The following is a 144,179-nucleotide window of genomic DNA, read 5'->3' on the forward strand; positions in this document are numbered from 1 at the left end:
GGTAATTGTGGCCTTGTAGAATGAGTCTGGGACTGTTCTTCCCTCTGGTATATTTTGGAAGAGTTTGAGAAGGATGGGTGTTAGCTCTTCTCTGAATATTTGATAGAATTTCCCTGTGAGGCCATTTGGTCCTGGGCTTTTGTGTGTTGGAAGATTTTTAATCACAGTTTCAATTACAGTACTTGTGATTGGTCTTTTCATATTTTCTATTTCTTCCTGATTCAGTCTTGGCAGGTTGTTCTTTCTAAGAATTTGTCCATTTCTTCCAGGTTGTCCCATTTATTGGCATATAGTTGCTTGTAGTAATCTCTCATGATCCTTTGTATTTCTGCTGTGTCAGTTGTTACTTTTCCCTTTTCATTTCTAATTCTATTGATTTGAGGCTTCTCCCTGTTTTTCTTGATGAGTCTGTCTAATGGTTTATCAATTTTGTTTATCTTCTCAAAGAACCACCTTTCAGTTTTATGGATCTTTGCAGTTGTTTCCTTCATTTCTTTTTCATTTATTTCTGATCTGATCTTTATGATTTCTGCTAACTTTGTGGATTTTTTGTTCTTCTATCTCTAATTGATTTAAGTGTAATGTTAGGTTGTTTATTTGAAATTTTTCTTGTTTCTTAAGATAGTACTGTATTGGTATAAACTTCCCTCTTAGAACTGCTTTTGCTGTATCCCATAGATTTTGGGACATTGTGTTTTCATTGTCATTTGTTTCTAGGTATTTTTTGATTTCATCTTTGATTTCTTCAGTGATCTCTTGGTTATTAAGTAGTGTATTTTTTAGCTTCCTTTTGTTTGTATTTTTTACAGATTTTTTCCTTTAATTGATAACTTGTCTCATAGCATTGTGGTTGGAAAGATACTTGATATGATTTCAATTTTCTGAAATTTACCAAGGCTTGATTTGTGATGCAAGATATGATCTATCCTGGAGAATGTTCCATGAGCACTTGAGAAGAAAATGTATTCTGTTGTTTTTGCATGCAATGTCCTTTAAGAATCAATAAAGTCCATCTTGTTTAATGTATCATTGAAAGCTGTGTTTCCTTATTTATTTTCATGTTGGATGATCTGTCCTTTGGTGAAAGTGGGGTGTTAAAGTCCCCTACTATTATTGTGTTGCTGTCGATTTCCCTTTTTATGGATGTTAGCATTTGCCTTATGTATTCAGGTGCTCCTATGTTGCATGCATAAATATTTACAATTGTTATATCTTCTTCTTGGATTGATCCCTTCATCATTATGTAGTGTTATTCTTTGTCTCTTGCAATAGTCTTTGTTTTAAAGTCTATTTTGTCTGATATGAGAATTGCTACTCCAGCTTTATTTTGATTTCCATTTGCATGGAATATCTTTTTCCATCCCCTAACTTTCAGTCTGTATGTGTCCCTAGGTCTGAAGTGGGCCTCTTGTAGACAAAATATATACAGGTCTTTTTTTTTGTATCCATTCAGCCTGTCCATGTCTTTTGGTTGTAGCATTTATTCCATTTACATTTAAGGTAATTATCTATAAGTATGTTCCTATTACCATTTCCTTAATTGTTTGGGGTTTGTTATTGTAGGTCTTTTCCTTCCCTTGTGTTTTCTGCCTAGAGAAGTTCCTTTAACATTTGTTGTAAAGCTGGTTTGGTGGTGCTGAATTCTCCTAGTTTTTGCTTGTCTGTAAACATTTTAATTTCTCCACCTAATCTGAATGAGATCCTTGCTAGGTAGAGTAATCTTGGTTGTAGGTTTTTCCCTTTCATCACTTTAAATATGTCCTGCCACTCCCTTCTTTCTTGCAGAGTCTCTGCTGAAAGATCAGCTGTTAACCTTCTGGGGATTCCCTTGTATGTTATTTGTTGCTTTTCCCTTGCTGCTTTTAATATTTTTTCTTTGTATTTAATTTGTGATAGTTTGATAATATGTGTCTTGTTCTTTTTCTGCATAGATTTATCCTGTATGGGACTTCTGTGCTTCCTGGACTTGATTAACTAATCCTTTTCCCATATTAGGGAAGTTTTCAACTATAATCTCTTCAAATATTTCCTCAGTCTCTTTCTTCCTGTCTTCTTCTTCTGGGACCCCTATACTTTGAATGTGTTGCATTTAATGTTGTCCCAGAGGTTTCTGAGACTGTCCTCAATTCTTTTCATTCTTTTGTTTTTACTCTGCACTGCAGTAGTTTGTTTCCATTATTTTATCTTCCAGGGCACTTATCCATTCTTCTGCTTCAGTTATTCTGCTAATGATCCCTTGTAGAGAATTTTAAATTTCATTTATTTTGTTGTTCATCATTGTTTGTTTGCTCTTTAGTTCTTCTAGGTCCTTGTTAAATGTTTCTTGTATTTTCTCCATTCTATTTCCAAGATTTTGGATCCTTTTTACTATCATTATTCTGAATTCTTTGTCAGGTAGATTGCCTATTTCCTCTTCATTTGTTTGGCCTGGTGGGTTTTTACCTTGTTCCTTCATCGCTGTGTGTTTCTGTATCTTCTCATTTTGCTTAACTTCCTATGTTTGCGGTCTCCATTTCACAGACTGCAGGTTTGTAGTTCCCGTTGTTTCGTTGTCTGTCTCCAGTGCCTAAGGTTCGTCAATGGGTTGTGTAGGCTTCTTGGTGGAGGAGACTAGTGCTGGTGGGTGTTCTGGTGGATTAGGCTGGATCTTGTCTTTCTGGTGGAGGTCCACATCCGGTGGTGTTTTGTGGTGTCTGTGACCTTATTATGATTTTAGGCAGCCTCTCTGCTAATGGATGGGGTCGTGTTCCTGTCTTGCTAGTTGTTTACCATAGGGTGTCCAGCACTGTAGCTTGCTGGTCTTTGAGTGGAGCTGGGTTTTGGCGTTGAGTTGCAGATCTCTGGGAGATTTTCACCATTTGCTATTACATGGAGCTGGGAGGTCTCTGGTGGACAAATTTCCTGAACTCGGCTCTCCCACCTCAGAGGCACAGGCCTGACGACCTGCCAGAGCATCAAGACCCTGTCATGCACACTGCTCAGAATTAAAGGGAGAAAAAAAGAAAGAAAGAAAGAAAGAAATTAAATTAAATTAAAAAGTTATTAAAATACAAAATAAAAATTATTAAAGTTTAAAAATTAAAAAGTAATTAAATGAAAGAAAGAGAGAGCAACCAAACCAAAAAACAAATCCACCAATGTTAACATGTGCTAAAAACTATACTAAAAAAAAAAAAAAAAAAAAAAAGGACAGACAGAACCCTAGGATAAATGGTAAAAGCAAAGCTATACAGACAAAATCACACGCAGAAGCATACGCACTCACAAATAAGAGAAAAATGAATAAATATATAATGTTGCTCCCAAAGTCCACTGCCTCAATTTTTGGATTATTCATTGTCTATTCAGGTATTCCAGGGATGCAGGGTACATCAAGTAGATTGTGGGGATTTAATCCACTGCTCCTGAGGCTGCTGGGAGAGATTTCCCTTTCACTTCTTTGTTTGCTTAGCTCCCAGGGTTCAGCTTTGGATTTGGACCCGCCTCTGCATGTAGGTCACCTGAGGGCGTCTGTTCTTCTCTCAGACAGGATGGGGTTAAAGAAGCAGCTGATTCGGGGTCTCTGTCTCATTCAGGCTCGGGGGAGGGAGGGGTAGGGAATGCGGGTTGATTCTGAGGCAGCAGAGGCCCCTGCGATGTTGCTACAGCTTGAGGCATGCTGTGTGTTCTCCTGGGGAAGTTGCCCCTGGCAGTGGCAGGCTGCACAGGCTTCCAGGAGGGGAGGTGTGGATAGTGACCTCTGCTTGCACACAGGCTTCTTGGTGGCGGCAGCAGCAGACTTAGAGTCCCATCCCCATCTCTGGGGTCCGTGCTGATAGCTGCGGCTCGCGCCCGTCTCTGGAGCTCATTTAGGCTGCGGTCTTAATCCCCTCTCCTCGCGCACTGTGAAACAAAGAGGCAAGAAAAAGTCTCTTGATTCTTCGGCAGCTCCAGACTCTTTCTCAGACTCCCTCCAGGCTAGCTGTGGCACACTAGGCCCTTTCAGGCTGTGTTCACACCGCCAACCCCAGTCCTCTCCCTGGGATCCGACCTCCGAAGCCTGAGCCTCAGCTCCCAGCCCCACCCGCCCCGGCGGGTGAGCAGAGAAGCCTCTCGGGCTGGTGAGTGCTTGTCGGCACCGATCTTCTGTGCGGGAATCTCTCCGCTTTGCCCTCCGCACCCCTGTGGCTGAGCTCTCCTCCGTGGCTCCGAAGCTCCCCCCACCTCTGCCACCCGCAGTCTGCGCCCACGAAGGGGCTTCCTAGTCTGTGGAAACCTTTCCTCCTTCACAGGTCCCTCCCACTGGTGCAGGTCCCGTCCCTATTCTTTTGTCTCTGTTTTTTCTTTTGCCCTACGCAGGTACGTGGGGAGTTTCTTGCCTTTTGGGAGGGCTGAGTTCTTCTGCCAGCATTCAGTAGGTGTTCTGTAAGAGTTGTTCCACATGTAGATGTATTTCTGATGTATTTGTGGGAAGGAAGATGATCTCCCCTTCTTACTCTTCCGCCATGTTGAAGCTCCTCCCCTCTATTCTCTCGTATGTCATCAGTTGAACTATGTACTCTTTTAAACCATTTTATCTGTAATAAAAATAAATTAAAAAGCTGACATAGCAAGCAATTTATCCTTGTTTTCAGAGAGAGTTTGGAGGTTCGCTTCTTTGAGGAATTAGTGCAATGATAATTTTTGATTTTTGTTTTGCAACTTGACACTTCTGTCATTAAGACTTATACGAGCAGGCAGTGAACCACAGCCTCCAAGGACAAATCTGCAATCCTTCTCTCTCATGAGTGCCTGGCAGCCTGGCTGGTACTGCTCCCATATCTGCAACAAGCAGAGATGCAAAAGAATCACACACACACATACCCCCTCCCCAATGCAAACCCTCTGCCGTCCAGAGTACACTTCTCCCCTCTGATTTGCCTGGGGATTCATTTCTAGGTGTCTTTAAGCTCCAGTGTAACTACAGGTTTCCCTGGGGGTGTCATTCCCAACCCAACTTGGGCTTAATGCCTGTCCCTTGCTCCCCCTAATCCCTGCACAGACTGCTGCATGGATGTTCTTTTTACTGCTGTTTCCCTCACTGGGCCTCGCTCATTCTTATACCTCGATGGTTGGCACTCACTGACTGGCCAGGCCAGCCACACAGACTAGATCCCTGGGGCCAACTCTCTAGAATCAGATTCCATACCAATCCTTACTTAGCCTAGCTCCCCCTTCTTACCACACTGCCCCAACCTCTCACCGTCTGCTTCATGTTTGATTTGACTAATAACTGTGTTACATAGTATTTTATAGTTCACAAAGCATTCATGTGTTTGTCATTTGGTTTCATGCCCTAGATAATATCATGACTTTGTGCCTCCAGGGGAAGCTGAGGGTTAAGGATACAGTCACTCTGTAGAGCCCAGGTCTCTGGACACCAATTTCACTGTTCTTCCAGGAGTGACCAGTGCTGCCTCTCTAGACCCTGAGAGCAGAATGCTCCCACCCTGGTCAGGTTCCTCCAGGCCCAGCATCCAGCAAGATCTCTCTTCCTTCAACCCTGGTGCCCACAGGACAATTCTTCTCCCTTCTGCTGGTAATTTTTATGGTGACAGCTGCTCCTGTAATAGTGGCCTTTGGGTGATGTGTCAATCTCCAAATACACTCCCCCACACACAGATACATACACTGCTCCACACACATATCTACCTAGTCATACACACACATACACCCACACACATATATCCACATATGCATATAGCAACCCACACATACATACACATATACATGCATGCATATACACATACACATATGCATATATGCACACACATGCATACACACACATACACATCCCTAGCTCTTTGACTTTGAGGTACTTGTTTCCTGTTCTTATAATGCACCAAGAACTTAATATGAAACCAGCCACATGGGAGGTGCAAAGTGAAGATTGTGTCTGTTATGTTTGATTTCCAGGGCAGCACATATTTCCAGGACAGAATATCCAGCTCAGTGGTGCCTCCATGCCCACACAAACCCACCTGGACCCTAATAAGTCAGGTTCTTTCCTTTCATGGCTGCCCTTCAAAGAAATCCTCCTGAAAATTTTCTTCATGGTGATGCCCTTAAGCAGAAAGTCAGGATCAGAGTCAACAGGAGGTTTAACTGTGTCCCTATGAGAAAGAGATCAATTCATTTTTCATTCCCCGTGGAGTCTGCATCATTTAGAAAGTAATTGAAACCACGGTGGATACATATCATTATACATTTATCCAAACCCATAGACTGTGAAACACCAAGAGTGAACCCTAATGTAAACTGTGGACTCCGGGTGACAATGACGTGTCAGTGTAGAATCATCAATTGTAACAAACACACCACTGTGGTGGGGATGTTGATAATAAAGAGGCTGTGCTTGTGTGGGGACAGGGGGTAAATGGGAAATCTCTGTTCCTCCTGCTAAATTTTGCTGTGAACCTAAAACTGCTCTAAAACATAAAGTCTATTTTAATAATTATAACTGAAACCAAGGCTGGAGAAGTACAGAGATTGTTTGGCCAGTACTAAAATGTGTGTCAACTGACTCCCACTGTTTAAGAAAGAACTGTCCACAGAAGGTATACACAGCATAGAGAAGCCACAGGCAAAGTCAAGGAGGAAGATTGCCGTGTGACATTAGGAATCTGGGACACAGTGAACTAGGGTTGCCATTGTATCTCTGAGGGAAGTGCTCTCATGGGGGCTCAGAGTGGCATGGGCAAGGATGTTTACTTCAGCATTCGGCAAGCAACCTAAATCCCCTTCAGTACTGGAGATCAGTGAATGAACTATGATGCATCCATACCGGGGAAAACTATGCAAAATTATAAAATGTGTCTTAGAGATGAGCTCTAATTAATTATTGATTAAAAAAATAGAACCATAAGTAAGAAGGACCATATTTATAATACACACACACACAGACTCATTGCATATTTAATGTCAATCTAGATACCTTTGGGGTAAATTTGTATTGGGAGTTTGTAGTGAAGAAGGATAGCTTGCACATTTTCTGTGTGTTTTGAACTCTTGGAACAATAACATTCATAATTTATTTATGGGAATTATGAAAGGAATACACTGTCTACTGTAGATAAAAATTTCACAAAATTTTGTTTATTATCTACTGCATTTGAGGGACTGAATATAAGTTATTGCTGATTTTCATACATAATCAGGCAAAGCAAAAAATTGTCATCTCATTTCTCTTGTGAGGGATTTGAGGCACACAGGGTTAAGGGCTTTTGCTCAAGTTCACGAGGCCTGGAGCACCATCTAGGGCTGCCAGCTCTTTGTGCACTGTGTCTGCAATTCTTCAGCCAAATACACCATCTTTGAGGTGCAGATATTGTCATAAACTTCAAGCTCTAAAGCTCACAATTGAGTATGAGGTTTCAAGGTGGACACAGGAGGGCTGGTCAGTGCAAAGGTAGGAAATCATACAAAATTAATCCTGGACTCTTCCCATCTTTATTTTAGGCACTCTGCTACAATCCTCTTAAACTCCTGGCTCCCCCAAGGTTCTATTTCATACCCCTATGCAGAAGGTTTAAAGAAGAGTCTCACTCATTGCCCAGGTTAAAAGGTTCTTACACAGAGTATTGATTTATTAAATATTTGTCAGATTTCTCCTTCCTCAACTCTGCCAGTATTTACTAAGTTCTTCTATTCTGGACACTACGTTAGTTAATGGACCCAATATAAAGGAGATACAGACCTTACCTTTAAAGAGTTTAATGTGAATTGGGAAACAGTCTAGGCTTCATTAAGTTATGAATGTATTCATTCATATACCTATAAATGCAACTATGTGAATATGCTAGGAATAGGGCCACATTAAAAGAGAAAGAACATTTTTACCCTAAAGGAGCTTAGGATAAAACAAAAAGTAATTGAGCCTCCATAACTTCACGTATTGTATTACTTAGTGAAGCAGCAGTTGAGGAGCACTTACTCTGTGAGACACACTTTGCCAATTCCTTGAGAAGTTGGATGTCCTCAGGGTCCAAATGATCTCTGCTCTGTTCAAAATCCTGCCCTCCCTCCAGCTGTTGCAGTATCCAACATTCCTGGGTATGAGCCTAAATATCCTCCTTATCTATGGTTTGAAGTCTTTCTTCAGCTGTTCTGTCTAGTTTAAGCTGAATAAGCAAAACTACCTCCTGGTCCAGCAGACACCAGAACATATTCATTTTTCTCAGCCCCAAGAACAAGACTCAGTATCAAATTCTTGCCATGGTAGAATTCTCTGTCAGCTGTTTCTCCTCATCACATCCTTTCCAGTTCATTGCACAATTCTTCATGTGGATCCCCACATTTATCTGCCTGATATATCATCATGTTGGAATGTGATTCTTTACAGAGACTGAACACCCAGTATGAGGGAGGCTGCTATGGATACCTCATGAAGTGCTTTCCCCCTTTTTCATGAACCCAGCTTCATAATGTTTAATAAGATTACTATCTTGCTCTACTGCAGAGTCTTGTCAACATGAAAAAATGGTCTTCACTAACAGCATGAAATATCTCAGATAACCAACATGAAGAATGCCATGTAACAAAGGCACAAAATAACAAAATAATCAGTTTTTCCACTCAGATGTCTTCTAATATTGCTCACACTTTTATAAGAGCAGCAACAACCGTAATAAATAATGCAGAGGCTTGGTGTGTCCCAAGATCTCTGTCACCAGCCAGGACTGAATTGTGGAATGAAAATATTTCATTTGGGGTACTCTGTACACAACCATATATTTGTCAATGTTTTTATAACTCTTAAGACTTCGTGATATAATCAGCCCTGTATCCTTTCACAGACTGAGGACATCCAAATATATGTTAAAAGACAGGTCTGATGATGCTCTCATTCCCCTTATTGCAGTGGCAACATCGTTAAGGGTTTGCATGCAGTTTTATTAGGTACTACTGCTATAGGAGTTTATTAGTTGGCTATGAAAAAAAAAAGTTCTTTTGGAATAAAACTTATACTAGGATACATTTTTAAAACTATAATTTTAAAACTATTTTATGTATCCATTTGAAAAATGACAGCATTTTGTAGTTCCTAAAAGCTATTACATTCATTAGGTTACACTGTTACAAGAGGTTATAAACCACTTCACTTCTCCCAAAATAAGGAATGAAATAGTAAATACAACCCTCCCAGCCCCTTCCTCACATGGAGATGTCTCAATTCATTCTCAGAAAAGCACTGAAACTTAGGACTGGGAGAAAACAGAAATATTCTTCTTATCCATTTCCTTGCTTTGGGTTGGAGAAAAATATTACTTAGTCAAGTGAGGTGAAAACCTAGTTTTAAAATCATTAAAAGGGAATAAAAAATTTTATCCATCTACTGTCACCAGTTCTAACTGTTCATACTCAGTGTCGAGAAATATTTTTCTTCTATTTAAACTCTGCCAATGTCACAGTCCTCTGGATTCCACTTCATCAGCCAACCCAACAGGAGGCTCCCAGAAGTGACTCTGAAACACCCAGTGCTCATTCATCAGTTGGTACCACCAGACTTCCTGATGGATGGTTGCGTGGATGGATGGATGGATGTGTAGATGGATGGGTGGATAGATGGGTGGATGAATGATGGATGGAAGGATTGGTAGATGGTTGGATGGCTGGGTAGGAGGGTGAGTAGATAGGTGAGCAAGTGGATGATGGATGGATGGATGAGTGTCTGCTCAGAAGCTGGGGCTTTGAAGTAAGTCAGACAAGTTTGACTTTGGGCAAGCCAACTTTCACTTTCATGTGCTGAGCCAGCCCCCTCCAGGAGACACAGCCTATAATTCCTGTGTCACAGACTAGCTGTGCCAGTTTAACAAGATAATGCATGCATGGGGTATGCTAACAATGGGCCTAGCTGATCACAGGCCTCAGGGTATGAGGACTGCTGCTGTCTGACTACCATGGTTACTATGATGAGTGCATTACATTCTTCTCTCCTCTGGGTATCAATCTTTCCTAAGTTTCAACACGTCTATGCAAAGCATCTTGTTCTTTTTGTCAACTAAAATTATTATTGTTTCTGGTGGTTTTATCTTCTTTTCTAAACTTCTTATATTCTCCTTAAATATCAAAGTTCTACTTATCTCTCTTCCCTTAGGCAGACCAGGACTCACTAAGTGAGGCCTCAGCTCCCCAGCAGGGTTTCCTGGTAGCCTGCTGAGTTACAGCTTTCTGGTGCATCCATGACTCAACATCAAATTAGACTTTATCTTAAATGTGCATTTGTTGAGCACCTGACCTACATTCTAGGCCTCAGGTCTGTTTAGACTTCTCATGACCAGCCCAGAAAGCAAGGCTGAAGCAACCTACATTTATCTTCTGGAGTCATGTTAATGCACAGGCAAGACATAGTTTTGCTAGATTGGTTTGTGTTTGTGGTTATTATCATACTTGGCTTGGAAAGTTGGTATTAACTGAAGAATTTCCCTGCCTCTTAGATCACCTAATACATGATGTAGGACCTTTATGTGTTTCAGTCTTTATCTGCGTCATGTATGTGAATAGATTCCAAATATATCAGAAGGGGACTTTTAAGATATATCACTAACAAGAGAGTAGGACTTTTCTAAATTTGATCAAACGCATTTTTCTAACCATACTGGTATGAAATTAGAAATCAATTACAAGAAGAAAACTGAAAAATTAATAAATATGTGAAGATTAAACAACATGCTACTGAGCAACAAATGGGTCAGGGAACAAAATTTTTAAAAAGAAATTTAAAAGAGATAAATGAAAATAGAAATGCAACATGACAAACTTATGGAATGCAGCATAAGCAGTTCTAAGAGGGAAGCTCATAGCAATAAGTGTTACTTCAACAAACAAGAAAAATATCAAACAGACAAATTAACACTACATCATAAAGAACAAGAAAAATAAGAAGAAATAGAGCTAAAAGTTGGTAGAAGAAAGGACATAACAAAGACTGGAACAGAAATAAATAAAATAGAAATGAAAAAATGATAGAAAACATCAATGAAAGTAAGATCTGGTTCTTTGAAAAGATAAATAAAACGAGAAAACCTTTAGTTAGACTCACCAAGATAAAAAGAGACAAGACTCAAATAAAATCATAAATGAAAGAGGAAATATTACAACTGATACCAAAACAATGCAAAGGATCATAAGAGGGTACTATGTACATGAATAAATTGTACAACCTAGAAGAAATGGATAAATTCCTAGAAACATACAAACCACCAAGCCTTATTCATGAAGAAATAGAAAATCTGAGCAGATCAATCACTGGTAAGGAGATTGAATCTGTAATTAAAAACCTCCCAATAAACAAAAGTCCAAGACCAGACGGCAAGGACACCACAAGTAAAGAAAAAAAAAAAAATTACAGGTCATTACCCCTGATAAAATAGATGTAAAAGTTAAATGATGCAAAAACCCTCAACAAAATATTAGCAAACCAAATTCAACAATATATTAAAAAGATCATATACCATGATTGTGTGGGATTTATTCCAAGCATGTAAAGGTGGTTCAACATTCACAAATCAATCATTGTACTATAACAAATTAAAAATAGAGTATAAATCATATGATCATCTTAATAGACACAGAAAAAACATTTGACAAAATTCAAAAATGATAAAAAGCTCTCAACAAAGTGGGTGTAGAGGGATGTATCTCACACAATAAAGACCATATATGAGAAGCCCACAGCTAACATAATACTCAATGTTAAAAAGCTGAAAGCTTTTCCTCCAAGATCAGGAACAAGACAAGGTCGCCCACTCTTGCCACTTTTATTCAACATAGTTTTGAAGTCCTAGCTAGAGCAATTAAGTAAGAAAAAGAAATAAAAGCCATCCCAATTGAAAAAGGAAGAAGTAAAAGCATCACTCTTTGCAGATGCCATGATATTATAGGTAGAAAACCCTAAAGATTTCATTAAAAATCTGTTAGAATTAGTAAATTCAGTAAAAGTGCAGGATACAAAATCAATACACAAAAAAACTGTTGTGTTTCTTTACATTAATATTAAACAGTCATAAAAAGAAATTAAGAAAACAATCCCATTTACAATTGCATCAACAAGAATAAAATACCTAGTGATAAATTAAATCAAGCAGGTGAAAGACCTGTACACTGAAAACTATAAGACATGGATGAAAGAAATTAAAGAAGACACAAAAAATGAAAAGGTAGTCTGTGTTAATGGATTAAAGGAATTAATATTATTAAAATGTCCATATGCAAATATACAGAATGCCCAAAGCAATCTACAGTTCAGTGCAATTTCTATCAAAGTTTCAATGGCATAATTCACAGAAATAAAACAAACAATCTTAAAATTTTCATGGACCCACAAAAGGCCCCAAATAGCCAAAGAAATCTTGAGGAAGAAGACCAAAGTGGGAAGCATCACATTCTTTGATTTCAAACTACATTACAAGGCTATAGTAATCAAAACAGTATGGTACCAGCACAAAAAGGAGCACAGATCAATGGAACAGAATAGAAAGCCCAGAATAAACCTACACATATATGGTCAACAAGTATACAACGAAGGAGCCAAGAATATATACTGGGGAAAGACAGTCTCTTTTATAAAACTGGATGGCCACATGCAAAAGAATGAAACTGGACCACTATCTTACACCATACACAGAAATAAACTCAAAATGGTTTAAAGACTTGAATGTAAGAATTGAAACCACAAAACTCCTAGAAGTAAATATAGGCAGTAAGCTCCTTGATATGGGTCTTGACAATGACTTTCTGAATTTCACAGGAAAAACAAAGTCAACAAAAGCAAAAATAAATGAAAGTACATCAAAGTAAAAAGCTTCTGCACATCAACAAAATGAAAAAAACAACTTACTGAATGGAAGAAAATATTTGCAAATTAAATATCTGATAACAGGTTAATATCCAAAATATATACAGAAGTTATACAACTCAAGAGCAAAAAAAAAAAAAAAAAAAAAACACATCCACTTTAAAAAATGGGAGGAGGATGTAAATAGACAGTTTTCCAAAGAAGACATACACATGGCCACAGGTACATTAAAAGTTGCTCAACATCACTAATCATCAGGGAAATGCAAATCCAAATCACAATGAGACATCATCTCATACTTATTAGAATGGCTATTATCAAAAAGACAAGAAATTTAAAAATGTTGGTAAGAATGTGGAGAAACGGGGATACCCTGTTTGGTGAGAATATAAATTGGTTCAGCTTCTATGAAAAACAGTATGTAGGTTCTTCAAAAAATTAAAAACAGACCTACCATATAATCCAGAAATTCCACTTCCAAATATATATCCAAAGAAATCAAAAGCATGAATTTGAAAAGATATATGCATCCCCCATGTTCACTGCAGCATAATTTAAAATAGCCAAGATACAGAAGCAACCTAAGTGTCCCTTGATTGATGAAAGGATAAAGAAAATGTGATATATATATATATATATATATACACACACATATATGATATTATTCATTCATAAAAAAACAGGAAATATTGCCATTTGCAGTAACATGGATGGACCTTGAGGGAATTATGTTAAGTGAAATAATTTAGACAAAGATAAATACTGTATGATAACTTATATGTGATAATGTAAGTGATAACTTATATTTGGAATCAAAAAATAAAACAAACAAACAAACAAAAACTCAGCTCACATATACAAAGAACAGATTTGTGGCTGCCAGAGGAGTTAGAAACTGTGAGGGGAGGGTTTAAATGGGTGAAGGGGGTCAAAAGGTACAAACTTCCAGTTATAAAATAAATAAGTGCTGGAGATGTAACGTACAGCATGGTGACTATAGTTAGTAACACTGTATAGTATATTTGAAAGTTGCTAAGACAGTAGATCTTAAAAGTTCTCATCACAAGGAAAAGATTTGTAACTCTATATGGTGATAAATGTTAACTAGACTCACTGCAGTGATCATTTAGCAATATACACAAATATGAAATCACTATGTTGCATACATGAACCTAATATAATGCTATATAGAAATTATACTCCAATTAAAAAATGTGTATGGGCTTCTAAATAATTCAATGTAAGAGGAAGGGCCATGGTTAATTTGGCTTTAAATGCCATCTTTGTATAATCCCAGGCACGTAGTATATACTCAAACATTTTGATGCATGAACCAGGGAGTAAACAGCAAACTTTTTTCTGGTTCAGTTCTGTGAATTAAATTTGGGGTCCAACATAATAAATTTCAATAGGCCACAAGCCCAGTACAGCTTACAGCACCCTGAATCCAGCTTGTTTGCATTTCTGCACCTATTTATGATTCTACCGTGAAGCCAGGACTGTAAATCCTATTTCCTAGCAAAGTAGATGAAAAGGCAGTAGCTACTCTAATGACCATCTTGAATGTGGGCCAAATCAGGTGAAGCGAGGTGCGATAAATAGGCTGAGGCCATGGCCTCATATGTGCCTATGTCCTACAAAGGCAAGCTAGAGTCCTTCCAGCCTCTGGAAGCAACCCTACCAAAAACAGGAAGGAAGTCCTGCCACTCCAAACTGTGAATCTCTGAAACTTCTCTGTGTGGACTCAAGATTATTTCACTGGTCCCAGCACACAGGATAATCCCTGTGATTCAGGAAGAGCCTCAGCTACCGGAATATAGCCTCTGTGTGTCTGTGTGATGCACAGCCATCCTGCAATGAGACACATGAGTAAACAAGAACAGAGGACAGGGGATCAGACTCGAAGATTTCATGCAAAAGTAAAATAGATTACTCTGCTACAAGGGATTTTGAATCATCTTCTCTATTTAAAAACAGTGTTATACGTATTCATTAGCTGTGACAAATGTCCCATGGTAATCTAAGATGTTAACAATAGGGGAAAATTCATTGGGGTATATGGAAACCCTGTAATATCTTAGCAAATTTTCTGTAATTCTATTCTAAACATTTTTAAAGTTTATTTTTATAAATAGTCTTACTCCAGGTCGTATGGTAGTTCTACATTTAGCTTTTTAAGGAAAATCCATACTGTTCTCCATAGTGACTGTATCAATTTACATTCGCACGAACAGTGCAAGAGGGTTCTGTTTTCTCCACATCCTCTTCAGCATTTATTGTTTGCAGATTTTTGATGATGGCCATTCTGACCAGGGTGAAGTGATACCTCACTGTAGTTTTGACTTGAATTTCTCTAATGATTACTGATGTTGAGCATCCTTTCATGTGTTTGTTGGCAATCTGTATGTCTCCTTTGGAGAAATGTTTATTTAGGTCTTCTACCCATTTTTTGATTGGGTTTGTTTGTTTGTTTTGGTGAGTGAGAATAGCCCTTTAAGGGCCATTTATTATTTTATTTTGAATTTTATTTTATTTTTTATACAGCAGGTTCTCATTAGTCATCAATTTTATACACATCAGTGTACACATGTCAATCCCAATCACCCAATTCATCACACCACCACTCCCATCCCCCCACCACTTTCCCCCCTTGGTGTCCATACGTTTGTTCTCTACATCTGTGTCTCAATTTCTGCTCTGCAAACCGGTTTATCTGCACCATTTTTCTAGGTTCCAAATATACGCATTAATATATGATATTTGTTTTTCTCTTTCTGACTTACTTCACTCTGTATGATAGTCTCTAGATCCATCCACGGCTCTACAAATGACCCAATTTCATTCCTTTTTATGGCTGAGTAATATTCCATTGTATATATGTACCACATCTTCTTTATCCATTCACCTATCAATGGGCATTTAGGGTGCTTCCATGACCTAGCTATTGTAAGTAGTGCTACAATGAACATTGGGGTGCATGTGACTTTTTGAATTATGGTTTTACCTGGGTATATGTCCAGTAGTGGGATTGCTGGATCATACAGAAATTCTATTTTTAGTTTTTTAAGGAACCTCCATACTGTTCTCCATAGTGGCTGTCTCATTTACATTCCCACCAACAGTGCAAGAGGGTTCCCTATTATCCACACACTCTCCAGCATTTGTTTGTAGATTTTCTCATGATGCCCATTGTAACTGGTGTGAGGTGACACCTCATTGTAGTTTTGATTTGCATTTCTCTAATAATTAGTGATGTTGAGCAGCTTTTCATGTGCTTCTTGGCCATCTGTATGTCTTTGGAGAAATGTCTATTTAGGTCTTCTGCCCATTTTTGGATTGGGCTGTTTGGTTTTTTTTAATATTGAGCTGCATGAGCTGTTTATATATATTGGAGATTAATCCTTTGTCCATTGATTCATTTGCAAATATTTTCTCCCATTCTGATGGTTACCTTTTTGTCTTGTTTATGGTTTCCTTTGCTGTGCAAAAGCTTTGAAGTTGCATTAGGTACCATTTGTTTATTTTTGCTTTTATTTCCATTAGTCTAGGAGGTGGATCAAAAAAGATCTTGCTGTGATTTATGTCAAAGAGTGTTCTTCCTATGTTTTCCTCTAAGAGTTTTATAGTGTCCGGTCTTACATTTAGGTCTCTAATCCATTTTGAGTTTATTTTTGTGTATGGTGTTAGGGAGTGTTCTAATTTCATTCTTTTATATGTAGTTGTCCAGATATCCCAGCACCACTTATTGAAGAGACTGTCTTTTCTCCATTGTGTATCCTTGTCTCCTTTGTCATAGATTAGTTGACCATAGGTGCATGAGTTTATCACTGGGCTTTCTATCTTGTTCTATTGATCTATGATTCTGTTTTTGTGCCAGTACCATATTGTCTTGATTACTGTAGCTCTGTAGTATAGTCTGAAATCAGGGAGTCTGATTCCTCCAGCTCCGTTTTTTTCCCTCAAGACTGCTTTGGCTATTTGGGGCCTTTCGTGCCTCCATACAAATTTTAAGACTTTTTGTTCTAGTTCTGTAAAATTGCCATTGGTAATTTGATAGGGAGTGCATTGAATCTGTAGATTGCTTTGGGTAGTATAGTCATTTTCACAAAGTTGATTCTTCCAATCCAGGAACATGGTATATCTCTCCATCTGCTGGTATCATTTTTAATTTCTTTCATCAGTGTCTTAAAGTTTTCTGCATTCGGGTCTTTTTCTTCCCTAGGTAGGTTTATTCCTAGGTAGTTTATTCTTTTTGTTGCAGTGGTAAATGGGAGTGTTTCCTTAATTTCTCTTTCAGATTTTTCATCATTAGTGATAAGAATGCAAGAGATTTCTGTGCATTAATTTTGTATCCTGAAACTTTACCAAATTCATTGATTAGCTCTAGTAGTTTTCTGGTGGCATATTTAGGATTCTGTATGTATAGTATCATGTTATCTGCAAACAGTGACAGTTTTACTTCTTCTTTTCCAATTTGTGTTCCTTTTATTTCTTTTACTTCTCTGATTGCCATGGCTAGGACTTCTAAAACTATGCTGAATAATAGTGGTGAGAGTGGGCATCCTTTTCTTGTTCCTGATCTTAGAGGAAATGCTTTCAGTTTTTCACCATTGAGAATGATGTTTGCTGTGGGTTTGTCATATATGGCCTTTATCATGTTGAGGTAGGTTCCCTCTAGGCCCACTTTCTGGAGAGTTTTTATCACAAATGGATACTGAATTTTGTCAAAAACTTTTTCTGCATCTATTGAGATGATCATATGGTTTTTATTCTTCAATTTGTTAATATGGTGTGTCACATTGATTGATTTGAGTGTAATGAAGAATCCTTGCATCCGTGGGATAAATCCCACTTGATCATGGTGTATGATTCTTTTAATGTGTTGCTGGATTCTGTTTGCTAGTATTTTATTAGGATATTTGCATCTATATTCATCAGTGATATTGGTCTGTAATTTTCTTTTTTTGTAGTATGTTTGTCTGGTTTTGGTATCAGGGTGATGGTGGCCTCATAGAATGAGCTTGGGAATGTTCCTTCCTCCACAATTTTTTGAAAGAGTTTGAGAAGGATGGGTGTTAGCTCTTCTCTAAATATTTGATAGTATTCACCCGTGAAGCCATCTTGTCCTGGACTTCTGTTTCTTGCAAGATTTTTAATCACAGTTTCAATTTCATTACTTGCGATTGGTCTGTTCATATTTTCTATTTCTTCCTGTTTGAGTCTTGGAAGGTTATACCTTTCTAAGAATTTTTTCATTTCTTCCAGGTTGTCCATTTTATTGACATAGAGTTGTTTGTAGTAGTCTCTTAGGATGCTTTGTATTTCTGCAGTGTCTGTTGTAACTTCTCCTTTTTCATTTCTAATTTTATTGATTTGAGTCCTCTCCCTCTTTCTCTTGATGAGTCTAGCTAATGGTTTATCAATTTTGTTTATTTTCTCAAAGAACCAGCTTTTAGTTTTATTGATCTTTACTATTGTTTTCTTTGTTTCTATTTCATTTGTTTCTGCTCTGACCTTTATGATTTCTTTCCTTCTGCTAACTTTGGGTTTTGTTTGTTCTTCTTTCTCTAATTCCTTTAGTTGTAAGGTTAGATTGTTTGTTTGAGATTTTTCTTGTTTCTTGAGGTAGGCTTGTATAGCTATAATCTTCCCTCTTAGAACTGCTTTTGCTGCATCCCATAGGTTTTGAATCATCGTGTTTTCGTTGTCACTTGTCCCTAAGTATTTTTTGATTTCCTCTTTGATTTCTTCAGTGATCTCTTGGTTATTTAGTAATGTATTGTTTAGCCTCCATGTGTTTGTGTTTTTTACATTATTTTCCCTGTAATTGATTTTTAATCTCATAGTGTTGTGGTCAGAAAAGATGCTTGATATGATTTCAATTTTCTTAAATTTACAGAGGCTTGATTTGTGATCCAAGATGTGATCTATCCTGGAAAATGAGAAGCACTTGCACTTGAGAAGAAAATGTAATCTGCTGGTTTTGGATAGAATGTCTTATAAATATCAATTAAATATATCTGGTGTATTGTGTCATTTAAAGTTTCTGTTTCCTTATTCATTTTCATTTTGGATGATCTGTGCATTGGTAGATGTGGGGTGTTAAAGTCCCCCACTATGATTTTGTTACTGTCAATTTCCTCTTTTATAGCTGTGAGCAGTTGCCTTATGTATTGAGGTGCTCTTATGTTAGGTGCATATATATTTATAATTGTTATATCTTCTTATTGGATTGATCCCTTGATCATTATGTAGTGTCCTTCCTTGTCTCTTGCAACATTCTTTGTTTTAAAGTCTATTTTATCTGATATGAGTATTGCTACTCCCACTTTCTTTTTATTTCCATTTGCATGGAATATCTTTTTCCATCCTCTTACTTTCAGTTATATGTGTCCCTAGGTCTGAAGTGAGTCTCTTTTAGATAGTATATATATGGGTCTTGTTTTTGTATCCATTCAGCAAGCCTGTGTCTTTTGGTTGGAGCATTTAATCCATTCATGTTTAAGGTAATTATCGATATGTAAGTTCCTATGACCATTCTCTTAATAGTTTTGGGTTTGGTTTTGTAGGTCTTTTTCTTCTCTTGTGTTTCCCACTTAGCGAAGTTCCTATAGCATTTGTTGTAGAGCTGGTTTGGTGGTGCTGAATTCTTTAAGCTTTTGCTTGTCTCTAAAGCTTTTGATTTCTCCATCGAATCTGAATGAGATCCTTGCTGGGAAGAGTCATCTTGGTTGTAGGTTCTTCCCTTTCATCACTTTAAGTATATCATGCCACTCCCTTCTGGTTTGTATAGTTTCTGCTGAGAAATCAGCTGTTAACCTTATGGGAGTTCCCTTGTATATAATTTGTCATTTTTCCCTTGTTGCTTTAGTTAATTTTTCTTTGTCTTTAATTTTTGCCAATTTGATTACTGTGTGTCTCAGCATGTTTCTCCTTGGGTTTATCCTGTATGGGACTCTCTGTGCTTCCTGGACTTGGGTGACTATTTCTTTTCCCATGTTAGGGAAGTTTTCGACTATAATCTCTTCAAAGATTTTCTTGGGTCCTTTCTCTGTTTCTTCTCCTTCTGGGGCCCCTAAAATGTGAATATTGTTGCGTTTAATGTTGTCCCAGTGGTCTCTTAGGCTGTCTTCATTTCTTTTCATTCTTTTTTCTTTATTCTCTTCCACAGCAGTGAATTCCACCATTCTGTCTTCCAGGTCACTTATACGTTCTTCTGCCTCAGTTATTCTGCTCTTGATTCCTTCTAGTGTAGTTTTCATTTCAGTTATTGTAAAGTTCATCTCTGTTTGTTTGTTCTTTAATTTTTCTAGGTCTTTGTTAAACATTTCTTGCATCTTCTCTATCTTTGCCTCCATTGTTTTTCTGAAGTCCTGGATCATCTCTACTATCATTATTCTGATTTCTTTTTCTGGAAGGTTGACTATCTCCACTTCATTTAGTTGTTTTTCTGGGGTTTTATCTTGTTCCCTCATCTGATACATAGCCCTCTGCCTTTCATCTTGTCTATCTTTCTGTGAATGTGGTTTTTGTTCCACAGGCTGCAGGATTGTAGTTCTTCTTGCTTCTGCTGTCTGCCCTCTTGTGAATGAAGCTGTCTAAGAGGCTTTGTTTGTTGTTTGATATTGAGCTGTATGTGCTGTTTGTATATTTTGGAGATTAATCCCTTGTCATTCGCTTTGTTTTCAACTATTTTCATTACCATACGACCCAGCAATCCTACTCCTAGACAGATACCCAGAGAAAACCATAATTCCAAAAGATACTTGCACACAATGTTCATTGCAGCACCACTTACAATAGCCAGGACATGGAAGCAACCTAAATGTCTATAAAACAGAGAAATACATAAAGAAGATGTGGTACATATATACAATAGAATATTACTCAGCCATAAGATGGAACAAAGTTGTGCCATTTGCAGAGATGTGGATGGAACTAGAGACTGTCATACAGAGTGAAGTTAGTTAGTAAGAGAAAAACACATATTGTATATCAACGCATATATGTAGAATCTAGAAAAATGGTACAGAAGAACCTATTTGCAAAGCAGAAATAGAGACATAGATGTAGAGGACAAATATTTGGACACCAAGCAGGGAAACAGAGGGTGGGATGAATTGGGAGATGGGGATTGACATATATACACTACTATGTATAAAATAGATAACTAATGAGAACTTACTATATAGCATAGGGAACTCTACTAAATGCTCTGTGGTGGCCTAAATGGGAAGAAAATCTAAAAAAAGAGTGGATATATGTTCTCCTGCAACACCCCACTCCCACGCAGGTGCACAGGGATCACAGGGCTATGGTTGGAGGCCTGAGAGGCCTGAGGAGTCTGGGGGCCAGCTGGGTCCTTGGTGCCTTGTTCTCTCCCTGATGATGGCAGGGCAGGGTCTGGCAACATGTCCCTGAAGGTGCCACCGGCAGAGATCCATCTACACAGCTGGGCCTGGGCACTGGTGGGAAGACTCAGTCTGGACGACCACTCAGGGGCAGCGTGATCACTTTGTGCAAGGACACCCCCCCCCACCCCCGCTTAGCAAGGATCTGGCCCTCGGAGGGCAAAAGGACCTTGAACAAGTAAAATGAGGGGTTATCATTTCAGGAGTCTCCATAATAAGAGTAACAAGGCATCCATATCAATGTTTGCTTACATGTGCTATGATCACAAACATCTTATGCATAATTGTTGCAATTATTGTGATAGTTTTAACAGTAATGGAGTTGTCTTCTTTTGAGTCTGTGTCATGTAGGAATTATGGACAAGCGAAACTTGGGAGAGAAATTTCATGTGTTTTACTGGGCTTCTACACCTTGGAATTGTGCACTGCATTCACATATACAATCTTCGGCTGTGTTGGTTTGTGTTGCAAAAATGATGCTCATACACAGTTACAGAGGAAGCTGAGAGTGCTTTTTAAAAACCTTAGAAATGTGAGAATTTTCCTGGTGTGGGCTTAATGATATATCTGTGTAACAAAGCTGCTACACAGTCCACAGATTTTGTGCAAAAGAAAATACAAAACAAGTTGAATTTTTCTTTTCAATATTTAAGAAAATTCTTCACACATATTTTTGTAGGCTCCAGTTGAAATGCTTTTCCCTAATTAACTATGATATCATTACAAGAATTTATTTTCTAGGTACTCTGAACAGCTGTCAATTCTTCCTAATGGAGCTTTTGTAAGACACCGTAAAAAAAGATTTGCGATTGTCTCTAGAGCACAAGCTACACAGCCTTGGAGCATGATATTGTGTAATTCTCAGGAGAATTTCAAATAATTTATGCCTCTACAAGTAAAGAGTATATTTCAGTCTGAGTTCTTCCACCTGAGCTAGCTACCTGAACAAAGTATGAATAAAATACATCCAATTAATTCCCTTCATCGACTGCTCCTCTCCTCATTAAAGTTCCTTTCTGCCCTGAAAAGAAAAAAAAAAAAAAGGAAAGGATATATGTATACGTATAACTGATTCAGTTTGCTGTACAGCAGAAACTGACACAATGTTGTAAAGCAACTATACTCCAATAAAAATTTTTTTTAAATAGTCTTAATCCATTTTCTCCCAGGGTTTTGTTAATGCGATTTTTATTTGTTTCTCAAAATTTAAATAATGTTGTGTCTATAATTTTGAATCCTATCTCTTCAACTCGTATACTAAAGTAAGCACTTTCATGTTGTTATAAAAGATTTGTGAACATTATTTTTAATGGCCTCATCATGATCATTAAACAGATGTGTAATAGTTTAATTATACACTTTCCTATGTTGAATACTTAAAAAGAAAAACTCTAACAATGCTTCCCAGGAAAGCTTTGGTTGTACAGAGAGCAACACTGTGCCAAAATCTTCTCCTTCCTTCCTTTTCTGTTGCTTTGAGGTACATAGCCTTTCTGGGCTAGGTTACTGGTGGTAGGTTTGGCCTGGTTTTCACTATATGGGTTAATTTCTTTATAATGTGTGGATGAGAGATTCTGCAATCTGGCTTGTCTCTCAGAAGTTTTTCCTTGTCACATAAACCACAGGACATGTAAGACTTACTCAAAGGCACTTTTGACAATTGCCCTATTATATCCTTTAAGCCCAGTCATCATCCCAGATACTGTGCTAGTATCAGTCTCCCAACACAGTAGACCTGAAAACTGAGGCTAGCCTCCCACAGACAGCTGAGAAAAGGAAATCAGACACCAAGGCTCTGCTGAGAGATGACCTTGACCCCAAAGACTCCAATCAGGTTATGTCTCTCATGAATGGCTTTTGTATGCAAGGCTACCACTCAGTGGGGCTTTGGCTACTGCCCACTGAAATCATGGGATAAAAACAGTCTTCCAGTCCCTAGCAAACCAGGTGAGAAGTGAAACCAGCCACTGGCTGGATTCAGTAAACAGGGCTGCTGCCACTGAACTTTGTCATCAAGAGACGCCATGGCATGTCACAGGGAACACAGCTGATATGCACCACCAGGCAACAGAAAAGTCCAAGAGAACAGTATACTCTCTCTCCCACGGAGGCACTTCCACAAGATGGTTTGGTCTTGGTACTGGAATCATTTTCCTGGTGGTGACAGCTCCCTTCCCCTTTCCAAGGTAAGTATACTGTCCTGGCTACTTAAAATTATCAGTGCCAGTTTTTTCTTTTATAACAGGCTTCATAGATATTCTGTCCCAGTCTTGGGTACAATTTTTGAGTGATAAAAACTGTATTGCTGGGCTCCTCTTGAGAGCCCATTTTGTGCTCTGCTAGTGAAGGATTAATGGAGAGATGTGACTTGCCTCGTTAATTAGCCCACCTTCAGTTCCTTCCCCCATCCAACCCCATCTCCCTCAGAAAGTTTCATGGGTATAATGCCAACGAACTGTATTTCTTGATGCTCATTTCTTTTCCTGGTCATTCCAAATTTGTACAGGGTAGAGACTGTTTCCCATTTTAAGTTATAATCCACTGTAACTGTTCCCTGACAAGAGTCTTTAAGTGGAATTGCTCTTGTTACGGCTCTATTAAAATCCATCAAGAAGATGAAAAGCCAGCCATTATGGGCTCATGTCTTTTTCTTCTCAGGTGAGATTCTTACACATAGAAAGTTTTATAGCACATTAACATTTTTAATGTTATCCCAGGTTTGCAATCTGAGTAGCCAGAAGAGCTCTTGAAACCCCAAATGGAGAGCCCTGCAGCTGAAACCGAGCTGACTCCAGGCCAGGCCCCCTGTGCCGCAGGCATGCAGAGCGCTGTGGTCCTGGAGCAGCTGTTTTCCTTCCTTTCTTCAGTGCCTCCTGGATTTCCCTGAGGCTGTGCCAGGAATCTAGTCTTCCCAAGGCATTCCTGAGCCTGTTGAGGGGTGACTGAGGAAGAAGGGGGAAAACCTGCCAAACAAGAGGGCTGGGAAACTCTTGGACAAAGATGTCAGGGATGTATGTGTAATTGATTTAGAGTGAGTGACTATATCATTGCGTCTCAAAGAAAAATTCTGTTCTTCATCTGTGCTCAGCATAAAAAAGAGCCACGTGTGCCATGCATGCAGGGGTGAGGGAGGGAGGAGTCGAAGTACACGTGCTTCTCAGCCCTGTCTCTGTCCTCCCTGATCCAGGAAGGCAGACTGAACATTACTTACCCTGCACCCACACAAAGACAGAAAGACAGGCAAGCGTCAGCCAATACAGAAAAATGAGCCTACTCCTATGTAATAACAGGAGCTGTGACAGGCCTCATCTGTGATTAAAGGCTGGGGTTGTCACCAATGGCACCAAGATGCTGCCGAATATGCCTTCCAGTGGGAAGAGCAGTCCTGGGATGGGAGCGAGGAGACCTGAATTCTCATCCCCTCTTCCTTTCCCTTTAATCAGTGCCGTGCCATGTGCTAGACATAAATGTAGACAGGAAGACACAAAAAGTGGTTAGGCTGATTTTGTCTTCATTCTTCTTTATCACCAGGCTTTTACATTTTTGCCGAGATGCACCAGAAGGAAATCCATTCAGCAGGAACATATTGTGGACCAATATGAGTCAAGCACTAGGCCAGGAACGGGAGACCCAGACTGAATGGAACAAGGCAGCACCCTGGCCTCCCAGCACTTGGAGTGGGAAAGCAGGGAGATGTGTGACCTTGGAGATGTTCCTGAAGGGTTCTGCAGTGAGACATGGACACAGGGCATGCCTGCCTGGGAAGAGAGTTGGGATAGTGTTCAAGAAAGACTTTGTAGGTACCAGTACCCACCAGGTAGGAAAGGGCATTGTCGGTAAGAAGAAAGGTTTAAGCAAAGGTCCAAAGGTGAGAAAATGCACCAGGCATGTGCCGTCTCACAAATAGCTTTGTACTGCTGGTTGTGAGCTGCCGAAATGCAGAGAAGAGCCTGCAGAGCTGGCAGGGTCAGACCTGGGAGCATCTTGCTCCAAGCTCAGAGTGTCAACTTCATCCTAAAGGGCAGAGTGCAGTCACATTTTGTCTTGGAAAACATTTTTACTCACAGCATGGGAGAAGCAAGGCTGGAGGGTGGCACTGGAGGTAGGCAGACCCAAGAGTCTCTGTCCATGGCTACAGTCCAAGGGGGAGAGAACAAGGACCATGCTCCTGCATCTGGCACAGGGCCTGGCACACACCAATGTAAATAGTTGCTGAGTTGATGGATTAGCGGAGAAAAAGTGGGTCAGTGAAATGACACTGGCAGTAGAAATGGGGGAGTGGGCATTGACACTGTCAAGAGGGGAAAAATGGGACCATCACCAACTGGAGGGTGGAGTTTAGGAGGGCGGGGCCATTAAGAAACCCTCTTTTCTCTAAGCTTTTCTTCCTTATTTGTGGGATAACAGGGCATGTCTACAATTTTCTGTTGTTCTTGCAGATCTAATGACTGTCACTTGGTAAACAGCAAGTCAGTCGTCTACATGAATTAGCAGAAGTGATTTGGCTGACAGCAGCTCTTCCAGCACTCAAGACAAGGAAATACGCTAAGTCAATGCCTCTGAAACTTGCATGCCTGAAAACCACACAGATTCCTGGGATTGACATCAGGACAGGTCTGCGATGGCCTGGAGAACATGTGTGTCTGACGTAGCCCAGGCCACATGATGCCAATGGTCTCCTCCTTTAAGGAGCACTGCTCCAAATGGCAGAACCCCTGGTTCTGGGATAAGCTGGGGGGACAGGACTAAGGAAAGTTGGACAATTTCTCCCCTCAGGTTTAAACTTTCAGATTCTGAATCCTCCAAGGCCTCTGAGCCTGAGTCAGGAGCTAGAGATCAGATCCCAGGGGCAGAAAGTCTTCAGAGTCTGAAAAATTTCTCACTCCCTCTTCTGTATGTGAGTTTTGTTAAGTCCTTGTCCATTTTGCTTCAGGAATAAGTAGGAGTAAGCAGCAAAACCCTTAAAGCATAAAAGGCCTATGCACTTGGCTCAGAGGGAAAAGGGGAATTGGGGAAACCACACCTTCTGCAGCCAGGGTTCCAAATAGAGGAACCTGTTTTTGTTTTTTTTTTAAGGAGAGATGGACCAGCACATTTCACAAAGGAGGCCAGTGAGACCAGAAATTGGGACCAGGGACATAGACCAGAGCTCCTGTGAGGAGAACCTAGGGAAGGAAAGGTGCCTGTCGGTGACTCCTCAGTGGGTTTGTGTTCTCTGTGGATAGACCAGGGCCCCTGGTGTGAGCCTTGAAGAACAGGGGTTTCATGTATGAACAACTTTTTCTCAAGGACATTCTTCCTTGAATTCCTTCCTCTGAGATTTTTTAACTTACTTTCTTCTTGAGTAAGTCTGCCCTATGCCAGGACATCTGCCATCATGTGGCCCCGGACAGTGGTGCTGGATTTGGCGAGTGAGCTGCAGTTTCATGCAAACACAATGCCCCTTGGAACATGGTTTCTGTTTAAGGAAGGATTTTTCTGTCAGTCCAGGCACAGGTCCCAAGGATGCTCTCCAGTTAATTCCCAGACTACTTTCTTGGCCAAAACTTACAACATGACAGCATGCTTTGTGGTCAGCAGTCCTCTCTTTCACCCATTCTTATCGGGCATCTTAAGAAGCTCAAACTCACCAGGTCTTTTCAGCCTCGCACATAACATACCCTATACCCTGGATTTCTGAATCAACCTGACACACCTGGAACACCTGTACATCGTTCTCACTGCTGAACCTGTGCCCTCACCCAGCTCCAGGGCAGAATTCCTCTCCTGCTGTCTCCTCAGTGAGCTGAAGACAAACTGTTGTAGGAAAAAATGGGGCACGAGAGAATGGACACGTCCCAGATCTTGGGTGACTCCCTGGGACGGTGCTGAGTGAGGGTCCTTGGCTTCACACAGGAAAGAATTCAAGAGCAAGGCAGAGAAAAGTGAAAGCACATTTATTTGTAGAGACACACAATCCTTAGACAGAGCATGGGCCATCTCAAAAGGCGAGAGGTGGCGCCAGGGTATGGGGTCGTCTCGGAAAGCAAGAGAGGCGCTGCAAGAAACACACCCCACAGACAGAGTGTGGACCATCTCAGAAGGCAAGAGTGGCCCCGAGGTGTGGAGGTGGTTAGCTTTCATGGGCTGGTTAATTTCATAGGCTAACAAATGGGAGGATTATTCCATCTGCTTTGGAGAAGGGGCAGAGATTTCCAGGAATTGGGACACCATCCACTTTTTAGTTTTTTATGGTCGATCATGGTGTCTGTGGGTGTGTCATAAAGTAATGTATTACAGTGAGCACATAATGAGGCTCAAGGTCTGCCATGTTAGACCTAGTTGGCTCTAACAACTTTATGTTGTATCCTTTTTTTATTATTAATTTTTATTGGAGTATAGTTGCTTTACAATGTTGTGTTAATTTCTGTTGTACAGCAAAGTGAATCAGCTATACGTATACATATATCCCCTCTTTTTTGGATTTCCTTCGCATTCAGCTTACCACAGAGCACTGAGTAGGGTTCCCTGTGCTATACAGTAGTACTACTATGTATAAAATAGATAACTAATATCATATCATGTTCTTAATGGTTATACCCTGTCCCCTTCCTTCCTGTCTCAAAAGTATCAGACTCCCTTCTCTGTAGCGACCTCAGAGTTTGGTTGGGGAAAAAGCAAATGCACATAAAAGGCTAAGAGAGGGGATACCTGACTGGGGTCTACGCATGAGTGTACCTTGCACGCCTGCGATATGGGAATTATCATGGACCTTTTCAAAAATGCAGAGGTTCAGTCCACTAGATAATTTGCCTAAGATCACACAGGAAGTACAGAGCCTTGGTTTAAATGCTGGTCTAAAGGGTCTGCCCCTCCCTCATCACCTCCCATTACTGACAACAGGAACTCCCCCAGGGGCAGGCAGAAGGAAAGGATGACCCAGGTACAGAGGAGCACAGACTGGAATTCCACCTGTAGTCCCAAGGAACAAGAAGACTTCTTGACCTGCCCACCAAATTCCCTGGGGCAAGTAGCCTCTGAGGTTCTGACCTTGGAGAGCCCAGCTGTCCAGCCCCTGCTGACAGCTGCTTATCTCCCATCAAAGGCCTGGGAGTGCCTTCTAAGTAAGGGGTCATGCACTTCTGTTCACCCAAGACAATTGATCCAGCATAATTATTAATAGCACATCCTTTCGTGCCCAAAAATGTCCTGGTTTGAATGATAAATTACAGGTTTATCCTACTTAAGGGGAAAGTGGCCACCAGTCAACCTGCCTTCCTGCTGGTGGTCTTGCCTCCCAGAAGCTGAGCCTCCTTCTCTCCATGACAGATGTGTCCACCTCTGCCCTGTGTCCACACCAGGAGCAGTAGTACGTGGTCTCCCCAGGCTTTCAGATGCACAGGTTGTGTTCCAATGGGTCAGATTCCTCTTTCACCCTAACGCAAGCCTTCCCACTCATCACCAGGTGAGTTGTCCTCAAAGGCCCTTGTGCTCCCACCACGTTTGTCATTGTTGGGTCAGGGCTCCCTAAGTGGGACTCACCCTGTTGGTTGTGATGCATTTATGAAGGGACCACAGTGCTTCCCTCATCACTGTGTCCCCAAATCTCACCCAGTCTCTGATACAAGAGAAGAGAACAGTGAAGTCTTCTTGAGCAGATAAATGCATTAACGTTGCCTTGTGTCTTCCATCCTTCAATGCTGGGACCATTTCTCTCTGCTTTTTGTCCCCAGTACCCACACAAGTGGCTAAGACAGGGTGGGCAGCCAGTAGACACCTGTTGAATTGGCTGACACCAAACTTGGGAAATGGCATTGCACCATGACCTGAGCCAGGAACACACTGTCTGCTGTGTGTTTCTCAAGCCTACCTGCAGGAGGAAGCTTCTTCCTTGGGCCAGAACCTGCCTGGTTTCATAAGCAGAGCATCACTTACCATCAGCAGTCAGAAAACTAGGGTTTAAGGATTTTTCCCTGACTCCTGGGAGCTGTGTGACTTAATAACAATCACTTAAATGTTCTAGACCTCAGCTGTAAAACATGAGGGAAATGACTGGATTTACTCCAGGATGATTTAAAGAATCATGCCCTCCCCTCTGCCACCCCAAATCTCCCACCCCTTCCTGTTGCTCACAAGGTCGGTTGGCACAAAAGTTCAGATGCAGGAATCCATGGGTCCTGACATTTCCACCATTGCCCTCAGCTCACATGGCTGCTGCCAGGGGCCTTTTCTCTTCAACACCTGAAGCCAGCCCCCTGCATCCCTCAGTGCTTGTCCTCCACCCCACTGCTCTCTGAGGAGGTGAACTTCTTCCCCTGCAATCGTGTGCCCTTCACGCCTGTACAGCTCACCATGCATCACTACACCACACATGTCCCTTTGTAGGCTCCTCAGGGAGGTGGCCATGGGCCATGTGCAGGTTCATAGGCCCCACAATGCACAGAGGGCCCTGGACATGGCAGGCCTTCACTAGGTTCTTGCTGACTGGAGTCTCCTGCTGAGTTCCATGTGCCGTGGTTTTAGCTCATTTCCTCCAGTCCTGTGATCAAGAACGGGGAGTCTCAGAGCAGGCACGGCCTTGAGTCCTCCAGTCTGCCTCCTGCACTCAGATAGGGCAGGGCCGGCCCTGAATCACACGTGAGTCCCAAGGCAGAGGCCACACCCAGGAGTCCCCACACTTCAGTCTCTTTCTCATTCACCACCGGGCCTTTGTTCTCAGTAAAAAATGGAATATTGTTGATCAAAGCCCTCTGGACAATTATTCTTGTTGTGCCTTTTCATGAGACACGGCTTGTTTGTTTTCTGTTTTTGTTTTTCTCGTCTCCTGACTTCTGGTTCAATTTCATAAATGGATTATTTGTTAAGAAAAAAATAAATTTTGTACAACATGAACTGCAAAGCAGCACTGTGATTTATAGTGAGAAAAAGCACTTTGAGCAACTCTGGCTTCCTTGAGCAATAGCTCTCCAACACTCCCAGTGAAGGAGGGCATGAGAAAGTCAGGTGGAGTGTCACCGGCCCCCTGGCGGCACCCCAGGAGCGCTGTCCCCTGCAGGCGTGGGGCTGGGGCCCCAGGTGCTGAGCTTCTGCCGAGCACTGTGTCTGCTACTTTCACAGCTGATAAGACTGGGGCTCAAGGAGGGTTGGGAGCTCCCCAAGGTCACCTAAGGGTGAGTGCGAACCAGAAGCCATGTGCTCTCTGTGACATTTGGGGCCAGTGAGTGACACGTTGAAGGGCCTCCACCCTGAGTGCGGCCCCCTGAGTGTCCCAAACTCCTGCGGCATGCATCAGGTCACAGCTGAGTAGTGCCCCTGAAATGAGATGCAGAGGATGACTTGGATCAAGGAGGCCAGCAAGGCCAGGTCAGGCTCCATGCTGCACCCTCCCTGTCCACGTGGGGCCTCTACACAGGCCTTAGAAAGGAGGCCTTGTGGAGCCCCAGGGGGTGGCTGGAGAAGTCAATCCCTGGAACTGTTTAAACCCATGTTGTCATGTTCTCCACCCCCACCAGGGCAGTGGAGAAAGTACTGCCAAGTGTTTCAGGCTGGGAAGGCAATACTTGAAACTTCAGGGTGATTTCTTCATCACTCCAGATAAGGAAGCATCCCACAGACCCAGGGAGGACAGCAGGGGTAACCCCTACTGCAGAAAGAAGAACTGCCAGGCTGGCACAGCCCACACATGCAGGGCCAAACGTGGACCAGGTCACCTGGCTGCCTCACCTGGCCCTGGGCCTGCCTCGGGCCCCTGTGGGATGCTGTCACTGACACAGATGTTTGCTCCCCTGGCTCCGTGCTGCCCAGCTCACCTCTGCCTCCCCACCCTCTGGCTTTGCATTTCCGATCTGCTCCTTAGCACTGCTGGGCATCTGCTCCTCCACAGCTTGTGTAGGAGGACGCTGAGCTCTCCCCAGGCACAGTGGAGGCTGCAGCAAAGGGAACAGTAGAGCAGGGGCTTTGGAGATGGAGTCCAGTGGGCCTGGTTCATAGACTCCTTCTCTGCCCCTCTCCTTTCATCTTCCTTACCCCTTTCCAAGACCAAACCTTCCTGATGATGACTGTCTGGTTCTCATCAAACTCCAGGACCTCTGGCAGACAAAGCGAACCAGAATTTCCAGGAAAGTGTTCCAGAGTATTAACAAGGATTCCAGTGGATTCTGAAGATCAAACAGTGGCTCACATTCCAGATTCAGGCTGGGCCATGTACCTATGGATGGAAACAGCTGTACTTTGCGAGTCATTGCATCCAGGTGTGAATACGGCTGTCCTTCTGCCTTCCCCTCTCTGCGCTGGGACTTGAGGGCTGGGAGCAGCCCCCATGCAGGATGATGCCTACTGCGGTCCTCTCTTTTATTCTACCAGCTGGAGCTAGGGCTGGGCTGGGCTTTGCCCTGGGCCAGCTTTCACCTGGCTCTGTGCATCCACCCTGCAACTCTCCTCCTTTCAAGGTGAAGTTTGGATCTGGAAGATGGGGGCATGCGAGGGTGATATTGGGGCTCACTGACAGAGCAGCTGGTCTGACAGACTTTGTTGGCCTGAAGCTATTTAGGCTTAACCAGCTTAGGAAAAGTGGCTTTCTCCACATGAATCCCCCTCCCCGGATGACCAGTGTGTCAAAGCTCCAGGTAAAGATAAGGGTTACTTGGCCTCCCCTTAGTCACTATTCCTGTGCCTTTATGGCTCTGCAGGAAAGAAGTATGGTCTGGGGTAGATTCTGGCCTCCCTGGGCACGTTGGCTAACAGTACACAGGTATAATCCATCCTTCCAAGGGCACTTTGGGAATTAAATGAGTGTGCATATCTCAAACACCAGCATATACAGGTGCTATATAAATTAGAGTTTCCTGAGCTGCACTGAAGGGAAAGAACTATGTATTTTCCATAATAGACTTCTAAGCAGTTTTTTGATTTGTTTTTGTCTTTTTTCTTTCCTGCCGAAGCTAGAGGTTCTCAGACTATAATGCACCTGTTAAGCTTGTGGAAAGTGCAGATTTTTAGTTCTCACCTGCAGACATCCTGAATGTTTAGGTAGAAATGGAGCCTAGGAACATGCAGTTTTAACAAATGATACAGTTGATCTGGAAGTATCCTTAGGGAAGGACCACCCTTAGGGAAGCCAGAGTGGGGCTTGGAAAGGCCCCAGCTGCACCAGGCATGGCTGGAGGTAGGAGCTGGGTCTGAAGCCCAAGCAAGGGGGTCCATGCATGGAGGGGTCAGGGGTCACAGTCAAGGCTTTAGCAAACTCCAGTGGTAAGGTTTAGTTTAAAGCATGGAGCAGGGTTAGCAGCTGGGCAGCCTGGAATTGGGGAAGCTGGAGGAGCCCAAGCTTTTGCTGACAAGTGAGCCTCTTGCCACCTGCCTCGCTGGTGTGCGTACTTGCAGAGTTGAGGCTAGTTAAAGCAGATGGACCAGGCGATGTCCCCAGTACCCAGTGCTCTGCCTGACACAGAAATGGTGCTCACAATATATTTGTTGCTGAGAGGAAGGAATGAAAGAAGGAAGGAAAGAAAATTTTAAGCGTTCCAATGTAGCCACTGGACATTGTACATCACTTTATAATTGCTCTCTCCCTCAAAGTGCCTTGGTCCATGCTGCCCCAAAGCATGGGGTCCTGCACAGCCATAGACCCAGTAGAATGTAGGGAGAAGGTGGCTCGAGAGTTGTGTCAGCGGAAGAGTCAGACAAGGCAGCTGGAGGGAGGAAAGGTCATGCGAGACCACAGTCCATGACCTGTCACCACCCAGGAGGCCCTCAGACAAGAAGATCAAATGGGACCATGGATGTGAAAGCATTTTCAAAACTGCCTTATCCTGTATATATGTGATGAAGTACTCAATTGTTTGATGACCAGAATATTGTCATGAATAAATAAAAGTTAAAATTAATTAATTAATTAAAATATTAAAAAGTCATTTGGGAGAATGCTTAAACTGAAATAACTGAATGTAATCATTGCCCCAAAGGTATTCCCTAATTGCCCCTGAAAGGCAGTTGAAAAGTGTATCTTTAGAAAGCCTATGTGCCTGCATCATAAATAATATTCTTTATTAAACAAAGATGGAAAAGGCCACAATGATGCTATAACAAAGCCACCCAATTAAAAATATCAAACCAGGATCCAGGAAAGTTAGAATTCTCTGGTAATGTAATCTCACTCATAATAACATAATTTTCCCTTGTAAAAGTTGACGGACATAGATACTAAACTACAAAATTAACATATCTTTTCCAATATCAAATATGTTTCATTATGAGAAAAAGCATCCTGTCTGTTTCTATAGTTTGTGTACTAAAATTTATAACTTCCTCAGTAAAGTTCCCTGTTTTGTTACTTAGGGATTTGTTAAGATGTAATAAATGTCTTTGCTGCCAAAACAGAAGAGTGAAAACTAAACACTGACCAAGGTGAGTTTGGCCAAGGATGTGCCAATCAGGGGAGAGCAAATATTAAGTGAGTCACTTGAGGGAGTTGAAAACCAGCTAAAGACTCTTCCAGGAAGCCAGGGCAGCTCCCAGAGGGCACCAAGCAGATTTAGTTAGTGGATTTGCAGACACATCCTGAAATGAAAGGTCACTGGTGGCCCTGCTTCACAGGAAGTGCACTCTGATCTTCCTTACACGTCCATTTGTTGAGAAAGCAAAGAGGAATGATGACTGCAGTCAGCAGGAGGTGTTACAGCTGTCCTGGGAGGGCCTGATCTAGAGAGTGTGACCTCAGGACCTGTGCATCTCCCCTTAGCCCACCATCCTTCTTTCTTTCTTTCCAGCTTTGAGATAGAATTCATATACCATAAAATTTACCTAGTTAAATGTACAATTCAAAGGGTTTTTGCATCTCTGCAGAGATGTGCAACCTCAGCACAATTCATTTTAGAATACTTTAATCATCCTGAAAATAAACCTGACACCCAGTAGCAGTCACTTCCAAATCTTCCCGTCCCCAGGAAAATACCAGTCTACTTTCTGTCTCTATGGATTTGCCGATTTGAGACATTTCATATGAATGGAATCATACAATATGTGGTCCCTTCTGACTGGCTTCTTCCATGGAGCATTCCTTTTTATGGCCAAATAATATTCAATTATATGGATATACCACATTTATTTATCCATTCATAAGTTGGACATTTGGATTTTTTCCATTTTCTAGGTATTATGAATAATGGTGCTACGAAAATTCATGTACAAAATTTTTTTGTTTGTTTTTGGCCATGTGATAATTCTATGTTTAACTTTTTGAGGAACTTGCCAAACTATTTTTCACAATGGTTGAATCTTTTCACATCACCATTAGGGATGTCTGAGTGCTCCTACTTCTCCATATCCCTCACCAACACTTGTTATTTTCCACTTTTTTTTTAATAGCCATCCTGATTGGTATGATGTGGTATCTTATTCTGCTTTTGATTTGCATTTCCTTAATGACCAGTGATGTTGAACATCTTTTCATGAGCTTAATGGCCATTTATTTTTTTTTGAGAAATATCTAAGTCATTTACCCATTTTTTGAAAATTGAGTTGTTTATCATTCTGTTGTTGAAGTGTAGAAGTTTGTTATATATTCTGGCTGTTAAACTTTTATCAGATACATGGTATACAAGTATTTTCTCCCACTCTAGTTTGTCTTTTCACTTTCTTGATAATGTCCTTTAATACACAAAAGTTTTTAATTTTGATGAAGTTCAGTTTATCTATATTTTCCTTTGTTGCTCATGCTTTTGGTCAAAGTCACAAAGATTTCTTTAAGATTTCTTTAAGAGTTTTATAGTTTTAGCTTCTACATTTAGTTTCATAAGTTAATTTTTAAGTAATATGTGAGGAAGGGCTCTAACTTTATTCCTTTTTATTTGCAAATGGGCATCCAATTATCCCAGTATTTTTTTCCCCATTGAACTGTTGGCACCCTCGTCAAAAATCTATTGACCATAAATTTAAGGATTTATTTCTGGACTCTCAACATATTTTCTTGATCTGCCACACCACACTGTCATGATTACTGTAGTTTTGTAATAAATTTTGAAATTGGGAAGTATGTGTCCCCCTTATGTACTTTTACAGACTATTTTTTCCTATTCTGTGTCCCTTACAGTTTTGTATGAATTTTAGAATCAGTTTATCAACTTTTGTTTTAAAAAGCCAGCTAGAATTTTGACAGGGTTTGAGTTGAATCTGTAGCTCAGTTCAGGGAATGTTGCTGTCTAAACAATTTTGTGTTCTGATCCATGAACATAGGATGTCTTTCTGTTTATTTAGATCTTTAATTTCAACAATGTTTTGAAGTTTTTAACAGACAAGTCTTGCACTTCTTTCATTAATATATTCCTTATTTTATTCTTTTTGATGCTGTGGTAAATAAAATTGTATTCTTAATCTCATTTTTGGATTGTCCATTGATCTTGTACATGTGAATTTTCTTATACCACGTGAATTGGCACTATGAGATTCTTAGGGGAATCCTTAGGATTTTCTTTATGTAAGATCATGTCATATATGAATAGAAACAATTTTACTTGTTCCTTTCCAGTCTGGATGCCCTTTGTTTCTTTTTTTGCAACCACACCAACTTCCAATATATATTGGACACTGCAGGAGAATGTTTTCCTCCCACCAGCACCCTCTACTGAAAAGCATAACATTGATATCTCTGTGGAGGAGAAATGCTCAGTGAAATTTCATTGTTTATCACAGAACATACACTGAAGCGTGCATTCAGAGCTGAGAGGCAATAAACTGATAACTGACACACTCCCACAAGTAAAATCCACAGCTCTTCTTCTAGGTAGTGAGGGAGTGAAAGAAATATTAATATTTGAAGAACACATGCAGTTGTCTTATGTATTACAATTTTTAATTTTCACAACCCTTAAAAGATAGGCATGCATAGCCCCATTTTACGCTTATGGAAATGGAAGCGCAGAAGTATTACAATTATTATTCCAAAGTCATACACATCTAGCAGGGGTGACATCTCTTGTCACTGAGTTCTGTGTGTGCTCTTGCCCTTGTATCACACTGTCTTCAGTCAATACCTGTTACAAAGACTAAATATTTTTGGAGGCTTCCAATCTAGTAGATGAAAGAAGTAGAAACACCTCCCCCAAATCTGATGGCAAAGGGATGAGAACATCCAATGTTTTCAATGCCCACATCAAACAAGAAATCAGTGACCAATGTGACAAATAAAACAATTCATTCACTGTACCGAGAGTCATTGTGTTTTACTGTTAGAATTGGTGGAATGTAATTTAGATGATTTTCTGTGTGTCCTACTGAATTTCTCATTTGGACCAAATTTTAGGGCTGCTAACAAAAACAGATGGAAGATTCTACACTTTTTTATGCTACAGTGAGAAAATGTAAAAGTATGATATCACATAAAATAACGGATGCTCAATCTAATGAAAAAGTATAATCTGCTCCAACAGAAGCATAGCTACCCAAGAGTCTCTTCTTTGACTTTCCCTATTTATAGTGCCATAGCCATTGCAAGAAGGTTTGCTCTTCTTCTCCAGTCTTCTGGGGGAGAATTTCAGAGATGTGGCACTAACAGCCAGACTGACACATTGGCTAAAGTATTTACTGGTAAGGACAGATCGTGTGTCAGATTCCAGTGGGTCAGAACTGAAATGATAGCCCTACCTCCTTACAGATGATCTTTTCCTCAGCAAATAAATAGTTTCATCCATCTGACAAATATCATTTGAGTGGGTAACACATGCAAAGCATTGGGAGAAACACTCAGGGGCTCTAAATTGAATCAGAAATCCTGTGCTCAAGAGCATACCTTAAAAATCTCCTACAAAGTAGGCAAATGCAAGCCCAAGGAAGGAAAGATTTGATCACATAGATACTTCTACTTGGTTGTAGTTTCTAAAATAAAATGTAAGCTCAGGACCAAAAATCATGCAGCTATAGAAGGGGTATGGTAACTCACGTCCTGTGCAGCTGCCAGGAGGCTAAAATAAGCTGGTCGACTTAAAGGGCCCAGTGCATAGTTGGGGACCAACACATCCCTACTCCCCTTTGTCCCTTCTACAATCCACAACTGGAAAATCCCAGAAGAGTCCAACTTCAGTTGAAATTTTAAACATGTTTTTTACAAGCACAATGGGTTGTGCCACCTCAGGCTGGATGTTGAGGCAATGTATTAACAGATCCACTGGGAGGACCCCAGCCCTGGGCATACAGAGGCCCAGGCTCACTCGAACTTACAATTTCAACCTTGGTTGCCTAGAACCATTCTTAAATGACTACTACGAGAAATGATTTTAATGAATTGGAAAAATTCTTAATCATATGTATGTTCTTAATCACAGGTATGATTAAATAAACACTAAGATGATATTAAATAATATCTCCTAATAATTTTCTAACACAGAGACAGGTGACTGTCACTAATTGACTGCTCCCTAAAGTCCCAGGACCTGAGTAGCATGTTTTAGATAAGTTATTCCATCTAATTTAATCTTCACAGCAGTGTACGAATAAGGTATTGTCTCATTTTTCTGATTGACAGAGGGGAATGGGAGTTCCTGGGTCTCCTGGCTGGTTATAAGATTTGTTTTGTTTGTTTTTTTTTTTTGTTTTTATTAGAGTATAGTTGATTTACAATGTTGCGTTAGTTTCAGGTGTATAGCAAAGTGAATCAGTTATACATATACATATAACCACTCTTTTTTGGATTCTTTACCTATGTAGGTCATTACAGAGTATTGAGTAGACTTCCCTGTGCTACACAGTAGCTTTTAAGTGGTAAAGCTGAGACGGAAATCAGCTCTTACTGACCGCAGAGTCTGTCTCCTCTGTTTTCACCACTGACCGATCTCTGTCAACAGCAACATTATACTTCCTGACAGGAACCTGACAGGCATCTTGTGTCCTTCATAACTCAGCCATAACCCAGTTAAGGATATTTTACCTTAATTAGGCTAAATATATCATCTTTACATACTAATCAGCCTCCAGGCTACAGGACCGTGCTCCTGGAATACCATCTGTGGCCTCAGGGGGCTGTGTGGGGGTTGGAGAAGGGCTGGAGCCAGAGGGTGGGCCTGGACTCAATGACTTCTCTCCTGCTAGCAGGGGCCTCATGCGACCTCCTTGGCATCTCAGAGCTCTGTGACGACAACGGGCTCCCCACCTCACAGGGCTTCTGGGGGGATGTGCTCACACCTTCTGAATAAAAAATCTCTTGACCAAGGGCTCCTGAGGGGAAGCAGCAAGTATCATTTGGGCCTGATTGTATAAGCAAGTCTTACCACAAAGTAGGTGCTCAAACACCTATTAAACTGAACTGAAGAACTAACAAATATAACATTATTACTAGGAAATAAGCATACAGTAAAACACTTATAATTTTGTGAAGTTTAATACTTGTATGATTAAAATGAACAGGATACTTGGACTCTGAACTGTTCCAACACCCCAAATACCTATTTGTTCCATCTCTTTGAAGTCATATCCCCTTCCTCTCCCTAATCGCCAATCTGTTCTCTGTCACTATAGTTTTGTCTCTTCAAGGATGTAATAGAAAGGATAGAATAGATAACCTTCTGAGACTGGCTTCTTTCCCTCATCACAATGTCTCTGAAAGTCATCCAAATCACTGTGTGTATCAATAGCTTATTCCTTTGTATTGCTGTGTAGTAGCCCATTGTGTGGATGTACTGCAATTGCTCAGCCAGTCACCAGGTGGAGTGTTTTTGGGTTGTCTTCAGTTGGTGATGGAGAGGAGAGCTACTAAAACATCTGTGCACAGATATTTGTGTAAACTAAATTCTTAGTTCACTTGGGTAAATAGCAAGGAGTGTGATTGTTGGGACCTATGATAAGTGTATGTTTTTCAGAGTGGCTATAATATTTTACATTTTCACGGCAACCTATCATAATCTAGCTGCCATAAATCCTCACCCGCACTCAATATGGCCAGTATTTACTTTTAGTCATTCTGATAAGTGTGTGTTTGTATCGCATTGTGGTTTTAATTTGCATTTCTATAATGATTGAACATCTTTTCTTGTACTTCTTTGCCATCTGTATATGCTCTTTGATAAAATGTCTATTCAGATCTTTTGCCCACTTTTTAGTCAGGTAGTTTGTTTTCTTATTCTTGAGTTTTGAGAACTCTTTATATAATCTAGACACAAATCCTTTGCTGTATTTGTGATATGCAAATATTTCCTCCCAATCTGTTATCTATCTTTTTATTCTCTTAACTGTGTATTTTGCAGAACAAAAATTGTTCTTTTTCTTATTTGGATGAATTCCAATGAATTATTTTTTTTCTTCTATGGATTGTGCATTTATGTGCCATGTGTAAGTATTCACTGCCTAACCCCAGGTCAAGGAGATTTACTTCTATATTTCTTCTAAAATTGTATAGTTTTAAGTTATATATTTAAATCTATAATACATTTTTAGTTAAATTTTTACATCAAACCTTTTTTATGCATATGGTTGTACAATTGATCAAATATCACTTGTTGAATAAACTATCCTTTCCCATTCTGTTTCTGTACTCTTGTCAAAAAACAATTGGATGGGTCTACATGGACTTTCTATTTTATTATTTTGATATGTATGTTTATCCTCTTGGAAATACCAACTGACTTCATTACTGTGGCTTTACAGTAAGTCTGAGCATTAGGTAATGTGATTCCTCTGACTTTCTTCTTCTCTGCAAAATATTTGTGTTACTCTAGTTCTTTTGGCTTTCCACATAATTTTTATAATCAGTTTGTATATATCTATAAACAATCCTGCCAGGATTTTGACTGGTATCATATTTAATCTATAAATCAATTTGGGGAGAAATGGCATCATTTTACTCTTACATTTTTCAATCCATAAATATGGTATAACTCTCCATTTATTTATGTATAAATAAGAAATCAGATATTTTTTTCATCAACATGTGGTAGTTAATAGCATTCAGATTCCCTACTTGTTCTGTTAGGTTTATACCTAGGAAGTATATTTGTTAAAGTTATTGTAAATGGTATTATTATTTAAATTTATTTTCCAATTGTACATTGCAGGTAAATAGAAATATGATTGGTTTTTGCATATGACTTTGAAAACCACAACTTTTCTGATCCCACTTATCAGTTCTAGGAAGGGTGTTTGTGTGTGTGTGTGTGTCTGTGTTGTTAATTGATATTTTCTACACAATCATGTCATCTGAGAATAGAAACAGTTTTATGTCTTCCATTCCAATCTGTATGCCTTGTGTTTGTTTCTCTTATCTTATTGTAGTGACATAATTACTGCACAGTGTTGATAGGAACAATGAGCCCTGCTTTGTTCCTAATGTGGGGGACAAAACATTCCATCTTTCATCATTAAAACATGTTGAGAGCTGAAGGTTTTTAGTAGAGTCCCTTTATCAGATTGAGGAAGTTCCCATTTATCCTTAGTTTTCTTAGAGTTTTTATCATTAATGGAGGCTGCATTTTGTCTAGTGCGTATTCTGACACTGATGTAATAATGTGTATTTCCTTCTTCAGACCGTTAATATCATGGATTACAGATTTTAGAATATTGAACTCACCTTGAATTTCCAGGATAAATCCCTATTTGTCCATAGTATTATTCTTTTATATATTGCTGGACATTTATTTGTTAATATTTTGTTGTGGAGTTTATGTCAGTTTCTCATGAGGAATATCAGTTGGTAATTTTTTCTTCTTGTGCTGCCTTTGCCTGGTTTTTGTATGAGAATAATTTCTAGCCTAATAAAACAAGATGGGAGGTTTTCCCTCCTCCTCTATTTTCTGGAAGAGGTGTGTTTAATTGGTTTGATTTTATCTTTAAATGTTTCATAAACACCTCCAGTAAAACTGGATGAGCTTGAAGATTTTTGTTATTGGAAGGTTTTTAACTAAAAATTCATGTTTTTCATCATTCTAGCACCATTTATCTATTTAGTCTTATATGAGTTTTGGTAGTTTGTAGGTCTGCAGGAATTGGTCTTCTTTAAGTCACTTATAGAATTTATGTGCCTAGAGTTATTCATAGGGTTCCTTATTAGCCTATAGTCACCCTTATTAGGGGTCCTAGACAAACTCTGTAGAGATATCTCTTCTTTCATTCCTCATAGTGGTAATTTATGTCTTCTCTCCTTTCTGTTGGTTAGTCTTGCTACACACATCAATTTTCTTGCTTTTTCTAAGAACCAAATTTGGATTTACTACTTTTTTTTCAGCTTTCAATTTCTTTTATTTCTGTTTTTATGGTTACTAATTCCTTATTTGTGCTTGCTCTGAGTTTTTTTGATTTGTTTTGTTTTAATTTTTCTAGTTTATTGAGGTGTAGCTTAGATTCTTGATATAAGGATTTTTTTTCTTTTTTAAATTGATGTATAATTGACATATAATACTGTATCAAGCATACAATATTTGTATGATTTGTATGAAATATGATTTCATATTTGTATATAGGGCAAAATGATCAACACAATAAGTTTAGTTATCCATCACCATACATGTTACAAAAAAATGTTTTTCTTCTGATGAGAATTTTGAAGATCAACTCTCAGAAACTTTCAAATATGTAACACAGTATTATTAACTGTAATTACCATACTGTATCTTATGTGCCCATGACATGTTTATTGGATAACTGGACTCCCTTTACCCATTTCATCCACTTCTGTGTCTGACAACCACCAATTTGTTCTCTGTATCTATGACCTAGGGGTTTTGTCGCTATTAGATTTTACATAAGTGAGATCATATGGTATTTGTCTTTCTCTTTCTGACTTATACCACTTAGCATAATGATCTCAAAATCCATCCATGTTGTCACAAATGGCAAAATTTCCTCATCTTTTTCTGGATATATCCCATATATGCAATGGGATAGTATTCACCCAAAAAATAGATAATATTATATATAATATATGTCATATATAATTATGCATCAATATTATAAAAACATTGTATTTAATATATCATATATAGTTATATATTAATATTATATATACATTATATATAACATATATGATTATATATTAATATTATATAAAAATATAGACATTATATAAAAATTATCATTTACAATTATATATTAATATTACATGTAAGTAAATATATACATTATATATAATACATTATATATAATGTATCATATATATTTATAATTATATATGTTATATATTACTATATATTATATTATATATTAGTATGTGTGTAATATATTAATATTTTTATATATCATATAATAAATATATATAATGTATTATAAAATATATTGTATATTATTATACATAATACAAAATATTATTATGGTGTATTATATAATTTAATATATTATAATATAATATTAATATTATAGTATATTAAATTACTATAACAATATTATTATATCATTACATTATTGTACTAATAATATATAAATTATATTAAAATAATAATACATTAATATAATAATAATATATTAATATAACAATGTTATAATTAATACTATTATATTATTATATACTATATAACTATATATTATATTATAATATAAAATAATATAATAATATGATGTATTACATTATAATTGAATAATATAAATTATACTATAATTATAGATTATACAACTTATAAATTATATAATATACAATTTATATAATATTATATAAATATTTTATAGATTATAAAAATTATATATTATATAAAGCATATTATACATATTTTATAAATATTATATATTATATAAATTTTATATTACACATAATGTATTATATATAATATATAATTATATATGATACATAATATATATATTACATATTATTCTATTATTAATATATGTTATATTAATATATGTTAATATATTATATATAATACATTATATACGTATTATATAATACGTAATATTATTCTCCACACCCTCACCAATACATGTTATTTCTTGTCCTTTTGAAAACAGACATTCTAACGTGTGAAGTGATATCTCATTGTGGTTTTGATTTGCATTTCCCTGATGATTAGTGAAGTTCCAACATTTTCGTGTACTTACTGGCCATGTTTATGTCTTCTTTGAAGAACTGTCTATTAAAATTATCAGCCCTTTTTTTGCTCTCTGCCGTTCAGAAGCTTTTTAGTTTGATGTCGTCCCACTGTTTATTTTTGCTTTTGCTGACTTTGCCTTTGTTGTCAGATCCAAAACAATCATTTCCAGGTTCAAAGAGCTTATTGCCTATGTTTTCTTCTAGGAGCTTTATGATTTCAGGTCTTATGATCATCCTCAATACATTTTGAGTTCATTTTTATGTATGTTGTAGGACAGTGGTCCAGTTTCATTCTTTTGCCCATAGCTGTCTGGTTTTTCCATCACAATTTTTTAAAGAGACATCCTTTCCCTGTTATATATTATTGGACCTTTTGATATAAATTATGTGATCATTTATGTGTGGGGTTATTTCTGGTCCCTTTATTCTCTTCCATTGATCTATGTGTCTGTTTTATGCCATAACCACACCATTTTGATTACTATAATTTGTAACATAGTTTGACATCAGGGACTGTGATGCCTCCCACTTTGGTCTTCTTTCTCAAGATTGCTTTGGCTATTTGGGGCCTTTTGTGGGTCCATGAAAATTTTAGAATTGTTTATTCTAATTCTGTGAAAAATGCCTTTGGAATTTTGTAGAGATTGCATTGAATCTGCAGATTGCTTTAGGCATTCTGTAGATTTGCATATGGATATTTTAATAATATTAACTTCTTTAATCCATAAGCACAGAATACCTTTCATTCATTTATGTCTTCTTCAATATTTTTCATCCATGTCTTATAGTTTTCAGTGTACAGGAATTTCACTTGCTTGATTAAATTTATTACTAGGTATTTTATTATTATCAATGTATTGCTTTTTTTTTGTTTTTTTGTGTGTGTTTTTTTGGATATGAATGTTTGCTGTTATTTTTTTTATTTTTTTACATCTTTATTGGAGAAAAAATGCTTTACAATGTTGTGTTAGTTTCTGCTGTATAACGAAGTGAATCAGCTTTATGTATACATATATCCCCATAACTCCTCCCTCTTGCATCTCCCTCCCACCGTCCCTATCCCACCCCTCTAGGTTGACACAAAGCACCGAGCTGATCTCCCTGTGCTTTGTGGCTGCTTCCCACTAGCTATCTATTTTACATTCGGTAGTGTATATATGTAAATACTACTCTATCACTTTGTCCCAGCTTACCCTTCCCCCTCCCCATGTCCTCAAGTCCATTCTCACATCTGTGTCTTTTTCCTATCCTGCCCCTAAGTTCATCAGAACCCTTTTTTATTTTTTTAGATTCCATATATATGTGTTAGCATATGGTATTTGTTTTCTCTTTCTCACTTACTTCACTCTGTATGACAAACTCTAGGTCCACCCACCTCACTACAAATAACTCAATTTCATTTCTTTTTATGGCTGAGTAATATTCCATTGTATATGTGTACCACATCTTCCTTATCCATTCATCTGTTGATGGACACTTAGGTTGCTTCCAAGTCCTGGCTCTTGTAAATAGTGCTGCAATGAACATAATGGTACATGACTCTTTTAGAATTATGGTTTTCCCAGGGTATATGCCAAATAGTGGTATTCCTGTGTCATATGGTATTTCTGTTTTTAGTTTTTTAAGGAACCTCCATATTGTTCTCCATAGTGGCTGTATCACTGTACATTCCTACCAACAATGCAAAAGGATTCACTTTTCTTTACACCCTCTCCAGCATTTCTTGTTTGTAGATTTTTTTCTGATGGCCGTTCTGACCAGTGTGAGGTGCTACCTCATTGTAGTTTTGATTTGCATTTCTCTAATAATTAGTGATGTTGAGCATCCTTTCATGTGTTTGTTGGCAATCTATATATCTTCTTCAGAGAAATGTCAATTTAGGTTTTCTGTCCATTTTTAGATTTTTTTTTTTTTGATATTGAGCTGCATGAGCTGCTTGTAAATTTTGGAGATTAATTCTTTGTCAGTTGTTTCATTTGCAAATATTTTCTCCCATTCTGAGGGTTGTCTTTTTGTCTTGGTTATGATTTCCTTTGCTGTGCAAAAGCTTTGAGGTTTCATTAGGTCCCATTTGTTTATTTTTGTTTTTATTTCCATTTCTCTAGGAGGTGAGTCAAAAAGGATTTTGCTGTGATTTATGTCATAGAGTGTTCTGCCTATATTTTTCTGTAAGAGTTTTATAGTGTCTGGCCCTACATTTAGGTCTTTAATCAATTTGAGCTTATTTTTGTGTGTTGTGTTAGGGAGAGTTCTAATTTCTATCTTTTATATGTAGCTGTCCAGTGTTCCCAGCACCACTTACTGAAGAGGTTATCTTTTCTCCATTATATATCCTTACCTTCTTTATCAAAGATAACCTGACCATATGTGTGTGGGTTTATCTCTGGGCTTTCTATCCTGTTCCATTGATCTATATTTCTGTTTTTGTGCCTGTACTATACTGTCTTGATTACTGTAGCTTTGTCATATAGTCTGAAGTCCAGGAGCCTGATTCTTCCAGCTCCATTTTTTTTCCTCAAGCTTGCTTTGGCTATATGGGGGCTTTTTTGTTTCCATACAAATTTTGAAATTTTTTGTTCTAGTTCTTTGAAAAATGCCACTGGTAGTTTGATAAGGATTTCATTTAATCTGTAGATTGCTTTGTGTAGTATGGTCATTGTCACAATGTTGATTCTTCTAATCCAAGAATATGGTATATCTCTCCATAACTTTGTATTGTCTTTAATTTCTTTCATCAGTGTCTTATAGTTTTCTGCATAAAGTTTTTTTTCTTCTAAGGAAGGTTTACTCCTAGGTCTTTTATTCTTTTTGTTGCATTGGTAAATGGGAGTGTTTCCTTAATTTCTCTTTCATATTTTTCATCATTAGTGTAAAGGAGTGTAACAGACTTCTGTGCATTAATTACATATTCTGCTACTTTACCAAATTCATTGCTTAGCTCTAGTAGGTTTCTGGTAGCATCTTTAGAATTCACTATGTATAGTATCATGTCATCTGCAAACAGTGACAGTTTTATTTCTTCCTTTCTGATTTGGATTCCTTTTATTTATTTTTCTTCTCTGACGGTTGTGGCTAAAACTTCCAGAACTATGTTGAATAATAGTGGTGAGAGTGGGCAACCTTGCCTTGTTCCTGCTCTTAGAGGAAATGGTTTCATTAGAGATTACTGAAGAAATCAAAGAGGAAATCAAAAATTCCCTAGAAACAAATAACAATGAAAACATGACGACCCAAAACCTATGGGATACAGCAAAAGCAGTTATAAGAGGGAATTTTATAGCAATACAATCCTACCTCAAGAAACAAGAAACATCTCAAATAAACAACCTAACCTTACACCTAAAGGAATTAGAGAAAGAAGACAAAAAAAAAGTTTGCAGAAGGAAAGAAATCATAAAGATCAGATCAGAAATAAATGAAATTGAAATGAAGGAAATGATAGTAAAGATCAATAAAACTGAAAGCAGGTTCTTTGAAAAGATAAACAAAATTGATAAACCATTAGCCAGACTCAACAAGAAAAAAAGGGAGAAGACTCAAATCAATAGATTTAGAAATGAAAAAGGAGAAGTAACAACTGACACTGCAGAAATACAAAGGATCATGAAAGATTACTACAAGCCACTATATGCCAATAAAATGGACAACCTGGAAGAAATGGACAAATTCTTAGAAAAGCAAAATCTTCTGAGACTGAACCAGGAAGAAAAAGAAAATATAAACAGACCAATCACAAGCACTGAAATTGAAACTGATTAAAAATCTTCCAACAAACAAAAGCCCAGGACCAGATGGTCTCACAGGTGAATTCTATCAAATATTTAGAGAAGAGCTAACACTTCTCCTTCTCAAACTCTTCCAGAGAGAGGAACACTCCCAAACTCATTCTACAAGGCCACCATCACCCTGATACCAATAGCAGACAAAGCTGTCACAAAGAAAGAAAACTACAAGCCAATATCACTGATGAACATAGATGCAAATATCCTCAACCAAATACTAGCAAACAGAATCCAACAGCACATTAAAAGGATCATACACCATGATCAAGTGGGATTTATCCCAGGAAGCCAAGGATTCTTCAGTATACACAAATCAAACAATGTGATACACCATATTAACAATCTGAAGGATAAAAACTATATGATCATCTCAATAGATGATGAAAAAGCTTTCAGCAAAATTCAACATCGATTGACGATAAAAACTGCAGAAAGTAGGCATAGAGGGAAACTACCTGAACATAATAAAGGCCATATATGACAAACACACAGCCAACATCATTATCAATGCATTTGTAATTGCAATTGTTTTCATAAAATCTGCTCTTCTAAGTATTAATATTACAAATTTCTATCTATGCAGTACTTTTGCTATATCCAACAAATATTAATGTTTCACTTTCATTTTTGTTCAGTTCAAAATATTTTCCTCTATTTTAGAAATGTTGGATAACATTTATTTACTTTTAATATTTCTCTCTCTTCTAGTCCAATCATGATAGGTAGATATCTCAGATCTTTGGTTGTTTTAACATTTCCCAGAATGCAGCTTCTTTAGTCGTTTTCCTTTTTTTTTTTTAATACAGTAAGTTCGTATTAGTCATCAGTTTTATACATATCAGTGTATACATGTCAATCCCAATCACCCAATTCATCACACCACCACCACCCCCATGCCTTTCCCCCCTGGTGTCCATACATTTGTTCTCTACATCTGTGTCTCAATTTCTGTCCTGCAAACTAGTTCATCTGTACCATTTTTCTAGGTTCCACATATATGCATTAATATACGATATTTGTTTTTCTCTTTCTGACTTACTTCACCCTGTATGACAGTCTCTAGATCCATCCATGTCTCAACAAATGACCCAATTTTGTTCCTTTTTATGGCTGAGTAATATTCCATTGTATATATGTACCACATCTTTATCCATTCTTCTGTCGATGGGCATTTAGTTTGCTTCCATGACCTGGCTATTGTAAATAGTGCTGCAATGAACATTGGGGTGCATGTGTCTTTTTGATTTGTGGTTTCCTCTGGGTATATACCCAGTAGTGGGATTGCTGAATCATATGGTAATTCTATTTTTAGGTTTTTAACAACCTCCATACTGTTCTCCATAGTGGCTGTATCATTTTACATTCCCACCAACAGTGCAGTAAGGTTCCATTTTCTCCACACCCTCTCCAGTATTTGTTGTTTGTACATTTTCCAATGATGCCCATTCTAACTGGCATGAGGTGATACCTCATTGTAGTTTTGATCTGCATTTCTCTAATAATTAGTGATGTTGAACAGCTTTTCATGTGCTTCTTGGCCATCTGTATGTCTTCTTTGGAGAAATGTCTATTTAGGTCTTCTGCTCATTTTTGTATTCGGTTGTTTTTTTTTTAATATTGAGCTGCATGGGCTGTTTATATATTTTGGAGATTAATCCTTTGTCCATTGATTCATTTGCAAATAGTTTCTCCCATTATGAGGTTGTCTTTTTGTCTTGTTTATGGTTTCCTTTGCTGTGCAAAAGCTTTTAAGTTTCATTAGGTCCCATTTGTTTATTTTTGGTTTTATTTCCACCAGTCTAGGAGGTGGATCAAAAAAGATCTTGCTGTGATTTATGTCAAAGAGTGTTCTTCCTATGTTTTCCTCTAAGAGTTTTATAATGTCTGGTCTTACATTTAGGTCTCTAATCTATTTTGAGTTTATTTTTGTGTATGGTGTTAGGGAGTGTTCTAATTTCATTCTTTTCATGTAGTTGTCCAGTTTACCCAGCATCATTTATTGAAGAGACTGTCTTTTCTCCATTGTATATCCTTGCCTCCTTTGTCATAGATTAGTTGACCATAGGTGCGTGGGTTTACCTCTGGGCTTTCTATCTTGTTCCTTTGATCTATGTTTCTGTTTTTGTGCCAGTACTATATTTTCTTGATTACTGTAACTTTGTAGTATAGTCTGAAGTCAAGGAGTCTGATTCCTCCAGCTCTGTTTTTTTTCCCTCAAGACTGCTTTGGCTATAAAAAAGTTCCAATTTTTATACATCCTTGTGGACACTCTTTTCTGTTTGTTTGTTTTTATATAGTAACCATCCTGTGTTTAATATACTCCATACACCTGTCTTATGTTTCCTCTCACTTCTCTGTATTCCCTTCTCTTCCTGCCTTACTAAACTATATGGTTTCCACTCTGTCTTTCAGCATCTAGTACAGCACTTTCTATACAGTAGGAGTCAATGAATATTTGGTGAATATATGAATGGTTGAATAAATGAAAGCCTATGAGAGTAAGTGTGGTTAGTAGTGTTTCTAGCTCATTGCTTTGCAACTCCATTTACCCTGTTTTCCAGGTATGATTTTTGGCCCAACATGAGGTCTGTATTTGTGAATTGTCCATATGAGCTTGAGAAAAATGTGTCTTCTGCTGTTGTTGAATGGTATGGTGTTCTACAAGTCAATTAGATCAGGTTGATTGACAGTGGTGGGCAGAGCAACTGTATCATTACTGATTTCAACCTGCTGGACCTATCAGTTACTAAAAGAGAGGTGTTGAATTCATCAACTGTAACAGTGGATTCATAGATTTATAATTTTGGTTCTCTCTACTTTTACCTCACATATTTTAACACTGTTGTTAGATGAATGCACATTTAGAATGATTTTATGTCTTCTTGGAGAATTGATGCTTTTATCATTATGTAATTATTCTCTATATGCCCGATAATTTTCCTTATTCTGAAGTGTGCTTTGTCTAGAATTTATATATATAAATTCTATATATAGAGAATTGTCTAATATATATATATATATATATATATATATATATACTCCAGGTTTTTATTAGTGTGAACATAGTATATTCATTTTCATCCATTTACTTTTTTTAACCTATCTGATCCTTGACATTTATAGTGAGTTTCTTTTAGATGATGGGTAGTTAGATCTTGTTTATTTTTTATACACTCTAACAATCTTTGTCTTTTAATTGTTGTATTTAGACCATTCACATTTAAAGTGACTATTGATATATTTGGACATATATTCATCATGTTGGTTATTGTTTAATATGTTTTAAATTTATTATTTATTTTTCTATTTTTCCCACCATCCCTGGTTTTAATTGAGTTTGTTACATGATCTCATTTTATCTCCTCTAGTAGCATATCAAGTATACTGGAAAAAAATTTAGTGGTTGTCTGAGAGTGTGAAATATACATTTTTAAACTAATCTAAGTTCACTTTCAAATAACATTATACCTCTTGATGTGTCGTGCAGTTTTTTTTTTAATTGGCTATATTGGGTCTTCATTGCTGCATGCAGGCTTTCTCTAGTTGTGGTGAGCAGGGGCTACTCTTCGGTGCTGTGCACGGGCTTCTCATTTTGGTGGCTTCTGTTGTTGCAGAGCACGGGCTCTAGGCATGTGCGCATCAGTAGTTGTGGCTTTTGGGCACTAGAGCACAGGCTCGGTAGTGGTGGCATATGGGCTTAGTTGTTCCGTGGCATGTGGGAATCTTCCTGGACCAGGGCTCAAACCTGTGTCCCCTGCACTGGCAGGCAGATTCTCAACCACTATGCCACCAGAAAAGCCTTGTGCAGGTATTTTTGAACAAAGTATTCCTAGATCCTTTTTTCCACCCATTATGGCATAGCTTTCCTTAATTTCATTTTTCACATCCTGTAATTGACTAATATATTGTTATTATCACTTTAAACAAAATATTTAATTCAATTAAAGATAAAAATTATTTTACCTTTGTTTATTTCTTCTCCAACACTCTTCCTTTCTTTATATAGATCTAAGTTTCTGATCTGCACCATTTCCTTCTCTCAGAAGAATTTGTGTCAACATCTCTTGCAGGGTAGATAGAAGTCCTTTAGTTTTTGTTTCTCCTTTACTATGAAGGATAATTGGGATGGATATATAATTCTAAGTAGTGAATATTTTCTTTCGACATTTTAATTATTTTACTTCACTCTTCTAGAAAAGTCCAATGTAATCTTTATTCTTGTACTAAACTAATGTTTATTCTTGTTACTAAATATTTCCCCCCTCATTCTTATTTCAAGATTTCCTTTTTGTCTTTGTTTTCCATCAGTTTGAATACGATACACCTGGATGTACATTTGTTTTAGTGTTCTCTGGGCTTCTGGAATCTGTGCTTAGATGTCTGCCATTGATTTTGGATAGCTCTTGGCCATTATTACCTTAAATATTTCTTCTACTTCAAATCTCTCTTTTCTTTCTGACATTCCAATTTTGCATAAGTTACACATTTGGAAAATTTCCCACCATTCTTAGATGTTCTGCTTTTTGGGGGTTTTATTATTATTTTTGTCTTTGCATTTCAGTTTGGGAAATTTTTATTAACTTATCTTTAAAAACCATTGATTTTTTTTCTCACTCTGTCCAGTATACTTATGAGCTCATAAAAGACATTTTTAATTTTTGTTTTTAATTTCTGGTATTTCTTTTTGATTCTTTTTTAGAATTTTGATTTATCTGCTTATACTACTCATCTATTCTTGCATGTTGTGTACTTTTAAAATTACAATCCTTAACATATTCATCAGAGTTCCTCTAAATCTCCTGTCTGATAATTCCAACATCTGTATTATGTAATAAGCCTGCTTCTGATGAGGGCTTTGTCTCTTCAGACTGTGTTGTTGATGTTGTTGTTGATGATGATGCTGTTATGACTTCTGGCATGGCTTGTGGTTTTATCTGAAAGCCAGACATGATATATCAAGTAATAGGAATGAAGGTAAATAGGCCTTTAGTGTGTGGGCATTTATGTTAATCTGGCTAGAAGTTCAGCTACTTTTAATGTTGGCTGTAACTGTAGGTGCTACACACTTCAAATTCTTCTAGTGTTCTTTATTTTCTCCCATGTTAACTTTGTGCTTCCCCAAATACTCATCCCCAGAGAGTCTGCATCTTGCAGCTGTTTTATCTGTCATCCTCTTTTATCATACTGTTGTGGTGGAAAGTCATGGGGAGAGAAAGTGTTCCATAATCTTGTGACTAAATCCCAGTCTTTTAGTGGACTGTGTCTCTGGGCCTGGACCTTCAAAAGTGTTAGCTTTTTCATTTTGTTTTACTCTTGGGTTAGATAGGAAGACTATAGGGGGCTGGAGTGAGAGAAATACCTTACCCCAGGGAGGATGAGGCTCTGGTAAATTCTTTTCCCCTGGAAAGATGCTTACATCCAATAGAACACTCTGGGTATATTCACAGGGATTACTCTTCCCTTTCCCCTTCTCCTGACAGAGCCTCTAGAATTTCATTCTCAGATCTTCTCCATGAGAACACGGTGGATTCCTAGTGGTAAAACTGAAAAGCATGGAGGACCCTAAGACTGAAGCTCCCAAAAGTTTCTCAGTCTCACACTAGTCCACACTCAGCCTCCAGGAATTTGTCAAAATTGCCATATAAATGAGATCCCATTAGTTATGACTCCAACAGCTTCTGTTCTGAGTAAGCAGATTTGGTTTGTGACTGTGGATTTACCATCTCTCCAGGTAGTATGGAACTGAACTGGAGATCTCAGTGTCACCAGCAGGAAGTAGATGAGCAGGCTTCTCTGTGGTCTCTCTTTAAGCTTTTAAAAATTATTTGTTTATTGGTAGATAATGCATTCACATTGTTAAAAAAGAAAACAGAAAAGTATAAAAGTGTACTTTGAAAAGGTACACACTTTCTGCCCTGTTCTCACCACTATCACTCATAGGTAACCACAGTTATTCATTTCTTATATATCCTTCTGCTTTCTTTGTTTACATACAAGCAGATTAATAGTATTTCTTAGTACCCTCCCTATTTAAATAAATGTAGCACATTGTGCATTCCATTCTCATGTTTCTTCCTCTTTTCACTTGATCAATATCTCTTGGAGGTCTTTTCATATAGATTCATGGAATGTACCTCATTTCTTTTTGTAGCTGCAGATATCTCATTGCATAAACACACTGTCTCATATTGATGGATATTGGAGTTGTTTCCCATCTTTTGCTAGAAAAAACTGCTTCAAACAAACTGCTTCAATAACCTTGGGCATATGTTCTCTTGAGTACACACATGCATAACTGTAGGATAAATTCTCAGAAATGGTACTACAGAGTCAATTATATCTCCATCTCTACCTTTGCTTAAATATTGCCAAGCTGCCCTGCATAGGGGTGACACCATTTTTAAAATTCCCACTGACAATGTGTGAAAGTGAGTACCTTTTCCCTGCAACCTCCCCACAGTCAGTGGTTGTACTCTTCATAGAGGAGCTAATCCCACCCCCTACAGTGGCATAGCTTAAATGAAGGGCTCTACTTGCCCACCTTCAGCTCACCAACTTAACCACTACTTACCAATTTTCTCCTGCAACTACCAGAGGTGCACGACAGACTTGCAAAAGATCCCCTGCTCTACTGTACCTTGACAAGAAGGAGGAAAAAGCCAGCCACACTCAGGAAGAGACTGACAACATCCCAGCTCTATTTCTTTTGAGTCTAGATATGAGTCAACACCACATAGATTTTACCTCCCAACTCTGCAAGGGAGTCTAGGCCTCCTTTTCCAGACCTTGATGAGATCCAGCCCTCAGTCACAAAGATGCCTTCTCTGAGTATTCTCACTTGCTTTTAACCTGTAAGGTATAGACAGACCCATCATCCCACTAAGACTGTGGTGCTTAGCCTTTATGCCAGCTTGACTTTGTGTCCTCTAACTATAGCAACAATATTTTAACCAATGTTCACCGTACACCAAAGCCTGTGTATACAGCAACTCAGTGAGGACTATTTAAACATGGAGGGAAGAGCAGGAAGAGGAGGTAGACTCTTATTTTACAAACATGAAAACTGGCTTAGAAACTTAAGTGATTGACAGCCTTACTGTTCCCAAACTACAACCTTGGAAATCTAACTTTTCTGATGAGCTGTAAATAAATATGCAATAAGGACTCCTAGACTCAGCCAGGGTACATTGTCTCCAACATATGTAACCTGAAGTTCATCTTCTTCAATGTCCAAAATTTCTGAGATTCTAGTGTGCTTGACTCCAAAATGCCTGCTTTTAATTCCCCACTCTGTCTCTTACAAAAAGGCAAGGCTATTGTCTTAAGCAGTAGGCTTTACTTCTGAAATAAACAAAAGAACAAAGGCAATGACTGACTGGATTGGAAGGTTAAATACACACCTGGTCACTGAATGGACTTTGTGCTACTTTGGAATAGAAAATTAATTCTCAGGACTCACTATGCAGACTGGCTCTTGTGGGAGGTGTGATATTTTCTTGGAGATGAGCTGGAGGAATGGTAAAAGGTGGTTCAGGACTCCCTGTGACCATAACAGAGGTGTTTGGTGCTTGCTCTCACTGGCTCCTGCTTTACAGCAGTCAGACAGGACACATGACAAGGAGGAACTGTATGGTATTACAGTAAGGCCAGCTTAGATGTCATCAATGATATATTGACCAATTCCATCCAGGCCCACTGGTGGACACAGTTGTGCCTCTACATTCCAGAAAGTAGTTTTCTTAAAGAAGTGACTGTGTTCCTGCCTGGTCCCACTCCTGCCTCTTCCCCTTCACCACCAGCACTATTGACATGTCTAGAGATAAAACTGAAATAGAAATTCTCAAAAAAATTTGTCATACCACACATCAATTTTGGGGAGGTAATGTGGAAGAGGGCCAAGAATCCGGTCTACTTTATACTCTCAAAATTTCATAAATTTCTCATATTCAGTCTGGTACAAATCTGGGTTATGTCTATTAACGTTCCTAGCACTTTAAGAAACCTTCTGGATTTATCATTAGCCATATCAGCAAACCAGTCTTGAAAGAGGAATGAAGCCTAATTGAGTCAGGTTGGCCTCTTTTGTTCTGTTATGTTTGGGAGTTACGTGTGTGTGTGTGTGTGTGTGTGTGTGTGTGTGTGTGTGTGTGTGTGTTAAAGAAAATAGGTTAGCTGTATTGATTCAAATCCACTAAGGAAAAAGAGAGTCCAGTTTGCACCTTTGCTTTCTTGTCTGCCAGTGCTAAATATCTTTGTAGGATCTTTTCTCTTTTTTCCTTCCTATACACTTGTACACTAGGGTGAAGTGATCCTCGGACAAGTCATTCTCCCCAGCCTCCTGGGATCCTTTTGGAAGGGGAAGAATATTAGGTGAATGACACCTCAGGCATTTGCATTGTCAGTATTTGGAGAACTATTCACATCTTGCATTTCATAAGCAAACTCACAGTTTAGGAGAAAGAATGCCGGACTTACAAGTCCCAAGATTCAGTTCTTGTTCTAGCACTGTATTAGTGACTATGATCTTACCTAGAATAATAACACTATGTTCCTTCCTTGAATTAGGAATGAACTGTCACTTGGAAGCACAGTCTTTATAGCCAGGCAGCCTCGTGTAATGGAATGAGTCTGGTTCTTGGGGCTTAGACCGACCATGCACCCAAAATCAGGCCCCCTCTCTACCCACTGTGCAAACTTAGGCCAAGGCCTACCATCCCCTGAGCCCACTGTGCTCATCTATGAAATCTGAAGAGTGTTGTCTGCCTCATGAGGCTACTATGAGGACTAATGTGATCATGTGTATACAGTGCCTGGTGCAGATGGGGCTCCATGAGCAGCACAGCTCTCTGAAACAGGACCTGCCATGGCACAGGTAGCCTGAAAACTAGGTGGGAACTCTTGAACTCATGATCTCTCCCACCTGCTTGTGCTGACACTCTGATAAAAAATCTCTATCCATTCTGGTCTGAACTCTTCTGAGTATATGCTCTTACACAGCAGAGCAGGAAGAACATAAGCATTTCATTTTTCTTATCATATTAAAAATAAGGTTTCTAAACCCAAGTTCTAACTCATCAGGAAAGCATGCGGTTGTTGATTAGTGATGTCTGTCCCTGTCAAGCAAAGAGCAAACTGGGCAAAATGTACCACATTTTACCTATCCCTGAGTAATGGGTGATTTTCTCAAAACTGTCACATGTATTAGTAATCCTGGCATCTTTAGTTCCCAGCATAAGGCTTGGCATGCAAAACACATCATACGTGTTTATTGATGGATGGAACCATCTTGACTTTGCTGAGTTCAGTTTTACTAACATCCCAGCAGGTATCTGGCACGGTGTCCTAGACCTGCCAGCAGTGGGTATGGTGTGCTCAGGGCCAACTGAAGACTGAAAATCGGGGAGCAATTCCGTGGTGGGAGGTGAGAAATGACAGGAACGAGGATAAAATTCTTTAGGGGTGGAAGCTATCTGAGATCAAATGAGGGTGGAGAAGGAAAAATTAAATCAAGGTCCAAACTGAGGTCTGGTCTATGGAGACAGATGGTCGCAGGTCTGAGAATGAGGGCTTGGTAGGTGTAAGGACTGGTTGCCAGTCAGTTCTCTTCAGTTCAGGGCACAGAAACAGAGTCAGGTGTCCTTGCTGTGCAAGTAGCTGCCCGTGTGTCCCTCGGCCTCAGCACCCATCAGACTGCACAGGAATCTCCTGGTTATGCATCAGTCTCTCCATCTGGACTGTAAGCCCCTTGGGGACTCCCCTTTTTGATGTCTGTGTTCTCAGGCCCATTAAAGGGCAGCCCATGCAGGTGCTCATGGAACATTCTATGGGTACTCAGACGTGGCCATCTGAGCCACAGGAGTTAAGCTAAATGGATCCTGGTAGATTCATTCAATTCCAACTCCTGCTGGGACTCTAGGCAGGGCTAAAGAGATATTGGCCCATCTTTCTTCTACCAGACCAAGGGAAAAGAGCAGCATGGCCTGCAGGCACATGGGAATCACAGTAATAAGAACAGTCATCAAAATGAGCACCTACCATGCTCTAGGAGATTTTGTATAGTTAGAACACCTAAAACAGAGCTAAGGCTGGGGCAAGGAATGGAAGTGTGTAGTGCTCTGACCATTGCATGGTAACTCCTCATTCATGCTGTCATCCTAACCTCGGCCCCTTCTTGTCTGGCATCCTTGTACTGGTCCCACCGGATCAGAGCAGCAAAACTATGGTGCAGAGTGTGGAGTGGTCAGAGTTTGAACCCTAGCTTGACTTTCAACAAATTGTGGAGGTTTGAGCTTACTGTGTCTTGATTTCTTCATCTGTAAACCATAGATAATAACATCACACAGCTCAGTATAAAGATTAACATGAAGAACATCTACTGGAATACTGGGACACAGTAAGTTCTCAATACATGGCGGTTGTTTTTAATGCCATCATAGTGCTACCTTCATGCCACAGAGCAGGTCATTAGATTCTTGTGAGCCCTGGTTTGCTTATCTATAAAAGAGATCCCCAGACCCCCCCTTTTTTTTTTGCCAGTATCATAAAATTCTTAAGTGTTAGTAAGTGAAAATAATGCAGCATCCAACACATCAGGTGAGATATATTGGTGGGATATATTCCCACAGCTGTCTGGGTTACCTTAGACAGAACTTGTACCCATCTGAACTGATAAAGAAATTAGGACACAAAGGGGAAAATGACTTGCCTGTGTTATATACTAAAAGAATCATATAATTTAGGACTGAAAGGCATTTTAGAGGTCAACCATTTTATACTTCTTTATGGATAACACACCTTGCAAATAATAAGTGCTAAACAGAGATTTACAGATTAGTTGGTAATGAGATTTGCAATAGTTATTAAACTGAAAATACCTTTTATTTTATTATTTTATGACTAGACATTTTAAAACCTAAGACTCTAGAACAAGACTTCCAATATGGCTATCATTTCTAAATGATAAGAAAACAATAAAATCTTTCATATGAGATAAGGAGTGGGGTGTCAAGGAACTGGTCCTCACCCCTCACACCATTTAATCCTCCAACAGCCCTGTGAGGCAGGAATCATCAGTTCTAATTTTCAGATGAGGCCACCAAGTGTCTTTGCCTAAAATGATACATGTGTTAGGTTGCAAACTGGCTTTTGTGCCCCCTATCATCTGACTCTCACCATTACACTGCAATGCTAGAACCCCAAGGAGACCAGAGCTTTCTTATGAACCTGCTGGAGGCTTATGACATCAATGTCATGTTGGTCATTGACAACCCCTGTTGCTCATAGGACAGGTGAACCACTGTCACATGGGGAGTTCACCCAGGCCCCAGACGGCCTGATTTTTTATTAAGTTACTACAAAGGAATATTGTTTATACTTCCAACAAATGTAATTTCTGCATCTCCTTTCTTCCCTTCCTCCCTAGAGGTAAGATGAGAGCACCTTGGTTTTAAGTCCTGCTTTGGTAGGTCATTGGAAGGTACCACTTTCAGAGCTGCCTCTGGATTTGGTCTTAGGAGTTATCAAAGCAAATTCTCTCATCTCCTTGTTGTGTGACTTGAGGAGATGGGGTGAAGACCGCATATCACCAACAGCAGGCCGAGCTCTGGAAACACTGGGGTGGAGAGTTGAGAAAGTCTGTCTGGTCTTTGTCGCTGGATGTATAAAAATGAGACAACTGTCTGGTCAGTGTGGTCTTGGATGTCCATCTACCTGAATCAGAAGCTAGACTAGTTGGCCTTTCAAGGTTTTTTATCAGTTCTGGGACCCTAGGCTTGGGATCAAATGCCTTTCCCTGTTTATTTGAGTACATCTATGTTTCCTCTGTTCACATAGGTAGAGACTTCAAAGAAGGACAAAGGATGTTTCTGTCACCAAATATGAGCTTCTCTAAGGACAGATGACATGGAGAGGTTGCTTAGAGAACTAAAATTGTAAAATGAAGCCTTGAAACCTTTCTCAGAATAAGTTAATGAGAATGGTGGCCACTCCATGTAATATTCCTCTTTCTCTGATTTCCCTCCTCTTGGGATGGGCTGGAAGATTCCTTCAGGCCAATAATGTTAACAAGACTGTGTACCAATTTGGAGCCCTCACAAACAAACCTCTCTTTAGCAGAGGTGACACTCCTTGAGCTAAGTAATTGGGACCAGAGAGGTAACAGATTTGTTAGAGAGCAAATGTGACATTGCCTTCACCCAGCAGAGTGGTGTGGTCGGGAACCCTGAGTGTCAGTGATGAGTTTCTCTGCTTTCCTCTGGAATGTTTTGACCTAGGACAGTGCCTGTTGCCCTCTGGCTGGGGCGTTCAGTGGATGCCAGCTTGGGCGAGACTGCAACAGTTTGTCAGCCAGAGAAGCCAACTCCTGTGAGTAGAGTTTAGTTCTTTTTAGCTAGTTTAGAATTTTGACCTGGAGTACTGGGTTGTTAGTGACAAATAATTTCTTCCCCTTCACCCTTCCTGTCTGGCTCTGATACTAGAATAGCCATCAGTGTATCCATGTCTGGGACCAAGTTCCAGCCAAGTTAACGTACACAGGAGAAAGAAATAACTTTAAAATAAGTGGATCACATGTCTTATCTCAAGACTAGCTTTATAGGACTTATTGCTTTCTTCAAAAATATTTTCACAGTAGTTCTTTTTTATGGAACTCAAGACTAAAGAAATTCACATGTAGAAATGCAAACAGACATTGCTTAATCAAGGTAGAGTCTTTTAGGTAAATATATAAATAGGTTTGGGCACTGAAATGTAAACTGTAAAAAAAAAGAAAAGAAAAAGAAAAAGACGGCCCCAGTGTTCATAGAAGCACTATTTACATTAGCCAAGACATGGAAGCAAAACGTAAATGTCCATCGACAGATGAATGGACAGGAGGATGTGACACACACACACACACATACACACTAAAATATTAGTCATAAAAAATAATGAAATAATGCCATTTGCAACAACATTGATAGACCTAGAGATTATCATACTAAGTGAAGCAAGTCAGACAGAAAGACATATCATATTATATCACTTATATGTGGAATCTAAAAATATATACAAATCAACTTATTTACAAAACAGAAATAGACTCAAAGACATAGAAAACAAATTTATGGGGATAGCAGGAGGAGGGGGAGATAAATTAAGAGTTTGTGATTAACGTATACACACACATACTTTATATAAAATAGGTTAAAAACATACTCAATATCTTACAATAACCTATAAGGGAAAAGAATATTAATATATATATATATATATATGGTATAATTAACTATATTGAAAATTAACTATACTTCCATTTAAAAGCAATTTTACAAGATGGCATTAATCTTCTGTTTCATGGACTGGGTGTCTGCTTATATTAAGGAATTATTGTTAATTTTGTTAGGAGTGACTCTGGCCTTGTGATTATTTTGAGAAGGAAAAAAAAAATCCCTACCTGTATGTCCCTTCTGAAGAAGTTATTGGTGAAATATTGTCACTCAGGCTCTCTTCCCTCTGGCTTCTTGTTGGGCTCAGCCATAAGAGATATCATGAGGGCATCTGAGAGGAATCAGGGGATGTGGGAGCATCTCAGGGGATCTGAGAGGGATGAGAAAGAGGTGGCAATTGTCCCCAGCTCTCTCACTGCTACATCTCAGAAGGGATGTGTTCTTCTCTCTCATCCACAGCTCTTGGTGAGGGATTTTGGTTCTATGGTTATCAGGATTGGAACTCTATTTCACCACTTTCCCTTTCAGGAAGGTATGTTGTTGATGATAACCCGATCCCCTCCAGCCCTGGATGGTTCCCATAACTCCCCCTAAACCTAGAAAGAAACCGTTTAATAAGCTCTCAGCTATACCCTTGAGGATGACTTCTATTTCTTGCCAAGACTCTTTCTTGCTAGGGAAAAACACCAAAGAAGGGGAGAAGGGTTATTGACTATAGATGAAACAATATTGGCTTCATGTTGACAATGTTGAAGTAGGGACAGGAGGACTCATAATAAGATTCTACTTTCGAATTCATCCAAAAATTTTTATATTAAAAATTTAAATGAAAGATTATGTTCTGTAATGGGGTGGGGGCCCAGCCACACCCTGTTGTGTCTTCAATGTCCTCTGTTAGGCAGCCAAACATCCCAAAGAACACAGAGGGCATCTGGGAATATTTTTAAGGCTATGTTAGAAAGTACTTGCAGACAATTTGGCAACAGAAAACACGTGATCAGACAACTAACATTGTTTGTAAGTGAAGAAATTCACTCCTGGAAGTTTCCAATATTTTCTTTGAAATCAAAGCACAATTTTAAAGAAATTTGAAGATGATGTTCTACTGAAGGTTGTTTGCTTCAAAGCCAAATCATTCATTTGGTTCCAGCTTGTCAAGAAATGGGGAGGAGCAGAAGCAAGCAGAACTACAATCCTGCAGCCTGTGGAACAAAAACCACATTCACATAAAGACAGACAAGATGAAAAGGCAGAGGGCTATATACCGATGAAGGAACAAGATAAAACCCCAGAAAAACAACTAAATGAAGTGGAGTTGGGCAACATTCCAGAAAAAGAATTCAGAATAATGATAGTGAAGATGATCCAGGACGTCAGAAAAAGAATGGAGGCAAAGATAGAGAAGATGCAAGAAATGTTTAACAAAGACCTAGAAGAATTAAAGAACAAAAAAACAGAGATGAACAATACAATAACTGAAATGAAAACTACACTAGAAGGAATCAATAGCAGAATAACTGAGGCAGAAGAACAGATAACTGACCTGGAAGACAGAAAGGTGGAATTCACTGCTGCAGAACAGACCAAAGAAAAAAGAATGAAAAGAAATGAAGACAGCCTAAGAGACATCTGGGACAACATTAAACGCAACAATATTCACATTATAGAGGTCCCAGAAGGAGAAGAGGGAGAGAAAGGACCAGAGAAAATATGTGAAGAGATTATAGTTGAAAACTCCCCTAACGTGGGAAAGGAAATGTCCACCCAAGTCCAGGAAGCACAGCGAGTCCCATACAGGACAAACCCAAGGAGAAATATGCCGAGACACATAGTAGTCAAATTGGCAAAAATTAAAGACAAAGAAAAATTATTGAAAGCAGCAAGGGAAAAATGACAAGTTACATACAAGGGAACTCCCATAAGGTTAACAGCTGATTTCTTAGCAGAAACTATACAAGCCAGAAGCGAGTGGCATAATATACTTAAAGTGATGAAAGGGAAGAAACTACAACCAAGATGACTCTACCCGGCAAGGATCTCATTCAGATTTGACAGAGAAATCAAAAGCTCTACAGACAAACAAAAGCAAAGAGAATTCAGCACCACCAAACCAGCTCTACAACAAATGCTAAAGGAACTTCTCTAAGTGGGAAACACAAGAGAAGAAAAGGACCTACAAAAACAAACCCAAAACAATTAAGAAAATGGCCATAAGAACATACATATCGATAATTACCTTAAAGGTTACTGGATTAAATGCTCCAACCAAAAGACACAGGCTTGCTGAATGGATACAAAAACAAGACCCATCTATATGCTATCTACAAGAGACCTACTTCAGACCTAGGAACACATACAGACTGAAAGTGAGGGGATGGAGAAAGATATTCCATGCAAATGGAAACCAAACGAAACCTGGAGTAGCTATACTCATATCAGATAAAATAGACTTTAAAATAAAGAATGTTACAAGAGACAAGGAAGGACACGACATAATGATCAAGGGATCAATCTAATAAGATATAACAATTATAAATATATATGCATCCAACATAGGAGCACCTCAATACATAAGGCAACTTCTAACAGCTATAAAAGAGGAAATCGACAGTAACACAATAATAGTGGGGGACTTTAACACCTCACTTACACCAATGGACAGATCATCCAAAATGAAAATAAATAAGGAAACAGAAGCTTTAAATGACACAACAGACCAGATAGATTTAATTGATATTTATAGGACATTCCATCCAAAAACAGCAGATTACACTATCTTCTCAAGTGCACACGGAACATTCTCCAGGATAGATCACATCTTGGGTCACAAATCAAGCCTCAGTAAACTTAAAAAAATTAAAATCATATCAAGCATCTTTTCTGAACACAATGCTATGAGATTAGAAATGAATTACAGGGGAAAAAACGTAAAAAACACAAACACATGGAGGCTAAACAATACGTTACTAAATAACCAAGAGATCACTGAAGAAATCAAAGAGGAAATCAAAAAATACCTAGAGACAAATGAAAATGAAACACGATGAACAAAAACCTATGGGATGCAGCAAAAGCAGGTCTAAGAGGGATGTTTATAGCTATACAAGCCTACCTCAGGAAACAAGAAAAATCTCAAATAAACAATCTAACCTTACACCTGAAGGAACCAGAGAAAGAACAAACAAAACCCAAAGTTAGCAGAAGGAAAGAAATCATAAAGATCAGAGCAGAAATAAATGAAATAGAAACAAAGAAAACAATAGCATAGATCAATAAACCTGAAAGCTGGTTCTTTCAGAAAATAAACAAAATTGATAAACCATTAGCTAGACTCATCAAGAAGAAGAGGGAGAGGAATCAAATCAATAAAATTAGAAATGAAAAAGGAGAAGTTACAACAGTCACTGCAGAAATACAAAGCATCCTAAGAGACTACTACAAACAACTCGATGCCAATAAAATGGACAACCTGGAAGAAATGGACAAATTCTTAGAAAGGTATAACCTTACAAGAATGAACCATGAAGAAATAGAAAATATGAGCAGACCTATCACAAGTAATGAAATTGAGATTAAAAATCTTCCAACAAACAAAAGTCCAGGACCGGATGGCTTCACAGGTGAATTCTATCAAACATTTAGAGAAGAGCTAACACCAATCTTTCTCAAACTTTCCAAAAAATTGCAGAGGACGGAACACTCCCAAACTCATTCTATGAGACCACCATCACCCTGACACCAAAACCAGACAAAGATACTACAAGAAAATAAAATTACAGACCAATATCACTGATGAATATAGATGCAAAAATCCTCAACAAAATACTAGCAAACAGAACCCAACAAAACATTAAAAGGATCATACACCACGACCAAGTGGGGTTTATCCCAGGGATGCAAGGATTTTTCAATATACGCAAATCAATCAATGTGATATACCATATTAACAAATTGAAGAATAAAAACCATATCATCATCTCAATAGATGCAGAGAAAGCTTTTGACAAAATTCAACACTCATTTATGATAAAAACTCTCCAGAAGGTGGGCATAGAGGGAATCGACCTCAACATGATAAAGGCCATATATGACAAACCCACAGCAAACATCATTCTCAATGGTGAAAAACTGAAAGCATTTCCTCTAAGATCAGGAACGACACAAGGATGTCCACTCTCCCCACTATTATTCAACATAGTTTTGGAAGTCCTAGACATGGCAATCAGAGAAGAAAAAGAAATAAAAGGAGTACAAATTGGAAAAGAAGAAGTAAAACTGTCACTGTTTGCAGATGACATGATACTATTCATAGAGAATCCTAAAAATGCCACCATTAAACTACTAGAGCTAATCAATAAATTTGGTAAATTTGCAGGATACAAGATTAATGCACAGAAATCTCTTGCATTCCTATACACTAGTGATGAAAAATCTGAAAGAGAAATTATGGAAACACTCCCATTTACCATTGCAACAAAAAGAATAAAATACCTAGGAATAAACCTACCTGGGGAGACAAAAGACCTGTATGCAGAAAACTATAAGACACTGATGAAATAAATTAAAGATGATACCAGCAGATGGAGAGATATACCATGTTCTTCGTTTGGAAGAATCACGATTGTGAAAATGACTATACTACCCAAAGCAATCTACAGATTCAATGCACTCCCTATCAAATTACCAATGGCATTTTTTACAGAACTAGAACAAATCATCTTAAATAGCCAAAGCAGTCTTGAGGGAATAAAATGGAGCTGGAGGAATCAGACTCACTGAGTTCAGACTGTACTACAAATCTACAGTAATCAAGACAATGTGGTACTGGCACAAAAACAGAAACATAGATCAATGGAATAAGATAGAAAGCCCAGAGATAAACCCATGCACCTATGGTCAACTAATCTATGACAAAGGAGGCAAGGATATACAATGGAGAAAAGACAGTCTATTCAATTAATGGTACTGGGAAAACTGGACAGCTACATGTAAAAGAATGAAATTAGAACACTCCCTAACACCATACACAAAAATAATCTCAAAATGGATTAGAGACCTAAATATAAGACCAGACACTATAAAACTCTTAGAGAAAACATAGGAAGAACACTCTTCGATATAAATCACAGCAAGATCTTTTTTGATTCACCTTCTAGAGTAATGGAAATAAAAGTGAAAATAAACAAATGGGACCTAATGAAACTTAACAGCTTTTCCACAGCAAAGGAAACCATAAAGAAGACGAAAAGTCAACCCTCAGAATCGGAGAAAATATTTGCAAATGAATCAATGGACAAGAGATTAATCTCCAAAATATATAAACAGCTCATGCAGCTCAATATTAAAGAAACAAACAACCCAATCCAAAAATGGGCAGAAGACCTAAATAGACATTTCTCCAAAGACATACAGATGGCCAAGAAGCACATGAAAAGCTGCTCAACATCACTAATTCTTAGAGAAATGCAGATCAAAACTACAATGAGGTATCACCTCACACAAGTTAGAATGGCCATCATCAGAAAATCTACAAACAACAAATGCTGGAGAGGGTGTGGAGAAAAGTGAACCCTCTTGCACTGTTGGTGGGAATGTAAATTGAGACAGCCACTATGGAGAACAGTATGGAGGTTCCTTAAAAATCTAAAAATAGAATTACCATATGAACCAGCAATTCCACTACTGGGCATATACCCAGAGAAAACCATAATTCAAAAAGACACATGCACCCCAATGTTCATTGCAGCACTATTTACAATCATCAGGTCATGGAAGCCACCTAAATGCCCATCGACAGATGAATGGATAAAGAAGATGTGGTACATATATACAATGGAATATTACTCAGCCATAAAAAGGAACAAAATTGAGTCATTTGTTGAGACATGGATGGATCTAGAGACTGTCATACAGGGTGAAGTGAGTCAGAAAGTGAAAAACAAATATCGTATATTAACACGTGTATGTGGAACCTAGAAAAATGGTACAGATGAACCAGTTTGCAGGACACAAGTTGAGACACAGATGTAGAGAACAAATGTATGGACACCAAGGGGGGAAATCCACGGCAGGTTGGGGATGGTGGTGTGCTGATTTGGACGATTGGGATTGACATATATACAGTGATGTGTATAAAATTGATGACTAATAAGAACCTGCCATATAAACAAACAAACAAACAAACATCTAATACTAAAGTTACTTTGTGTTATTTGTATGGAAATATGTTAATATAAATGTTTCAGACATTACATGAAATTTCTAAAAAATAATAATGAAAGAAATGGGGAGGAAATGTAGTGCTGAGACCTCTGTCCCCCTCCAGTCAACCGAGAAGTCTTCCTGACTCCACACTATTCCTTCCTTCCTATGCCTTGAAGCAAGTTTAAAAGCTCACACACAGAAGGTACAGCCAGCACTGATGTCTAAAGATGCTGCACCATCAAAGCAAGAAGGGAAGGTGTGGTACAGATATCATGAGCATTGATGCTTGTGTGTAAATGCAATGCATCCTCTTATGCAGGGGCGCTAACAGGGAGCCTTTGAACATTTGAAGTGTGGTTTATTTGATTGGCAGATGGCTTTGGCAAAGAGTGAACATAAAATTGAATGTGAGAAATGTCCAACAGCCCATTGATTTTCCTGCTTTGAGGATGGGGCCTGAGCTGGGAGGCCCAGCTAAGGATGTCTGATACGCACAGCTGGGATGTCTGATGTTTCCTTGACCCATCACCCAACCCTGCTCCCCACAGTGTATCAAGCACTGTGGTTTCTGCCCTCCAAACTGGAGAGGGGCTTCTCACCCCTGGATAGGTGTGACTTTAAAGCAGGGCTTCCCTAAGACTTAAAAATTAAAAGCAGTTAAAGAAAATATCAGAGCAGTTGCCAATTTATTGCAGTATTGTGTGGTTCCAAAGCCCTGCAGAGGGCAGGAGGAGCAGGGCTTGTCTTGAGAGGCTGCTGCATCTTTTCTGTTCTCTGCCCGCCCTCCACTCTGCCCCTGCAAAGGACACAAATGATTTCCTTTTTCACTCCTTTTTTTTTCTCTTTTCCTTTGTATTTTCCTTTAATTATCTTTCTTCTTGCCCCCCCTCTTTTTTTAAATTTAAAAATAGCATGTGTGCTCATTTAAAAATATCAAATTACCCTGACAGAGAGAGTACAAAGGGAACACGCAGACTTTCATCCCCGCCCCCAGGCCTCTTTTCCGCCTGCTGGGTGTGTATTCTCCCAGAGCAAGTGTGACTCCTGCACAAACAAGAACACACACGGACACTCCTATACACATTCTGCTCTGTGAACTCTTCACAATAATAAATTAAACTATGATTTTTTAAAATAATTGCTTTATTTTTTGGATAATGTTTGTTTTGATTTTTTAATAATAATTTAATATGTTACTTATTCGTAACAATATTCATAAAATCCTTGGGTAAATACATTTCAGATATATGTTTCAGTTCCTGTGTGTGTGGCCCTAAGGCTGTATTTTCTATATTAGTTAGCCTCAGTAAAAAAATAGTCTAGTCACTGGGTTGAGCCAAAGACTTAAGGCCACCTGTCTTCATTCTATTTGGAAATTTGGTGGATGGAAAAGTTTTAGGTGGATGAACAGGGCAAACAGCACGTGTCTGCTAAATAGACAGATTCTTTGCTCTCAGAGTTCATCCCTACAGGGAAGGAACTGATGTATGTAGGTAGGGAGTGGATCCTGAGGATCTGAGCCCCACAGTCCAGGCCACTGAGGCAGAGGCCTGAGACCAGGGTCAAAGATTTGGGTCCTGGGTCCTGCCTGTCCACAGGGTGGATGATGCAGTTGTGAGTTTATGGCACAGCCTTTCCTCTCATCTTAAGTAGAGTGTTCCAAACTCAGAGCCCACGAGCTAGTCCCATGCACTTCTTTCTTGGGGTTAAGCCTGGGGGGTTGGAATCTGCCCCATGAGATGGGGTTCTGTGGGGCAGTATGCTGAACCATCCTCACGCAGAGGACTAAGACAGAGAAGGGAAGCACCTGGATGGGCCTGGAAATCCAGGAAGCCCAGGATCAAAGGTGGCTTTCGCAGTCAGAGCCAGGGTCAGAAGGTCGGATGGAGGAGATGAGAGTAGATCCCAGAGAGGCTGGATAAAGTGGAAGCACATGCATTGATCCTTGGAGTCATGGAGAAGTGGCTCAGCCGGAATGAGAACAGAGGCTGGAGCCGTTAGAGGAGAGTATTTCCTCCTGGATTGAGCATAAGGCCCACAGGGAACCTGCTTTCAGGTAGACTGGTGGGCGTGCTCACTGCACATTCCAGCTTCCTGTGCTCTTTTGTCCATCAGGAAAGCAACGAACGATGCCAAGACCGAGGGGCAGTCAGGGGTGTGGACCAAGCGAGACCTGGCGAGGACTCATCTCTCCCTGCTCTGATGAGACGGGAGCTGGGGCAGGCTCAGCCCCTCTTCTTTCTGTGGCCCTGCTCGTCCCAGAGGACGAGGGCATTCACTCTGGACGTAGCCCTCTTGCATTAGTCATAGCAACGTGAGATGCTGTAGATAAACTAAAATCTCCGCAGCTCACCACAGTAGGAGTCTGGTTTTTGATCACGTAAAACGTACTTTGTAAAAAGCGGGGTGGAACGTGGGGGGAAGTTTCTGCTCCACCCCGTTATCTGGGGACCTGGGCTGACAGAGGGTCTGCTCTCTTAATCCTGTGGTTTCTGAAGCCACCCTCCATGTCGCCCCCCACAGCGCAGACAGGAACGAGAGGATGAGGGTGGAGGGAGAGGTTTCTGTAGGCTGTGGCTCACGGTGACGACACACTTCCCTCCCACCCTATTTCACTGGCCAGAGCTCAGTCCTGTGGCCACACTTCACACACACGACGTCTGGGAAATGTCATCCAGCTGAGTGTAGGCCCAGCAGGAGGGGCCAAGCTTGGATTGGGGGACAGTCACCTGCCTCCATACCATCATCTGCCTGCTTCCATTCCAACCCAAAGCGCAGGATTCGCCCAGAGAGGTGTGTGTGCCTCTTCCTGAGGCTGATGACCATAAACCAATGGAGACGGGAAGGAAGTGGGCAGGGCACAGCCGTTAAAAGAATGACACAACCATTATGAAGAACAGGAGACTACAAAAAGCGGTTAGAATTGACCAGGCACAAGATGGTGGAAGATCGGACTTCCAGTAGGCTGTGAGCCTCATTACATGCTCATTGTAAAACATTAGCTAATGACACACCCACAGGTGCCATAACAGTCCCAAGGCCGACCATAAAAGGCCAAAATGCTGGTGGTGCCCCAATTTCTAAAAATCCCTGCCCCTTCTCCAATATAATTAGAATAACCCTCCCACTCGTTAGCTCATGAAATCACCCAGCCCATAAAAACTTGGGGCCTCTCTCGCCTTTTAAGACTCTCCACACTCTGTCTATGGAGTGTGTCTCTCTCTAAATAAACCTGCTTTCACTTTACTCTGGCTCACTCTTGAATTCTTTCCCGCGTGAAACCAAGGACCCTCATTTGGCGGCCCACCCCAGGGACTCACCTGATCATCCTCTCATGCCCCATTTTTCCTACAACAAAATCAGTTTTTCTCATCCACTGTCCACATCCAAGCCAGAGGAAATCAACACTGGTGGCCTATGGGCCACATCTGACAGGCAGAAGTGTTTTGTTTAAGACACACAGAGGGTGTAAAAGTACATTTGTAAAGCAAACTACACAAAAGAACTCCGTTTGTGTTATAACAGTAAAAAGTCCAGGAAAAATCCAGAAAGATTTCACAGTGAATCTGACCTTCTGCCTCCTGGGTTGTGGAAGGGTCTGTCCCCATGGAGCCGGCCTTCCCCACAGCATCACCTGGAGGGTGGTGGTGGTACCCTCCCTCCTCCACTCTGCCTCAGACCCCACATTCCTCTTGCCCCTCAGAGACAGCACCCTCATAGGGCTCACCTGTGGCGCTCGTGGGCATGTGAGGATTTTGTAAATTTTTAAGTTTCTACTTTCCTGCTGCCTCAACATCCCCACACATGGACAGCAGTCCCGCTCAGATGCACCAGTGTGATAAGGATGGTCTCCGCCACAAGTTCCCCTCTTGCCGTCCTCTGGCTGTGACCCCGCATGCCTCTTGTTTGTGTTCTCCACCCCTGACTTGCCTGCAGGTCCTCACTCTCGGCTTCCCACCTTCGTGGTTGAGCTCAATCCCCTGGTGCTCCTCCCACGTGGCCACCTGCATGGGGCGTCTTCCCCTTTCGCTAGGACTTGTGAGTATAAGAAATCCTTTAGTTTCATATGCCTTTCTGTGTCCCCATTGGAGTGATCCTTAAAGACCCCACAAGGGGGAACTTGCTCCCCCATTTATAACACAGAGGGATGCCCTCCAGTCTGCATGGTGGGATGGATCATGGGAATAAGAGGGCGCTGGGAGCTCACCCAGCCAAAGGTCTGATCAGAGATTCCTGAGTAGATTCATGTGAGCGCAGTACCTGCAAGTCCATCGCAGGGAGAGTGGTGGAAGCTGGGGACTCTCCATAGACACAAAAACACAGAGGAGACACCAGAAGTCAGTCTGGCAGGCAGCACAGGGCAGGGAGGGAAGACCTATTGGAGGAGTAGCAGGAAATGAAGCCAGAGTGGTGGAGCCTGGGGACTGTCCATAGACACAAAAACACAGAGGAGACACCAGAAGGCCAGTCTGGCAGGCAGCACAGGGCAGGGAGGGAAGGGCTACTGGAGGAGTAGCAGTAAATGAAGGCAGAGTGGTAGAAAAAAACAGACCATGTCAGAATGCAGCTGAGAAGCTTTTATTTACCTTGAAGGGCAATGGAAAGGCCTTGACGTGTTTTTCAAGGGAAAGGGAGTGACACTCTTTGCGTTTTATAAAGCTCATTTTCTTTGTCGTCACTAAAGGATGTATAGGATGCAAACCAGGAGGCTGCTGTGGGGAAATCCAGACACCAGAGCACTTGTTCCAGGGCCACTGAGTGGAGGAAGGAAGGAGGGTCCCTTCCAGCGAGATCAGCAGCCCCAGGGTGCCAGGTGGCCATCGGTGACACAGAGTGTTTGCCACCTTCAGCACCAGAGAAGCAAATGGTAACATCTTGTCCGGAAGTTTCCATTTGATCTGGGCCCCAAGGAACTGGCTCAGAAGGCTTCGTCACCAAACGAGCTCCTGAGTGGAGTTTAATGTTTGCCAATGGCTCGCACACACATACAGTAATTAATGATTTGATTCATTGTGCTTCGGGGAGCCACTGTCCAGCAAAATAATCCAAGTAATTTAAATCTGCAGTAAAGTAGGAGTGCAACAACATTTCATGGCTGCACACAGCAATGATTTGCTGGAGAGAGAGAGAGAAAAAAAAGCAAGCATTTTTATTAGAGTCACATCCAAATAATCCATAGGAAAGCAGTATTGAGTGCACAAGTGATTTGATTACATTCCTCCACAGCAGTCCTCCAAGGCAGAGTCAAGTCCAAATGCATTTCAGTGAATGTGCATAATACCAAAGGTTCCGTAAACCAACACATTTCATCAAAATTACTCTGTGAGTGTCTGAGATAGAAAATGTTTGCAGAATGTTAACCACCTTTTTATTCAGAATAAGTTTCCTCCACCATTAGCCACTGGCATCCTCGGCTGATAGAAGCCCGAGTAATGCCCCATGGGGTAGGATCTTCCTCGACAAGCCCCTCTTTCAGAGTCCCTGGCCACCGGTGTGCTTGTGTGACCCTTCCCATCCTTCACACACCCACCAAGCAAGCTGAGTGCTGCCCTGTGCCAGCCATTGTTGCCCTGAGCTCAAGGAGTAGGCAGGCCCGCCCTGAAGTGGGCAAACACAGTGTAGTGGGAGAGAGACAGAATGACTCTGGGTGCTACAGGACAGCAGCAAGGGCCATCTGGAGGTGGTGAGACCTGAGAAGCTAGCTGGGAGCAGAAGTAGAGAGGGCAGGCGGGTTATTTCAGGTGGCACCCAATGCGCTATTTTGATGGAAAGCACACACATTTCTTTAATCAACCATTGGCCTCAGATAGACAGAAATAAAATCCTTAAATCAAGAAAAGAATACATGGAATAGATCCAATAAGTCTTCAAAGCAAGGGATACCCACAGGGTCAGCTTGGAGCCCTGCCTACCTACTTTACTTCCTTAATTCATGTTTCTTGAGTGGCTACTGTATTTCAGGCACTATTCTAGGTGCTGAGAATATAGGTGAGAACAGGGCAGGTCCAGTCACTGTCTTTGTGGATCTCACATTTAAATGGGGCAGAAAGAGGGAATTCCCTTGCGGTCCAGTGGTTACGACTCAGTGCTTTCACTGCAGGGTTCGATCCCTGGTAGGGGAACAAAGATCCCACGAGCCACGCGGACAAAAACAAAATGGGGCAAAGAGAGAATGAACTGATTGTTGTGATAAGAGCCATGTGGGAAATTACTGGAGCAGGAAGGAGAGAGGGAGAGAAGGGGGCAGTGCATAACTTGGGAAGAGGCACCTCCTTTGGATGGCAGGATACCAGAGTCTGAGGGAGGCATAATGTCAGAGGGTGAGAGGAGCAGGCATGGGAGTTGCTGGTGGGAGACACTGCAGAGAGAGGACACAGTGAGTGCTGAGGGCTCATTCCAGGGCAGTAAGGCCAGAGCTGAGCAAGTGAGTTGGAAGGACACGAAGGAAAGAGGACTGTGAGATGAGGCTGGAACCTCCGACATCAGCTGGACTTCCAGCTTCCTCTGTTGACCTGGGACATATCCCAAAGCTGTCCAAGGCCACTGGGCAGCACACTCCTGCCGGGATGACTTTCCCTCAACATAAGAGTTGGCTACATGTCTAGGGGTGACCCAGGCTGACACCTGCTCTCCCTGTGTCATTAATAATGGTGCCCTGTCCTCTTTCACTTTCAATCTCCTAGTCTGGATAATAAATGTTATGGCCACCCTGGCTGTAAACAAGAAACCAATTTCCAGGCACCCTACAGCCCACGCAGCTGACTCATCCTATCTCTTTCACAGGTACGAACACTACTCAAAGTCTGTAAACACCCAAAACATAGCAACTCAGTCTAAATCAAAGAGCCCTGGTTGAAAACAGTTTTGGAATGGATGTTAGGTTTAATTATATCTGAAGAGACAAGATTTCACCAAATTTAGAGGTCATGTATATGACATTCTCTCCTGAGCCCAGATTTCACCCATACTTTTTCTGAAGTCTATACGACATGTGCCAGGCACTGTACAAAGAGGTTCTCCAGGGCTTCCCTGGTGGCGCAGTGGTTGAGAGTCCGCCTGCCGAGGCAGTGGACACGGGTTCGTGCCCCGGTCTGGGAAGATCCCACATGCCGCGGAGCGGCTGGGCCTGTGAGCCATGGCTGCTGATCCTGCGCGTCCGGAGCCTGTGCTCCGCAACGGGAGAGGCCACAACAGTGAGAGGCCTGCGCACCACCAAAAAAAAAAAAAAGAGGTTCTCCAGAGCAATGTCATTCAGCCCCTGAATGATCACGATCCCTGTTTTACTCCAAGGACTTGGGAAGCTTATCCCAGGCACATGCTGAGGAGGACTTGAGCACAGGCCAGGGGCTCCAGGGTCCATATCCTCCCATACTACACAGACAACTCCCCTGAGAACGACCAGCCCAGCCCTTCTCTGGAGCTTCACACCCCATCCCCGACTGATATCGGCCAATACACTGTGATCCCTCACAGACATCTCAAATCCAACTCACCCAAACCAGAACTCTTTTTTTTCTCCCAGATCTGCTCCTTCTCTGTTCTTCCACTCAACTGCTGGAGGTGAACTGCCACCTGCCTGACCACCAGTCCACTTACACTCCCCGAGCATCCTACTTCTTGTCTGTCTCCACCCACCCCACAGCTGGCCCATTATCCAGCTTGAAAACCTTAACGCCATTCTAACCTGTGTTCTTTCCTCAAACCCAGCTGCCCCCTGCACATGGAGCCCTCCCCCTGGTGCTGACTCTCCCAGCCGGACCCCATCAGATCAACCTCTCCTGATGACAACACAGCCAGCTGGAAGGAGCAACTAGAAGGAACTCTGGAGTCACGGCAGAGCTCAAATCCTAGCTCTCCTGCTGACCGGCTCTGGGACCTTGGGTGAAGTACTTGGCTTTATTGAGTCTCCACTCCCTCTTCTGCAAACTAGCATCTGATGGGCTTTTAGTGAAGTGAGCCAAGTGCCCAGTTCCATCAGTAGAAATTATGGATAATCTCTACTTCTAAAAACTAGCCAAACCCAATATTTCATATTTCGCCCTCTCTGTCTCTCTTCCTTTTCTCTGTTTCTCTCATTAAATTGAGCACTTACTACGTGACAGGTACGGTGCCATAAGTTTTCAAGTTGCCCAGCATAACCTTCTAAGAAAGATATTGTTGCCTCACTTTACCAATGTTTTATGAGTCATTGACCTTATCTGGCACCAACTCTAACAAAGGGACTAAGGCTTCTTCTGTCTCATAAATTCACTGGCTGAACCTGGGTTAGAAGCATTGAACAGATGTAGCGTCTGCGCCTACAAGCACGGATGGCATGTGGGACCACTATGTCCCAGCCCAAACTGGGGAAAAGAGAGAACCCAGAAACCTCCCCCAAACTACAAGGTAGAATCACAGAAGCACAGCAGCCACTTGACACGAGTGCCCCACCGGCACACCCCCGAGTAGGGCAAACCGCAGGGGAGAAGAGCTCATGGTGATGGGGTATTTACTCCGTGCCTGGCCCTGTGTTCTCAGCTGCAGGGCATCTTTTCATTTACCCCGCAAAATAAAATCATGGAGGAGGAACAGCCCCCACTACTTTTGGAGGTAGTCATGATAATTTTGAGGTAAGGACTCTTTGACAAATGGGGAAACTAAGACTCAAAAATATTGGTAACTTGGCCAAGATCCTGGAGCTAATAAGACAAGGGGAACATTTTAAATTCAGCTCGGCTCTGAGTACACACTAGCCTTCTAAGACATACTTGGGTGTTTGACACGACATCGTCTGTAAAATGCTTCAATGCAGAGGGAAAATACGCGCCTCTGCTGGCACGTGGCTCCCCGTGCTGTCACCTTCTCACATGTGATGAAATGAAAGGCTACAAAGGAGACCTGATCATGATCATGTGTGCTAAGCCCTCTGCTGGCTTCTGCAGCAGAATTAGGAGAAAAACAAACAAACAGATAAATAAAAAGAGGAGAATTTGGAACAGTTCCTGGAGGGGCCTCAGTCCTGTAAATCCATTTGGTGGTGTGACTGAGCATCTACTCTCTCAGTCTGCTGCGTTCCGAGAGCAGGCTGCCAGGACCAATGGTCTGGGCAGTGACTCCTGTCACTGGATGCAGCTGAGCAGAGTCGCTGTGGTTGAGGAGGCCACATCCTTGGGGAATTTCAAGGTGAATGACCTCTATGTTGAGGAAGGAAGGTCATTCCCATGTCTGAGGAGCATCACCCAATGGCTCACTGCAAAAAACCTATTTTTTCTTTTTTTTATTTATTTATTCTTTTTTTTTTTTTTTTTTTTTTTTTGCAGTACACGGGCCTCTCACTGTTGTGGCCTCTCCCCGTTGCGGAGCACAGGCTCCGGACGCGCAGGCTCAGTGGCCATGGCTCACGGGCCTAACCGCTCAGCGGCATGTGGGATCTTCCCGGACTGGGGAGTGAACCCATATCCCCTGCAACAGTAGGCGGACTCTCAACCACTGCACCACCAGGGAAGCCCTAGGCATTATTCTTGAGACTGCTCTTTCCCTTGCTTTCCAAGTGCAAGCCCTTAGCAAGACTGTGATCTCTACCTCTAAAGCACAGCACGAATCCAACCATTTTTCACCATCCTTAATGCCACCACTCCAAGTATACCCAGGCTCCCTCCACTCACCCAGACCACAGAGACTCCCCACTTCTCCTCTGTAAGGTACTCTCCACTCAGCAGCCAGAGATGTCTTCCCTTTCTCAATACTTTGAGCAATGGCTTTACCTCCCACTTAGAATAAAACTCACCTTTTTAACAAAGTCCAATATGCTCTATCCCTGCTGAATACTATGACTCAGTCTGGACCAGCCCCTCCTTCACTTGCTGGCCTAGTGGTTCCTGGGGCATCTCCTGGCTTAGCCCAGCTTCTCCCTCCAGACACACATCACCATCTGGACCAAATGTCATCTCCCTGAAGAGGTTTACCCTGACCAGCAGCTACCCACAGCCCCTCCCCATATGTCTGTGTTTTATTTGCTTCATAAATCTTACAGCTAACATGTTTATTACTCATAGTCCCCACAGATCAGCTCCTAAAGGGCAGGAATGTTTTATTCCACGAGGATCTCCCATGCCTGGCACCTATTAGAGGTTAATAATTACTGAATGAATGAATGAATGAATGGACGTGGTGATTTGGGCCTTTGTGTCTTCAGCAAGAGAAGAATATACTATATCAGGAGACCTATACCAGGGCCTGCTGGAGGGTGTTCACACTGTTCCAACACAGAAGCTAGGGAATTTTTTCAGAAGTTCAGTCAGACCATGTCATTTCTCTATTCAAATCTTTCCATCTCATTCAAAGAAATTCCAAGTCAGTGACCACGGCCTATGTCAAGGCCATCGGACCCTGGCTCAGCACCTGCTTTCCCCTTGCCCCAAGCCCTGGTTCTCGTTCTTCCTCTGTCCTTAGAGTTTGCCAAGTCTGCCGCTCCCTTAGGGCTCTGCACGAGCTCTGGCACTGCCTGGACTCCCTCTGCAGGGATGCCCATGGCCACTCCTTCACCTCATGCAGGCTCTGCCAATATCCCCTCAGCAGAGGAGCTCCACCTGAGGGGCTCCCCTTTAAAACAAACCCCCCAGTTACTCTCCACCCTTTGCTCCAATCCATCCCTCTTGGTGACACTTAGGGGCACTGGGCATATTACACAGGTGTGTGTTTACTGTCTGTCTCCATGAGAATGGGGCTTTGAGCTGCATGCAGCACACAGGAGAAGGGAATAAATGAGTAGATGCAGCTTTAACATTTCCTCCAAAGATTAAGTTCTCTGTGCCAAACCCCATAAACGCCTCAAGTATAAAAATTCAAGTCAATTCACATGACTCAGACCCTGTCCCAGGGGAGCATGGTAGGTCGGCTGTAGATTAGATTCTATTTCAAGGGCACTTTCCTCATCACTCAGGCCTCATCCTCAGTGGCCTGAGTGCTAACGCTTCCTGGGCTTACATTGGACCAGACTTGTAGTCGGGGGCAGAGTTGTGGGTGATTGAGGAGAACTGCTGGCCAGGCGATGCTAGGAACTCGTGCACTGGAGGGGATTTCAGTTCTCCCTCCCCACAAAGTGAACTGGTAGAAGGGTTTTTTATTGTATTTTCCATAGTGTGTTAGTTCTCCAGATAAACTGAGCCAATAGGAGATTATCTATCTATGAAGATGTAGTGTAAGAAATTGGTTCACATGGTTGTGGCAGCTGAGAAGTCCCACAGTCTGCTGTGTGTAAGCTGGAGACCCAGGAAAGTTGATGGTGTGAGTTCCAGTCTGAGGGCAGGAGAAGACCAGTGTCCCAGCTCATGCAGTTAGAGAGGGTGTGTTCTCCCTTCCTCCACCTTTTTGTTCTGTTCAGGCCCACCACTTTCTTTACTCTGTTCACCAATTCAAATGCGAATCTCATCTGGAAATACCCTCACAGACACACCCAGAAACAATGTTTAGCCAAATATCTCCAGGCATTGTAAGCCAATCAGGTTAGTACATAAAATGAGCCATCACAAACATTTTTTAAAATGTGTATTTCTATTGTGTTCCCAAAATATGCCAACTTGTGATGGATGCTGAAGATACAAAAGTGAATAACAGATTGTCCCTGTCCCCAAGGACTTTGAAGAGAGTAAGGTAAACAATCCTTATAAAGACACATGATAAATGCCTGCAGAACTGATCAGAAGATATTACTGGGGTGCAGCTCAACCTGGGGGAGGTATGGCTGGGGTGGGGGTTATTCAGAGACAATTTTCTAGAGGAGTAAGACATTCTGGAGCTGAGGCTCCATGCTGGGCTGTGAGGGAACTGGCAGAAAGAGGAGGACAGGCCAGAAGAGGCCTGCATGTGGTGGGCCTAAGGAAGTGAGTAGCAGAAGTGAGTTGATGAGGTGCTTTGCTGGGTATGGTGTGAGTCTTGGGGTGTCGTGTCTCAAGCACAGTTCTTCATGGGAACACCTATAGAGAAAAACAATAATTAAACCTGCCTCTGGCTTTGACCCCATAGTCTCTGGCACACTTGTAACCCTCTTGCAAGGTTGTGATCACTAAGACTTCCGACGGAAACATTCATATATTGGGGAACTTGCATGCAAACCCACACAGCTCCACATGCCCTGGTCTTTACAAATTCAAGCTTAGTCCCTTTTCCTTCTCTTTTTCTGGAGGAAAAAGTACATGACTAGTAGGTTACATTGTTTTAATCTGGCTGCAGCTATGTCAACAACACGGAGGACTTCAGCATGTGCAAAACACATGCATTGTGAACTTTGCTGACTCTGTAAGTCTGAAGCTAGAGAAGATGATTTGCCCAAGGGCATGTGTCCTGGTGAAGCCAGGTCAGATAGAAACTGGAGGCTCTATACCCGTAAGTCCTTCACCTTTATAAAGCTCACCCCAGGGACTCTGTCCCATTAAGGTAATCTGACCCTGCATGTTAACAAGGAGAAGCCACTGGACATGTCCATCTTAAACCCTTTTTAGTGTTTCATATAAGTGTGCTTTAGCTATGCTCTGATAAGCCTGCAGCATAACTGATGCTGGGCTGAATCAGAATCAGCTCAGAGAGACTGTTAAGTCATTGCCAAGGACTGAGCTGGGCTGGGCTCATCCCATAAATGTTATTCTTTTTAAATTGGCAGAAGCGCCAGCTTTAGCTATCCAAAAACAAACAAATAAACAAAAGGCACTGATGGACAGGCTGACTGTGCAGAAAACTCCCAGAGGAATCGGTGAGGGCCCTACCGTTTTAGAATGTGTGTGTAGGGATGCTGGTGATTATTAATTCTCTCCTTTAATAAAGGTGATGGAAGCTGACACACCTTCAAGCCAACTTCCAGTTCTTCCTTTTATCCTGTAAGAGCCTGAGGACAGACACAATCTCCTCTATGTCCGTAACATGCGAGGTGGTCTAACATTTGAGAAACTTCTCACTTACCACCTTGAAGATGAAGACACGTGAGCCAGCATTTCTGTTCCATCCTAGGAGACACTCCGGGAATATCTCAAGGTTGGTTCTACTTGCGCTGAGTGATCTGAGATTGCTATTTAGCCATTTTGCAATTTTATATGGTTGAACCTATATTAAGGCTGGAAATAAAACCACAGTGGACTGGTAAGAACTAAAGGTAGAATGTGAGCCGTTCTTTATTATTGCTTTGTGATTTTCTTGGAACACACATAATTTTGTAACAATATGAAGTTTTACTCTAAAAAAGTGAGTAGTATTCATTGTCACAGAAAATGCCAGTTCATGTGCTACATCCATGCCAAGATGTATCCACCCAGGCCTGGACTTCTTTGGGGGCAGAGCCCAAAGTCTGGTCTAATGCGTCGGCAGAGAGCCAGGACCAGGCCATGCTTGGTCGACAGCAGGTGCTTAATCAATATTTTTGAATAAATTAATAATTGAATAAATGAAGTAAATAAAGAATTAACACTACTTTTCCTCCTAAGAAATGATGTAATGTGTAGGATCAATATCTCAAGCACATCACTCACTAGGATTTTGAGACTTGGGCGGGTTTCTTGATCTTTCTGGGCTTGATATTGCTCCGCTGTTAAATGGAGAAAGACAAAAAGTCATTGGCGTTAATTCCTAAGTCCCGTATTCTTCCAAGTAGTCCTCCCAGCAGAGGCAGCAGCATAACCATAGCCCTGCTCTCACTCAGGTCTGGCCTTTAGGTCTCCTTGTTGCACCCAAGTTGAAAGCCACGGACAAAGGCATATGCTGCTGCCTCAAAGTGAAGACAACTGGTAGGGCCTCAAAGACTGTTTGCTAGGACCTGCAGTTCCTCTGCCTCCTGCCTCTTTTATGACAGTCCTTCTCAGCTCCTGCCCCTGGAGTCTAGCCCTGGAGGCTTTCAACCTGGGCAGCAGCTTGGCAGGGGGGTCTTTCAAGACCTCTAAGCCTGGCTCCATTCTGCAGCTGTCACTTGACCCATAGGATGCTCTCACATTCCCTCCCCAGACAGATGGAATGCACCTCACCCAGCTGCAGCCCACTGCCCTGGCCTTCTGTCTTGGAAACCGGCATCAGTCTCTGTGCTCACATGTGCCACCTCTATATTTCTAGGGCACATACACTGGGAGCTGCTACTAATTTGATTTAAGAAGCTGAATTAATCTGGAGGAAACTTAAGCTTGCTTGAGTCTCATGGCCTGTCCCTGCTGTGTTGATCACCGGATGCAGCAGCAGGAGGACCAGGGCAACAGGGGACTTTTGTGGGGGGCGAAGCCATATGGCAACTGTGGACAACTTGCACACTCTGAGCCTCAGTTCCCCTCTCTGGGAAATGGATGTGGTAACATCATCCTCTTGTAGTTGGCACAAGGTTGTGGAATAAGTGTGTCAAACTTGGGGGATCACCTCCTCAATAAATGACAATTTGTTGTCCCAGTTATTCAGTGAAAGAGGATTGAATTCACACAGGGCAATAAAAATTCATGATCTATTCATATAGTAGAAAATGACAAAGGAAATAATTAGATGGTTGTCTTCCCTTATATGTTGAGAGCTTGTGAGGGCTGGAATTTTGTTTTCATCATTCCCTGTATCCAGAGTAATACCCATCCCCACGGAGAGGTTGGATGGATGGATGGATTGATGGGTGAATGGATGGATGGACAGATGGACAAGTGAGTGAGGGAACTTATAGAGAAATCTTTGTTTACTCTTTAGGTTGTCTCAGAGTCCCACCTTCATGGGTTCTGTATGCCATGAAGCCACTTTATTTGGCAAGGAAAGGGGAGAGGTACATGGTAGAATGCCAAATACAGGCATTTTAAAAGAAAGGGCTTTAGATGAAACCTTCAAAGCTGGTCTGGCAAAAGCCAAGCATTGCAAATATCTTGACTCTGACCAAGGTCTGACAGGGAAATTTTATATGATCTGATGTGGACTTTTCTGTGTAGGAGGGAACTTGTCACCAGCACCAGCAAGTGCTTTTATAGTAGCCTTTCTGGTGGTATTGTGTAGAGCACGAAAAACTCCTGCAAACTTTCCGGAAGCCAGTTCAAAAACATGCATCAGAACCTTATTTATAGCATCTTTGAAATAGCAATTCCACCTCCAGGAATCTATACTAAGGAATGAATCAGAAATGTAGGCAAAGGTTGATGTACGCAGATGTCCCTGGCAGCATCATTTATAATAGTGACAAACTTTAAGAGACTTAAACCTCCAACATGGGGAATTAGTAAATAAATAATGGTACAAAACCATGGTCAAACACATTCTGTGATGTGGAGGACTGGTATACTGTTGATTTAAAAAAAAAAAGCAAGGTGTACAATTGTTCTTATAGAATCATTCCCCATGTGAAAAACACAGCATATACATTTGAGAAAAAGTTTTAGAAAACCAAAATGCTACTTTCATAGGCTACCCATGAGAGGTGGAATAATGGATATCTTTGACTGTTTTCTTTGTACTTTTGGGGGTTTAGGTATTTGCTATATCCATTACTTATACAATAAAATATAAATTTTCCTAAGAAAAAATATTAGATTTGTGTAGTGAAATAGTACAGAAAGGATTTTCCATAAAATACAGCTGTATTTTTAATATTTTTCTTCACATGCTTTGAGTTGTTAATGTGTCATTTAAGAAAGGCTAAACAGTCTTAGAAAAGGAAAAAATAGTCTTTTAGTGTGTTTTGCAAAAGGATCATAAGTATGAGGCAATTTTTACTTAATGAGGGTCAGATTAGTGTCACTCATTTAAAGAAACTTAAAAGATAAATATTAAAAATATAAAAGATGAAAATGCTCTATTGTTTTTGGTATCACAACACATGTTGTCTGGTAAAGGCTATGAGCCCCTGTTATTTATAATAATAGAACAATGTTAGAAAACATGGCAAAGATATCATTATTCTTATTGTGGCTTACTGTCTTGGGATAACCCCAAGTTTTCATGTTCATGTGTGGATTGACCTTCATGATTTTGAAAATACATTATCACGTTTCCATGTTAAGAAGCATTGCAAGCATTTTGTTTCCTTTTGTGTTATTTGTTACAGAAAACCCTCTCAGGTCTGTACCCAGTACTTCTTGTAACAGACACATACCAAAAGGGTTAGAGGATGCTAGGGGAGAGGACAGGGAGAGGTATTTAAACATCTGATAAGTTTTTGACATCAGTAAGTCATTTATTAGAAAGGAAATACTCAGTCCATAAAAGTCTACCCAGTGAAGGCTCTGTACAGGTCAACAGGGGCACGAACACAGCACTGACTTACACTCTGCCACTGCAGTGTCCCTCACAATGATGGGGAAGAAGCAAGGTCCTGAGGGAAACCAAGGAGAGGTCAATGGTGTCAGGGGCAAGGCCATTCTTGACTGCAGACTTTGTCAACATTTGTCCCCTTCCAGAGGAGAACCTTCCAGTCCTCTGCCAGGGTGGGGAGGGTGCCTGGGAGGCCTGCTGCCTCACTCTGCTGGGTGTGTCAGTCTCCCTGCCTTGCTTTTACCCCAACAATTAGAGACAACAGATGCCATAAGATTCTGAGCTTTCTAGTTTACTGTGTATCCCAAGTAATTTATGTCTTTTCCCTTTTGGGGTTTAAGAACCAGCTTTCGTGGATTTGCTAAATTAGTTAATACTCTTTCTTTGCTTCCCTGCTCTGAAAAGGGTTAAGTAAATGGTCACGTGAAGAACTGATGAGACCCCCCACCTGTGCCACCAAACCTTTATCCACACAGTTTTCAGAATTCTGGTCTCTACACTCCAAGTCAGAAATCAAAATATATATTCTCTAGAGAATCTGATTAATCCAAGAGAAAAAAAAAAACGTGAAGATGACGACCTTGGGGGATTCTCCAAGGAAATGCCTTGATATGTCATTTCGCAGTGAACCCCACAAATGGAGAATCCCACTCATGTTCCAGTCTTCAGTCAGTCTCCCATTGCCTCATTTTAAATGTAATCAGAAAACCAACTATCACTAGATAATTAAGGAATGTGGTTAATGTGAAAATGAAAGACCAAAACTGAGAAAGACTTTTTTTAAAAAATCAAAGGAAATAGAAACTATGCAGGGAAACAACACTACCACCGAAGTGTCATAAATATTTTCAGTAATGTAAGAGAAGATATTGTAGGATGCTATCAAAATTGAATATGCAGAGAAGAAAAAGTAGCTTGTAGAAGCTAAAAATAAGATAGCAGAAATAAAAATATGATAGAAGGTTCAGCATATAAAGCTGAAGAAATTTCCCAAGAAGGGAAGCAAAAAAGAATGGAAAATGTGAAGAAGAAGATACCAACCAGCCCAGCACAGCCAACATATAAAAAAATAGACACTCCAGGAAAAGAGACTGGAGAAAAAGTATAGGAAGAAATTATTAAAGAAATAATGCAAGAGAATTTCTCAGACCAAAGGAAACAAATGTTCTGTTTGAAAAGGCCCGCAGAGGGAATAAAATCAGATATTCACAAAGCACAAAATCATGAAACTGAGGACAAAGTAAAGATCCTATCTAGACAGAAAAAAAACAAGGTTAAATACAACAGAATCAGGGAATAAAATGTATCCTGGATTTTCAACAACCTCCATAGAAGACAGAAGAAAATAAAGGGATCTTTTAAACTTTGAAACAAATCTATACCCAGTAAACTAACACTAAAATATAAGGATAGAATAAATAAGGTTTTCTATAGACAGAGTTTCAAAAACTGACAGCCCAAGCACTCTTTCTCAGGAAGCTACTGAAAGATACATTCTACATAGCATGGGAGGAGATCAAGAAAGGAAAACACAGGCACACCTCACTTCAGTGCACTTTGATTTATTGTCCTTCACAGATAGGCAGGGTTTTTTGTGCGGTGTTGGGTTTTTTTTTACAAATTAAAAGTTTGTGGCACCTCTGAGTCGAGCAAGCCTATTAGTACTAGTTTTCCAAGAGCATTTACTCACTTCATGTCTCTGTATCATATCTTGGTAATTCTCACAGTATTTCAAACTTTTTTATGATTATTACATTTGTCATGATCATCACTAATCACTGATCATTGATGTTATTATTGTAATTGTTTTGGGGCACCACAGACTGTGCCCATATAAGACAGTGAACTTAATCGATAAGTGTGTGTGTGCTCTGACTGCCCCACTGACCAGCTGTTTCCCCATCTCTCCCCCTCTCCTGGGCCCTCGTATGCCCTGAGACACAACAGTATTGAAATTAGGCCAATTAATAAGCTTACAATGACCTCTAAGTGTTCAAATGAAAGGAAGAGTCACATGTCTGTCACTTGAAATCAAAAGCTAGAAATGATTAAGCTTAGTAAGAAACTCATGTCAGAAGCCATGATAGGCTGAAAACTGGACAAACAGTTTTGTGCCAAACAGTTAGCCAACTTGTGGATGCAAAGGGAACATCCTTGAAGGAAATTAAAAGTGCTGCTCTAGGGAACACACAAATGGTATGAAAGTGAAACAGCCTTATTGCTAATACAGAAAAAAATTTAATGGTCTGGATAGAAGATCAAACCAACCACAACATTCCCTTAAGCCAAAGACTAATCCAGAGCAAGGGTCTAACTCTCTTCCATTCTATGAAGCTTGAGAGAGGTGAGGAAGCTGCAGAAGAAAACTTTGAAGCCAGCAGAGGTTGGTTCATGAGGTTTAAGGAAAGAAGCTGTCTCCATAACATAAAAGTGCAAGGTGAAGCAGTAAGTGCTGATATAGAAGCTGCACCAGGTTATCCAGACAATGTAGGTAAAATAATTCATGATGGTGGCTACACTAAAAGATTCTCAGTGGAGACAAAACAGCCTTCTATTAGGACTTCCATAGCTAGAGACTATGGACTTCCATAGCTAGAGAGGAGAAGTCAATGCCTAGTTTCAAAGTTTCAAAGGATGGGCTGATTCTCTTGTTAGGAACTAACACAGCTGGTGACTTTAAGTGAAACCAGTGCTCATTTACTATTCTGAATAACTCTAGGGCCCTTAAGAATTATACTAAATCCATTCTGCCTGTGCTCTGTAAATAAAACAACAAAGCCTGGATAACATCTGTTTACAATATGTTTTAGTGAATATTTTAAGCCCACTACTGAGAATTACTGCTCAGAAAAAGGATTTTTTTCAAAATATTACTGCTCATTGACAATGCACCTGGTCCCCCAAGAACTCTGATGGACATGTACAAGGAGGTTAACGTTGTTTTCATGTCATCCATGTTAACATAACATCCTTTCTATAGCCCATGGGTCAAGGAGTAATTTTTACTTTCAAGTTTATTATTTAAGAAATACATTTTCTTATAAAGCAGAAACTAACACACATTGTAAAGCAATTATATTCCAATAAAGATGTTAAAGAAAAAAAAATACATTCTCTTAAATAAGCTATGGTTAAAAGGCTATGTTTGCCATAGATAGTGATTCCTCTCATGGATCCGGACAGAGTAAATTGAAAACCTTCTGGAAAGGATTCACCATTCTAGATTCTATGGAGAACATTTGTGACTCATGGGAAGAGGTCAAAATATCAACGTTAACAGGAGTTTGGAAGAAGTTGATTCCCACCCTCATGGATGACTTGGAGGGGTTCAATACTTTGGTGGAGGAAGTAACTGCAGATGTGGTAGAAATAGCAAGAGAACTAGAATTAGAAACAGAGCCTGAGATATGACGGAATTGTTGCAGTCTCATGGTAAAACTTTAATGACTGAGGAGTTGCTGTTCATGGGTGAGCAAAGAAAGTGGTTTTTTCTTTTAGATGGAATCCACTCCTGGTGAAGATGTTGTGAAGGTTGTTGAAATGACAACAAAGGATTTATAATATTATATAAAGCATTGGTAGGTTTGGAGAAGACTTACTCCAATTTTAAGGAAGTTCTACTGTGGGTAAAATGCTATCAAACAGCACAACCATAACTTATGAAAGGAAGAGTTGATTGATGCAGCAAATGTCACTGTTGTCTTACCTGAAGAAGTGGCCACGGCTACCCCAGGCTTCAGCACCACCCCCCTGAGGAGTCAGCAGCCATCAACAACCAGGCAGGACCCTCTACCAGCAAAAATATTATGACTCACTAAAGGCTCAGATGATGGTTAGCATTTTTTAGCAATAAAGTATTCTTTAATTAAGGTATGTATAGTGTTTTCTTAGACATAATGCTATTATATACTTAATAGACTACATTATAGTATAAACATAACTTTTATATGCACTGGGAGACCAGAGAATTCGGGTGACTTGCTTTATTGTGATATTCACTTTATTGCAGTGGTCTGGAATTGAGTCTGCAACATCTCTAAGATATGCCCGCATAGGGATGCAGGAAAGAGTAGTGGATACCAGTAAATTGAAGGGAATTCCAAGTATAATGGGAAATGAAGGTCACAAAAACAACAGCTATGTACCAGGCTTAGAGGGCAAAAATACAGCCTGGAAAGGGCTCTGGGAGAGGTTTCTTCATGAAGATAAGATTTATAAATAACTGAATTGTCTTAACATTTCAGGATAGTTTGGGGCCAAATTTATAATAAATGTATAGAAAATGGAGATAGAAAGACAGCAAGAGAGAGAGAAATAAATATTCCAAGGTAAAGGAAAGAAAAAAATGAGTGGTTTGGAATGAAGAAGCAATTGTGGTATATAATTACATGGTTTACCTGTTGATGGCACTGGCATAATTACAATAATTATAATTGAGTGGGTGGGGTGGGAAGGGAGGTATATGGCAGGAGGAAGCGTGGTGAAAGAAATAAATCTTCTTCTACTGATATAGTGAAAGGCCAATGCATAATGCCTAAACCTGAAAAACTGAGGCAGAAATAAAGGCATTGTATTAAATGAAACAGAGGTAAATACCAAAATAAAAACAGAAAGAGAAAACAGCTAAAACAAAGTAAATCAATTGCCTCTGGAGAAGGGGAAATTGGGGAAATGTTGGGGAGAGGGACTACTCTTTTCTGGACAACTTTATAGAACAATTTGACCCTTTAAATATAATACTATGATACAAAATTTAAAGGCAATATTTTAATTACCACATTAATCAACGAAGATAAGTTTGTTAAATGTTTCTCCTTTCTTTCATCTACATGGGAAAAATTCCCTGGAGAAAGCATACTGCCTTTCTCTATGCCCTACAGACGCCCCCACCAAAGTCTGCCAGAGAGAAAATATATGAAATTAATCATAATGGATATCCTTACCTTACTTCACCCATAGATTCATTCTTTCGTTCATTCTATACACACTGTGTTCTTTCACTGTGCCAGGCATTGGGCTAGGTCTAAGAAAATCAGACCCATAAACAGATGGATAGATATAGATATATGGATGCATGGATAGATAGATAGATAGATACATAATGGATAGATGTATCCTGCATGTGTGATAAGTTGAAGCAGGTGCTCTATGTGACCCATCCATGTGCCTCTGACCTTAGCAGTTCTAATGAGCTCAGCAGTTTCTAACTGCCAATATCTATATTTCTGTGTCTTGTGTCTTTTTCCAGAATTTCGTAAGGTCACTTCTACCTGCACGTGCCTCTCCTAGGGGGCTGCCCCTGTGGAATCCATGGCGGGGAGGAACAGAGAGTAAGATTTCCACATGAAGCACCAAGAGGGAGAGTAGAAGGATTGAGTTAGGAATACTCAACTGCTTCTCTCAAACTTGCAATTAGGAATCCTCCTCCACTCAATGGGTACTGCTTCCACATCATACCCACCCCCAATAATCAGCATTTTTTTTGTATTAACATAATGGACATACCATGAACCTACCATCAGCCCGTCATGTGACTTTCGATACAGTCCTGATCCTAATATATGAGAACACTTCTTTGTGAACGTTGACAGCCAGTGTGGGTCTTGTCCCCAGAAGACTCCAAAATAGAAGTTAATTCCAAGGTCACTCTGTACCCAAGATTGTAAATGAATCTGCTTTTCTATTTACCATTCCAAAATAGCTCATCAAAATTTTATAATGATATTAAAAACCTAGAGATATTTCAGTCATAAAATGCCAACAAAATATTGATAGATGCCCCAAATTTGAATATAAAATTCCTCTCAGTATGAAGTTCCCAGGAAAAAAGTTTAAAGTATAAAGAAATCAATCTCCAAAATCCAATTTTGTTCTCAAATTAATGTCCAGATATTTTTTTAATTAAAAGTTTTCATATACATTAGTTTTGCATGCAGTTGTAACCAATAATATAAAGAGATTCAGTGTATCCTTTACATAGTTTCCTCAAGTGACATGATCACTTATAAAACAATAAAACAATTTTACAACCATGATATTGACATTGATGCAGTCAAGATACAGAACATTTTCATAACCATGAGGATCCTTCAGGCTGCCCTTTTATAACCACACCCTACCCACCTCTCTCCTACCCTCATCCCCTCCTTAACTCTTAGCAATCACTAATTTGTTCTTAATTTCTATAATTTTATCATTCAAAAGATGTTACATTAATGGAATCATATATAATGTGTAACATTTGGGGATTGTGATATTTCATTCACCTCTTAACAGTATTTTTCACAAAGCAAAATTCTCAATCTTAATGAAGCCCACTTTATCATTTTTCCCAGAATTGTACATCTGGTGTCAAGTCTAAGAACTCTTTATCCCTAAGTCCCAAAGATTTTCTCCTGTGATTTTCCTAAAGTTTTATAATTTTACATTTATGACCATGATCCATTTTAAGTTACTTTTTGTATAAGATGTGAGACTTAGGTGAAGTTTTGTTTTGTTTTTTTCCTATGAATGTTTGATTTCTCCAACACCATTTGTTGAAAAAGCTATCATTCCTCCATTGAATTCCTCCTACACTTTTGTGAAAAATCAGTTGGGCATATTTGTGTGGGTCTACTGCTGGGTTCTCTACTCTGTTCCATTTAACTATATGTATCTAGCATTCCTCTAAGACCATACAGTATTTACTGGAGCTATATAATTTTGAAATTGGGTAGGCTGATTATTCTTTCGACAATCATTTTAACCACTCAAGTTCAATTGCCATTCCATAAATTTTTTGTAATGATCTTTATAGCTACAAAAGATCCCTATAGCTGGGATTTTGAAAACAGCAGGGTTAAACCTGTATACCAATTTGAGGAGAATTGTTATCTTTACTGTTGGGTCTTCTAATTCATGAATGCCTTCTTTGATATTACTTAGGTTTCTTTGATCAATATTTTGTAGTTTTCACAATTACAAGCTCTATACATGTTTTGTTAGAAATACAACTAAGTATTTCATTTCCTTGTTAGATTTACAGATTTAAATTGTTGTATTTTAATTTTTGGTGCCCATGTGTTTATTGCTAGTATGTACAATTTATTTTTGTATGCTTATCTGGATTCCTATGATGTTGCTGAACTCACTTACTAGTTCTAGTGTTTATTTGTAGATTCCTTGGAATTTTCCACATAGACAATTATGTCATCTGTGTATAGGGACAATTTTATTTTTCCTTCCAATCTATATAAGTTTAAGTTCCTTTTCTTGCCTTATTGTACTAGCTAGAACATTCAGCACCTTTCTGAATAAGAGTAATGAGAGCAGACAATTTTACAATGTTCTCAATCTTAGGGGGGAAGCATTCAATTTTTCACCAATAAGGATAATGTTAGCTGTAGGTTTTTGTAGATGTTCTTTACCAATTTAAGTTCTCCTCTATTCCTAGTTTACTGAAAGACATGTTTGTTTGTTTGTTTTGTTTGTTTGTTTTAATCATGAAAGGGTGTTGGATTTTGGCAAACCATTTTTCTGCATTGATTGATATGCTCATGTGATTTTTCCTCTTTAGCTTAATATCATGATGGATTACATAGATTGATTTTCAAATCAATCTGACCAGCCTTCTGTCTTTGGAATAAACCCTACTTTGTCGTAGTATATAATTCTTGTTATATATTGCTGAATTCTATGTTTCAATATTTGTTAAGAAGTTTTGCATCTATATTCATGAAGATTATTGGTCTATGGTTTTCTCTCTCTTTTTTTTAAACTGTCTTTTTCTAGTTTTGCAATCAGGGTAATTGCTACCTTCCTAAAAATGAAACAAGAAGTGTTTCCTCCTCTTCCATAATCCACGAGAAATGGTCTAGATTTGATAATGCTTCTATCAACGTCTGGAAAAATTCCCAGTGAAATCATCTGAGCTTGGAGATCTTTGAGTAGAGTTTTTAAATTAAGAATTCAATTTCCTTAATAGTTACACAGCTATTCACAGTATCTATTTCATATTGGATGAGGTGTGGTATTTTGCGTTTTTTGAAGAATTGTCTAACTTGTATATTTATGTGCATAGAATTTTATGTGGCATTCCTTTATTATCTCCATGATGTCTGCAGGAAATGTGGTAATATATTCTGTTTCATTTCTAATATTAGCAATTTGTAACTTCTCACTTATTTTGTTAGTTTTGCAACATATTTTTCATTTTAAAAAATCTTTACAAAGAGTAAGTTTTCTTTCATTGTTTTTTCCAATTATTTTAGTTTTCAATTTCATTAATTTCTGTTCTTACCTTTTTTGTTTCCTTCCTTCTATCTGCTTTGGATGCATTTTGTTCTTTCTTGAGATTGGAGAATAAATTATTGATTTATGATGTTTCCTATTTTCTAATGTATGAATCTAATGCTATAAATTTACCTTTCAGCATTGCTTTAGCTGTGTCTCACAAATTTTCATATGTTGTAGTTTCATTTTCTTTCTGTTTAGTGTGTTTTTAAATTTCCTATGAGACACTGACTATGGATTACTTAGACGTGTGTTGTTAGTTTCCACGTATTTGGAAACTATACTTTTATTTCTGTTAGTGATTTCCAGTGTGATCAGAGAACACACTTTGTATGATTTCAATTTTTCTAAGTTTTGCTGAAGTTTATCTTATGGCCCCGGATAGTATCTATTTTAGTATATATCCCATGTGCACTTGAAAAAAATGTTATTCTGCTATTTTGGGGCAGAATGCTCTATAAATATCGATTAGATCCTCTTGGTTGCTGATGTTGAGTTTTCCTACATCCTTTCTGTGTTTCTGTTTATTTGTTCTATCAATTGACGACAGAAGAATGTTTTGTTTGTTTGTTTGTTTGTTTTTTGTTTTGTTTTTTTTTTTGCGGTACGCGGGCCTCTCACTGTTGTGGTCTCTCCCATTGCGGAGCACAGGCTCCGGACGCACAGGCTCAGCGGCCATGGCTCACGGGCACAGCCGCTCCGCGGCATGTGGGATCCTCCTGGACCGGGGCACGAACCCGTGTCCCCTGCATCGGCAGGCAGACTGTCAACCACTGCGCCACCAGGGAAGCCCCGACAGAAGAATCTTAACATCTCTTAACTATAATCGTCAAGTTGTTCATGTGTCCTTTTAGTTCTATCAGTTGTTGCTTTATATATTTTGCAGCTCTGTTGCTTGGTAAAACACATTTAGGATTACTGTGTCATCTTGGTTGAATGACCATTTTATCATTGTTTAATGTCCCTCTCTGTCTCTGGTAATGTTCTTTCTCTGAAGTCTACTTTATCTGACACTAACATAGCCATTTATGTCTTCCTTTGATTAGTATATGTATGATATCTATTTTTTTATCCTTTCACTTTCAACCTGCCTAATTCATTGTATTTGATGTGAGTTTCTTGCAGGCAAGATATGGTGGGTCATGTTTTAAAATCTACTCTTCTAATCTCTGTCTTTTAATTGGCATACTTAAACCATTTACATTCAAGGTAATTATTGGCACATCAGGACATAAGTCTGTACCCACTGGGATTTTCACAAGTCTGGGATATATGAGGGGGAAAAAAAAGAAAAGAAAGAAAGAAATCTCCATGACACTCTACCATGTTGTTCCTCAGGTCTGAGGTGCATAGCCAGGCTACCCTCTTCTCTCCACTTTTCAGAGGATTCCTAGGTTTGTTTTCTATGTAACATCCAAGATTTTTAGTGTTACTTAGCAAAAAGAATAGGAAAACATGTCTCTTACATTTTTCCCAGAAGCAAAATATCCAAAGAATTTTATGTTATCCCCCTACTTCAAATTCTGCTCAGATTTAGAGCTCATATTTTATTCTCATGCTGAGAAATCCTTAACATCTGGAGAGTGTCAGGATTCTTTCAACAGCTGGAGCATGAACTGTCTTCAGCCAGGAAAGGGTGTCATTCCTCCAGCAAGTCCAGAGCTGAGCTGATCATCCCATAATCTCTGGCCTCATTGGTTTTGGACTCACAGTGAGGCATGCGAGATCTCAGTTCGCCGACCAGGGATGGAACCTGTGCCCCCTGCAATGGAGTCCTAACCACTGGACCACCAGGGAATTCCCTTTCGCCTCATTTTTATAATGAGTTAAACAGTTAACAGAACATATACAAGTATCACAATATTGGCTTCACACCCACAGATCGAAGAGAAAAAAGATATTCCTCAGATAGAACCCAGATAATGCATGTTTCTTAGAAAAAGTGCCATCTCCCAAACAACATGTGCCTGAAAATTCAATGGAGTTTGAGGGAAAGTGAGGATGGGGGTAAAATTCCTCTTTGTTTCAGCTTCTCCCAGTTCCCTGTGCTGACATCTAGGACCCAGGACCTGTGCACCTAAACACAATTTGTATGAGTATGGATGAGTGTGGGGTACAGTGAACATACATTTAACTTTTTATTTTATATTGGAGTACAGTTGATTTACAATGCTGTGTCAGTTTCAGGTGTACAGTAAAGTGATTCAGTTATACATACACATGTATGTATTCTTTTTCAGATTCTTTTCCCATCTAGGTCATTACACAGTATTGAGCAGAGTTCCCTGTGCTATACAGTAGGTCCTTGTTGGGTATCCATTTTAGATATAGCATTGAGTACATGTTAGTCCCAAACTCCCTAACTATCCCTCCCCATCCTCCCACCCTTCTCCCTGGTAACCATAAGTTCATTCTCTAGGTCTATGAATCTGTTTCTGTTTTGTAAATAAGTTCATTTGTGAACATAGATTTAGTAAAAAAAAAAAATAGTGATATAACTCAGTTGGAAAGATGGGGGGCCTCTGAGGGTAAAGAAACAGGAAAGAGATGTGGTGAGAGATATGAGAGGGCTAAATCCTAACCTCATGTATCAACAAATGATACATGAAGATGATAAGTACAAAAGCAGTAGTATTGGCATTATATTTAGAAGTATGACAATAAAGGCAAGAAGAAAGTCAAAAATCTTGAAACTGAAGGCTGGGGAGTTATGCAGTGAGGGGTCAGCTGTTTTATTGTGATCTTTCTTAGGGCTGTTTGATCTTTTAACCACGTGCATGCATTACAAATACAAGTACAAAAATTAAGAGGTTGATCCTGTGGACACCCCTCTGCCTGTATCAGCTAAGGGGTACCCGTCTCTTCTTACCACCCACCTCCTTTTCATGCATGCTGACCTAGCTCACACCATATCCCAATGCAGTGACTGACAGGCCAGAACACAGGTCAAGACTGCCAGGTTTTCTCAGTCTGTCTGGTTCAAATCTTGGCTTTGAAGCCAACATTCAAGTCAAATCAAATGAAATCGAATCAGCAAATGCTCATGGTGCACCCACTGAGAAGTGTGGAAAGGAATGTAAACCCATCCCTGATGTGTAAGGGGCTACAGTGAACAAGTGAACATTAGGATTCAAGAAGACAAGCACCTCCAGGAGGCCTTCAAAATGTACATTGGTCATAAGAACTGCCAGCCACATAAGAACTGCCAGCCACAGAGCTGAATCCTTCCTCATTTAACAAAGTAGGAAACTAAGGCCAAACAGGGACTATACCCTGCACGCAGCCTGCTGTAACTCACAGGGGCTCAGATGAGCTGCAGAAAAGTAAAACCAAAAGCTTTCACCCATGCAGAGAACAGGGGTTGGAGCTTAGTTTGCAGACCTACCTGGATGCCAGATCTGAGTGTGCAGAGTCTCTCCCTGGCTTCAAGCTGCTCAGGAGGCTGGTGGGAGCTCTGCTCAAGCCAAACCCCTATTTGCATAAATGGTTTTTATCTCCTAAGTATTTTGCACATCTGTCCTCTTTTCTTCACTGTCAAGACCGTCACCACCTGGTCCAAGCCACCTTCCTTTTTCCCTGGACAGCTGCAACTGTCTTTAAACTGGTTTCCTCAAATCCTCTCTGACTCTTTGTAATCAGTTCTTTGGACCATAGCCAGAGTAATATTTAAAATAAGCAAACAAACACATATGATAATGCCAATGATTTGCTAAAAACCCTTTAATGGATAAAAATAAGAAACAAAAACAGACAAAGCAACCCTTTGAATATGGTGCCCAAATTCTGTCTGGTCCATCACTCCTCCCGCATTTCCTCAGCCTCCTGGGGGCCTCTCTGCCTCACCCACTCACCATCTTTAGGTCTTTCCTAATGAGAGTACTCCTACCTGCCACAGGGCCTCTGCACATGCTGCTTCCTTTATTTGGAGTGTTTCCTTCCTCTCTTCACTTAATTAAGTCAGATATCAGCTGAAGAGACATGTTCTCAACAAAGCTTCTCTTGACCCACCTGACTAGGACAAACACCTGGCTAGGACTTTTTAAATTTTACACTCAAGTGTGTTCTTTAATTACTGGCCATCTCTCAACCAGGCTGATTCTACAAGAACAAGAATCATTTCTTTTTTGTATGATGATTATAACCATAACCTCAGTTCACTATCAATTACTTAGCAGATGGTGGGTTAATATTTTATCAATGACTGAATGAATGAATGAAGAATCTGAGAGAAACCTGTTTTTTTAAAATCTTTTTTTAAACTTTTTATTTTATATGGGAGTATAGTTGATTAACAATGTTAATTTCAGGTGTACAACAAAGTGATGCAGTTATACATATACATGTATCTATTCTTTTTCACATTCTTTTCCCAATTAGGTTGTTACAGAATATTGAGCAGAGTTTCCTGTGCTATACAGTAGGTCCTTGAAGTAAGTCTGACAGAGAAAAAGAAATATTGTAGGTTATCGCTTATCTGGGAAATCTAAAAATAAAATGGTACAATAAACTTATTTACAAAACAGAAACAGATTTAGAGAATGAACTTATGATTACAAACCTGTTTTAAATTAATGAACAAGCCGTTAGTGAGAACCCTTCCCCTGCGCTCCATCCTTTGTTAAATAACATGCATGTAGACAAGGTTTTGTTTGTGATTCAGTGTCAAAACAAGAATAAGAAAAGCTGCATGTCTCTGTCTGTACAGCACAGCACATGCTCCTCAAAATGAAATCACTCATTGGCTGTGGATGACTTTCAGTGTGAAAGGTTGACCCTAAATGTTTTGATTCATCCCCTTGTCCCTCAGCTGGCGACCTTTTAGTCAAAGATAGATGTCCAGTGCTCTAGCAACTTCTGGTGCTGTCTCTTAATTAAAGGCGGCTCAAAAAGCACCCAAGAATTTCTCAGGCTCTTGGCAGACAGAGGCCCTGCAATCATCTTTCTGAACCCCGGCAGAAAACCAGGAGGACCTAACAGGACAGGCTTCTGAAATAGACAGAAGGTCCCTGCAGAGGCCACTCCCTGCTGAGATGTCTCGGACCTGAGGGTGCCAGCAGCTGGTGACCCAGACCTTAGCCAGGTAAGTGCAAAGACCTTGTCACCTAACAGCAAGATGGCACAACAGGAAAAGAGCATCACAAATGGTGACTAAAGGTTAAAGTTTCAGCCATACATGGGCACATACCTCAAGGCACAATTTGCCAACGATGTGACCTGGGTGTGTTTTTACCTGAGTCTGAGTTTTTTGGTACATAAAATTGTAAAAATAGGGCAGTCATGGCTATGAAATGAGATTACCTGTGTAAAGTGCTCGGGAAAGCACCGGGCACAGAGCAGCCCTGGGTCAGGGTTAGAAAGCACAGATGACAGAGTGGTTGCCTTGATTTCCAGCACCAGCTGGGTATCTGAATATTGTGACCTTGAGCAAGTTGCTGGGGGTGGGAAACTGGGGCTCTGGGAGTGAAGAGCATTATAGCGGTGGCGGAAGCGGCCAGGCTGAGTTCACGTCTGATGGAAAGATCCATTAAAACAGCTGCTGTTTATGAAGCCCTGGCTCCATGCACCTTCCAGGCACTCACATCTAGACTTTCTATTCTCTCTTGAGGTAGGAGACCCTGACAGTGGTAACTGCATCTGTACTTGAGTCTGCCTTGTTTTCCCGTTTTCAATAAACAGCAGCCTGAGAAGACCACCTGCCCAGGTGCCTGAGTCAGGGAAGTTCTGTACAGGCAGGAACCCTCCAACATGCTCCATGCTGTTATTGGGGACAGGGACTTCTTCCTGTTATCATGCCTGCCAGTAAATTTCTCCACACAAGTTCCCTCATGCTCTGTTAATCTCCAGATTCCTGCAAACATTGCAGGAGAGGAAAGCAATGCAGAAGCCCATTTCTTCTCCCTCCTGCCCAGGCTCTGCCTCTCCAACTAGAATGTATTCTAAGTGCAGATGCAAACAGTTAATTCCCCACCTGGCAAGAGCTGCTGGGAAGCATAAAAAGTAAGTTAGCCCATCAGAGTCATTTGTCCCAAGGGGATACATGACCAAGCAAGAGAAAAATGTGTTAATTTGGCCAGAAAAAAAAAATGTGTCTCTCAATGAATCATGGTTACAAAAGGAGTTTGAAGTAAACCCCTCCAACCATCCATTATTCATTCAGCCATTCATCCGTTTACTCATTTAACAGATAATTAGAATCAGACCCTGTACAGGAGACTGAAAATACCAAACCAAAAAGGAGGTCCATGTACAGGAGAAAGTTCACAGGGCTTTGGCACCAAACCGACCTAGGTTTGAATTTAAATTCTGCCTTTTACCTGCTGAATAGCCTGAAGTTAACTGCTTAACATCTCTGAGCCTTAGTTTCTTCATCCGTAAAATGGGAATAATAAATAGCGACCACTGAGGGTATCATACAGTATAAATATGTCAAATGTCTACAAAGTGCTATTATCATTGTTATCAGTGTTATTGCTACTATTCTAAAGAAATAGTAGACTGCCCTTAAGAAAACCAAAAATGAATAAGTCAGAACTGGCATTTGTGATTATAACCTATTATTTCACGGAACTCCCTTTCTAGAATGAAAGAGGGAGGAATACAGAGGTTGAGAGACATTCATAAGACAGAAATTCAGTAGTTTTAGTATCAGACATACATGGGTTATCCTATCTCCTGCGTCTGTCAGCAACCATAACCATCAATATCCTATTATTTATTACTCAGCTTTGTGGGCCTGAGCAAAGCAAATGTAGTAGGTAATAGGGAATACCCCCATTCACATAGGCAGATGGCTGAGAAAGCAGTCAGGGTCAGAGTGCACCATAAGCTGAGCTTCCATCGGCAAGTGAAACTGAATACAAAGGCAAGTGTGCCCAGGGATGTGCAAATGGGATGACAGCTCTTCTCCTCCATTGGGTCCTAAAATTGGCACACAAACATTTTAAAAATAAGGTCACTAATATACAAGTGAAGTAAGATCACGTTTGCATGCTCATTAGATGCCAGGCATTATGCCAATATATTTGTTAGTTATAAAAATTAAACATTTCTAAAACCATTATATTATGTAACACAAGAGCCCTGTGAGCCATTATCATCCTCATTTTACAACTGATGGTGCAGAAAGATCAGAGATATGGAGGAACCTGCCTGAAGTCCCACAGCTGGTGAAGCCATTTTTGGATCATGGAGCTTTCTGACTCCAGACCAGGGACTTGCTACTGACACAGCCTCTTCTACATTGTGGACTCTTCTCTGTTTGTCCATTCAGTTTCTTTGGGGGTGTGGGGAGGGGTTATGTTTAATACTCGATATACCACAAAGGTACTTCCTGACTTGAACGAAAGTGGTGACCCCTCTTTCTTTAATGGTGTAATGATTCTGAACCTAGAAACTACTAGTTTGAGTGTTTGATTGGAAATGATGCTTAGAAAATACTTCACAAAGAGCTGTAGTAATCTGTTGTATGTAAAAAGGACCAGAGATCCCACTAATCCTGGTTTTTGACTAAAGTTCCTTTAATGATTTTTTAATGATTTTTTTCACTTTACTAAACAAGATGAATTCCAAATCCTACCTGAAAGTGTTTATAATTTTATGCAACTGTATGTTATTGCCCAAGATAAGTGGGTTACCTTCCAAGTTCAATGCGTGAACCAATATTGTGTTAACAAAGGAGTATCTCACACTAGATCTGTACAAAATTTGTCTAAAAAGATGTGGGGCAGGCACAGCCCCACCCCGTTTTACAGATGAGGAGGTCGAGGCCTATGGGACTGAACATCTTCAAGAAGACATCACATTTCATTCAACAATTAATTTGAATTTGAATTTGAACCCAGCATAGACAGACCCTTTCCATTGCCACAAAACCTTCCTTCATACAAGTCCGGTTTTCTTTAGCAGGATATCCTGGTAAAGTCTCGGAGCCATGATGTTTTGTAAATATTATTAAACTTGACCTAACTCATTATTATAAGTCTTGCCTAGTCGCAATGGCAATAATCGATCTGGCTGCACTCCTGAGACACCTCAGGTGACACCATGATGGGAGATAGAGCCCACTGCACCTCTTGGGAACTTTGGAAAAACGATGGCAACCTGACTTTTGCTAAAATCCAAGGAATGTTCCGTACAGTAGCATGGTTTTCTGGGCTGCTTGCTGGAGGATCACAAGGCCTTTCAGGACAAGGTCCTCCCTTCTGCACATGTCCCGCCCTCCCTTCTGCACATGTCCCAGGACAGGTTTCAGAAGCTCTTGCCCCAAAGTAGCAGCACTTCCTTTGCAGTTTCTTTCCTTCCTCTTCCATTCTGGCTCAGTAGGGGGATGGGGAGTCTGGCTGCGGCCACCTTGATTACCTGGGGTGCTGACAGTCACCCCTGCTTTGTGTTTCTGGGTGCAGATGCAGACACTCCACTTCTCCTTTGTGTGGGGCAGTGAAGTCTAGCGTGTCTTCTTCAGCATGCTTTGCTGAGCCGCGGGTGCCGGGGAGCCCTCTGCTCTGCTGGCTTATTCCCCAGAGCTGCCCAAGGACACTGTGTACCCCAAAGAGCATTCACCTTCCTCACAGGGACTCAGGTACCCTCACTTCAGCTGCCAGCTTCGTTCTCTCTCTCTGTCTCTCTCTCTGTCTCTCTCTCCAGGGTTGTCCTGGGAAATCCTACTTTGCTGACAGTCCACGCTCCACACCCCTGTCTCTGCTATCAGAGACAGCTTGGCCAGAAGTTCTCCAGACTGCGGCCCTAAAAACAGGGTTTCTTTCAGAGTGAAGGAAAAGCAAAATAAATGGGGGAAATAACTTCACAGGCTGGGGCAGCAGGTGAAAGAGTGAAAGGCAGCTGGCAGGTCCCAGCTCTGACCCATCAGAGAAGCAGCCCTGCCCTGAGAACGGGCTCTGGTGAACCCCACACCTCAAGGATCTAGTTCATCCCCCCTGTGGCCGACCCCTGTAGACACAGACCTGTTTTCTTATTCAAGGCCTTCATCTCCGTGTCTGTACTCCTATAGCCCCTTCCCATCTTTCATGGGGGAAAGGTCTTTTTCGTGTAAAACCAATCCATTTGGCTTTACTTTCTGCCCTTTCTCTCAAAAACAAGCGTTTCCCAATTACGTAGTTGCTCTGCCACGATATGAGTCCAGAGGCGGTAAAAAGTATGTGTTGCACTGTGTGGAAGGCCCAGGCTTGCCCCACAGTGCAGTTCCATCAGCACTTATTGGACAATTACTGTATGCCAGGACATGCATAGTCTTTACTTGGCTATGTAGAGAATCATCAGACACAATCACAGCCAACAACAAGAAAAGGCATTCTCTAAGGTGGTTATCTTAGTCACCTGGGACCCCTATAACAAAATATCATAGGCTGAGTGGCATAAATAACAGACATTTATGTCTCACGGTCCAAAACCTAGCAAGGAAAATTCCATCAGATCTTAAGACTCAGAAATAATCCTCCTTGACTTAATATTCTACCTTCCAGTCTTCCATTCATTGGCCAAACACAGAACTGCAGTGAGTCAAATTTCAAAACACAAGACCCCTTTCTGTCAGTGATTGGGAGTATGGGGCTGCCAAACTGTGTGTCCTTCCTTTGTCAATAGCTGTTCCTGCATTACTCAACATCCAAACATTAAAATTCAATGGTATAAACCAGACAAGGAATATTTAGACCCATATCAAGAAGGCTACAAAAGTAGGGGAGGGCAATGCAGACTGCTCAAGGAAACAACACTTTATAAATGCAAACCCACTCAGGAAACTGCATATCTCTGAGTAAGTCAGAGAGAATGAAGGTGAAAGGAGAGATTTTAAAACCTTTTGTCCATCAGCAGGTTTTGTGTCATTTCTGTTAAAATTGCACATCTTTGTACAGTTCATGTCCATGATTAACAGCCAGACCTGGGCTCACTTAACGGGGGGGGGGACCATGTCTTAATCACCTCTAAGTAAGCACATACTCACAGCAACCCTCTGAGTTAGGAGATATTTTTAGCATTTTGTGAATAAGGGAACTGAAGATAAGCAAAATAAAGAAGTAGTTCAAGGTCACATAGCCAGTAAGTGGCTCAGACACGTTTTCTTTCTCCAAAGCCAGTTTTCTAAAATATACTTCCTGGTATGATATCTGTCCTGTGAAAATGTGCCTATAGTTACTGAATCTCTTCTCTTTTGGTTTTAAAAGGGGCATTAGCATTGAAAAGGCTCAAAAATATCCTTCAGTAAAGACCTCACTTACCTTTGTTTAACTCAGAGCTGCTCAACCCCATGTGACTACAGAGACCTTTTATCATATCAAATACACCTTGAAAGACTCTGAACCAGTATCCTGATGCCTCCTCCTTCTCCCCAGTAAAAAGCTGTTTCTCTGGCCCATGGGCATGAAAAAGCAACCCAAGATTTGACAGATGGATGAGTAAAAGCCCAGGAGACAGTCCAGGGAGGAGCAGTGAGCTCCGGCTGGAGTCACTGGTCACATGTAGGTGTGTGAATGTAAGTTTAAGTTACCTAAAATTAAATAAAATAAGATTTTTTAGTCATATCAGCCATGTTTCAAGCCTACAAAAGCCAGATGTGGCCAGTAGATACCGTGTTTGACAGCTGAGGTACAGAACATTGGCATTATGGCCTAAAGTTCTATTGGACAAACAGGGCTGAAACTTAGAGTCAAGGCCTTCATATGGACTTGAATTAGCCCCACTTGTAGAATTAGCCCCAGTGACCTGATTAAAAAGATTCCCGCCATTGTCCTCTAAGCTTTGTGGCCATCCTCAGCTATTGGAAAGGGCTTAAATGCTGGCTTATCTTCCTTCTCTGAAGACGAGACTATTGCCTGCACTTTCTTACTTCTTAAGGGTGATGGGAATAAAATGTGATAATATATACAGAAACTATTTCAATTCACATAATATCTTTCTGGCTAAAACTCAAAAATATCATTATGTCCCTCTGAGAACTATGCTTTCTCCATATTTAGAAACATAAATATTCAGGTACTTATATCACCCCTTTTGAATGAAGGCCAACATTATAAGTAATGAGTTTTTTAAAATCCTACTGCTTTTTACTGGCTCCATTATCAAAATGATGCTTCTATAGCTATCTTGCCTACCACTGCCAGGCAAATTTTCCTAGATATCCATTTTTCCACACCCTCCCCTGCTCAGAAGCCACCACCCTACTGTGTTTAATTCCAATTCCTCCTCACTCAGGCTTTCCAGCCATCAATGTGGTCCACTCTGCACCCTAACTCAGCCTCTTCCATAAACAGCACAGAAAGAACAGTCATGGACTGCCTTCTCCTAGAGGGACAAGAATGATCAAGAACCACGCCTCAGAGAACAGGAGGAGGAACTGAGACCATGTTCCCACTCCCAAGCCCTTGTTCACAGACCTCCCCCTCAGGATGTGGTCCACATTTATCAGGCTTCACAGACAGTGGGTCTGCAAACAGCAAGTCTGAAGGCAAAAAGGTCATGTTTTCTCTAATTTTCTTCCTAAGGTGTCTTATCAAATATACAAGTTTGCTAAGCACAAGCCTTATCAGGTCTAAGGGGTAATATGTGTCCTCCTTCCTTTAAGCCATGCTTAACACACCCTCAGATCAATATCCAAAACTTCTCTTTGCTCATGTCCCTTTCTCATATTTCATCCTTCAGTAAATTTTGTTGCCCTTTTGGGTAAAGTCTCAGACTCTGAGCCTGGCATTCAAGGCCCTTCACGATCTGTCTCTTCAGGCTTATCGCCACCATTTCTTGTACCTGAAATTGCAGCAAGACTAGGGACTCATTGTCCCCTGGGTTATCACTTCTATTCTTTCTTTGAGCACATTGAGCATCCTCCTTCTTTGATTCCACACCTTCAGCTTCAAGGAGTGCACTGGCTTTCTTTAAACCCAGCATGAAAATCAAACTCCCCATTATGGCCTTTAAAACTTTCCATGTGAGTCTCATTGGCTTCATCGGTCTCATGCCATGCCACTCACCTTGGTCATGAGGACACAGCCACACTGACCTTTCTGTCCTTGACTGAGCTACACTGTTACCACATCAGAGCCTCAGCACTTCCCGCCAAGTGCCTCTCATTCACTGCACTCTGCTGCACTCCACTTACAGCAGTCATCACTGATTGACATCATTCACTTATTGTTTTATTTGTGCAGGGTGTGTGCTAACCCCACTGCAAAGTTAGAAGTCATAACTTTTGCTATGTCTTAGACTAGTATCAGGTACCTAGTACGTAAGTGCTCATAATGATATAATTAGTAATTGACTTGGGCTGCCATGGACATAGCAAACAGTTCATTTTGTCATTCCTTTATCCATTTATTACATAACAATCAGGATCTTATAGTTGTCTCAATTGTGACAGTTATCACACTACTTATTTACCTGCGGGCCCCTTAGACTGTGAGCCTACTAAAGCCAAGACAGCGTGCTGGTTATGTCTGTATTCACGTTGGCTGCATAGTGCCTGGCATGCAGGAGAAGAACAGTAATCACAAAGCATATGCATGAAAGAAAAAGTAACAAAACAATCAAGTATTTTAAAAAGTGACATAGTCCCAGCAAGGATGAAGAGGTACAAAGGAAGAGAGAAATAGCCTAATATATTAAAGATGTAAAACTTGGTAAAATTATATATTACAGATTCATGAGCAAAATAAATCAGATAAAAGATACACAGTGTAAGAGTCCCTTTATATAAAGTTCAAAAATAGGCAAAATGAATGTATGGTATTTAAAATCAGGGTAGCCATTGATTTGGAAATTTCTACCACCACCGAGGAGGAGACGTCAGGAGGGTGTTTCTGTGATGCTGATAGTGTTATGCTTCTGGACCTGGGTCCTGGTTACAAAGGTGTATTTACTATTGTGAAAATTCATCCATCTGTGTACTTATTAGTATTTATGGTATACTTCAATAAAGAATGCAAAAGAAGTGAATGTGAAATGAAAAAGTTTTCAAATTTCCCAGCATGCCTGCACTAAAGGTGTTCTGTAGGTAGAAGGAAAATGTCCTTAAATGGAAGCTCAGTTTACTAACTATCTTTTCTGCATAACAAAGTTAATACCTCACACAACAAGATTTATTACTCATCAGCAGTGATGGGATAGGAAAGAACAGCCCTTAGCAGGAACGTGATGGATTCTTATGGAAGCAGTGAAGAGTGAAATGTGGAGCTGATCCACACAATCGTGCATAAAGCTTCTGCCCAGACATAGTATAATCACATCTGTTTATATCCCACTGCCCAAGGCCAAAGTCAATAGAGGGGTCATTAAGAATCATAAGTGTCATGCAATTAACCGCCCTCAGATGCAGGAGAGAATGAAGAGCAGCACAAAGGATAAATCTAAGTGATTATTGACTAATTAATACAAACAAACACAACACCAAAAATCTGAGATGCATAACTACATTACAGAAAATATAAACACTGAAGAGCTATGTAATAGGAATCAGGCAGGAGGCTGAGTTCTCCAAAGCCTTTGTACTGTCCACAAAGTGAAAAAGACTAATTTTATTAAACTTTAATAAGTCTGGAATTAATCTTGTAGTCTCTATGGCAATTGCTAATGCAATAATTAAGAACATATAACTAACAAGAAAATATGATGAAAGTGTTACAGTAAAAATGAATTTAAAGTAAGACAAAAAGAGAGAAAGAACAGAGATGAGAAAGGAGAAGTAGAGGAACAAATAGAAAGAAAATATATCAACAATTACTCTACATGTTAGTGAACTAAACTTTCCAAGTAAAAGGCAAAGAGCATCAGTGTGGATTAAAAATAATAAAAATATGCTGCTTGTAGGAGACTCAAGTTGAATAGTAAGAATGCAAAATGATTGAAAGAAAAAGACTGCAAAATACTATGCAAACACAAATCAAGAGAGAGTTGATATGCCTATATTAATATAAGGCAAAGTAGACTTTAAGGCAGGAAGCATCACTAGAGACAAAAAGAATAAAAAGATGTTTTAATTCACCAGGAAGATATAACAAATGCACCTCTGTATGCACATAATAGCATAGCCTCAAATACTTGAAGCTAAAACTGATAGACCTAAAAGTAGAAATAGAAATATATATAAGTATATTGAAAGCTTTCTCAGTAATGGATAAAACAAATTGATTAAAATATCAATCAGTATACAGAAAATTTCAACAATATTACCAGACTTGATTTGATTCATAAACATAGAATACTGAACGTAGCGTTCCATTCAAATGTACACAGAGTATTTATCAAAATTAACCATATATTGAGCCATAAAGCAAGTCTCAATCTTATACAAACTCTCTCAGAGAACTGAAAAAGAAAGACTCCTTCCCAACTAATTTTACTCTGGATGCTAAAACCTGTCAAAGACATTACGAAAGAGGAAAATAACAAGCAAATATGTCTCATGAACACAAATGCAAAAGTCCTAAACAATATATTTGTGGACCAAATTCAATGAAATATAAAAAGAACTATTATAACTATTATATAAAGGTATTGAATTGGCTCAAAGATCGTTTGGGGTTTCCATGCCATCTTACAGAAAAACGTGAACGAGCTTTTCGGCCAACCCAATAATTTTATTCCAGGAATGCAAAAAAAAAAAAAAAAGCCTTCAAATTTGGTTCAACATTCAAAAATCACTATAATGAACTACATTAACAAAATAAAGGAAATAGTTATACAATATGTCAATAGATTTGATAAAATTCATCATTTATGATAAAAAAATCTTCACAAAGAATAAAAGTGAACATAATTAATCTGGTAAAGAGTTTCTACAGAAACTCTACACAGATATAATATTCATTTGTGAAATGTTGAAAGTTCCCCTCTGATATCAGGGATAAAAGTCAGGGATTCTTGCTATTCAATCTTCTTATATGGGGCATTCTACTTAGTAAACTTAAGGCAGGAAAAGAAGTAAAATTTTAAGAATTTGAAAAGAGATGACAAGCGGTCATTATCTTCAGGTGACATGACAAAGTAACCTACAGATAAATTAATAGAATTTATAAGTTAATTTAGCAGAATAACTGGACGCAAAATCAAATGTAATTCTCTATACCAGAAGAATTATAGTACACAATGAATGTACTGTAATTTTAGAATGGTACCATAAAAATAGTATTAAAATACATAAATACAGCAAAATATGTACAAGTTCTATATATTGAAAATTAGGAAAGTTTCACTGAAATTTTAAAAGGCTTTATCAGTCTGTGTTTGACTAAAGAAATAGAGTGAAGTAAGTCAGAAAGAGAGAGACAAATACCGTATGCTAACACATATATATGGAATTTAAGAAAAAAAAAATGTCATGAAAAACCTAGGGGTGAAACAGGAATAAAGACACAGACCTACTAGAGAATGGACTTGAGGCTATGGGGAGGGGGAAGGGTAAACGGTGACAAAGCAATAAAGAGGCATGGACATGTATACACTACCAAACGTAAGGTAGATAGCTAGTGGGAAGCAGCCGCATAGCACAGGGAGATCAGCTCGGTGCTTTGTGACCGCCTGGAGGGGTGGGATAGGGAGGGTGGGAGGGAGGGTGACGCAAGCAGGAAGAGATATGGGAACATATGTATATATATAACTGATTCATTTTGTTGTGAAGCTGAAACTAACATACCATTGTAAAGCAATTATGCTCCAATAAAGATGTTTAAAAAAAAAAAAAAAAAAAAAAAAAAAAAAAAAAAAGAAATAGAACTGAATATATATTTGCTATATTATAAGAAATTCATTTATGCAATAGTGATTAAACAAGTCCAAAATCTGTAAGAAAGGCAATCAGGAAAGGAAGTTCATGGACAGGGCTGAAGCTATCATCCAGTTGAAATTTCTCCTCCCTCCTGGGGAAATTCCAGCCCTGCTTTTAAAGGCTTCCAATAGAGTCAATAAACCACATCCAGATTATCCAGGATAATCTCCCTGACTGTCAACTGTTTAGGGCTTTAATTACATCTGCAAAACTCTTTCACAACAACACCTAGATTAGTGTTTGAATAGCTGAGGACTTCAGCCTAGCCAAGTTAACGTATCAACAAAGTGCACACAAATAACCAAATAAATAAAGCTCCACACATGGACTGGAAGATTTTGTATTGTACAAATATAAATTCTCCTCAAATATAGATCTGAAGACATCTTAATCAATATACTTGCAGTATCTGGAAAATTACAAGTTGATTATAAAAATTTGTATGTTACCTTAAAATGACAAGTCTAGCTGAGACACTCTTGAAAAAAGAAAATGGAAGATTAAAACTACTGGATAGGGCTTCCCTGGTGGTGCAGTGGTTGAGAGTCCGCCTGCCGATGCAGGGGACACAGGTTCGTGCCCCGGTCCGGGAAGATTCCACATGCCGCGGAGCGGCTGGGCCCGTGAGCCATGGCTGCTGAGCCTGCGCATCCGGAGCCTGTGCTCCGCAACGGGAGAGGCCACAACAGTGAGAGGCCCGCGTACCGCAAAAAAAAAAAAAAAAAAAACTACCGGATAGCCAGGCTTACAGAAAAGCTACAATAAATATGTTATAGATAAACAGACCAATGAAACAGAATAAAGAGTCAAGGACCGACTGACACATGAAAAACTGATGCATGACAAAGTTGGCAACAAAGAACACTGGGAAAACAATAGGTTTTATTCAGTAAATAGTGATGGGTAAACTGGATAACAATACTCCTACCTCACACAATATACTTATGTCTAAATGTAAATAATAATAACATTTTTAGAATATAATAAAGGCAAATAGCTTCATGACCTTGGGGTAAGCAAAGAGTTTCTAAACAAGATTAAGAATAATCTTAATAATCTTATAAAGTGTAATGGAAAAGACTGATAAAACTGGATTTCATTAAGACTAAGAAATTTGAGTCATTAAAAGAAACCACTAAGAGATAGTAAAAACTCAAGTCACAAAATGGGAGAAATTATTTGCAACACATATAACCAAAAACAGTCTATATACAGAATGTGTAAAGAATTTGTAAACTTTGACAGGTAAACCTACCCAAATGGTCAATAAAAAGACATTTCTCTAAAGAAAACACTAAAAAGTTATAAGGCACATGAAAATTGCTCAATGTTATTTATTCTCAAGAAAAGCAAATTAAAACCTATTGAGATACCAATACACAGGAATTGGAAAAGCTGAAGTTTAAAGAGACTGACATCTTGCGTCTCCCTCCCATTTCCCTATCCCAACCCTCTAGGTGGTCACAAAGCACCGAGATGATCTCCCTGTGCTATGCAGCTGCTTCCCACTAGCTATCTATTTTACATTTGATGGTGTATATGTCGATGCTATTCTCTCACTTCATCCCAGCTTACCCTTCCTCCTCCCCATGTCCTCAAGTCCATTCTCTATGTCTGCGTCTTTATTCCTGTCCTGCCCCTAAGTTCATCAGAACAATTTTTTTTTTTTAGAGGAAGGGGATATGGGGATATATGTATGCATATAACTGATTCACTTCGTTATACAGCAGAAACTAACACAACACTGTAAAGCAATTATACTCCAATAAAGATGTTAAATAAAACAATTTTTAAAAAAGACTGACATCAAGCATTATCAAGTATATGGAGCAACCAGAACTCTAAACAAACCTATCGGGGTGTAAATCTGTACAACTTGGGGAAACTGTTTGGAAGAACCTATTAAAGTTGAACATACTCTATCACTTAGCAATCTGATTCCCAGGTATGCACTCACTGAGATGCACATGTGTACTGAAAGACACATCAAATGTGATCATAACAGCATTATTCCCAAGAGCTCCAAACTGGAAACTATCCAAGTGTCTAAACTATCCAAACGGATAAACAATTAAATATTATAAATATGAATAATATCTCATTAACATAAAGTTGAGAGAAAGGAGGCAGAGACAAGTACTACCTGATTGTTAGTTAAAAATCCTTGTTTAAATTGTTAAAATCTTGTTAAAAATTTTAAACACCTGGTTAAAAATCAGGATAGCTGTTACCTGGAACAAGGAAGGAGGTTAAGATCAGAATGGATTGTGGGGAGGTTGGCTGAGGTGCTGAAAATGTTTATTTCTTGTCCAGAGTATCTGTGGATTTACTTTTATTTAATTGACAAGTATATTGAGATAATTATAACTCCACATGTATTAGAAATAATATTAAGAAATAATGTAGAGAGGGGCTTCCCTGGTGGTGCAGTGGTTGAGAGTCCGCCTGCCGATGCAGCGGACACGGGTTCGTGCCCCGGTCCGGGAGGATCCCACGAGCCGCGGAGCGGCTGCGCCCGTGGGCCACGACCTCTGGGCCTGCGCGTCCGGAGCCTGTGCTCCGCAGCGGGAGAGGCCACAACCGTGAGAGGCCACAACCGTGAGAGGCCACAACTGTGAGAGGCCCATGTACCACAAAAAAAAAAAAAAAAAAGAAAGAAAGAAAGAATGCAGACAGATCAGATCCCATATGCTCTTTACCCAGTTTCCCCTAATGGTAACATCTTGCAAAACCACACTACAGTATAACAACCTGGATACATACATTGATACAATCCTCCAATTCAGATTCTCCCTGTGTATTTTTACTATTTGTGTGTGTGTGTGTGTGTGTGTGTGTGTGTGTGTGCTGTGTTGCATTTTAGTTCCATACAAACTTAACACATCCATAGGTTTGTGTATCCATCACCTCAGTCAAAATACAGGACAGTTACATGACCACAGAATACCTTGTGTTTCCCTTTCATAATCACAGCCACTTCCCTCTGCCAATCCATCCCTAGCCCCTGGTAACCCCTAATCTGTTCTCTATTTCTAAAATTAAGTCATTTTAAAGCGTTATATAAATGGAATCAGGCAACACATAACCTTTTGGGGTTGACTTTTTTTTCTTTCTGAAATAGCATGTTTCCTTTGAGATGCATCCAAGTGTCAATAGCCCTTCCCCTTCCCCATCCACTTCTCCTTCTCCCTGCTAATCCTCCTCTGCCTCTTCCTCCTTCTCCATCTTCTTTTTTTGAGTACCATAGTTTGAATTTACTTAACTATTCTACCTGTTGAAGGATGTCTAGCTTCTATCCAATTTTTGCTATTATGAATACAGCTGCTATTAACGTTCACGTACAAATTTTTACGTGAAAATAAATTTTTACTTTAAAACATTGTAACATCTTTTTTCTAGTCTCCATGTGTTCTAATTAGGTATGCACTTTTATTCAAATTTGTGTTGCTCTAATGGCGATGTATAATTTCTTTCTGGCTGCTTTTAAGATTTTCCTTTGTCTTTCATTTTTTTCACTTTTTAATTTTTTTTAATATTTTTTAATTTTTTATACAATTTTAAAGGTTACTTTCCATTTACAGTTATTCCAAAATATTGGCTACATTTCCCATGTTGAGCCAATAGCTTGTATCTCTACTCTCCCACCCCTATATTGCCTCTAACCCTCAACTGGTAACCACTAGTTCATTCTCTGTAACTGTGAGTCTGCTTCTTTTTTGTTATGTTCACTAGTTTGTTGTATTTTTTAGATTACACATATAAGTGATATCATACAGTATTTGTCTTTCTCTGTATGACTTATTTCACTTAGCATAATGTCCTCCAAGTCATCCATGTTGCTGCAAGTGGCAAAATTCTATTCCTTCTTATGGCTGAGTGGTATTCCATTGTATTTATATACCACATCTTGCCTATCCATTTGTCTGTTGATGGACACTTAGGTTGCTTCCATATCTGTCTTTAAATTTTTGAATTTTAATTATTATATGTGTTGGCATGGGTTTTCTTGAGTTTATCCTGTTTGGGGTTTGCTCCAAATTACATAGATTTGTGTCTCACTAAATTTAGGAAGTTTCAGCAATTATAATTTTGAATACTTGTTTATCTTCACTCTTTCTCCCCTCTTTCTGGGACTTTGTACCAAGGATAGGTTTATTATTATTGTTATTATTATCCCTCATGTCCCTGAGACTCTAGCTATTTATTTTTTTAGTCTGTTTACTACTAATTATTCATATTGAGTAATTCTGTTGATAGGTGCTCAAGTTCATTGACTCTATATTCTGTCATTTCCACTCTACTGTTAAGCCCCATGAGGAGGTTTTGTTCTAAATTTCTGCTATATGATTTCTCGTATTATTTTTCTAGGCTTTATTGAGGTACGATTGACAAATAAAATTGTATATATTTAAAATGTACAATGTGATCATTTCCATTTGATTATCTTTTCATAGCTTCTATTTCTTTACTGAGAGTTTCATTTGTTTCAAGAGAATATTTTTGAAGTATTTTTACTATGGCTGCTTTAAGATCATGGTCAGATCATTCTAACATCTGATGTGTTACTGTTGGCATCATTTGACTGCCTTTTCACATTCAAGTTGTGATTTTCCTAAATGTTGCTATGGTGGGTGGTTTTCTATTGTATCCTAGACATTTTAACTGTAATGCAGAAGACTGGATTCTATTTAAATCGTATAGTTTAGCACCTGTTTAGGTTTAGCACATAGCTCCCGGGCTTACTTTGTGGGCTGTGGTTCCAATGACAATTTAATGACCTGAAACTCTGGGATGTTATTTTGGTCTACCTGATTTAAATGGGGCCATTGGGGCACCCACTGGGCAGCTGGAGAAAAGCATTTCTGCAGGAAAGCTTACTTGATATCTCTTGGAGGAGGAGTGGAATTTGAGACCCACAGGAAGAGAGATTTCCCTGGTTGGGTGTTTGTTGTTGTTGGTTCTGCCTTGCCTGTGGAGATTGGAGAGCAGCCTCTGGTCTGGGCACTTCATGTATTAGGATTCCCCCCCGAACAGTGCCCCTTAGCTATACTGGGTATCTGAGCAGTCAATTAATTAGTATCAGTTCTGATATTCTAAAAATATTTAGTGAGGATAGCCACTAATTAAGGGGAAAAGTTGCAAGTTAAACACAAGATATACCCATACAAGTACAATCTCTTAATCATATCAGAACAAATGTGTTTGCTACTGTTGGTGGCGTCTTTTCCAGACTTCTTTCTGAGAGTAAAACCTTGAAGCCAGGAAGACAAAGCCTGCCTTTCAGCACTGCTTCACTGTGTCTTGTTCCACTAAAACTGCAAGACTTGGCTAACTCCTAAATGTGAGACTACTCTATCCCTCTTTGATATACATTTTTCTCAGAGTTTTGATAGTCTCCTCTTCAGTTAAGACTCTTTATACAATATTATTCTTTAAGGAACTAGAGGAAAGAAAACACCTCAGTCCTCATATCTTGGAATATAACTAACATCAGCAGGTATTGACCACTTGCTATGTGGACAGCACCATGCTGTGCCTAGGACACAGCCCTGCATTGATGAAATCCCCCAGAGAGCTGCAGAGGCCCACAGGTCCCTGTCTTACTAGGGTCTACTCAGTGGTCAGAAGAAGAGGAAATGACATCAGGCTGGGTGACCAACTGGCCTTCATGTCAGGAGCTGGACTTCAGCTGGATACCAACTCCAGCTTCTTTCTCTGGACCAATTGTTTTGTCTTCCTGCTATATTAGAGAAACAAACATGCACACATTAAAGAGTTAAATAAAATTGTAAAACGGTCTGTCAGTCAACAGTTCAGAAAGCTGTAGTTTGATTTTTGAAATATCCATATAACACACGCGCATACACACACACATCCCATTTAGATACTCTGTGTAGTATGAATATGCTTATTTAGTAAAGTTCTGTATAAAGTATGTTCAGTTGTCATAAAACCCTCTCAGTAGTATCTTTGCCAAGTTGGTTCTCACAGAGAATAGGAGCAAAAGTCCTGGGTTTGTAGTTGGACCCAGTTCCATCCAGCCTGCCTCTTAATAACCACGTGATCTTGGGTATTTCCTCCCTTATAAAGAGGAACATCAATACATGGTTTGTCAATTTTACAAAGTGTTGGTGAGGCTCAAATTTGCTAATGCAGGTGTAATCTCCTAATAAATTATTAAATAATCCATTGTAGTAATTTATCATTGTTCTCCCTAAATACCCATTTCCAGCGTCATTGTCTTGTTCTCTTGTATGTGCTTGCCTAGTTTTCTAGGAGGGAAAGGAAAGATGGACAATTTGAGTTCTGAATGCCAGCTTGCTATCTTGTCTAGCATTATTGAAAATACTTCTATGGCACTATAGAAGTAGAGTGGGGACAATTTGAGGTGCTTCAATGCATACACAGCAATGCTAGGAGCCATTTAGTACGAATGAAGAAGGAGAAAATGAAAGTGAGACATTTCCAAACATGTTTTTTTTCCAAAGGAAGAAATCATAAAGGCTGGCTGACAGTTGTTGACCTTCTTACCAGAGCAGTAGATCTTCTCTGCTCCATCCCATTATAAATGTTATGAATCCAGCCCAAATGGAGACGTACTGGTGACGGCTCAGCACAAAAATTATTCATTCATTCTCCACGACTCCTTTTGTCACTGAGGTAGTAAGGAGTATTATATCACCTGCAGGTGGTCTTGCACTGCTTAGCAAATACAAAATTGAGGACAGTCTGATGGGTGCGTGCATCACTCCACAAACAGCAGGCTGTCTCAGTGGTAATCTGGGGAAACAGCTTGTGTGGTTGTGCTGTGTCCTGCAGGGAAACCAGTGGCTCAGGGAGCTTGGACAATGACTCATGATTTTCTATGGCACCTGTTTTACTGTCCTTTGGAGCAGGCTCTCAGTCACCCTGCACCGTCATTTATAGAGCCCTTTACCGTTCATTAGATAGCTCTAAGAGCAAATCCTATGCAGTGCTGCCTTACAACCCAGGTGTCTTCTAACTTGGGGATGCAATGGAGAGCAGAGAAAAATAGACTGTAGGAAGGCCCAGCCTCTGGCATACATAGAGGACTGTGGTGTGGGGGTGGGGAGGAGGGACTGTGGGGACATTAGGCCCAAGCTCCACAGGCAAGGCTTTGGGTAGAACCAAAGAATCCATGACTAGAGTGTGGTCAACACAAGAAATAGACATTCACAACACCTGAGAACAGCTCTGTTCTTTATCCATAGGCATTTTCCCTCCCCTTTAGACATCACATTCTACCATTCTGGCAGTCTATCAGGGTGCTTACCATGTGCACAGCCTAGCACCCAGAGAACTTCAAGGCACTTCCCAGTTCATTCAGTATTTATGAAATATTTTGGCAAGGTTGGTTTTCAGTAAAGAGAAATCTGTATTATGTCCTGTTTCTCTACCTCATATACCTTCTATACTACAGGCATATTATCGCACATATGACAATATGAAATGACCACTGTGGGCTGCGCAGATTTCCCCTCCCCCAACCCCCTGTGAAAATATTGAAATTGCCAGTCCAAGTTCCCCTTCCTCTTTCCCTCCCCTACCTCTGCCTTTCAAAGGACTCTTGCTCTCCAGCACCTGTTGCGTGACTTTGGTCTCCCAGGCCTGTGGGATGGAGATGATCAGCAGGAAGTGGTCAGACAGGAGTCTACACTGTGGGAGACTAGGTCAATGTTCCCAGCACAGCACTGAGAGATGGAAAAGAGGGCAGGAAGCAGGGTTCCCTGGCTGTGAACACCAAGGAGATGGTTTTATGTTTTATATGCAGGCAGGTTTGGTGAGTGAAAAACACTGGAGAGGGTAAGGTATAAAAAATAGAGATTTGCAAAAGGGAGCATGGAAAATATTGCTGATATTGAGCTTTAACTCTTCTTAATATCCTTGAGGAGGAGCTGATGAGGAAAGCTTGTGTTGCTTTGCCTTATAAGCTGAGCCCTTTGAACTTGACACCACTCAGGATGGAGCACCAAGGTCTCAGACTTACATTTTCTGTGCAAGAGGCAATATACGTTTTGGGAGGAGCAACTCTCTAAGCTGAGTCCAGGGAGGAAGGGTCTAGGACAATCTCTGAGGACCCTCATCACCCCTGCCCACCAGCACCTATCTAGGCTGGAGATCACCTTTTACTCAGAGTTGAAAAGCCTCTGAGAATGGGCACCAGATCCTTCTGGATTGGGGGTGAAGAAATAGGACAGAGATGATAGAGCTGAAAGGAGACTGATTCTTCCATGAGGTGAGACCCATGGAAGGAATTCCACCCTAGAAGCCTGTCTGATAGGCAAAGAAATCCTGTTGATGAGAAGCTGGAGTAAGGGGAATGCCTCCTGCAGGGGCTTTGGTAAAGAAGAAAAGGCCAAGCCTGAGCCAGTTGGCCCCAAAGTAACCAACAAATGCTCCCACACTGAGGGACACAATGGTCAGTCAAAGGCAGACACAGAAATATTAAGATCCACACCTTGCTATGCAATGAGCATGGGCAGGTAAGTCAGAGCCATCTGCCTCTGTTCTCTCTCCCTCCATGAGGTGATGGGGAGGTGCCCAAGAGCAGCCCATATCCCCTGCTCAGCCCATCCACACCAAGAGTCACAGCCACAAGTCCAGCCTGCACTGGGTGGAGGGAAGGGAAGCTTTTGTGAAGCTGATGCTTTAAAAGGAACATGGCTGAAACTTAAAGAATAGAAATGAGACTCCTTATCAATCAAAAACATGTGACTGGAGAGTTCTGGAAGCTTTGGGGAACTGTTGAGGTGGCTACTTCCCATTGGGAAGGGATTTTCAACAGGCAGTCACTGGAAAAGTAAAACCATCTTCTAGGTAGGAGCTGGAAGCACCCCTAATGACACGAGGTACATTCATTCACACGTTTTCTTCCCCACTGGACTGTAATCTCCCAGAAGGCAAGGACCCAGTCTGCACCATCTCTTAGCCACTTGCAAAAGTCCTTCACAAAGTGTCATTCTGCAGACATTAGAGTTATCTGCTTATTTGACCATGTCTCCTGCAGACTGTGAAGTCTCTTCTCTGTGTCCCCAGATTCAAGAATGAGATCTAGAACAGAGGAGTTATAAAGACAGATACCAACTATGTTGGGCAGAATGATAGACCTCTCATAATGTCCACACCATTATCCCTAGAACCTGGGAATATGTTACCTTACGTGGAAAAAGGGATGTAATTACAGCCCCATCACACACACCACAATTACAATTTCTTTACAGATGCAGTTGCATTAAGAATCTTGAGATGGAGAGATTAGTCTGGATTATCAAGGTGGGCCCAATGTAGTCACAAGAGTCTTTATAAGAGGGAGGCAAAAGGGTTTAAATTCAGAAAAAGGAGATGTGGTGATAGAAGAAGAGGTTGGGGGATGAGCTTTGAAGGCGGAGGAAGGAGAAGTCAAGGAATGCGGGCAGCTCTGGACGCTGGAAAAGACAGGAAACGGATTCTCTCCTGCAGCCTCCAAAAAAATGTGGCTCCGCCCACACCTTGATTTTAGACTTCTGGCCTCTAGAACTGTAAGATAATAAAGTTGTTTTGTTTCTAACCACTGAGTTTGTGGTAATTTGTTATAACAGCAATGATAAGTTAATATACCAATGGAACACCAGAGATATTGCTACTAAAGACCCAGAATAAGAAGTGCCTGGAATGTCTGGAAACAGGTAACTTGTGCAGCCCCACTCCCCCAACCAAGTGATAAACAAGCAATCAGTCTTGGGACCTGCCCAGCCCCACAGTCGCTCATCATATTTACATTTCACAAAAACCCTAGCATGTGGACTTGTGTTCTCTGGATGTCTACTTTCTCACTTAAATTTCTATGACATCCTCTATCACTTTTTCACAGCATTGCCTTCCCTTATTTCTCTGAGGATACAATGAACAGGCTTTTTTCCTTCTCCCTGTCTCTGTTTCCTCTAAGTGTGTTTTCTGTTTGTTTTGATCTTTGTCATATTACAGGCTCTGTCAGATGTCTGAAGATCCTTGGTTTTCTGCTTATATTAGGAGTGAAGAACTGAAAAGCTTCCGGGAAGCTCTGAGCACTGCAGGGAAGGGTTCTCAACCTCAATGCTGTTATTGTTTTGGAAACAAGAAGACAAGGAAGCCCAGGTGAAGCAGTCCATATAAGTCAGCCTTCCAGAACATATAGCGTAGAGCATGTGACAGAGATGGGAGGAGGATGCAGGGATCAGGAAACAGATGATAACCAGCATAGGTATTATTCTCCCCATTTTCATGTAGGAAAACTGAGGCTCAGAGAGATTAACTGGGCCTGGTCATAGCTAGTAAACAGCCAAGAAGAAGTTGAATTTGAGACGCCTATATTTTGGTTAAATGTGAGGGTGGTTTTTGTTGAGATTAAATTAGTGGAGTTTGAGGAAAGCAGATTACCCCCAATTATGTGGGTGGGCCTCATCCAATAAGTTGAAGGCCTGAATAGCAAAAGACTGACTTTCCCTGAGCAAGAAGGGATTCTGCAGCAGATGGCCTTCCAACCAGAACTGCAGCACCGGCTTTTCTCTTAGTCTCCAGTCTTCTGACTCACCCTGCCGATTTGGGACTTGCAAGCCTCCATAACTGCATGAGCCAATTCCTTAAAATAAATTCCTCTCCCTCTCTCTCTCTCACTTCCTCTGTCTCTCTCTCTCTCTCTCTCTCTCTCTGTGTGTCTCTCTCTGCCTCTGTGTGTGTCTCTCTCTCAGTTCCAGAGACTAGAAGTCGAGGTGTTGGCAGGGTTGTTTCTTCCTAAGGCCTTTCCTTGGCATGTAGACAGCTGCCTTCTCCCTGTGTCTTCACCTGTTCTTTCCTCTGTGCGCGTCCTAATCTCCTTTTCTTAGAAGGATACCATCACATTGGATTAGGCCCACATCAATGGCCACACTTTAACTTAATTACCTCTTTAAAGACTCTATGTCCAAATACAGTCACATTCTGCAGTACTGGGGATTAAGGCTTCAACATATGAATTTGGGGTGGGGGGACACAATTCAGTCCATAACTTTTTCAGTCATCCTTAGCTTAGAGAGACTGATGCTTGTTAGCATTTGGACAGCTAGTGGGCAGTGCAGGAGGACTTGAGCTGGCCATCCGGTCTCTGCAGAGCTGGCCGTGTTCTTTCTCACAGCTGCTTCGCTTTCCCTCTCCCTCTTCCCACCTGGCTGCATGGAGGCTCCTGTCACCACTGGTCCCACAGGAAATAGTTGTAACCATTAGCTTCTGAGTTAGCCCAGAACCTGTCATGGCACAGACCACTCCAACGTCCAGTAGGAGCCGGTTTGTTTCCTTTCCTGATGACCTCAGATGAGAGATAGACCCCAAGGCCCTGGAAGAGAAAGGACTGAACAGGTCCTGTGAGGTATCCACATTGTTCTTATAACTGCCTTCTCCATGTTTATTCTCTATCTCAATCTCTCCCTTTCTCTCTTTTCTCCCTCCTAAGTCAGTAACCATGAATGTCCTGCCAGCAGCACCCTTGCCCATCCAGCAGAACCACAACACTAACCTACCCACAGTGACCTCAGGGTGACACTAGAAGACACAAATCAGCTTTCAGCCAGCCACATCCATCCACACTGGCCCCATGCACAGCCCAACTAGCATACAATGGTCTTTGGGCTGATTGCACCACTTGTTTGTGCACTAGCAACTCCACAAAGAGCAGACTTAATTTATGGCCTCATGAACCTTTGTAAAAGGACTTCCAAATTTAGGCTAGTCACATTCCAAACTAATGAGAGTGCATGGCAAGAATGCTAATCATTTTAAATATAATTGTGCCCATTCTATGCTATTATATTATCATCACCATGTGGTGTATATGATGGGGCTGCAGGGCATTGTCTAGAAGCAGCCAGATGTACTCTCTTGTCCAAACAGGTGTTATCTCTCCTTTGCTGTCCTTTTCAATATTTTAAATGTAAGTATTGAAAAGTAAGAGTAGAAAAGGAATTCTGTTGTAACAACACCTACAACATTTTTGCAATTTGATGGTTTGTTACTCTTTGCTGGAGAGTGGGACATCTCTCTCCATCTCCTCCAGCTCTTCCCCGGATATACCCAGGAGGTGAGATACCTGTCTGGAATCACAACCTGAAATTTACTTCTCAGAGCCTGAGATAAAGAGAGAAACACATTTGAACAAGCTGATCTATGGAGGATAAACTGTCCAGTTGGTATTGTTAAGACAATGAATACGTTCCAAACAACTCTCTGACGATTACTTATCAATGATGTATGACGAGTTGCTATCTGTACAGGCTTATAATTAATTTGCCCTTAATTAGCTGTGCAATTTTGCTAATGATTTCATCTACATAGAGTATTCTGCCCTCAGAGATGCCAGCACACTGACAAAGTCTTATGAATAGCAGCACATTCTGCCTTTGCCCATGTGACACTGAACATCGCTCAGCTCCGATGCACCCTCCCACTGCTTTTCTACTTATGCTTCAAAGGGGAGCAATCTCATATTGATAAATGAATAACCCCACATGTGAAATGAAACTGTATGTTTATTAGAAAGGTAGGAATTATAAAATTAGCAAATCTGTTAATTGTGTGCGATTGCCTCAGAGTTACGAGGCTGCTTGTCATTAACTGCCTTCCCTCCAGACTGGCTCAGACACATCTCTGCTATCAGCATGTCTGCTCTGCTGATCCAATCCTCGACCACACTGACAGTGAGGAGCAGTAGGGCCAGGGTGCTTTGAGGGGGAGCAGGCTGGTCGGAAGATGCAGAGCACTGAGTACAGAATTACACCACCCTGGGGAGAATTTCTGGACTTGGTCCTTGCTGCATGACTGCAAGCTGCAGGGGTCATTTTGCCTTTCTGAATCTCTGTCTACTCACTTGTGAAATGGAGACAGGATTATATACTTCGCAGGAGTGTCAGACGATTAAATGATGTAATTATGGAAGGTACTTAAGAGTAGGGACCCACGGCAATGATTTAGCTCTCCATCACTAGAGCAGAAAAAAAAAAATGAATCCAGTCCTTGAAAGCAAAGAATCGAGGTAGGAGCAGACTTGTGAGGGTGGAGGGCAAGACTCTTATAAGCCCCCAAAGCTGAAATAGAAATAAAAGCCTTTTTTTTTAATTCTTCATTTTTAAAAAATTCTTCTTCATTCCCCAAATGAGAAGAAACAAGGTCAGCATTGTTTGCAGCACCTTCACCTGTAACACGTGAGTGTAGCCCTCCTCCACCAGCCCAAGGCAGGCCTGGGAGCACTGGCCTCCATGGCAGCTCCAAGTGACCCACCAGGAGATGGCCAAGAGCATGCCTGAGGTCAAGTCAACTAGTTCAACAAGCACTCCCTGAGCCCCAGTTGGTTTTAGACTGAATTTTGGGTATAGACATAAGCTCAGCCCTCAGCATGTTCTCAATCTATCCAGCACATACATGTGGATATGTACAAATTGCTGTGATAAATGAATAAAGATTTTAAGTATGAGATGATATAAAAACAGCCAACTGGCCCAGATGGGAGGGTCAGCAGCCCAGAGGAGGAAATGCTGAGGACCCCACAGGAGCAGGAGGATGGAGGTGTGAGGGAGGAGCACCGCGTGTGAATCTACAGGGGATTCATACGTTGAAAGCACAAGTGTGGTCTGAGGGAGGATGTGGACAAAGATGAGGCTGAAGCAGGAGGCTGAGACACATCATGGGGACTTGGAGGGCCCACCAGAGAAGGTGGACTTCATCCTGCAGCAGCCAGCTTCCTTTCTCCTCTCTTTCCTGGTGTTTATTAGGAAATATTTCAAACTTTCAAAAAGTAAGGTGAGTAATATGACAAACAAGTGTTGATATGTTTGTCCTATTTGCTTCATGTTCTGTTTTACAAATAAAACACTTTAGATTGTTGTAATATCCTTCACACCCCTATCATATCCCCTACATTTCCTCTCTCCTCTTCCTTGGGGAGTCACCATGAAGTTAGTGTTTTTACACTTGTACCTCTTTTATATGAATTTGTAAGTAGCATATAATACTTTTTCTAAGTATTTTAAATTTACAAAAATGACATACTGTGCTTTCCAATAGCAAGCTTCTTTCATTTGGCTTTATTTTCTGAGACTCATTCATTGTGGATCTAGGTCATACATTTAAGTCTGCATAGTATTTAATTGTATTAATACATCATAACTTAATTATTTTCTTACTGATAAGCATTTACATTTTGTTTTGTCTTTTACTTTATTGCAAACCAGTCTGCAATGAGCCTCTTTGACATTTCTCCTTTGATGTGCAAGAGCATCTGGAGAATATTTACTTATTAGTAGAGCTGAAGAGACCTAAAGAATATGCATCTTCTCTTTTACAGACATTGCCGAATGGCTGTCTAATGCAGTTATACCAATTTTCACTTTCACTAGTAGAACCCACAGGCCTGCATCCTTACTAACACTTTAAACTATCAGACTTGCTTTTTTGGTTTTTGGGTGTTTATTTCCAGTCTGATGAAAATGAAATACCATTCCTTTGTTGTTTTCACTGAATTTGCCTGATTTCTAAGGAGGTGAAGGATTTATTAAATGTTGATGGACCAGGTGGTTTTCTCTCATGCACATATTTTCTCCCAGGTATTGTACTTTGTTGTACTGTTGGGTTTTACCTTGATTTGCAGGAGTTCTTTATGTATTCTGGCTACCAGAATTTGCTTGGCAAATAGCTCCTTCTACCCAGCAGCTTTTTAAAAATTGTGCTTGTTTTGGCTTTTTTGGAACATAACTATTTTATTATTCCAATATATAAAATGTATCTATATTTTCCTCTATGTTTTCTGCTCTTTTGTCTTTTCTAAGAAACTATTTCCTACCCTGATGTAGTAAAGATGTATTTTCTTTTAAACTTTCGTATTTTTATTTTTTGCATTTAAATTATTAGCCCACAAAGGACATACAGTTCGTGTAAAGTGAGCTAATTTTATTTTTTTATCGTAAGCGAGCTAATTGTCCCAACACATAAACTGAAGAGTCCAGACTTTCCTCCATCAATTTGCAATGCTGAGTTGTCGCATTGTCTATGTTCCTGGGAGTGCTCATCAAGCTGGGGCTTCTGCTAAGCAATAAGGTCCTACAAGGTGTCTCCCAAAATCCATACAGTTGGAGTGAGGCCACTGGAGAGACAGGGGGGTTAAGGTTGGGATGGGGGTATCCACCCTTTCTTTAGTTAAAATAGCTGCAGGCACTTCTATCTGTCATATATCACAGCACTAAGGTGACGACCATATGGAAGTCTCCAGCCTCTGTTCCCCTCCCTTCTAGGGGGGATTCAGCTTATTCCTTTCTCCCACCTTCCCAGGAGAGAGAGATTTTCCTCCTAAACTGTTACTTTACCTACTGTGAAGTAGAACTGGGGAGAAAAGAGAAGATGAAAGGGACACAAGATGTGCTAGGCTAGAGCTGACTGAAGAATGTTTCTGAGTTTGGAAGAGTGTGTATGGTGTTAGAAAATCAGGAGGTAGAAAAGGGGAACATGAGGGGTGTTGCAGAAACAGGTGAGTGACTAATGACCCACTTGCCACTTAACACCCTCCAGGAGGCGCAAGTGAGCTACACAGTCCTTTAAAATTATTTTATTATTTCTTTTTGGTGGCAGATTGCACTTCAGATACAACAATGCTTTGAGTCTGAACTACATGAGTATTGATTCCATGGAAGATTTCATTTAGAAGAAAAGTCATGAGTAAGATGACAGATTGGAATTGCAGCACAGCAGTAAAACTGGCCACCAGAAAGCACAGACGACCAGGGTTACAATATAACACAAAAAATTGAAAAAACTGGTGATTAATGAGAACAATATACCATTCTAGAATATCTGGAAGGCACAGAAGGACTCAAACGTTAATCTTCTTCCCACAACCCAGAAGCCCACTAATTTTGAAAATTTGCACTAGTAACCCCAAAACTAAAAAGAAGCAAAGTGAGTGGTTGGCCTTCCCATTTTCCTCTTGTTCTTAAAGCAGAAAGATAGTAAGAGCTGGGGAGAAATGAGTAAGAAAGAGAACAATATAGAACAGTGCTGGTTCCATCTTGACATTGAGGTGTCACTGCCCTCACTGAGTCCTCCCTCATGGGAATGGGCTTTACACCTCAGCTTGGGGAGCTGAGGGATTCTGGTGTAAAACATTGAAAGAAACTCACAGGGAGAGTTACACCTAGGCCATCCAACTAAGGCTGTCTACAATGGGAACCTAGATTCCTCCAGGTGCTCACCATACCCCCAGGATACCAAGACCTGCCAGAATTCTGAGCACTCAACACCTGCCTTCCAGTGGTTATGAGAAAGAGGAAACAGGCTGGCCTCAGACACTGCGTGGTGAGAGGGAATGAATCACTCACACTACACCATAGAAATGTAATAGCCTGAGCAGGAGGAAAAGAGTCAATATGACAAGTATGCAGCCAAAATATAGATAGATAGATGATAAATAGATAGATAGATAGATAGATAGATAGATAGACACAGGTATTGTATCATGCCAAAGGTACATTAAAATATTCAAAAAAAAAAAAACCTAAGCAGAGAAATACAGGAACATTTACCAATATTCCTTTACTCTGCAGAATAGGTTAATAAGAACATGAATTCAAAATTTCAAAGAGGTGATAAAACCATAGAATGAGACCAAAAGTAGTACTACAGACCTAAGTTAAACTGGGAACCAAACAACATGGTGATCATATTATCTCAGACCCAGTAAAATGTTATAACAGCAAAGAACTGAATGGTCACTACTGGCAACTGAATTACAAGCAGAAAGCCTTTATTTTTAAGTGAATAAACTAATTAGAGAGAAGAGGATAGCTATGGAAGAAAGACAAAGATATAATCTAAGGATGACTAGGTCCCTGAAAAGTCACCTCCAACAAATGGAACAAAACACACATTCTTATACACAAGGAAAAACTTCCCCAGAGAGAAAACTGTCCTAATTCTGAAGATCAAAAATAATTATTACCGGGCTTCCCTGGTGGCGCAGTGGTTGAGAGTCTGCCTGCCGATGCAGGGGACACAGGTTCGTGCCCCGGTCCGGGAAGATCCCACATGCCACGGAGCGGCTGGGCCCGTGAGCCATGGCCGCTGAGCCTGCACGGCCGGAGCCTGTGCTCTGCAATGGGAGAGGCCACAACAGTGAGAGGCCCGCATACCACACACACAGAAAAATAATAATAATTATTATTATTACCATAATCCAGGAAGATCAGGTAAACTAATTAACATCAAGGGAATCACTTATAAAGGGGCATTTAGGAAAGGAATGGACACAGTATTGGATTTCTCTTCGCCACTATTCAATTTTATAAGGATGTGAAATTAGTTCTAAGTATTCCAAGGGACATAAAACATGACCTAGAATAGTACACTAAACAAAGATTCCATACAAGTATTATAGCTCTGGGCAGATCATCTCAAACGTGATAGATCTCAAGAAGCACAACACCCTTAAGCTCAATTTGAAAAAAAAAAATGAAAACAAACAAACAAAAGACCTACCAACAGTGAAAGGCAGTCAACTGAAAAATTAGGCATGGGATGGGGAAGTAAAACTGGTCTTGAACCTCAGAACAGTTTGCACTTCATATCAACGCTAAATTAGCATGGAAATTGTGTTATAGAATAGAACGTAAGCATTACAAACATTGGCAATATAAAAATAATAACTGAACAATATCATGAGCTGCAGAGAGAGAAGCTGAGAGAATGAGAAAGAAATCCTGATCTTATATGTCATGGTAAATTGAAACTGCATAAAAAACAGAACATGTAGTTCAAATTATTATTCAGAACCTCTTAACATTTTCCATAACCTATTTTCTTATTCTTAAAAAGAGGTCTGTTATATAATAACAGCATTTCTTATAGTGATGAAACCTGTATTTGAAGCCCTATGGTAAGATTACCAGTTGGAGTTCAGAGAATGGGGTGGAGGCACCAACCTGCACTGGGACCAGTTAGAAGGAGGGGTGAGATGTGAGGAAGGAAAAATAGGGAGAAATGAGAAGGCAGAGACAGTGGGGAGGGAGCAGAGATAGATTGAGAGTGATTCAGAAGTAGAACCAGGAAAACTTAGAGACAGGTTACAGAGTATGTACAGAGGGATCACAAAGGGCATCCACGTGAGGCCAAGCCAGGAGCAGTAGCCAAAGTCCAAAGGCAAGCCCAAGAAAGGCAAGGTCAAGGGCAGAGCAAGAGAGTAGGAGTCCTATGCAGAAGCTACCAGTGGTGATGGGTTCCTCCCCCTGTTTCCTTTGATTCTATGGCCATTTAGCAGCAGTGCTCAGATCTGACTCTGTCCATCTGAATCAAAAGCCATGTGTTGGATGGAAAGTTCTGGTCCCCAATAACGTGAGCATGTGGAGACCGAAGCAACCTCTGAGACCCTGTTTCTGGAATTTCAACCAAATCCTCTTTCAGCTCTCACACAAGCACAGGCAGTCCATATAGGGTCAATGCAAATAGCACATGGAACCACTTTTTGCCATTTAGCAGGTGCCCTTGTCTTTTCTACTCCTCACACCTGGAGAGGTATCCCAGACCTGAGCACAAGGATTCCTAAATGGGCACATCCCCTGTAGTGCTGACTTGGAGCCAATGCTCCTGAAAGCCTCTCCCCAGACGCAGGATGCAGGCTCCTCATCTGGCTTTTTCAAAGATGCCTGTTTTGGAGATTTGGCTGCACCTGTCTGTAAGCCTTGTGCTTTTTCAGGGTTGGCACAGTCTGAGTGCTTTATGTGAACTAACCTCTTTACACCCCTGGGCACTCCTTTGCAGCAGATTGTGCTTTGCAGAGATGACCACACCAATGCCACCCTGCCTATGGGTGAGTGTGGCTTCAGACTTTGATGCTCCTCCCATAGAAGTGGCATCTCCTTGAGAGTGGAACTGTTGTGACTGCTCCATCTGCGGAGTCTGGTGGAGTGATTTCTGAGGTCGGTTCTCTGAAGATGATGCAGCTTCCACTTTGCTTCCTAGAATACTCCTCAGAGCCTTCAGCTTCCTTATAGCAGCCCAACTGCCCTGAGGAGAGAGATGACAGCGGTCCCCCACTGCTTCATGTACTCACCCCCAGTTCCAGCTCCAGTCACTGCCCAACTACCACAACCCCAGCAGAGATGCTGAGCTAACTCTGTCCAGCAGAGCCCTCCTGAATTGATGACCCACAAAACCTGTGAGAGAGAACACAATGGCTGCTGTTCGAAACCACTACATTTGGTGATTTATTATGCAGCAATAAATGATAGTCAGACACAGGTACTTTTATTATCCCCCATTTAATCAATGAGGGCACTGAGGTACAGAAAAATTAACTCCCCCACTGTGTTGCAGCTACTCGGTGGCAGAGCCAGAATTTTAATCTCCAAACTGTCTGGTTCTGGAATGCCTACTCCTAACCAGTTTCCTATATCGCTTGCTTCAAGACAAGATGGGAGGGAAGAAGTACTGCGAGCCATATGAGCTTGTCTTGGGTCCTGACCCCCACTCAGCTGCCTCACCTTCATTACTAAACTCTGTGCTTCAGAGACCTCTATACTGCGATGCCCATAAAACCATCACTGTCATATCAGCTCAAGTGTTTGTCTTGCTTGTGGGATGTTTTCCTTTTCCAAAGCTATAGTGACTGTTTCCTTAAGGACATAAGAGAGTATAAAAATCTGTTCAGTAAAATGTTTAACCACATTGTGCTTCTTAAACAGATTCAACAATAATCAGCACCATATTAGACAAGGGGAGGTCTTTTCTTGTCATCAAGGTCATTCTTTCCCCAGAGGATAATGGGGAGATAGCAGAGAACTGAGGAGAAACCAGAAATTTAAGTCTAAATTTATATGCAAAAGGACGAATTATGTTCTGGTTGGTTCTATCTAAAGGGAAGGCTTATGTCATATCATGGGGCCAGTAACATTGCTCAGGCCCAGCCCCAGGTGATACTTCTGGACAGTAGGATCCATGGCGGTGGCAGCACCTGTTCTATTGCCTGTCCCTGCTTTTACTGAAAACCTCTATGAAGTCTCCATGCTCCACTATGGAGTTGTCTTAGAATTGAAAAAATGTGGGTGGTTTCAAAAATTAGAAATTCAAAAATGTTCTTCTTTTTGAATATGTATAACAGAAAAATAATATTTATGATTAGCTCTGTGTCTTGTGGAAATGGATCTCAATGAAGTTTCTTTGTTTGCAGAGGGTCAGTGAGGAAGAGACAGGGTGACAAGATCAGAGGGAGGAGGCTGAAGCCAGCACAGTGGAACAGAGCATATGGAGACTCCTAGAGAGAGAGCAGGCCTGGGACTGATGGGTTATAAGAACACAATTTTGTTTTTCTGTGTGTGCTGCAAGGTTACCCGTCCTCTGGCTTTCCTAGAAACCTTCCTCACAGCATACTACTGCTGCTGGTGTCAGAGTCAGGGTTTCTCTTATTGTGCTGTTGTGGTCATTGATGGATGCAGTAAAGAGCTGACTCTGAGCTCATGGGAAAATAGAAGCTGCCACATAACATGGGCCACCTTCAGATAACACTGATAAACAAATGAATCATTCACAATGATGGTGAAGAAATCCCACCTCAACAACTTGTTTACTTAGTTGATCATTTTTATCTTTATTGGGAATGTCACACAATGAATCACTGTTTAACATTTAATTGTAGGATCATTTTTCATACTGAAATAACTTGGCAACTAAAATAAAACTCTATTAAGATTTGTGATAAAACTGTAGAGAGCAGCAATCGTCTTTGGGAAAGGAATGTCCTTACTTAAAAATTGTTGTTTTCCAGGGTACTTAGTGTCCCCAGAAGAAGTATGCAATGTAATTTAATTTTTATGTGTGAAAAATATTTCCATTGCAGAAATGGTCTGACAAATTATTGAAACCTAGAGAAAATATTTTTGGTCAGTACAATGCATGTCAATAGTATACAGGCATTCTTCGTTTTATTGTGCTTCACTTTATTGTGTGTCACAGATATGGTGTTTTTTTACACATTGAAGATTTGCAGCAGCCCTGAGTCTAGCAATTCTATTGGCGCCATTTTCAACAGCAGTTGTTCACTTTGTGTCTCTGTCATATTTTGGTAATTCTCACAACACTTCAAGCTTTTGCTTTATTATATTTTTTATGGCGATCTGTGATCAGTGATTTTTGATGTTACAATTGTAGTTGTTTTGGGACACCACAAATCCCTCTGATATAAGACTTCGAATGTAACTGATAAATGCGGTGTGTGTTCTGACTGCTCCACTGACCAGCTGCTCCTCCATCTGTCTTCCTCTTCTCGGGCCTCCCTATTCCCTGAGACATAAAAATATTGAAATTAGGCCAATTAATAACCTTACAATGGCTTCTAAGTGTTCAAGTAAAAGGAAGGGTCACATGTCTCTCACTTGAAATCAAAAGCTGGAAATGATTAAGTTTAGTGGGGAAGGCACGTCGAAAGCTGAGATAGGCTGAAAGCGGTTACCCAAGTTGTGAATGCAAAATAAAAGTTCTTTAGGGATATTTTAAGTGCAACTCCAGTGAACACGGGAATGGTAAGGAAGCAAAATAGCCTTATTGCTGATATGGAGAAAGTTTATTAAGGGTCTGCATAGAAAATCAAATCAGCCACAACATTCCCTTAAACCAAAGCCTAATCCAAAGCAAGGCCCTAACTTTCTTCAATTCTGTGAAGGCTGAGAGAGGTGAACAAGCTGCAGAAGAAAAGCTTGAAGCTGTCAGGGGCTGGTTCATGAGGCTTAAGGAAAGGGTCATCTCCATAACATCAAAGTGCAAGGTAAAACCGCAAGTACTGATGTAGAAGATACAGCAACTTATACAAAAGATCTGGCTAAGGCAATGGATGAAGGTGGCTACACTAAGAGACAGATATTTTCTGTAGATGAAACAGCCTTCTGTTAGAAGGCGATGCCATCTACGACTTTCATAGCTAGAGAGGTGAAATCAATACTTGGCTTCAAAGCTTCAGAGGACAGGCTGACTGTCTTGTTAGGGGCTATGACAGCTGGTAACTTTAAATCAAAGCCAGTGTTCATTTTCCATTCTGAAAATCCTAGGGCTCTTAAGAATTATGCTAAATCTACTCCATTTGTGCTCTGTAAACAGAACAACAAAGCCTGGATGACATCTGTTTACAACATGGTTTAATGAATATTTTAAGCCCAAAGTTGAGACCTGCTGCTCAGAAAAAAAAGAGATTTCTTTCAAAATACTACTGTTCATTAACAATGCACCTGATCACCCGAGAGTACTGATGGAGATGTACAATGAGATTAATGTCATTTTCATGTCTGTTAACACAATATCCATTCTGCAGCCCATGGATCAAGGAGTAAATTTTACTTTCAAGTCTTATTATTTAAGAAATAAATTTTGTAAGGCTATACTTGCCATAGATAATGATTCATCGGATGGATCTGGGCAAAATAAATTGAAAACCTTCTGGAAAGGATTCACCATTCTAGATTCCATGAAGAACATTTGTGATTTATGAGAAAAGGTCAAAATATTAACATACACAGGAGTTTGAAGAAGTTGATTCCAACCCTCATGGATGACTTGGAGGGGTTCACGACTAGTGAAGGAAGGAACTACAGATGTGGTAGAAATAGCAAGAGAACTAGAATTAGAAGTGGAGCCTGAAGATGTGACTGAATTGCTGCAATCTCATGATCAGACTTTAATGACTGAGGAGCTGCTTCTCATGGATGAGCAAAGAAAGTGGTTTCTTGAGATGGAATCTACTCCTGGTGAAGAGACTTGGAAGATTATTGAATGACAACAAAGGATTTATAATATTACATAAACTTAGTTGATAAAGCAGCATCAGGGTTTGAGAGGATTGACTCCAAGGGCCAGGGTCTGAGGTCACATTCTAGGGAAAAAAAAACTAAGATTTAATAAGAAAATTATATTTCTAAACCACACTTTTTCTAAACCACAGTTTACCATTACACACAAAGAACCCAATGTAATACAATAGCAGTAAATTAAAACTGAAAAAGTTATGAGTCATAACATTCTCTCTGAGGAGGAGTATACAGGAAACCCCTAAGGTCTAGTGTTGACTAAAACAAGGACATGAGAGGAATTTGAAGCCCCTGGTACCTATAGCTTCAGCAAACATTAAACACAGCTCAACTACTATTCAGAGTAACATAAATCCTCACACTTAAGGCCTATTTACCTCAGTTTCTATTGCCAGATTTGAAATGGCTGGATTTCAGCAAAAAATTACAAGGTATGAAAAGACCCAAGAAAAAAATATAGTTTGAAGAGACAAAGCATTATAAGAACCAGACCTAGATATGACACACATGTTGGAATTATCAGAGAACATAAAAGAACTATGATTAATTTGTTAAAGTCTCTAGTGAAAAAAATAGGCAACATGCAAAAGAAATAAAAATGCTAAGAAAGAATCAAAAAGAAACAGTAAAAATCAAAAATACTATAGTAATAGTGAAGAATGCCTGCATGGTCTCATCAGTAAACTTGATGCAGCCAAGGCAAAAGTCAACACACATAAAGATAAGACTACTGCAACTTCCCAAACTAAAGTGCAAAAAAAAGAAAAAAGAAAAGAAAAACATAATAATAAATAAAACAGAACAAATCATTTAGGAAATGTGGTATAATATCAAAAGATGTAATACATGAATAATTAGTATATCAGAAAGAGAAGAATGAGTGAATGGGGCAGAAGAAATATTTGAAATAATAATTGTCAAGAACTTTCCAAAACGTAAAATAAATACCAAACCACTATAGATCAGGAAGCTCAGTAAACACCAAGCAAGAGAAATACTGCCCTCCTCCCATACACCAACACATATTGTATTAAAGTTGCAGAAAAACAGACAGAGAAAAAAGAACAAAGCCCAAATTGGGGTGGGGGGGCATTATATACAGAGAAACATGGATATGAATTACAGTGGACTTCTTATCAGAAACCATGCAAGCAAGAGAGTGGAAAAAATATCTGAAGTATGGAAAGAAAAAGCCACCAGCCTGGAATTCTATATTGAGAAAGATATTGTTCAAATGTCAAAGAGAAATATTTTTTCAGAAAAAAATAAATTTTAAAAACCTGAGAAAATTCATCATCAGCAGACTTGCCCATCAAGAAGTTTTGAAAACTATTCTTCAGGTGGAAGAAAAATTATGTAAGTCAGACACTAAGATATATATATAAATTAAGGAAGATAACCATAAAATTAATAAATGAGTGTAAAATATTTTATTTTTCTAATTCTTAATTGATTTAAAAAGTAACTGTTTATGGCCAAAAGGCACATGAAAAACTTCTCAGCATCACTAATTATTACAGAAATGCAAATCAAAACTACAATGAAGTATCGCCTCATACCAGTTAGAATGGGCCTCATCAGAAAATCTACAAACAACTAATGCTGGAGAGGGTGTGGAGAAAAGGGAACACTTTTGCACTGTTGGTGGGAATGTAAATTGACACAGCCACTATGCAGAACAGTATGGAGGTTCCTTAAAAAACTAAAAATAGAATTACCATATGACCCAGCAATCCCACTACTGGGCATATACCCAGAGAAAACTACAATTCAAAAAGACACATGGGGCTTCCCTGGTGGCAAAGTGGTTGAGAGTCCGCCTGCCAATGCAGGGGACATGGGTTCGTGCCCCAGTCTGGGAAGATCCCACACACTGCAGGGCAGCTAGGCCCGTAAGCCATGGCCGCTGAGCCTGCGCATCCAGAGCCTGTGCTCCGCAATGGGAGAGGCCACAACAGTGAGAGGCCCACTTACCGCAAAAAAAAAAAAAAAGACACATGCACCCCAATGTTCATTGCAGCACTATTTACAATAGCCAGGTCATGGAAGCAACCTGAATGCCCATCAACCGACAAATGGGTAAAGAAGACGTGGTACAAATATACAATGGAATATTACTCAGCCATAAAAAGGAACGAAATTGGGTCATTTGTAGAGATAAGAATGGACCTAGAGACTGTCATACAGAGTGAAGTCAGAAAGAGAAAAACAAATATTGTATATTAATGCATATATGTGGAATCTAGAAAAATGGTGCAGATGAACCAGTTTGCAAGGCAGAAATACAGACACAAATGTAGAGAACAAATGTATGGACACCAAGGGAGGAAAGTGGAGTGGTGGGCGGTGGTGGTTGTGGGGTGAATTGGGAGATTGGGATTGACATATATACACTACTATGTATAGAATAGATAAGTAATAAGACCTTGCTGTATTAAAAAAAACTAAAATTCAAAAAAAATAAATAAAAGGTAACTTTTTAAAACAATAATAGACAATATGTTGTGTGATTACAGTATCTGGACAAATTGGGTGAATGACAGCAATATCCAAAAGGGTGAGAGGGAGAAATAAAGAACACTGTATTATAAGGTATACCCACTGCATATGAAATACTATACTGTCATTTGAAAGTGGAGTTTTATTAGTTAAAAATGTATATTGTGAACACTAGGGCAACTACAATTTTTTCAAAATAATGTTTGATATGGTAAGCCATGACATAAAATGAATTTATAAAAAATTCTCAAAATAAGAGAAGACATCAAGAGGAGAAAAAACAAGGGAGAAATGCAATCAATAGAAAAGAGTTACAAATATAGATATTAATACATCATTAAAAATACCAAAGTTGGCAGAGTTGATTAAAAAAACAAGACTCAACTATAAGTTGTCTATAAGAAATCCACTTTAAAAGTAAAGACTCAGATAGGATAAAAGTAAAGGAATGGTGAAAATATACCATACTAACACTAATCAAAAGAAAACTTAAGTAGCTTTATTAATTTCAGACAAAGCAGACTTCAGAGCAAGAAATAGTATCAGAAGGGATAAAGAGTCATATTACCTAATGATAGAGGGCTTAATTCACTAAAAAACAAAAAACAAAAAAACCCCACAACAATCCTAAATACATATGTACTTGAAAATAAAAAGCATCAAAATACATGAGGTAAAAACTTATAAATCTGAAGGAGAAACAGACAATTCATCTATTATATTTAGAGAGTTCAACATCTGTCTTAAAGTAATTGATAGATGATGCAGGCAGAAAATCAGTAACGATATAGTTGAACTGAATGGCACCATCAATCAACTAGATCTAATTGACATTTATAGAATGCTTCATTCAACAGTGGCAGAACACACATTCTTCTCAAGCTCAAGTGGAACATTCAACAAGATCTGGGCCATAAAACACTCCTTAACAAATTTAAAAGAATAGATACCATACAAAGTATGTTCTCAGACCAAAGGGGAATTAAACTAAAAATGAATAACAGAAAGATAGTTGGAAAGTCTCCCAAATATTTGAGAATTAAACACACTTATTAATAACACATGAGTAAAAGAATTCTCAAAAAATATTTTAAACTACATAAAAATGAAAAATAAATTATCAAAATTTGTGGGATGCAGTGAAAAACAGTACTTGTAGGGAAATTTATAGCCATAAATGCATATATTAGAAAATAAGAATAAATTAATAACATAAACTTCCACCTTAAGAAACTAGAGAAAGAACAACTTAAGCCTAATGCAAGCAAAAAAATAAATAAATAATTAGAAAAAATACAGTAGAATTCAATGACATTGAAATTAGTACAATAGAGAAAATCAATAAAATGACTGTTTGAATGATCAATAAAGTGATAAATCTCTTGTCAGGCTAAACAGGAGAAAAAAGAAAGAATTTTCAAATTTCAATATTAAAAATGTAAAGGGATCATCGTAACTGGTTGCATGGCAATTAAAAGAATAATAGGGTTTCCCTGGTGGTGCAGTGGTTGAGAGTCCGCCTGCCGATGCAGGGGACACGGGTTCGTGCCCCGGTCCAGGAAAATCCCACATGCTGTGGAGTGGCTGGGCCCATGAGCCATGGCCGCTGAGCCTGCACGTCTGGAGCCTGTGCTCCGCAACGGGAGAGGCCACAACAGTGCGAGGCCCGCGTACTGAAAAAAAAAAAAAAGAATAATAAAGGAAAGTTATGATGACTCTATTCACTTAATTTTTATAATTTAAATGAAATGCAACAATTCTTGAAAGATACAAATGAACAAAATGCATACAAGGAAAGAAAAACAGAATATCCCTTTATCTATTAAAGAATTAGTCACTGTCAAAAAACAAATTACAAGGCTAAGGTAGTGAATAGTGAACTCTTCCAAATATTTAACTAAGAAATAATAACAAATTTTCATAATCACTTCCAGAAAATAGAAGCAGAGGAAACATTTTCTACTCATTCTATGAGGCTGACATTACTTTAAAACCAATATCAGATAACACACAAGAAAAGAAAACTACAGAGCGATATCTCACATGTGAAAACTCTCAACAAAATATTAGCAAATTAGGGCTTCCCTGGTGGCACAGTGGTTGAGGGTCCACCTGCCAATGCAGGGGACACGGGTTCGTGCCCTGGTCCAGTAAGATCCCACATGCCGCGGAGCAGCTGGGCCCGTGGACCATGGCCACTGGGCCTGCGCGTCTGGAGCCTGTGCTCTGCAGCGGGAGAGGCCATGGCAGTGAGAGGCCTATGTACTGCAAAAAAAAAAAAAAAAAAAAAAAAAAAAAAAATATATATATATATATATATATATAAAAGCAAATTAAATTCAACAATGTAAAAAAGAATTATACTCCTAATTGTGTAACTAAGTGATACATATTACAGGAGTGCAAACCTGGTTCAATATTCAAAAATCAATCAATGCAGGTTGATTGACATCAGCAAAATGGCAGAGTAGGAAATATCAGTCTTTGTACCCACCCACCCCAAAATAATACAATTAGACAGCTGACCATGAAGAAAAATAGCCCAGGATGGCTCAATTGTCCAATTAAAAACATACAACAACACAATGGAGGAAAAACACCAGAGAATAACCACAAAGAAAGGATCGTTGCAGAGTCCAGCATCACTGAGATGTCTAAAGATGATGGCTAGGAACAAAGAAGCATGGGGGCTGTTCACATCAGCCACTCAGTAAGTACTAATGTGGTCCTCCTCCAGTGGGATGCTCGACAGAGGGTCCCAGAAACTTTGTCACTGAAGACCTTAACATCCTTAGTGACAGCCATGAATTCTCCACAGCTTTCACAGTAGAAGACCCAGCAGTGTTTGTCAGTGCAGACCCCAGAAGCTTGCTGCGCATAGGACACAAGGAGATTTGGCCAGTGAGATAACTGACAGCCCACAATCCAGATCCTAGCTCTGCAGCTGTGATGTGCACACCCATGTTTCAGACTGGCTCTGTGATTGCTCCACATGCACATGTACTCAGGTACCAGAGCCACCACTGCTGTGGGCTAGCCAGCATCCCAACTCCAGAGCTCCTGTTTCTCCATACGTACCTGTACTTCAGGCCCTGGCCCTTGGCTGCTCAGTGTGCACCTTCATGACACATGCCAAAGACACCACTGCTATGGATTAGCCCATGCTTCAAACCCTGTCACTTTGCAAGTGCCCTCACTCTAGTCCCTGACTCCGTCGTTTTTCAACCACCCATGACTCAGGCACTGGAGCCATGATTGATGCAGGCTAGCCAGTACCCCATATCTCTGTAAATCAGATACCAGTGCTACCACCAACCTAAGGTCAACCACAAGTCAGATCAAGTATCAGGAAGGATCCCCTCAACCACAACATCCCCCATGGGAGTAAAAAAGATCAAGGGGTTCCCTGGAGCCCCTGCCACTGAAGAAACCAACAGCTTTCACCAGCACAGTAGACTACCTGTAGCCTTGGCCATTGAGGATCCCTGAAATCTTTGTCAAAGCTGAACTCAGCTGTAGAAGCTGCATGGAGAATATGCTGCTGGACGTCCCTTGGATCTGCAACCACCACTCCCCACCCTACCATGACCCTCACACGCACCCACAGACAAAATTCCTTCCCCATCAAAATCAGTCGGCAAAGACTGGAAGAGCTGGTTATTCCATCACATGCACAGGCATCAATGCAAGCCTACAAGAAACATGAAAAATCAAGGAAACGAAGAGACCTTCAAGATGGCAGAGGAGTAAGACAAGGAGATCACCTTCCTCTCCACAAATGCATCAGAAATACATCTACATATGGAACAACTCCTACAGAGCACCTACTGAACGCTGGCAGAAGACCTCAGACCTCCCAAAAGGCAAGACACTCCCCATGCACCTGGGTAGGGCAAAAGAAAAAACAGAAACAAAAGAATAGGGATGGGAGGGAGCAGTGAAGGAGGAAAAGTTTCCACACACTAGGAAGCCCCTTCACTGGTGGAGACAGGGGTAACAGGGTGGAAGCTTCAGAGCCACAGAGGAGAGGACAGCAACAGGGGTGCAGAGGGCAAAGCAGAGAGATTCCCGCACAGAGGATCAGTGCCAACCAGCACTCACCAGCCCGAGCGGCTTGTCTGCTCACCCGCTGTGGTGGGTGTGGGCTAGGAGCTGGGGCTCGGGCTTCGGAGATCAGATCCCAGGGAGAGGACTGGGGTTGGCTGCATGAACACAACCTGAAGCTAGTGCACCACAGCTAGATGGAAGGTAGTCCAGGAAAAATTCTGGAACTGCCTAAGGGGCAAGAGACCATTGTTTTGGGGTGCACGAGGAGAGGGGATTCAGAGCACAACCTAAATGAGCTCCAGAGATGGGTGCGAGCTGCGGCTATCAGAGCAGACACCAGAGAAGGGCATGAAACACTAAGGCTGCTGCTGCAGGCACCAAGAAACCTGTGTGCAAGCACAGGTCACTCTCCACACCTCCCCTCCCTGGAGCCTGTGCAGCCCGCCACTGCCAGGGTCCCATGATCCACAGACAACTTTCCTGGGAGAACACACGGTACACCTCAGGCTGTTGCAACATCACACTCGCCTCTGCAGTCACAGGCTTGTCCCACATTCCGTATCTCTCCCTCCCCCCTGCCTGAGTGAGCCAGAACCCCCTAATCACCTGCTCCTTTAACCCGTCCTGTGTGAGTGAAGAAAATATGCCCTCAGGTGGCCTACATGCAGAGGCGGGCCAACCCAAAGCTGAACCCCAGGAGCTGAACAAAGAGAAAGGGAAATTCCTCCCAGCTCCCTCAGAAGCAGCAGATTAAATCTCCACAATCAATTTGATGTACCCTGCATCTGTGGAATACCTCCATAGAAAACAAATGATCCCAAAATTGAGGCAGTGGACTTTAGGAGCAATGATATTTATATATATATTTTCCTTTTTCTCTTTTCATGAGTGTGTATGTTTCTCTGTGTGATTTTTTTCTCTATAGCTTTGCTTTTGCCATTCGTCCTAGGGATCTATCTATCCGTTTTTGTTGTGATTTTTTTTTCACTGTTATTTATTTATTTATAGTATCATTTTGTAGAGCTTGTTATCATTGCTGGATTTGATTTTTGCTTGGGTTGCTCTCTTCTTTCTTTCTCTTTTCCTTTTTATTACTTTTAATTTTTTTTTTATTTTTAATAATTTTCTTTATTTTATTAACTATTTTTTTCTCTTTTCTTTTTATCTCAAGTGCTTAGGAAATGTCAGTATCATGAATGTCATATATATATTTTTTGAGTTTTATTTTACTTAATTTTTTTTATACAGCATGTTCTTATTAGTTATCCATTTTATACATATTAGAGTATATATGCCAATCCCAATCTCTCAATTCATCACACCACCAACACCCTGCCACTTTCCACCCTTGGTGACCATAGGTTTGTTCTCTACATCTGTGTTTCTACTTCTGCCCTGCAAACCGGTTCATCTGTACCACTTTTCTAGGTTCCACATATACGCATTAATACACGATATTTGTTTTTCTCTTTCTGACTTATTTCACTCTGTATGACAGTCTCTAGATCCATCCACGTCTTTAAAAATGACCCAGTTTCGCTCCCTTTTATGGCTGAGTCATATTCCATTGTATATATGTACCACATCTTCTTTATCCATTCATCTGTCAATAGGCATTTAGGTTGCTTCCATGACCTGCCTATTGTAAATAGTGCTGCAATGAACATTGGGGTGCATGTGTCTTTTTGAATTATGGTTTTCCCTGGGTATATGCTCAGTAGTGGAATAGCTGGGTCATATGGTAAGTCTATTTTTAATTTTTTAAAGAACCTCCATACTGTTCTACATAGTGGCTGTATCATTTTACATTCCCACCAACATTGCAAGAGGGTTCCCTTTTCTCCACACCCTCTCCAGCATTTGTTGTTTATAGATTTTCTGATGATGCCCATTCAAACTGGTGTGGGGTGATACCTCATTGCAGTTTTGATTTGCATTTCTCTAATAATTAGTGATGTTTAGCAGCTTTTCATGTGCTTCTTAGCCATCTGTATGTCTTCTTTGGAGAAATGTCTATTTAGGTCTTCTGCCAAGTTTTTGATTGGGTTTTTTTTTTTTTAATGTTGAGCTGTATGAGCTGTTTATATATTTTAGATATTAATCCTTTGTCCGTTGATTCATTTGCAAATATTTTCTCCCATTCTGATGGTTGTCTTTTCGTCTTGTTTATAGTTTCCATTGCTGTGCAAAAGCTTTGAAGTTTCATTAGGTCCCATTTGCTCATTTTTGTTTCTATTTGCATTACTCTAGGAGGTGGATCAAAAATGATCCTGCTATGATTTATGTCAAAGAGTGTTCTTCCTATGTCTTCCTCTAAGAGTTTTACAGTGTCTGGTCTTATGTTTAGGCCTTTAATCCATTTTGAGTTTATTTTTGTGTATGGTGTTAGGGAGTGTTCTAATTTCATTCTTTATAATGTAGCTTTCCAGTTTTCCCAGCACCACTTATTGAAGGGGCTGTCTTTTCTCCACTGTATATTCTTGCCTCCTTTATCAAAGATAAGCTGGCCATATGTGTGTGGGTTTATCTCTGGGCTTTCTATCCTGTTCCATTGATCTTTTTCTGTTTTTGTGCCAGTACCATACTGTCTTGATTACTGTAGCTTTGTAGTATAGTGTGAAGTCAGGGGGCCTGATTCCTCCATCACCGTTTTTCTTTCTCAAGACTGCTTTGGCTGTTCAGGGTCTTTTGTGTCTCCAAACAAATTTTAAGATTTTTTCTTCTAGTTCTGTAAAACATGCCATTGGTAATTTGATAAGGATAGCATTGAATCTGTAGATTGCTTTGGGTAGTATAGTCATTTTCACAATATTCATACTTCCAATCCAAGAACATGGTATATCTCTCCATCTGTCTGTATCAGCTCTAATTTCTTTCATCAGTGTCTTATTGTTTTCTGCATACAAGTCTTTTGTCTCCCTAGGTAGTTTCTTCCTAGGTATATTATTCTTTTTGTTGCAATGGTAAGTGTGAGTGTTTCCTTAATTTCTCTTTAAGATTTTTCATCATTAGTGTATAGGAATGCAAGAGATTTCTGTGCATTAATATTATATACTGCTACATTACCAAATTCATGGAATAGCTCTAGTAGTTTTCTGGTAGCGTCTTAAGGACTGTCTATGTGTAGTATCATGTCACCTTCCAGGAGTGACAGCTTTACTTCTTTTCCGATTTGGATTATTTTATTTCTTTTTCTTCTCTAATTGCTGTAGTTAAAACTTCCAAAACTATGATGAATAATACTGGTGAGAGGGGGGCAACCTTGCCTTTTTCCTGATCTTAGTGGAAATGGTTTCAGTTTTTCACCATTGAGAATAATGTTCGCTATGGGTTGGTCATATATGGTCTTTATTATGTTGAGGTAAATTCCCTCTATGCCTACTTTCTGGAAGGATTTTATCATAAATCGGTGTTGAATTGTGTCAAAAGCTTTTTCTGCATCCCTTGAGATAATCATATGGTTTTTCGCCTTCAATTCACTAATATGGTTTGTCACATTGATTGATTAGCATATATGAAAGAACACTTGCATTCCTGTGATAAACCCCACTTGCACATGGTGTATGATCCTTTTAATGTACTATAGGAATTTTTATTTTTTTTAAGCCAGTGACCTTTATTCTTTTTCTTTATATTTTTTTAATTTTTTAATTTTATTTTATTTTTTATACAGCAGGTCCTTATTAGTCATCAATTTTATACACATCAGTGTAAACATGCCAATCCCAGTCGCCCAATTCATCACACCCCCACCCCCACCACTTTCCCCCCTTGGTGCCCATAGGTTTGTCCTCAACATCTGTGTCTCAATTTCTGCCCTGCAAACCGGTTCATCTGTACCATTTTTCTAGGATCCACATATATGCGTTAATATACAATATTTGGTTTTCACTTTCTGACTTACTTCACTCTGTATGACAGTCTCTAGATCCATCCACGGCTCTACAAATGACCCAGTTTCATTCCTTTTTATGGCTGAGTCATATTCGATTGTATATATGTACCACATCTTCTTTATCAATTCATCTATCGATAGGCATTTAGGTTGCTTCCATGACCTGCCTATTGTAAATAGTGCTGCAATGAACATTGGGGTGCATGTGTCTTTTTAAATTATGGTTTTCTCTGGGTATATGCCCAGTAGTGGGATTGTTAGATCATATGGTAATTCTATTTTTAGTTTTTTAAGGAACCTCCATACTGTCCTCCATAGTGGCTGTATTAATTTACATTCCCACCAACAGTGCAAGAGGGTTCCCTTTTCTCCACACCCTCTCCAGCATTTGTTGTTTGTAAATTTTCTGATGATGCCCATTCAAACTGGTGTGAGGTGATACCTCACTGTAGTTTTGATTTGCATTTCTCTAATAATTAGTGATGTTTAGCAGCTTTTCATGTACTTCCTGGGCATCTGTATGTCTTCTTTGGAGAAATGTCTATTTAGGTCTTCTGCCCGTTTTTGGATTGGGTTGTTTGCTTTATTAATATTGAGCTGCATGAGCTATTTATATATTTTGGAGATTAAACCTTTGTCCATTAATTTGTTTGAAAATCTTTTCTCCCATTCTAAGAGTAGTCTTTTCATCTTGTTTATGGTCTCCTTTGCTGTGCAAAAGCTTTGAGGTTTCATTATGTCCCATTTGTTTATTTTTGTTTTTATTTCCATTACTCTAGGAAGTGGATCAAAAATGATCTTGCTGTGATTTATGTCAAAGTGTATTCTTCCTATGTTTTCCTCAAAGAGTTTTATACTGTCCAGTCTTACATTTAGTTCCCTAATCCATTTTGAGTTTATTTTTGTGTATGGTGTTAGGGAGTGTTCTAATTTCATTCTTTATCATGTAGCTGTCCAGTTTTCCCAGCACCACTTATTGAAGAGACTGTCTTTTCTCCATTGTATATCTTCATTCTATGAGGTCACCATCACCCTGTCACCAAAACCAGAGAAAGATGTCACAAAGATAGAAAAATACAGTCCAATATCACTGATGAACTTAGATGCAAAAAACCTTAGCAGAATACTAGCAAACTCAATCCAACAGCACATAAAAAGGATCATACACCATCATCAATTGGGGTTTATCCCAGGAATGCAAGTGTTCTTCAATATATGCAAATCAACCAATGTGATAAATCGTTTTAACAAATTGAAGGAGAAAAACCATATGATCATCTCAATAGATGCAGAAAAACTTTCAACAAAATTCAACACCATTTATGATAAAAACCCTCCAGAATGTAGGCATAGGGGGAACTTATCTCAACTTAATAAATGCCATATAAGACAAACCCACAGGCAACATCATTCACAGTGGTGAAAAACTGAAACCATTTCCACTAAGATCAGGAACAAGACAAGGTTGCCCACTCTCACCACTATTATTCATCATAGTTTTGGAAGTTTTAGCCACAGTAATCACAGAATGAAAAGAAATAAAGGAATCCAAACCAGGAAAGAAGAAGTAAAGCTGTCACTGTTTGCAGATAACATGATAATATACATTAACAATCCTAAACACGCTACCAGAAAACTATTAGACCTAATCAATGAATTTGGTAAAGTAGCAGGATACAAAATTAATGCACAGAAATCTCTTCCATTCCTATACACTAATGATGAAAAATCTGAAAGGGAAATTAAGGAAACACTCCCATTTACAATTGCAACAAAAAGAATGTTACCTAGGAATAAACCTACCTAAGGAGACAAACGACCTTTATGCAGAAAACTGTAAGACACTGATGAAAGAAATTAAAGATGATATAAACAGATGGGGAGATATACCATGTTCTTGGATTGGAAGAATCAATATTGTGAAAAAGACTATACTACCCAAAGCAATCTACAGATTCAATGCAATCCCTATCAAAGTACCAATGGTATTTTTCACAGAACTAGAGCAAAAAAGTTCACAATTTTTATGGAAACACAAAAGACCCCAAATAGCTATAGCAATCTTGAGAAAGAAAAACGGAGTTGGAGGTTTCAGGCTCCCTGACTTCAGACTATACTACAAAGCTACACTAATCAAGACAGTATGGTACTGCCACATAAACAGAAATACAGATCAATGGAACAGGATACAATGCCCAGAGATAAACCCACACACATATAGTCACCTTATTTTTGATAAAAGAGGCAAGAATATACAGTGGACAAAAGACAGCCTCTTCAGTTATTGGTGCTGGGCACACTGGACAGCTACATGATAAAGAATGAAATTAGAACACTCCTTAACACCATATACAAAAATAAACTCAAAGTGGATTAAAGACCTAAATGGAAGGCCGGACACTATAAAACTCTTAGTAGAAAACATAGGCAGAACACTCTATGACATAAATCACAGCAATATCCTTTTTGACCCACCTCCTAGAGAAATGGACATAAAAACAAAAATAAGCAAATGGGACCTAATGAAACTTAGAAGCATTTGCACAGCAAAGGAAACCATACACAAGATGAAAAGACAACCCTTAGAATGGGAGAAAATATTTGCAAATAAAGTAACTGACAAAGGATTAATCTCCAAAATTTACAAGCAGATCATGCAGCTTAATATCATAGAAGTAAACAACCCAATACAAAAATGAGCAAAAGACCTAAATTGACATATCTCCAAAGAAGATATACAGATTGCCAACAAACACATGAAAGGGTGCTCAATATCACTAATCATTAGAGAATTGCAAATCAAAACTACAATGAGGTAACACCTCACCCCAGTCAGAATGGCCATCATCAAAATCTATAAACAGTAAATGCTGGAGTGGGTATGGAGAAAAGGGAACTCTTGCACTGGTGTTGGGAATGTGAATTGGTACAGCCACTGTGGAGTACAATATAGAGTTTCCTTAAGATACTAAAAATAGAACTACCATACCACCCAGCAATCCCACTACTGGGAATATACCCTGAGAGAACCATAATTCAAAAACAGTCATGTACCCCAATGTTCACAGCAGCTCTATTTACAATAGCCAGGACATGGAAGCAACCTAAGTGTCCATCAACAGATGAATAGATTAAGAATATGTGACACATAAAAAGAAACAGAACTGAGTTATTTGTAATGAGGTGGAGGGACCTAGAGTCTGTGCTACAGAATGAAGTAATTCAGAAAAAGAAAAATAAATATCATATGCTAACACACATATATATATATGGAATGTAAAAGATTAAAAAAATGGTTATGAAGAACCTAGGGCAAGGTAGGAATAAAGATGCAGACATAGAGAATGTACTTGAGGACACAAGGAGGGGAACGGTAAGCTGGGACAAAGTGAGAAAGTGGCATGGACTTATGTATACTACCAAATGTAAAATTGATAGCTAGAGGGAAGCAACCACATAGCACAGGGAGATGAGCTCAGAGCTTTGTGACCACGTAGAGGGGTGGGATAGGGAGGGTGGGAGGGAGACACAAGAGGGAGGAATTATGGAGATATATGTATATGTATAGCTGATTCAGTTTGTTATAAAGCAGAAATTATCTCACCATTGTAAAGCAATTATACTCCAATAAAGATGTTAAACAAAAAAGTCAAAGAAACCACACACCACCAAGAAACACAATGATATTAGCAACCAAGCCTGAAGAAATAGACTACAAATTGCCAGACAAATAATTGTTTTAGGGAAACTCAGCAAGCTAAGAGAGAACACAGATAGACAATTCAATAAAATCACGAAACTAGTGAGTAAAATGAGAAGTTCAGTGGAGAAATATAACTAATTAAAAGAAACAATCAATGATCTGGAGCTGAAAAATACTATGAATGCAATGAACAATGTAATGAGAGCAGCCGCTGCAGACTTGATCAAGCAGAAGAAAAAATCAGTGAACTTAAAGACAAGTCATTTGAAATTATCCAATCATTGTAGAAAACGGAAAATTGAAAGACTGAAGAAAGCCTATATTTAGTATGGAATACCATCAAATAAAACAATATTTGTATTATGGGAGTCTCAGTAGGTGAAGAGAAGGAGAAAGGGGCAGAAATTTTATTTAAAGAAATAAAGGCTGAATCTCCCAAATCTGGGAGGAGATATGGACATCCAGGTACATGAAGCTTATAGGTCCTCACACAAATTCAAACCAAAGAAGATTTCACTGAGACACATTATAATCTAACTTTCAGAAA

The sequence above is a fragment of the Orcinus orca genome, chromosome 7 (assembly GCF_937001465.1).
Source record: "Orcinus orca chromosome 7, mOrcOrc1.1, whole genome shotgun sequence".
In the NCBI taxonomy this organism is placed as follows: domain Eukaryota; kingdom Metazoa; phylum Chordata; class Mammalia; order Artiodactyla; family Delphinidae; genus Orcinus; species Orcinus orca.